Source organism: Helianthus annuus, chromosome 4, assembly GCF_002127325.2.
Source record: "Helianthus annuus cultivar XRQ/B chromosome 4, HanXRQr2.0-SUNRISE, whole genome shotgun sequence".
Taxonomy (NCBI): Eukaryota; Viridiplantae; Streptophyta; class Magnoliopsida; order Asterales; family Asteraceae; genus Helianthus; species Helianthus annuus.
Window position 1 is genome coordinate 17,818,783 of NC_035436.2, and position 144,179 is coordinate 17,962,961.

General features: G+C 39.1%; 3 protein-coding genes, 2 long non-coding RNA genes and 1 pseudogene across 22 annotated transcripts; all 6 read right to left on the bottom strand.

The window, feature by feature from the left end:
• Positions 1–3,561: 3,561 nt before the first annotated feature.
• On the bottom strand, positions 3,562–4,277 carry LOC110930821. The gene is made up of 2 exons (XM_022174207.2): positions 4,073–4,277; positions 3,562–3,940 (listed from the first exon to the last, which is right to left on the bottom strand). The coding sequence occupies exons 1-2, from the start codon at positions 4,149–4,151 to the stop codon at positions 3,699–3,701; spliced, it is 321 nt and encodes a 106-aa protein (XP_022029899.1). The 5' UTR covers positions 4,152–4,277; the 3' UTR covers positions 3,562–3,698.
• A 7,641-nt stretch (positions 4,278–11,918) lies between these two features.
• LOC110932588 lies at positions 11,919–55,509 on the bottom strand (annotated as a pseudogene).
• A 17,171-nt stretch (positions 55,510–72,680) lies between these two features.
• Positions 72,681–74,608, bottom strand: LOC110930820. Its single transcript, XR_002588096.2, has 2 exons — positions 74,049–74,608; positions 72,681–73,030 (listed from the first exon to the last, which is right to left on the bottom strand). It is a non-coding gene; the product is annotated as an uncharacterized LOC110930820 (long non-coding RNA).
• A 623-nt stretch (positions 74,609–75,231) lies between these two features.
• On the bottom strand, positions 75,232–77,778 carry LOC110932587. Its single transcript, XM_035989243.1, has 2 exons — positions 76,848–77,778; positions 75,232–76,691 (listed from the first exon to the last, which is right to left on the bottom strand). The coding sequence occupies exons 1-2, from the start codon at positions 77,776–77,778 to the stop codon at positions 75,232–75,234; spliced, it is 2,391 nt and encodes a 796-aa protein (XP_035845136.1).
• Positions 77,779–102,706: 24,928 nt separating this feature from the next.
• LOC110930819 lies at positions 102,707–103,390 on the bottom strand. Its single transcript, XM_022174206.2, has 2 exons — positions 103,224–103,390; positions 102,707–103,114 (listed from the first exon to the last, which is right to left on the bottom strand). Exons 1-2 carry the CDS (start codon positions 103,300–103,302, stop codon positions 102,876–102,878), a joined length of 318 nt encoding a protein of 105 aa, XP_022029898.1. The 5' UTR covers positions 103,303–103,390; the 3' UTR covers positions 102,707–102,875.
• Positions 103,391–109,575: 6,185 nt separating this feature from the next.
• Positions 109,576–116,124, bottom strand: LOC110930818. Of its 18 annotated transcripts, XR_004892145.1 has the most exons (13): positions 115,735–116,000; positions 115,468–115,661; positions 115,147–115,304; positions 114,341–114,407; positions 113,472–113,576; positions 112,954–113,310; positions 112,458–112,790; positions 112,103–112,201; positions 111,912–112,018; positions 111,361–111,453; positions 111,065–111,193; positions 110,727–110,934; positions 109,621–109,857 (listed from the first exon to the last, which is right to left on the bottom strand). It is a non-coding gene; the product is annotated as an uncharacterized LOC110930818 (long non-coding RNA). The 18 variants fall into 18 exon arrangements; XR_004892141.1 differs by adding an exon at positions 114,911–115,011 and having other exon boundaries at positions 113,472–114,407; positions 115,147–115,661; positions 115,735–116,007; XR_002588090.2 differs by having other exon boundaries at positions 114,911–115,661; positions 115,735–116,003.
• Between the last annotated feature and the right edge of the window lie 28,055 nt (positions 116,125–144,179).

Consider the following 144,179-nt stretch of genomic DNA (forward strand, 5'->3'; position numbering starts at 1 on the left):
CATCCCTTCCCGAAGGTCATCATCTGATCATCCCATCCACACTCCATGTCTCGATAGGTGTTTTCCATCAACATCTTGACCTAAATATGTCCATTTGCAAACTCTTATGCACATTCTGTATATCATCTCCTGTTGCTTTGTATGGCAACCAATCACTCAAGTTCATCCGCCTCCATGCCATTGACCAAGATTCTTGCATTTTCTTTCTCACCCACAATAGCTTAGGTGGTTAGGTGGCTGCAATTATAGAGATATTAAACCACCACAGTATTGTAGAAAAGTTGACTTGAAAAAAAAAATATTTTTTCATCTTGCTTTACAGTTCAATGGTCCATTCTTGTACCAGCACTCCAAGATATTGGTATGTCGTACATGTTGACCTGAATCCACAGCAAAGCAACAGGAGAACACGTAGCTGCAAAACCGACACCATTACTTCTTCACCAGCAACATCTGAAAGGGATAAAGCTCTTTTCAACAGTAGTGTAATAATAATAATAATAATAATAATAATAATAATAATAATAATAATAATAATATGACTTGGCATAGATGTATGTAATAATTTATATTAATTAATTAAATCAAAGGTATGTTTTAAAGTTTATTTATATATAACAGCAATAGATCAAATCGGACTATTTTCAAATGTATTGCACTACATCACTTAATTTTCGTTATATATACAAAATCTATTCTATCTACTATATCTTCTATACATATAATAAAAGAAACTAATTGATGGACGCGTGTCGACATGAGAGGCATCTATTTTTTAGTTTTCCCGCCATATATCTATGTTAAAAATTACAAGTTTTAAAATAATTTATCAAGATATCTCATATTTTAAGTCGACGTTTATCTATAACTATATCTCTATATTTATATTTATCTTCTAATATAATCTTTAGATTTATCTTTATTTTATTATTTTGCGAGTAAATTGCACAAAACGTCCTTTATGTTTCCTCAAACTTGCAGGTTCCAACCTTAATGTTTAAAACTTGCTAAAAACATCCTTTAAGTTTATTTTTGCTGCTGGTTTAATCCTTTATGACTAACCAAGTTAATCATCTCAGTTTATTTCCCTCACATGCCTAAGATGTGAGGGTTCCACTATTGTTTAATGACCGACATCAACTGACTCGCAAAATGGAACGGAGATGTGGTGCATGCGCAAAACTGCCTGAAACCTAAGTAAAATTGCCTCTGTTTTCACCGGAGATGAAGTCCAAACACAATTGGATCTCTTAAATTTATGGGGCCATTCATATGGAGCAAGCCCCTTTTCATTCCGAGCTATCAACATTCACTCGGAGGAGAGATCCAGCCCGCGTTTCGCTGACTAAATGCCAAACAAGGCATATTTGTAGGTTGATAGCCTCACGTTAGTCTTGTATGTGATTTCAAATTGAAAAGTGCATATTATTTTTTGTAATTGTTTTCCTCTTTAATTTTGATTACTTGATTGAGATTACATGTATTAAATAGGGAAGAATAAAAACTAATATTTAGGTACAAAACAATGGGTTATGAATGGGGAAAGAAGAAATAAGTGGATTTAATGGACTGAATGTATATTTGGGTGCAAAATTTGCGTTTTTTTGAATTGTGAATAGATTCATTTCATACTCAAAAGTCTCTAATGGCTGTGGCTGAGGGCCTGGGGCTTTTTATTTTTTACAATTAATAATAATAACTATTTAGTATTTTATTGATCCGACCACATATAACACAGACGTTTTTAACCTGTTAATAAATTAAAAAAAACAAAGTAAAATGTTATAATTTTTGTAATACACAAGTTTATAACCTAATAATAGAAAAATAAAAAAAAAAACAAAGTAAAATGTTCTAATATGTAAATAGTATATCAAAGTTCTTTTTACCAAAAAACGTATTTTGACGACTGTGTGTGTTAACTGATTACATTATAGTTATTCAAGTTGTGTAGTACACGTGCTTATTCAGCTCATGTTGTACACGAGTAATTAAATATGTAACTTTTTATTATACAAAAATATATTTAATCAACCCGTGTAATACACGGGGTTCTAACCTAGTAAATAATAAATAAAGTATCAATAATAAACTAAATCAATGTATGACACGTGTCATTCATCTGAGGCATCTAATTCTTTGTTTTCCCGCCTTTCTTTCCGAAATATTATCCTTAAATTTAAATTGTTAACGTAACAGTTAATAAGATAAAAAGATACGGCATACTTTATTGTATTAAAAAGTAGGTTATAACCCCGTGTAGTACACGGGCCGAATAAATAAATTTTATATACTAAATAATAAAACAATATATCTTTAAAAACCTCATTTATTGCACGGGTTGAATAAATATAATTTTATATATTAAATAATAAAAAGTTATATTTATAAGAACCATATTGTACGGGTTGAATAAATTTAATTTTATATACTAAATAAAAAAGTTATATCTTTAAAATCATGTGTATTACACGGGTTGAATAATGTAATATTTTTTACCAAATAATAAAATAATACATCTTTAAAAAACCTCATTTATTACACGGGTTGAATAAATATAATTTTCTATACTAAACAATAAAAAATATATAATTTTTTTTGGTAATGAAAAAAAAATATTTTATATACTAATACAAAGTTTGGTTTTCGTGGTAAATAAACTGTTTTATTTAAAAATATCTTAAATTAACAATTTAAATTTTAGAATAATATTTTAAATTTAACCTTTTATTTAAAAACTTGTAAATGTAGCTAAATCTCAATAAATTTAACCATTTATTTAAAACTTGTAAATATAGAAATGATACTAAACTAAACAAAACGTTCAAATATATAGTTAATATCAAAAGTAAATTACGATTTTGGCTCATGTGGTTATATCACTTTTACCCTTTTAGCCAAAAAATAATCTTTTACCCTTTTGGCCCCTAACACTAACCCCATCCATTTACTTTTAGGAGCCAAAAGGGTTAGAAAAAAGACGTTGGGGTCCAAAAGGGTTAGAAAAATAGACGTTGAGGGCTCAAATGTTAAAAAAATTCTTTTTTTAGGCTAAAAGGGTAAAAGTGATATAACCACAGGGGCCAAAATCATAATTTTCTCTAATATCAAATTAGATAACTAAGTTTGAATTTGAAGTAAATAGATAAATATAAAAGTAATAATTAAACTAAATAATATTTAGCAGGAGAATTATCTATAATTAATTAGAAAAGATTAAAGTAAAATAATAATTATCCATAAAACATAACCTAATATGATGACACGTGTTCCAAAATTGATTTCTTTTATTATAGTAGATAGATATGAATATAATTATCTTAAATTCTCATTCTTTTGTTTCTTTATTAAATTTCAACATCTCTTTCTAAAAGAATAAGTTATTTAATCATTAATTAAACCACTATGACAAATACAAAATTCTATTCTGAATGCTTTAATTGTAATAGTTTCTTTGTCGGCATAGTTCTTGTTTCAATCGATTACTCTCACAAAATGTAAATAATAACAACACAAATACAAATGCAAAATTAATCAATCAAAACCAAATATGATAATTAATAATCAATCAAAACCAAATATAAATACAAACAACAAGCACAATATACCAAACATACTTTTGTCTGGCGAAACCTATTGAAGAAACACACCCTAAACGAAAACCAAATAGATCTTCCTATCTTGTACACACCCGTAATCTAGAAGTTAAAAACAAGGATTATAATAGCGGTTATAACACTAATAACAATGTTTTGCATGTATCCAAGTTTGTTTAAGAGCATCGATGCTCCTTTGTTTTTCTTAGTAACTGGAGGACGATTATTCTGACCACCGTAGGCACCCTTCCCTTTACCTGCCTTCGACAAAACCAATTCATCGTGTTTCACACCATCTTCTCCGCCATAACTATTTCCATTCATAACAATCGGAAGTTTCTCCTCTACAAACACACACAATACTAAAATGAATCTTATCTTGAAAACTTTTACGAATTAAAACTCAATCAATCAGTCATACCCAGTAAATCTCACACATAGCAAAGTTAGATAGGTATTTCAAAATAAAAACTTGCCTTGGGATTCAAAAGCCAAGCTAGATAGGAAGTGTGCACATAAAAGAAAGACTAGGAATCCAAGCCTTTTGGACTGCATTTCTCTAATGTTGTTAATGTTATGGTTACTAGTGGAATGCTTGATGCATATAAGTTGATGTTTATATGAATGTATAGTTGTGGTTTGTGAACACCTAAGGATTGATTCCCTCCAATATGGGAATCAAATAAAGTCGATAGGAAGAAACAAGAAGAGAATAAGGCTTTTCAGTTGGACATCAAGCACATGGGGTATCCATGTTTTTCAAAGAGTAATTATGAAGTAAAGAAAGTGCTCTAGATGTAGCCTTGTAAAACCGTGTAGGGTGGTCTAGACATGTTGGTCTAACGGTCAAAAGGTCTATTCTTTTTAGTGGAGACGCAGGTTGATTCTCATTTCGGCCATTTTCGAGAAACATCTGGGTGAAGGACGAATCAGCGCTTTAATCCCTGGTTCGACCCTGACCGCAAGAGGGGGAGGGTTTACGGATTCCATCTGGTTTCCGCACATCAGAGGGCACAGTCTCATGGAGGTCGAGGAGTCGACCTTGGACATAGTCCCATGCAGAGTGAGTTTACATGTGAGATTCTTTACCGGTAAAAGAAACCATATAGGGTACGTTTAGTTTTTATTTTATATTAAGAACTAAAGTAACAAAAAATTGGTTAATCTACTTTTTATAGATAGTAAATCACAAATTTCACAAATTATTTGTAAAATATAAAAATAAACTGTTTGTATAGACGATGTAACGTGATTCGTTTTAACTCAAACATAAAAGTTACTATTTAATAGTAAAACTTATTTTGACTTGATCACTAACTTTTCTAATTTTGAAACTATCAATCTCTCGAGTAACCAATAGTAAAACTTATTTTGACTTAATCACTAACTTTTCTAATTTTGAAACTATCAATACTCTCGAGTAACCAAGTTAACTTTTTTAAAAAAAATTTATCAATACTCTCGAGTAACCAAGTTAACTTTTTTATTTTTTAAATAACCACCAACTTTACTTTAAACTATTTGATACGCTTGCGTAACCAAATTAACTTCTTTCTTTATACCTTACGAATAACATTGCCGCCAAATAAACTTCTTTCTTTATACCGAATAACATTGCCATGACCTACCATATATATATATGAAAGAGAAATTTCACATGATTTCATGAGAAGCAAAAATATTCTTGCAAATTGGTTGTGAAGCCTTTTTGACCTACGAGACCCTTCACACCTAGAAACAATTATGCATGTGAAGTTGTACATGAATAGAAAGTCAGATGCACAAATCTTGATGGGAAAAATGTGGATGCATGTGTGAGTAAAAATAGATACGTAAATTCAAATTATGTAACATTATTGAGGTACTACAAAACAAAAAATATGAGAAAGGTTAGTGTACAATACATTTAAATGTAACAGTATTATAAGAAAATCAAACGGCTATTTCATATGATAATATTTTTAAAAAACAATTACATCATTTTAAGGAGCTTTTTATTCTTTTTACAGATTGCGTGATTACACATTCAATACGATTTGTTATAATTGATGTTATTATAGTTGTTTAACAAAACCAACACTCAAATGTGCCAAATAAATCAAACATATAGCCTAATATGAACATAGTGGAGGGCTTAAATGAGAAAAATTCTTTGTAAGAAGAAAAAAGAAGAAATTTCAACCAATAGAAATGCTTCATTAGACTTCATTTAATATTTGTACTTAATGTAACTATAAGGGTATGTTAGTAAACTTACATACACCATTAATTGGTAGTTTCATCTTTAATAACTAACTACATTAAATTTGTAACTTATTTTTAAAATATATATTTTTCACAAAAAATAAAAATAAAAATTCATTTATAATGTAGGATAAATACGAGGCGTGTAGGATAAATTACGAGTTGTGTAGGATAAATTTCAATATGTGTAGGATAAATTTCGAAATGTGTAGGATAACATTTGATGTGTGTAGACAAAAATATTTAGTGTGGAGGATTATAGTCTTAATGACTAATTAATTAGTCAAACATAATAATAAATGAGATGAGAAAAAAAAACTATTTAATGTTTTACAATTATATCCTTTTATTCTTTTTCTTCTCAATAAAATTTTCTTCTCAAATGAACCTTTCCCTATGAACATAAATCGTTTAACGTAAAGAAGTTAAGTTAGAGGGTAATAAAACTTGATGAATTACAAGACTCCTCATACTAGTATAACAAATACAATAGTGCGAGATTAAGACGTACAAAAAAAATAAATTTAAAATCTTGTTAGAATGTAAATGCTTATCAAATAGTTGCAACAAGCTAAGAATCGTCTGAAATGTCCAAAACTCCTGACAGTTTCATTCGTTAGAAGACCTAAACCATTATATTTACGGGAGAGTAATGTGATTGGGTCATAAATAATGAATTAATAATACGGAGCACAAGCTACACTAAAAATAATGATGGATAATTGATTCCCCAAGACCTTGTGTTGTGGATGAGCGCTAAAAAGACTTTATTAGAAAAAAAAAAAAAGTTTTGACATTGTGACGTCATGTAGGGGTATATCTCTTTCTATCCTCTACACTGACTACTGTGGGGATGTTGTGATGCTACTCCAAAGAGGCATTAAACAATCCAATTAAACATTGTTAAATATTTTTTAATAATATTTATTTACTACTTAAATTTGTAACTAGATATATAAAAACCAGCTAATATTTCAAAAAAACCTAAGTAATACAATTAATATCAGAAAAATTAAAACAATACAAAAAAAAAAATACTTAAATTCACTTAATATAATATCAGAAAAAAACAATACAAACAAAAATATATTTAAATTCACTTAATATTTTTTTTAAATAGTACAGATACAAATGAATAAACAAAACTAATCTAAATCAAGTCATATCAGCAATGCCTCCCCGCATGAAGGTTGTGAGGCTCGTCTTGTTAATGGTTGTGAACTACTTTTGGCATGATTATTTATGAACTCGGTTGTTAATTTGCATGCTTTCATGAAGAGTTCGTCTTCTTCCTAGTCTTTAGATGATAATGATCAATTCATATTTTTTGTAGAGTATAATGTGTGTACAAAATTTATGGTTTTAAATGGAACTTGTGAAGTATTTTGAAGTGTATATATGTAGAAACTTGAAGATAAATGGTTAATAAAATAATTTGTGAAAATGGATTTTTTGAATGGTCATTTCCCAAACGGTATGGGGAAATCCCAAGACCCCCAAGGGTCGCCCATCCTCCTCTCCTCGCCGTCAACTCGAACCAAGGCCCTGCGCCCCCATCCATGCCATGGTGTGGCGGTGTGAACGCCCTTCGTGTGACAACCGGCAAATTTTCAGGTTAATCCGTACGACTTAATCTCTATTTATTTATTATATCACGTGCATTTAGACTTAATTTTATGACTAATTGAGTCCATAAAGTCTAGCAATGTCCGGGTAAATGCATGGGTTCGCATTTGATATCGTTTGGTATCTTCTTATCGCGTAACGATAAGAGTATATATATATATTAAAAACGAGCGTTAGTGATTATCCGGTATAAAAAATACTGAAATTGTTCCGATATGCCTATAATATTAAATCAATGGCATTATTTCGTGTTTGGCGTTAAAAATATATAAAACATATTATGGGTATTAAGTATCATAATTTATGGTTGTAGTGCGTATAAGTTAGTTTGTTCGAATAATAACTTGTACATTAATAATTTTTGCCCAAACTTTTTTTTTTTGAAAAAAAAAAAAAGTATTAAATACACTTAAAATACATGAAACATAACTTACTACACATTAAGCTTAAAAAAAACATTGGAAGTGACTAGTTGACTTTTGTGGCATGCCAAGCCGTAACCACCACTCTTCCCCCTTACTTCCACTTGCTTGGTTTGAAAAATTGGTGTATAGGGTATGGTTTATGCCATTATTTTTGTTGTACAATTATTAGCTGAAGTATTGTGAAAGACAAGAACATAGGGCATACTACCCTTTCATTTTGCACACAACATCCTATTTTTCTCTTCCTCCCTCACGGCTCCAAACATCCCACCCAAGCACCTTGTTCACTCACTAAAACACTCCATAACCACACTAGTAAACCTTTAAAAAAATTGAGGAATTGGAGTTTCATTGCTTGGGTATGGAGGAATTGGAGCTACACCTCAATTTACAAGCTTAATCCATATATATCAAGGAGTTTCATTGCTTGGGTATGGATCCTAACCTTGTTTATTTTATATCTCACTAGGTTATAACCCGGAAATTTTCCGGGTAGGAAAATTTAATTTACAACAAATAAAAGTATAAAAATAACACTTTTAACATCTAAAGTATCATCTTTCCATTTTCTCCACCATAAATTTTTAATTCGGTTTCTTAAATTTTTTCTTGTTGTAAAGAGCCATAAAAACATACAAAAACAAGAATGTATATTAATCATGTATAGTTTTTTAGTATAACGGATTATTTTTTTAAAAAATTTATATACACGTATAGACAATACCTCACTGTCACTCTACACTCTAAATCAAACTATTTTGACCTGACTCATACCTGTTCCCAACCTTGCCCCACCCACATCAGCTACAACAAAAAAAATCAACCAAAAAAATACATGTTTGGATTCTTATATTATGATACAATGACACCTACATCAGCTACAACAAAAAAGCAAACCAACTAACACTAATATATAAACATGGAAAAATGTAAACTATAAATCCAACCCAGATGGCTCAGTTTGTTAAAAAAAATAATCCGTGAAACATTAATATAAATTACTCAATGGAAAATACATGAGAATCTGTTGGTGAAACATTATAGACAGGAGAGATTATATAGAATTTAGATTGTTAATTTATATATAATTTATATAAATTATATATCTAAGATTGTGATTCGCTCGGTTCTCGATCATAATCTGCAGAAGAACAAACAATATCAACATTCAGAAACAAAAAAGATTCAATTAATCGAACAAATCATTTTGCATTAATCACCTATGACTTCAATTTCCAATCGATTAAGCTCGAGTTTCAACGAATCCAAACGTTGGAACAACTTTATAAGATTGTTCGTGTCTAAACTTGGCCTCACCGTAGACCCCCTACAACTTGTAGTACTCGAACCCCTACCTCCTCCACTTCCTCGGTCCTTGTAAGATCCCGAAAATGTAACGGCGTCGTATACTACAATAGAAACACAAATTAAGATAGAAAACACAAAACAATTTATGTCGAGGGCAAAAGCTATTTATATGAATAATTTTCTTATGAGTGACAATTTGGGACCTGTGGAAATTTCAAGCAGTTTGGAATCATTTACTTATACACTAACACCAAGATTAATGAAAGGGGCAAGTTGTAGTCCTATCACAAAACTGCACTATCAAATGAAGAAAAGTAACAAAATCATTTGACTTCTCTCACAAAAAAACGCAAACATAAATCAACTAAATAGCTTAAATTCCACAAATAATGCATGACTTCAAGAATCACACAATCTTATTCCAAAATCACACGATCTTCACAACCAAAGAGGTAATCTGGAAAAAAAAATTAGCTGTCTGCTTAATTTGGGTCAGACTTTTAATGCTCTTAATTGAGTAGCATTTGAAGTAAATCAATCAATTCTACCGATCAATTTCTTCAAAATGTGAAACATTCACAACTAAAAAATATCATAAAAAATTATAAAACGTACCTGTTTGAGGTTACCTTTCGGTTATGACAACACTCTGAGGACTGGCTCAACTAACTCCATTTACCACGTTTAAACCAATCGCGGTTACAATGATAATAGTAGCAAACTAAATCATTCATTTGGCCATCTCCACCTCCAGTCAACATTTTTAGGAGCTAATTAGTCAGTATGTTGCTTAAAAATAAAATCTTTAGCAAGTAAAAAAATTGATCATGAGTCCTAACAACTGAATCCAATTAACAAAACTATACAGTTGTCAACAACGTGGAAAAGAATAACAACCTGAGCTTGAAGTTTAGCAATATGAGCGATTAATGAACCATTATCCCTTCGTTTAATCGATTCTTCATCAAATCATGCTTCACAAAGACGAACTCTCAACATGTTATGATCCATTCCCATACCTGAAATAGATCAATGTATGCTGTCAGCAGCCATCAAAACACAAAATCCTCAAAACATGAATTAAACTTGGCAAATAAAGAGCAAAAAACAATACACATTAAATCGTTAAACATCACCAAAATCCTAAAATTTCAGATCAGATGGAGTTAATGAGCTAAGATGGAGACTGCTTACATGGACACTCGATCTGGTCGATAATTGCACGTCCGATCAGATCAGAAAACTGCATACTGAAATAGGGTCCTTGGAACCGAGGCAAGAGACGGAGAGCAGAGGTGAACACGTACGCATCACAAACGCGAGAAGGTATTTATATTTTTTTTATCTTTATGGTAGGTTCTATCATCTTGATTTAAACCATATTTCACCAAAAGCTCAAATGTAATCCCGTAGGTAACCCAACAGACCTAAAAACCCAAAATCTCAAGTCACCGAGTCCAAATAAAGCTCAGATAGCAAAGTTTAAAATATCCAATTGAATAAAGTGGGAGAAAGATCAAAACTCAAAATAAACCATACCTTTCGCTTTATAACTCGAATAAAACAATATATTAAACTACCTAGAAATCTTGACACGTACCCAGCAAAAATGGTAGAATCATCCACTTGAGCCCCACTTGATTAGTAAATCACCCTAGCCACACCATTAAGTAAAAAATTAATAATAATAATAATAATAATAATAATAATAATAATAATAATAATAATAATAATAATCAATCTTTATGCACCAAATGCTGAAAAACACATTGTTTATTAACGTTATAAATTGTTCAATAATGCTTTTATCATTGAATATTGTTTGAATATATACCTTTTGTCTTTTCTCGAGACGATATAAGAAGTGTCCTAAAGCGAATAGTGATACATATGACCAAGAATCAAATGGTGTTCATAAGCATACCTCTAAGAATGCTTCTCCCTTCGTTTCTTCTCTATGGAAAATTTATAAGCTTACTGAAACACTATTAGTTTGCCTCTGGTCGTGTTCACTTGCAAAAAAAAAAAAAAAAACAAATAATAAACAAATAAAAAGAATGCCTGACTCATACAAAAGAAACAAACAAAAGTCCAGTTACAACATCCCATTTGCTTTCAAGAAAGATAAAAAAATAGATGAAGGATTTATATCGAAGTAACACCTCAACTGAAGGATTTACTTTAAAGAAAGCAAAACACCTATTGCAAAAAAAAGGTAGAATGTTTTGATTAACGTAGATCTAAACTGAAAACCTAAACTCCAAACCTTTTATTTCCAAACCCTTTTAACTCTAACCGAATTAAACATCTTGAACAACAAAAAAAAAAAAAATACAAGATTTAATATAATGATTGATTTCAAAATTTAAATTTAAAATAATGATTGACTTCAAAATTTAAAATTTAAAATTTAAAATATAAAATTTGAATTCTGAAAATTAAATCACTAACATCCAATCCCGTAAATTAATCAAACTTATTAGGAAAGTCTAACCTTGCCAAGCAAAATTGCTCTACCATTTATTTATAGAAAGAGATACCTTAATTTAGGAAAACCATATAATATTAAAATTTAAGGAAATAATGAAATCTTTGATGGATTGTAATTAATACATATTAAAACAGTACAAAATTTATTAGAAACAACCCTAATATTCAAATTTTAAAAAATATCATAGTTAGATTTGCAAAAAAAAATCTATATATATTTTACAAAATTCTACACATCAGCATAAACAATGAAACCTAAAATTATACCGAAAAAATAAATAAAAAATTAAATAAAGCAAATTCCTTGTAAACAATGAATCATAGTTAGATTCCTTGTAACGTGGTTGTTCTCCCCACATTAATGAAGCAAATTCATTAGGTATTTCCTATCAGTGAAAACAAAAATAAAAAATAAAAAATTGAATACATAAGTCTAAATACAATATGTTTAGTAATAATAAAACCAATAAACATACCAAAAAAATAGGATCATCGTCCTCAATCAGCTTTAAGAATGAAGGACTGTTGTTACTCAAATCCATACCTGCAAATTAAATGTGAACGGTTTTAAACACGTAAAAACGATAAATTATTTATAGAAATAAACTCATAATAGCGGGAAAACATATAAAACTGAAACATACAAAAAAAGGTTTCAAAAAACGTAACACCATTTATTTATAGAAATAGAAACCTTAATTTCGGAAAATTATCATACTAAAAATAAATCACTAACGAAATTTAAAATTGCTCAAAATTTTAAATTTAAAATTTGAATTCCGGAAATAGAAATAAAAACATTAATTCCGGAAAATTATCATACTAAAGATAAATCACTAAAATTTAAATTTAAGGTTTGAAAAATAAATCACTAACGAAATTTAAAATTGAACAAAATTTTAAATTTAAAATTTGAATTCCGGAAATAGAAATAGAAACCTTAATTACGGAAAATTATCATACTAAAAATAAACCACTAACAAAATTTAAAATTGCTAAAAATTTTAAATTTAAATTTTGAATTCCGGAAATAGAAATAGAAATAGAAACCTTAAAATTTTAAATTTGAGGTTTCAAAAAACGTAACACCATTTATTTATAGAAATAGAAACCTTAATTCCGTAAAATTATCATACTAAAAATAAATCACTAACGAAATTTAAAATTTCTCAAAATTTAAAATAGAAACCTCAAAATTTAAAATTTAAAATTTGAATTCTGAAAATTAAATCACTAACATCCAATCCCGTAAATTATCATACTAAAAATAAATCACCATTTATTTATAGAAATAGAAACCTTAATTCTGGAAAATTATCATACTAAAAATAAATCACTAAAGTTTAAATTTGAGGTTTCAAAAATAAATCACTAACGAAATTTAAAATTGCTCAAATTTTAAATTTTAAATTTAAAATTTGAATTCCGGAAATAGAAATAGAAACCTTAATTACGGAAAATTATCATACTAAAAATAAATCACTAATGAAATTTAAAATTGCTCAAAATAAAATTTGAATTCTAGAAATAGAAATAGAAACCTTAAAATTTTAAATTTGAGGTTTCAAAAAACATAACACCATTTATTTATAGAAATAAAAACCTTAATTCCGGTAAGTTATCATATTACAAATAAATCACTAACGAAATTTAAAATTGCTCAAAGTTTAAAATTTAAAATAGAAGCCTCAAAATTTAAAATTTAAAATTTGAATTCTGAAAATTAAATCACTAGCATCCAATCCCGTAAATTATCACGCTAAAAATTATCATACTAAAAATAAATCACCATTTATTTATAGAAATAGAAACCTTAATTCCGGAAAATTATCATACTAAAAATAAATCACTAAAATTTAAATTTGAGGTTCAAAAATAAATCACTAACGAAATTTAAAATTTCTCAAAATTTTAAATTTAAAAATTTGAATTCCGGATAAGAAATATAAACCTTAATTCCGGAAAATTATCATACTAAAAATAAATCACTAACGAAATTTAAAATTGCTCAAAATTTTAAATTTAAAATTTGAATTCCGGAAATAGAAATAGAAACCTTAATTCCGAAAAATTATCATACTAAAAATAAATCACTAATGAAATTTAAAATTGCTCAAAATTTAAAATTTAAAATTTGAATTCCGGAAATAGAAATAGAAACCTTAAAATTTTAAATTTGAGGTTTCAAAAAACGTAACACAATTTATTTATAGAAATAGAAACCTTAATTCCGGAAAATTATCATACTAAAAATAAATCACTAACGAAATTTAAAATTGCTCAAAATTTTGAAATTTAACATTTAAAATAGAAACCTCAAAATTTAAAATCTAAAATTTGAATGCTGAAAATTAAATCACTAACATCCAATCCCGTAAATTATCATACTAAAAATTATCTTATTAAAAATAAATCACCATTTATTTATAGAAATAGAAACCTTTATTCCGGAAAATTATCATACTAAAAATAAAGGAAATAACAAAATCTTTAATGGATTGATAATTAATACAATACAAAATTTATTACTAAGAAAACAAAGATATTCAAATTTTAAAAAATATCATAGTTAGATTTTCAAAAAAAAAAATTAATAAAAAAAACTAAAAAATTATACAGATTAGCATAAACGATTTAACCTATAACAATTATCGGATCAAAAAACACCAAAACAACCATAAAATTAAACTTACCTCTTCTGTTCGACGAAGATTTAGAGTCCGGCAGTTGCATAAAATTTAGGGTTTCTTATGAAAAAACAAAAACCAAAATAAAAAAATCACTAACAACATCACTCTTTGAAGATATCAAGAATAGATCCATTCATAAGATTAGAATCGGAGAATTAAAATCATCATCAACAACAAAAAAAAAAAAAACTACAGAAAAATGATAAAAAAGTGCAATTAAGCATTTACAATACATAACAATCTAATATACGATCGAAGAACAAAAATAAAAACTACAGAATAAGTAGAATGATCTACAAAAAAAAAAAAAGAACAACAATAATCATTAGCATTTTCCGAATGGGTTTTGACCAAAAACAACCTACTATACGATCGAAGAACAAAAATAAAGAGTATTTCGCTGCGATCATGTAGTTTACCTTTGATTTGTGAAGGATTCTTGCTTTAAGTTTATGATAGGAGAATGTAGGTAGAAGAGAGAGAACAGAGAGAAAGAACTTGTTTGTAGGAAGATGTTTATGAAGAATAATTGAGTCAAAATAATAATAGGATCCATATTCAAAATGGGATTTTTTGGAAAACCAGAATAAACCGACCCAAACAATTCGGATCCCGTGTGGAAGTAAGTTTTGGTTTGTGTTTTGTGAATTTGGTTTGTTTATAGAGAATTCCCTCCCAAAATCACCCTCTACTCAACCAATGGTTGTCACATCATCAAAATGGCTTTACCATTCAAGGACACATAGCCCACATCATCTCATTTATTAATATATATAGATTTAGTGATTACTTGTACAAGTATAACCACCAACGGAGATGTTAACAAGTGTTAGATTTTACAAGTAAAACTCATAGTTAAAAATGGTGTCTTTAAAAGTATATGTGTGTGTTCTTTTTTTCATGGGTTTGTGTATATACTTGCATGTGTTTATTGTTGGTTTTATTATATAAGTAGATGTACGAAAATGTTTTGGTGGAAAAGGATTTTTTTTATAAGAATGGTTATCTTCATATGGTAGCATATAGTCTAAAAGGAAGTTTATGTTCATTAGGTTTTTGTTGCTAAAAATGGATTTTAGAAAGATAAAAGTGGTTAGGGTGTAAGGGGTGCTCACCTAATAGGTGAGTCCCCCATCTTACACGTAACCAATTAGATCAAGCCACGTCAACTCCCCTAATACACTCCCCTAATACCCCTTTTTGATGGCGGCACTCACCTATTAGGGGAGTTGTTTTTTTTTTATTTTTTTTGTTTTTTTTTCTAAAATAATGCATGTTTTATAAATTAAAAAAAGATTAATAAAAATAAAAATTAAATAAAAGACATTTCATTAAATTAAAAAAAAAACATTCGAACTAGAAAAAAAAATACATTCAACCTAGAAAAATATAAAAACAAACTACTCCTCGTCCGAATCAACTTCAAGGTGAGGCAAATCTAAACTTCCGAGATGCTCAACGAGATCGTGTTTTAGCCTCCAATGCGTGTCTTCGTCAATGAGCTCCGTATAGGCTGTATCATCGAAGACGGGTTCCACTGGAGGATCTTGAATATGAACCGGTGCTATCGCCCTTCCGTCGTCTTTTATAATCATGTTGTGTAAAATAAGGCACGTATACACGATGGACCTTATCTTTCTCACCGTTTTCGAACGCATTGGACGATTTAGTATTCCCCACTTCGACTTTAACACACCAAACGCCCGTTCCACATCTTTTCTTGCGGCCTCGTGTTGCCTCTTGAACTTTTTTTCGTTCGGGTCGTGTGGATATGGAAAAGACTTCACAAACACGGACCAGGTAGGGTAGATCCCATCAGTAAGATAATACCCGCGTTTGTATAAGTGGTTGTTCACTTGAAATAGACAATTTGGCGCCGTTCCGTTTCGTTGAGCAAGAAATAACGGAGATTGTTGCAGCACGTTGATGTCGTTTTGTGAACCCGCTGGCCCACAAAAAGCATGCCAAATCCACAAATCTTGAGACGCTACCGCTTCCAACATAACCGTCGGGTATTGATGATCGCCTCTCATGTATTGTCCACGCAATTCTGTGGGGCACATTCTCCAGACGAAGTGTGTACAATCCAAACTCCCTAACATACCAGGTAGGTGATGCCTATCCTCATGAGCCTGATACAATAGCGCGATGTCGTGGCTCGTTGGTCTACGTAGGAATTCACCGCCATACCTTTTACATACCGTCTCGCAGAAATATTCAAGGCACTCACGAGAGGTCCTTTCAGACATATTTAAATACTCGTCCCCCTCGTCTGGTGGGTTACCGGTTGCAAGTTGTTTAATTGCCGAAGTAACCTTTTGCAACGGTGTAAAGCTTTTCTTCATTCTCCCGTCTAAGCCTTCTTGAAACCACTCGTCATACGCTTCCACGTCACTAACAATTTTTAGGAACAAAGACTTGGACATACGAAACCTGTGACGAAAAGTATCTTCACTAAATTTTGGATTTTCATCAAAATAATCGGCCATGAGTGTCTCGTGGCCCCCACACGATCTCGACGGACATAATTTTTTTTACTAGACGATGCCGTGTCTAGTAGCTCCGCTTGTTGGATGAGATTTTGGAAGAAAACTAAGCTACTATCGCTTGACGATGCATCTCCATCGTCGGGAAAGTCGGGTAGGGTAGAAAGAAACGGGAACTTGGAATCCATTTTGTGTTTGAAAGATTGAGAGGAATGAGAGTTTTAGTGTGGGTTTGAGAGTTGTGAATGTGGTAAAAAAATGAATTAGATTGGTTAGTATATATTGTTTAAAAAAAATTGAATTTTTTTTTATTAAAATCGACCGTTTACCAACGGTCATATCATCGTTCAACGTGCAAAATCAAGCGGTAAGGCCACACCCAAAAGCTACCCCGATTCGGGACCCCGCGGGGATGGCGGCGGTGTTCCCGATCGGGGAAAGGCTTCACCGATCCACTCCCCGAATGCGCCCCGTACACCCTTATGGAACGTGATGATGATGTTTGATGGTGATTAGGGGTTAACATATTAAAATATAAGTTAACATCTGTTAATGGTAATTTGGAATGTGATAAATGTGTGTTAAGAAATTACGTATATATTTTTTTAAAACTATACTTTAACATAATATCAATGGTAAAAAAAAAGGATTTTAGAAGTGTATATTATGCTTCTTAATAAATTTGGCGTAATATGGTTTAAAATGATGTAGCGCATGCTAACACTTGGTTTTATATGTTAAGTGCATACTTGGTGATATGTGACTTGTATATGTAAGATGTGGTTTTAGTATGCTAAAATGGTATTTTAACGTATAGATCACTAACTAGGCGAAATTATGGTTTGATGATCATATTGAATCATCAAGGCTTTTGTGACAAAAATTGGTATTTAAAAACAAGACTTGGGAGTTTTTTAGTAAAAATTGTCGTTGAATATAAATTCGGGTTTTCCAACGCGAATAAGTATTTTAGTATAAAACATATTGTTCTTATAAAAATCTAGTTTTAAATATAAACGACCAAGTCTTGAAGTCGTCACAAAAACTATATATATTTTCGCCTACAAGTAATTTAAAATATATATATATATATATATATATATATATATTGTATATATTTAAAATACAATATATATATATATATATATATATATATATATATATATATATAGTGGAGAGTTCAAATGAGAAGAAATTACAAATTAAGAATAAAAAGAATAAAGGGTACAAAGGTAATTTGAACAAATCATTTAATGAGTCTATCCTATTAAAAAAATGTGCATCTTACACAATAAAAACAATCATGCACATGATCCTACATATTCAACTTTTCTTACACCATAAACACAACATTTCCTACACCATAAAAAAATGTTTGGGTGTAGGCAACAGAATGTGTAGGACCACAACATTTTTCATAAATTTGCGACACATAATAAAATATGTGTAGGACATTAACACTTTTAAATACTTTTGTCACTCCTAATAAAATTGGTGTATGACCTAACACATTAATGGTGGTGAAGAAGAAATTATTGTGTCATTAATGAGACTTGAGTAAGGGGCTGTTTGGTAGCCTCTTAATGACCATTCAGATGCTACCTCTTAATGGTTTAAAACCTCTAAATGAATAAGAGGTAACCTCAAGTCTGAATGGTTAAGAGGTAACCTCTGAATAGTAAATCATCACATGTCACATTCTTCTCCCTTCTTATTGGTAAAATTCTTAATGGTTCCATTAAGAGGTAGTCTCTTAATGACCATTCAGAGGCTACCAAACAGCCCCTAACTCTTGATAATCTTTATTAGTATTCTATATCAAATTGTCTATCATACCCTTATTAATTAAAGCATTAATTAAAAGAGGACAAAAATGATATCTTGATTCACAACCATTGATCACAAAAATGTAGGGCTTAGATTAATTTATTTTTCTTCTTACAAGAACATTCTTCTCAAATGAACCTCCCCCTATATATATATATATATATATATATATATATTGTATATATTTTTGTAAGGTTAACATACAAAAAGCCTTATCATACATCACGTAGGAGACAATGGTAACCGTTGGATCAAGGGTATAATCACGCATGGGACCACATAATCACGCATGAGACTATAATCACGCACGTTCTATGATAATAACGCACGTTATATTTTTTGTCATGTATGTTAATGTAGGTTAAGCCTTGAAGTACATTATACTTTCTCTCTCTCTCTCTCTATATATATATATATATATATTTGGTCAAGTTCGACTTACGTATTATGTGGACGTCACTCCACATGAGTAATATAGTATTTTGGTCGTAAAATATATTTTTATCAAAAGGATTTGTGGACGTCGTTCCACGTAAATAAATATAGTATTTTGTTCGTGAAATATATATTTATTTGATTATGGTCGTAGTTCGGGACTAGGTCCCGACATTGTGTGACAATGTGTGGTATATATATATAGGTAGAGGATCCTGTACAAAGTGGAACTTTTGTGAGAAGTGTGAGAAATAATTTGGGAATGACAAGTGTCCTTTATCCTAATTAATTCAAAAGGGTATATTAGTAATTTGACATTCTTATCATTTAATTGATTTCCAAGATATCTGCCAAAAAAAACTGGCGATGAGTTCTTATAGGGATTGAATCAAATTTTGAATTAGGAGAAATTTTAGGAAACATATTTGTTTTTACGATTTTATACATCTGATTGTTTTATCTTCTTCATCATCTTTTAATCGCAACATCTTTTAATCATAAATTGTTCATGGCGTGGTGTTTTAAACATCTGGATACATTGTTCATGGCGTGGTGTTTTAAACATCTGGAGACATTGACTATGATTCAAGTCATGGTGTTTTATTTGGAGACATTGTTCATGGCGTGGTGTTTTAAACATCTGGAGACATTGACTATGATTCAAGTCATGGTGTTTTATCTGACTTGAATTCCAGATAAAACACCATGACTTGAATCATAGTCAATGTGTCCAGATGTTTTAAGACACCACGCCATGAACAATGTCTCCAGATGTTTAAAACACCACGCCATGAACAATGTCTCCAGATAAAACACCATGACTTGAATCATAGTCACAGTGTTTTAAAATCTGGGAATGTTTTGTGTTGATTGTCCAGATAAAACACCATGACTTGAATCATAGTCATGGTGTTTTAAAATCTGGGAATGTTTTGTATTGAATCATAGTCATGTTTTGTATTGAACAATGTCTCCAGATAAAACACTATGATTCAAGTCATGGTGTTTTCTGGATTCCAGATAAAACACCATGACTTGAATCATAGTCAATTTATCAAGATGTTTTAAAACACCACGCCATGAATCTGATTACAGTTCTTCTAAACGTAAAACACCACGCCTTGAATCTTATATAAAACAAAGAGGCTTCCGATTTAGAACTTGGTTATTAATTCCGATATTTAAGGAAAAAGGAGTGAATGTAGGTGTTTTTGGTTGTGTAGGATACGGTTACCATATTTAAAACATTGAAAAAGACACTATTCCCTTTCAATTTTACATAAGGTCCCTCTAATTAAAACACAATTTACATTTTTATACCTTATTGATCTCAACCATTAGATCAAATATCCAATGGTTTAAAACACTTCTTACCCTTCTCACATTTTAAACACTTTTTACCATATCCCTACCCTATATATATATATATATATATATAAACATGTGAACTTTTGAAAAATCACCCACCAACGCGTCGTAACGTTTAACATTTTAAATAAAAAGGTTAACATCTCATTTTGTCTAAACTAGAAAAGTAACCCGTCGCGATGCGGCGGGGGCTAGATTTTTATTTATGTTAAGCTAGTTGTCATTGAGTTACATCTATTAGGTTAGATACATTAGGTTAGAACCAAGAGTTTGTACAGTTATGGTTGCTACTAAGTTACTAACACTAAGTGTGTTAGTTACATAAGTTGCGCATAATATATTTTCATTGACAATGTGGCTTGCTGAACTGCGGACTGCAGCTGCGTTTTTTTTCCTACTTGGCAGCTGTACAAAAGGTGTCTGACGTCCCTATCATTCTGCGCGTCCCTTCTTTGAAGTATTACTCGTATCTGGGATGATAATTTATGCGTATTAGTGTAAGGTATAGTTATAAATCTAAAGGACTATGGGTAGAGTTATTGATCAAACACATCACTATAGATGTTTTAAATTGCCTAGGATTGGTGTGTGTGTAATGTTTACCTGGCGATTTGATACGCGCAAAATGCAACATATAAATTATATCAATTGTGGCATAAAACTAACCCTTTTTTAGTACTAATGTTGGAAAAAGTGTGCTTTTGTCTTCCTTTTGTATTTTCAGGATTAAATGAGCTCAAATTAACAAAAGAAGCAAAAAGACAGCAAAATCTAACATAAATACAAGAAAAGGGACAAAAGTGGATTGCCCGACCCCTCGACAACATCCTCCCAAGCAAAACAAAGAAGACAGAAGACTGAACACGCCCCGTGCTCAGCGAGCACGGGGCCGTGCCCAAGAAGCAGCAGAAAAGACAAACCTATAGAAGCTTCTATTACCCACCACGGGGCCGTGCCCAGCGGACACGGGGGGCGTGGTCAGAGTACTGCAGGTGCATTTATTGTAATTGCGAATTACAATTAATGAAGAGAGAGAGTGTCAGACGGACACGGGGCCGTGCCCAGCAGGCACGGGGCCGTGCCCAGGCTTCTGTTCAGCCTATAAATAAGAGTGCTTGGAGCCATTTCAACTGATCCCTTGGCACACCACCTCTCTCACACTTGACCCACCACCATCACAACACCATCATCCACCACCATCATCCATTGTCCATCATAGAGTGTGTGAGTCGTCTCGGGATCCAAGATTGATCGTAAGGGTTCTTGACAATCGAAGGCCATGTTTGCCTAAGTCTCTTACATCACTTGGTGAAGACAAGTGTTTAGTGTAATACCTTTTATTTTTAATCTTTTGCACTTTTTATTTGGTTTTGTATTAATGACTTTAATAACTAGTTTCTTATGTTGAAGGTGATTCTTCCTTATCGTTTATCCGTGGTGTCTTGACATTATTTTACTGTCTATATAAAATAAAAGATTTTCACCATTCATATCTCCACGGTCTATATGGAGGTATGTTGGCTACCTGGTCGGGGGTTAAGGGAACGGTTTGGTAAGAGTCTTGCCCTTGTTCAGCGTTTAGAGGTCCTGCAAGGGACCTGGGTCAAATTTAGTAGGATCTCCTTCAATACCCAAAGGTGTTGGATCGCGGGGATCCAAACTCTTTGACCCCCTCATAAGTTAAACTACTATTAATACTATAACCCAGCTACTTAGGACTGTATCCTTGCTGACTCAGACTACTTAGTCGAGGGTAACATCACCTTCAAAAGAGGGGCCTACCATAATTTGCATTAATAACTTAATTAATTATCTTTCAATAATCCGACCCTTTAGGATTGTATCCTTGCTGACTCAAACTACTGGGTTGAGGGTAACGTCACCTTCAAAAGAGGGGCCTACTACAATAACTAAGATAATCTCTTAAACAAGTGCAAAAGTGTGAAAATAATCAAAGGTTACACTATACACGAGTCGGATCCAAGTGATTCATCTTGTCTATCTGTTTTTATTTTTATTTTTATTTTTCAGCATTTAGTTAGTTTTATTTTCTTAGTTTTAAAATCTTTTCTAACATTTTGATTTGATTAGACGTTGAGGATAAACCGGTACTAAAAGCTCTTGTGTCCTTGGACGACCTCGGTATCTTACCAACACTATACTACGTCCACGATGGGTGCACTTGCCCATATGTGTGTTTAGTGTTAGTAAATATCGTGTTTTATAAATTTAAAACTTGGCTAAAAAGTGTAAAAAGGGCTTAAAATATATACCTAAAACATATACACACTAGCACACATCAAGTTTTTTTAGCGCCGTTGCCGGGGACACAAGGATTTTAAGAAAGCTTAAATCGACGGCCTAATCAGTTTTTTTTCAAAACCTTTTTAAACCGCGCGCACATTTTTCTGCATTTTAGTTTAGTTTGCATTTACAGTAGCCTGAACACGGGGCCGTGCTCACTGAACACGCCCCCGTGCTGCATATTTTTAGTTAGATACCCAGATACAGAGTCTTAACACGGGGCCGTGTCCATTGAACACGCCCCCGTGTTCAGCAAGACCAGTAACTTTAATTAAAACGCCCAGATACAGACCCTAAACAAGGGGCCGTGTCCACTGAACACGGGGTCGTGTCCAGTCTCTGTTTCCGTCTTTATTTTCTGTTTTCTGGTCCCGAGACTCAGTTGTGGTCTGTTGAGTGATTCTTATGGATCAATACTCAGGAGGCTACAACTACACCTATGAGGAGGATGATTACATGAGAGAATATTGCACTAATTGTGGTAACCCGCACTCGGTACAATATTGTAACTTATTTCAACCGTCCACTTCATACAACTATTATGAGGAGCCCAGGTACGAGCCATCGACTTCATACACATCCTATGAAGACCAAAGGTATGAACCTACTCCCTCATACTCATACTTTGATGAACCAAGATATGAGCCTTCATACTCATACTTTGAGGAGTCAAGATATGAACCACCACCTTCATACACTTATTACGAGGAACCATGGAGTGAACAACCCACCTCATATGAGTACTATGAAGAACAAAATTTCGACCCTTATCCATCATATACTTACAATGAAGAACAATGGTATGAACCATCTACTTCATATGGGTACTATAAGGAACCAAGGATCGAACAACCGGGTTCAAGCCTTGAGGATCCCGATCCCTACTCTATCACTGAAATAGCCGATAGGATAATAGAAAAACTTAAAACTATCGAACGTTGCATAAAAGAATCTCGCGCAAGGGAAGAGGAGTCCCGCGCAAGAGAAGAATTAAATAAAGAAACGATAGTTGAAGAGTTAAAAATAGAAGAACAAATAAGTGAAAAACCGACTCATGAGTTAGACAACGAAAAAGGTGAGGTTGATAACGCTAAAATACAAGAAGAGTCTAATTTTGAAGAAATTAATCTCTTGTCACCTTCTTTCGAAAATCATTGTTTAGTACCAACTCATGCTAAGTTTTTAAAAGAGTTAAACACTAACACTAAAATTGAAGAAATGGTAAGTGTTAAGTTAACTAATGATCAAACTTCGCTAATAAAAGAAGATCCTTTTGAAATTAACATTACACCGGTTCCATGTTTTTTTCAAAATTCATTTATTAGTAATGTCACCATTGATAAAGATCTTTGTGTTAACATAGTGCCTAATTACATTTTCGAAAAATTAAGTATTAGTGATTTTACTCCACTTCAAATACCCATTTTTCTATCTAATCGGAAAGTAATAAAATCAATTGGTGTAGTGGAGGATGTTGTGACACCCCAGGAAAACCAGTAAACGATACAACTTACCTAGCTTCCTCAGTAACCGCATGCTAAATTTCGGGACGAAATTTCTTTCAAGTTGGGGATAATGTGACAACTCGAATTTCCAAGATTCCTATTTTCGCATTTATTGCACGTTCATTTATTGTTTAGTTGTTTACTTGCACAATTAGTTTGCTATGAAACTGTATACGTTTTGATACAATAAAGTGTTTTGTGATTGTGCATGGTTATGTGTTACTTGTGAAAGATTTGACAAATAATGGAATGTGGTGATGAAACTGTAATAAATAATACTTAAGGGTGTTTAGAGTTAATAGTGAAACTTTAACAACTCATAACCCTAATCTCCTTCCCTAATCATTCACTAATCATCACACAAGAATCAAAAACACGTACCCTCTCATTCTCTAATCCTCTCTACAACCATCTTCTCATCATTCTTGGCTTCACAAGTTCTTTTGCATCAAGTTTGATTACCAATCCATCTAGAAGCAATCCAAGGTAATTGTTAATGATTGTTTGTTGTTATCCATTCTTGATTATGTGATTCATAGAAACCCTAATTCTTGATAGTCCTGTGTTTGATTGATGTTTGATTATTGTGAAATGGTTAATGTTCTGTTGCGTAATCATTTGCTGATTAGGTGGCTATTTTGTTAGAATACGGATCGTTGATTGATTTAATTTACTGCATCGCATGTGAATGAAATTAGGGTTTGCTGATCATAGAAAATGTAACTGTTACGTGATAAACATAAACAGAGACTTGGTTTTGGTTACTGCATGATTTCTATTGTCTGAGTTTTAGAATGATATACAAGGTCTGAAGATTGTTAAAATGTTTGTCTGAGCTTTGTAATGAAAACATATAAGTCCGAGCTTTAAGCATGAAACATATATCCGACTTTTAAATAACAAACATATAAGTCCGACTTTTAAACATGTGATATGGTCCGAATTTCTTTTATAGATGAACACTTGGTCCGACCTTTGATGATTTGATAGCATGTCCAATCTTTAAAGGGGTATAGTAGTCCGACTTTTACTTGTATTTATGTGGTCCGACTTTTGTTTGGACCAAAGGGGGGTCCGAGTTTTTGAAAGGGGCAGCCCCTCCCTCTTGTCCGATCTTGTGAAGGTCCCCTATCCGAGTTTCTTGGCCCCCAAACCCCCACCTGTCCGAGTTTTGTAACAGTGCAAGAGTCCGAGTTCTTTTGTTGTGTGTTGTCCGACTTTTTAACCCCAAGACCTATGGTCCGAGTTTTTGGATAACATGTGTGGTCCGACTTCCTTTGAATGATGAAAGGGAAGTCCGAAGTTCATAGCTTTGTCGGAACTTTAATATGCACAAGCAAGGGTCCGACTCTTAGAATAAAGTATATGGGTCAGTAATATAGACACACACGTGATAGGGATCTAATATGTTGTAATGGGTCATGCTCACTATGCGATTTTGATGATTCTGCTTATACATGAATATCACGTTGGATGTGTATCGTCTGGGGCAAAACAGAAGTGGTTAGAGTTGTTGATAATCAATGGTAGGATTTTGTTATAACAGATTCATGTGATAACTGTGTCATTGTGTGATATGTACACCTGAGATGTGAATTGCTGTGTTAAATTGGTGTAACTCCGTTAAGCATGTAACCCTAATGGGTTGTGAACGTTGTTAGCTAACTAACTCTGTTAGTTTATTATTCCCGTTACGTATGTTAACCCTGTCAAGTATGTTACGAATAACCATGATAGGGCAAACTGTAAATGACACTTACATGGAACATGAATTGCGCGACTTTGTTTATCTGCATACGTGATACGTGATAATTGCTTAAGTACATGATATGACATAGATTGCATGTAAATCTTTACGAACATGAACTGATTTATTACACGTGCATACAATAGGACTTGACTGATCACTTGTGAGTGCATAACCTAGCATACCGAGCAAACCAAGGTGAGTTCACACAGCCAAGGCATGGTGTCCCCAGGGTGGGAATGGGATTGATTTATTTATTTGTACTTCTCTAGATGATGGAACGTAGTGATATGATCCTCGGGTGAGGAAGGTGATTGGTTAAGATACTGCTAAACTAGTGATGCTTATAGAACTGATCTTCGCACACACGCCGGGGTTGGCTGCGATAATATGACTGATCTTCGCACACATGCCAGGGTTGGCTGCGATAATATGACTAATCTTCGCACACATGCCTAGGAAGGCTGCGAACTATACACTAAAACTTCGCACAGGTGTCGGGTGGCCGCGATACAAACATACCTAGTCTAGAATACTTGAGAACTTTCCCTAATCTTCGCATACATGCCTAGAGGGCTGCGATACGAACTAATACGATATATGACTTTATGAACGAGCACAAGGCTCACAATACGGATACTATAACTAAACAATAAACATTTCACTTGGAAAACCCCCACCATCTATGAATATGTTTGGGAAACAGGGTAAACTGGTTAATCATGTTTTCAATTATGGGAAACCCCACGGCACGTAAGCCAACTTAAGACAAACTATGTTTTCGTAAAACACTTAAAACGAACATCCAACTGTGAGCTTGCTCAACATTGTTGTTGACTCTCTATTACATGCCTTGCAGGCTTATAGGTGCATATCCAAGGAACTTGCTGTCTGGGAAGCTGGAGTGGTCATGGGTCGAGACACATGGAAACGCAACACAAGAACTAAGAACTTACATGTGGTTTTATAAACACTCATTGATTTAAATATGCTTCCGCTGTAAACTGTGAAACATTGGAATATTGTAACACTTGTTGTTTATAAATGAAAGTATTATTCACCTATTCTTATGAGTTCAATGTGATTGATGGTAAGATCCTGGTCAGTCACGCCTCCAAGCGGTGGTACTCCGCATGTGGATTTTGGGGGTGTGACAGATTGGTATCAGAGCCATTGGTTATAGTGAACTTGGTTTTAAAAAAAAGGGAAACTGTTTTTGTAAAACCAGACTATAACCGGACAGATTCTGAAAACGGGAATACGACCATGACACTCAGCTCCAGATTGCAAGGTTCGTCTTTCTTATACTCATTGTACTACATAACTAGTGAACACCTACATACGATATTGCATGGATTGCACGTTTAGCATACCAATATGAATTCGTGAACACATTCACGTAATAAGTGACCGATAGGGTGGTCTTTCCCTAAACCTTCATAACCTACGCTATGTGATACTCTTGATTCTTACTTGAGTGTGGGGAACCATTTGACATGAGTTAAGAGGAGCTGAGATGAACATGCAAATCACAATATTATTGTGGGTGCACACATAATAATAATGTGGGGTGCATGTGAGTCCCAGTAAGGCTTAACAAGTGGAAAAGGGGTTCTGTCCTGTTATTTGATCAATATGAAACATAACCAACCTATAGGGGCCATAGCAGTAATTGTCTCCCTACTCAAACTTAAACGTGAACTTCTCCATTATCGTTGGATTCTTTCGAAACTCGATGCTGTCGAGTGTTACCTGAACACCCATTAGAACATCTAGCGAACCGTGTAGAATGTTAGGTGCTTATACGAACGTCCCTGAGTTGGATGTCCTTGTGTCGAATGATTGAACGAAATTTACCCTACTCCTCCTCGTTTTCTGAAACTCATGGATTGACGTCTCCGAATCCCGAAGTGTGATCACTTCCGCAACACTCTCGTATCAGATAGCGAACCACTTGAACCACTCGTAACGACGACGGACAGGAGGATGAGCGTAGCACCTTACCTACCTATGTACGGGTTAAGTTAAAACATCATCAACCCAAGGAACAATGGCAGATTTGGGAGCTCTAGTAGCAGTAGCAACAACACTGGATGTGGTACTCGCGATGGGTAATTAGGATTGGTATGGACAACACCAATACTGTAACAACATGGTGGTCTTCGCGCTCTTAGTAATAATTCACTTCGTCACTGTTCGGCTCAACTTTAGTACATCTCGAAACCGAACCTGCTATGGAAACGACAGATGGCGAGCCTATTGAAGCCTCATATGGGCGTAGGAATGCAAACTCGACCTTGTGGGACAAGTGATCAGCGTCGACCATCCTTCTGCTACTCTTGATAGATTTGACGCAGTAGCCATGTGGACTGGCTACCCAGATATCGTATGCATACGCTCTGTGGGGAGAAAACCTTGTACGAGAAATGTTACCTCTTGCAGCGTGTCAGAGTGGTACAACGATTAACTTCATTCCAGCAAGAAGGGCCAGGAGTGTCTATGGAAGAATTACCCAGCAATGTTAACCCTCAACGCGGATGTCAAGACCAAGGAAAGGAGGATCGAGGATTCCTCAACTGTACGTGACTTCTCCCTAAGTATTACCAGAAGAACTGTCAGGTTTATCTGCACATTGTCAAGTGGGATGTCAGACCCGTATCATGCTAGGAGTAGCCTTTGTTATTAGTACATCTTATTACCTTACACCAGGAAGGTCGCAGGAACTGCCTAAGCAGCTTCAGGAATTAATGGACTCGAGTTTCGTCGGATCTAGTTTTCGCTTTAAGAAGCCCCCGTTATACCGTGAAGAGAAGCTTTTCCGCACGTGTTATGATTATCGAGAACTCAACAAAGTGACGGTGAAGAACCGCTATCCTCCTCCACGAATTGATGATTTATTCGACCAGTTGCAAGGGTCGAGCTACTACTCCAAGATAGACCTGAGGTCAGGATTACCACCTGCTGAGAGTCCGGGAATGAGGACGTCTCCAAGACAGCATTCAGAACTCGCTACGGACACTACGAGTTTCTAGTCATGCCATTTGGGCTTACGAACGCGCCTGCAGTTTTCATGGATCTTATGAACAGGGTGTGCAAACCTTATCTAGACAAGTTCATCATTGTCTTCATCGACGACATTCTGATCTACTCCAAGAGTCAGGAGGAACACGAACAGCACTTACGTCTTATCTTGGAACTTCTTCGAAAGGAACAATTGTACGCCAAGTTTTCAAAATGCGACTTCTGGCTTCGTGAAGTCCACTTCTTAGGCCATGTGGTGAACAGGGATGGGATTCATGTCGATCCATCCAAGGTAGATTCGATCAGGAACTGGCCTGCACCGCGTACACCAACGGAAATACGCCAACTCTTGGGTTTGGCGGGGTACTACAGACGATTCATTAAAGACTTTTCGAAGATCGCACAGCCGCTTACGCTACTGACACAGAAAGGTGTCACCTACCGTTGGGGAGATTCCCAGGAAACCGCTTTCCAGTACCTAAAGGATAGGCTTTGCAGCGCACCTATTCTCTCATTGCCAGAGGGCACAGACGATTTTGTGGTCTATTGTGACGCATCGATACAGGGGCTTAGTTGTGTATTGATGCAACGGGATAAAGTTATTACCTACGCTTCTCGTCAACTCAAAGTTCATGAATGGAACTACACGACGCACGATTTAGAGCTGGGAGCTGTTGTTTTCGCGCTTAAGATATGGCGACACTACCTGTACGGTACCAAGTGCACAATTTACACCGATCACAAGAGTCTCGAGCATATCTTCAAGTAGAAGGAATTGAACATGCGTCAACGACGATGGGTCGAGTTACTTAACGATTATGAATGCGCCATCAAGTACCATCCAGGCAAGGCCAATGTTGTGGCAGACGCTCTCAGTCGAAAGGATACTTTACCTAGGCGTGTACAAGCCTTGCAGCTCACTATTCAGTCTGATCTTCCTGCACAGATACGAAATGCTCAGGTTGGAGCATTGAAACCAGAAAACGTGAAGGCTGAAGCTTTATGTGGCTCAAGGCAACGTTTAGAACAAAGGGAAGACGACGCCTACTATGTAACAAGACGTATTTGGGTTCCACTGTATGGCGGTTTACGAGAACTTGTGATGGATGAAGCTCATAAGTCTCGCTACTCGGTACATCCAGGTTCGGATAAAATGTACCACGACATCAGAACTACATACTGGTGGCCTAGCATGAAGGCCCACATTGCAACTTACGTCGGCAAATGTTTGACTTGTGCGAGAGTCAAGTCAAAGTACCAGAAACCCTCAGGCCTACTGCAACAACCCCGGATACCACAATGGAAATAGGAAGAAATTTCCATGGATTTTGTCACTGGCCTACCTAGATCCCAGCGCGGGAATGATACTATTTGGGTGATCGTTGATCGACTCACAAAGTCTGCTCATTTCTTGGCTATCAAGGAAACAGATAAGTTCTCTACCTTAGCGGACGTTTACTTGAAAGAAGTTGTTTCGAGGCACGGGGTGCCCACCTCTATTATTTCGGATCGGGATGCACGATTTCACTTCAGAACTATGGCAAGCAATGCACAAAGCTTTTGGCTCTCGTTTAGACATGAGCACAGCTTATCACCCTCAGACGGATGGGCAGTCTGAGCGCACGATTCAAACCCTAGAAGACATGCTCCGGGCATGTGTTATTGATTTCGGCAACAGCTGGGAAAAGCATCTCTCGTTAGTGGAGTTTTCATACAACAACAATTATCACACCAGCATACAAGCCGCTCCATTCGAGGCATTGTACGGGCGTAAATGCCGGTCACCACTCTGTTGGGCAGAGGTGAGGGATAGTCAGATCACGGGTCCGAAGTTCATAGCTTTGTCTGAACTTTAATATGCACAAGCAAGGGTCCGACTCTTAGAATAAAGTATATGGGTCAGTAATATAGACACACACGTGATAGGGATCTAATATGTTGTAATGGGTCATGCTCACTATGCGATTTTGATGATTCTGCTTATACATGAATATCACGTTGGATGTGTATCGTCTGGGGCAAAAAAGAAGTGGTTAGGGTTGTTGATAATCAATGGTAGGATTTTGTTATAACAGATTCATGTGATAACTGTGTCATTGTGTGATATGTACACCTGAGATGTGAATTGCTGTGTTAAATTGGTGTAACTCCGTTAAGCATGTAACCCTAATGGGTTGTGAACGTTGTTAGCTAACTAACTCTATTAGTTTATTATTCCCGTTACGTATGTTAACCCTGTCAAGTATGTTACGAATAACCATGATAGGGCAAACGGTAAATGACACTTACATGGAACATGAATTGCGCGACTTTGTTTATCTGCATACGTGATACGTGATAATTGCTTAAGTACATGATATGACATAGATTGCATGTAAATCTTTACGAACATGAACTGATTTATTACACGTGCATACAATAGGACTTGACTGATCACTTGTGAGTGCATAACCTAGCATACCGAGCAAACCAAGGTGAGTTCACACAGCCAAGGCATGGGGTTCCCAGGGTGGAATGGGATTGATTTATTTATTTGTACTTCTCTAGATAATGGAACGTAGTGATATGATCCTCGGGTGAGGAAGGTGATTGGTTAAGATACTGCTAGACTAGTGATGCTTATAGAACTGATCTTCGCACACACGCCGGGGTTGGCTGCGATAATATGACTGATCTTCGCACACATGCCAGGGTTGGCTGCGATAATATGACTAATCTTCGCACACATGCCTAGGAAGGCTGCGAACTATACACTAAAACTTCGCACAGGTGCCGGGTGGCCGCGATACAAACATACCTAGTCTAGAATACTTGAGAACTTTCCCTAATATTCGCGTACATGCCTAGAGGGCTGCGATACGAACTAATACGATATATGACTTAACGAACGAGCACAAGGCTCACAATACGGATACTATAACTAAACAATAAACATTTCACTTGGGAAACCCCCACCATCTATGAATATGTTTGGGAAACAGGGTAAACTGGTTAATCATGTTTTCAATTATGGGAAACCCCCACGGAACGTAAGCCAACTTAAGACAAACTATGTTTTCGTAAAACACTTAAAACGAACATCCAACTGTGAACTCGCTCAACATTGTTGTTGACTCTCTATTACATGCCTTGCAGGCTTATAGGTGCATATCCAAGGAACTTGCTGTCTGGGAAGCTGGAGTGGTCATGGGTCGAGACACATGGAAACGCAACACAAGAACTAAGAACTTACATGTGGTTTTATAAACACTCATTGATTTAAATATGCTTCCGCTGTAAACTGTGAAACATTGGAATATTGTAACACTTTTTGTTTAAAATGAAAGTATTATTCACCTATTCTTATGAGTTTAATGTGATTGATGGTTAAGATCCTGGTCAGTCACGCCTCCAAGCGGTGGTACTCCGCATGTGGATTTTGGGGGTGTGACAGATGTCTTGGTTCAAACAAATCAAATGGTAATCCCAACCGACTTTGTCATCCTCGATGACCCTCCTCTATTGTTGGGACGACCTTTTGTAAAAACTCATGAAGCTTTGAAAAACCGGAAGTTTAATAACCTACCTCTTCAGTTAGGGGCATTCAAAAGGAGCATAGATCTTGAGCGTTCAATGAAATATCCTTTTGGCAATAATGACCCCCTAATTGAAGATAAGGATGAGCCACCCGATACAACTGAAGAAGATGACCACTTTGTTGAAGAAGAGGTCGCCATAGAACAAACCTTTAAGGTTCTTGATCTAGATGAGCCACAAAATAAGGTGTCTCCTAAAGACCCACCCATTGAGCTCAAGGAACTTCCTAAAGGTTTGGAATATGCTTTTCTAGACAAAGATGGTAAATTAACTGTAATTATTTCGTCTAAATTAAGTAACGTAGAAAAAGAAAAACTAGCTAATCTTCTTAAAAAACACAAAAATGCGATCGCTTGGAAGCTTGTAGATATTAAAGGAATAAGTCCTTCCATGTGCACGCACAAAATTTTAATGAATGATGACTACAAAACAGTAATACAACCACAACGAAGAGTAAATCCCAACGTGCAAGAAGTGGTTAAAAATGAGGTCATCAAACTACTTGACGCCGGACTAATTTATCCTATCTCCGATAGTCCATGGGTAAGTCCCGTCCAAGTAGTCCCAAAGAAAGGAGGTATGACGGTAATAACTAATGAAAATAATGAATTAATACCAACAAGAACCAACACAGGATGGAGAGTTTGTATAGACTATAGACGATTAAATGAAGCAACAAGGAAAGACCACTTTCCTTTGCCCTTCATTGATCAAATGTTAGAACGACTATCCGGTCATAAATTTTACTGTTTCTTGGATGGTTTTTCAGGTTACTTTCAAATTCCAATAGCCCTTGAAGACCAAGAAAAGACGACTTTCACATGCCCCTACGGAACTTTCGCTTATCGACGCATGCCATTTGGTCTATGTAATGCACCGGCAACATTCCAACGTTGCATGGTGGCCATTTTCCATGATATGATAGAAAACACTATGGAAGTCTTCATGGACGACTTTTCTATCTTTGGAGATTCATATGACCAATACCTCGATAACCTCGAACGAATGCTATCCCGATGTGAGGAAACTAACCTCGCCCTTAACTGGGAAAAATGCCATTTCATGGTAATGGTGGGAATAGTACTCGGTCACAAAATCTCGAGCGAAGTAATGGAAGTTGATCGAGCAAAAGTAGACACTATTTCTCGATTACCTCCACCCTCCTCCGTTAGAGCAATCAGAAGTTTCCTAGGGCATGCCGGATTTTATAGAAGGTTTATCAAGGACTTTTCAAAAATTTCAAGACCTCTAACAAAATTACTTGAAAAAGATGCGCATTTCATCTTTGACAAGGATTGCAATCAAGCATTTCTAACCCTCAAGGAAATGCTAGTCAATGCACCTATCATGATAGCGCCTGATTGGAAACTACCTTTCGAGATCATGTGTGATGCAAGTGACTTTGCTGTTGGAGCAGTCTTGGGACAGAGAAAAGAAAAGCATTTCCACCCAATTTATTATGCTAGTAAAACACTTAATGATGCACAAGAGAATTACACAACTACTGAAAAAGAATTACTAGCCGTGGTATTTGCTTTTGATAAATTTTGTTCTTACCTTATTCTTTCTAAAATTGTAGTCTATACAGATCATGCAGCTATCCGATACCTTTTCAAGAAACAAGACGCCAAACCACGTTTGATCAGGTGGATTCTACTCCTCCAAGAATTTGGTATTGAAATCAAAGACAAAAGAGGAGCAGAAAACACTGCGGCAGATCATCTTTCACGCATAGAAGACCCAGCTTTGGAAGCAACCAGGGACGAGCAAATCAATGAAAAATTTCCAACAGAATCCCTGGAAATGGTGGAAAGTAGACAAGAACCATGGTATGCCGACTACGCTAACTACTTAGCTAGCGATATAGTCACCAAAGGATGGCCACATCACCAAAGAAAGAAGTTCTTTACCGATGTGAAGCATTACTTTTGGGAAGACCCCTATCTTTTCAAAATGTGTGCTGACCAACTCATCCGAAGGTGCGTACATGGCAGCGAAGCACGAAGAATTCTCCGCCATTGTCATGAAGGTCCATATGGGGGACATCATGGTGCCGCTAGTACCGCATGGAAGGTATTTGATTCAGGATTTTATTGGCCGACCATTTACAAGGATGCGCAAAATCTTGTAAAGACATGTGATGCTTGCCAAAGATCAGGTAATATTTCTTCCAAAAACGAAATGCCTCAAAATGGCATTCTCGTTTGTGAAATTTTTGATGTGTGGGGACTCGATTTCATGGGACTCTTCCCACCGTCAAAAGGAAACAAATATATACTTGTGGCAGTTGATTAATTGTCTAAATGGGCCGAGGTCGAAGCACTTCCAACAAACGATGGAAGAGTAGTGGTAAGATTTCTAAAAAAATTATTCTCTCGTTTCGGAACACCCAAAGCATTAATAAGTGATAGAGGTACCCATTTTTGCAATCACCAACTCGAAAAAATCTTAACAAGATATGGGGTCTATCATCGGGTCTCAACAGCATATCACCCTCAAACAAACGAACAAGCTGAAGTGACTAATAGAGGTTTAAAACGAATACTTGAAAAAACCGTAGGATTAAATAAAAAGGAATGGGCCGATAAATTAGATGATGCTTTATGGGCATTTCGTACTGCTTATAAAACCACTATAGGCACAACCCCATATAAGCTCGTCTATGGAAAAAGTTGTCATTTGCCGGTAGAAATAGCTCACAAAGCCTACTGGGCAATAAAAAATGTAAACTTAGATTTAGAAGTTGCAGGTAAAAATCGATTTTCTCAAATAAATGAATTAGACGAACTAAGGAATTATGCATACTCTAACTCAGAAATTTATGAGGAAAGAATGAAAAATTTACACGACAAATACATTAAGCCTAATGAATTTCGAGTAGGAGACCAAGTTCTATTGTTTAATTCACGACTTCGATTATTTCCGGGTAAACTAAAATCTAGGTGATCGGTACCTTTTTCCATCACCCATATTTTTCCTCACGGTGCAGTAGAAATTAAATCTCGAAATGGAATTCCATTCAAAGTCAAGGGCCAACGGCTAAAGCTCTATCGAGTATCCATTGAGGATGAGTGTGACAACTCGAACTTTAGACTTATCTTGTAACGTTACGTGCTTATGTGAAAGTTTACTATTTAATGATTATGTGATTATGTTATTATGTGCATTGTGTAATATGTGTTACGTGTATGTATTATCACACTAAACGAACCAAACCGCACAACATAAATGAAACGCACAACATGTATCACTCGCACAAGCCCGTTCGGGCCTTATGCTTTGCACACGGAACATTAGGGCAGCCCAAGTGGGTTCGGCCCACTTCCCTTAGTCGTGTAAACCCCATAGTTGGGGATTGGTATTGTTATTTGTCACAAGAACACTATCACACACTAAACCCTAGCTCTCTCTTCTCTCTTTTCTCAAACCCGACGGCCAACACCTCCATCTCTCGAAGACATCCTCTTGTTCGGATCAAGTTTTCCCTTAACCGGTTAGTGTTTTGGTTATCGATTGTGTGTTGATTTATGTTTTGGTCTACTCGTATTACATGGTGATTTAGGGAGGTTGTATGTTTGATTGCAATGAAAATTGATGAGACATGGTGTTCTTGATAAATCGGTTTACATGTTTAGTATGTATGGATCGATATAGGATGATAAATGTAACCGGCTGTGATATGGATTATATTGATGGATGATCATGTGCTAGTGAATCAGGTTATGCATGTAATCGGCTTGTTTGTGGTTGAATGTTAATGCTTGGACTTAATGTTCATACTATGTTTAAGTCTAGGGTTCATAAGGATTGGATGTTAACTATCTTGTTTGATCGAAATCCATTATGTGATTTAAACTGTTAGATGTTAATTGATAGGGTGTAACATTGGAAACTTGGTTATTGATTGGCTATTGTAACTAATGAGCACGATTTATGGAAACAATATAACTGTTGGGCATAAAATTCGGATGCACACAAGTCCAACCGTACAAGGTCTCTTGGTCGCACAAGAGGCCCATTCGCACAAGGTGGCCCGATCGCACAAGTGCATTTGCACAAACGTATAATACACATGGTACTGCTTAGCTTTTGTATGATCGCACAACGCCCGGTGGATCGCACAAGTAGTGCTGATCGCACAAGGGGGTTGGGCCACACACTTTTATGAAATTATGTTATTTGACCGAGCAAGCCCAAGGCCCACTCGCATAAGGCCGGTTTATGTTGTCTGGGCCGGATGGCTATTGGGCTGGACTGATCGCACAAGCTTAACCGGATCGTACAAGATCCCTTTGGATCGCACAAGTTATGATAGTGTTAATTGTTGGGCCGAGGGTATGCTGGGTTGGGTTGGACGGGTCGCACAACCCAAATGGAACGCACAAGACATGTCCAGTCGCACAAAGAGTAAAACTGTTTAACTGCTGGGCCTCAAGCCCAATCCTAATCGCACAATCCGTATGAATCGCACAATGTCATTTATATGTTATTTATTGGGCCGAGTAGGTGTAGTTGATCTGTTATGATTAATTGGGCTTCTTGATTTCATTACTTGATTGTTAAGTGTTGCCATGACCTATACGTGTTTGCTATGATGTATACGTGCTTTACATGAAGTCAAAACCTGACTTGTGTGGTAACCCTGTTAGGACGTGGTTGACCACTGTTAGTTCAAGAACCCTCTCTTTTTGTGTATCTGCCGAGCAAACCAAGGTGAGTTCACACAGCCAAGGCATGGGATTCCCGGGTTGGGAATTGGGTTGGAATGTTTGTTAAGGAATGATTACTCATACTTACGCAATCACTAGACTACAGACCATCGTCCTCAGGATAGTCAGGACACTTACGTAAAACCTACGTAAACTAGTATCTACCATTGTCTCCCGGATCGGGAGGACACTTACGTAAATCCTACGTAAACTAATACCTACTACTGTCTTCCGGGTCGGAAGGACACTTACGTAAATCCTACGTAAACCCCACGCGTACCACCGTCCTCGGGGAAGGGCACTCACGTAAATCCTGCGTGACCTAGTACGTATTCCTGTTCTCGGTTTAAGAAGAACACATGGTTGCAGTTAGTCTAGTAAGTACCATAATGTGAAGCCCCCATTGTAAAGGATAAATGTGAGAATCCCTCACCAGTAGTATATACTTGTATGGGAATCCCCCACTAGATGAACATACGCATTATTAATACGAACTTACTTTCTGTGAACTCGCTCAACTAGTTTGTTGATTATTTGCTGCATGCCTTGCAGGACCTTAGGTACTTTATGGAGCTTGCACAAGGAGGAGCGGGTCGTTGTGGACAAGGATTCGTGAATGCTTACTAAACACTTATGATATTTCATACGTTAACACTTATGTTTGGGTTTTACTTTAATGCTTCCGCTACATTTACTTATGTTGGTTTTGACAAACACCTTTCGTATTGATGGATAACTTTTGCTATTTAATTACATGTTCAATATGATTGGTGGCTTGATCCTGGTCATGTCACGCCTCCAAGCGGTGGTACTCCGCGTGTGGGATTTTGGGGGTGTGACAGATTGGTATCAGAGCCATTGGTTATAGAGAACTCGGTTTTAATATGGGAAAACGTTTTTATTAAAACCAGACTATAACCAGAACAGTGCTCTTAACGATCCACAACGACGCTTCGCTCCACGTGCAAGACTCGACATCTTAGGTAATAAGGTTTATGTTTATTGCCTGTTTGCTAGAACTGCTTAGAACTTTGCTCGCATTACTCTTAGATACACATGATACTATTACATGAGAATACCTACGTGCTTACACTTTTCTGTCATCGCCCTACTCGCGAACCACTCTCACTTACGTTACTTTTACTATGAAGATCATGTCTGGACGGATTAACATGACTCAAGCCCAGCTAGAGGCTCTCGTTCAAGCTCAAGTTGCTGCGGCACTTGCAGCTGCTCAAGCAGGTAGTATATCCTGTAGTCATAACTTACACTAGGATCTTTAGATCCTACACTCTTAAACTAGCCCTTGTATTTAAACCTTGCCCTATTCGTACACAATAGGTCAGCACGCGCAGCAACCTGTCTGCACTTTCAAGAACTTCATGGACTGTCGTCCAAGCACCTTCAGCGGCACAGAGGGGGCAGTGGGACTCCTCCACTGGTTTGAGAAGCTCGAGTCAGTTTTCGAAATGTGTGAGTGCCCTGAGGCTCGCAGGGTGAAGTACGCCACTGGCACTCTCGAAGGAATAGCACTAACTTGGTGGAACGCCCAAGTTCAGATTTTAGGGTTGGCAGCTGCTAACGCCACACCCTGGAACGATTTCAAGGAACTCATCAAGCGTGAGTACTGCACGCGTGACGACATTCACAAGCTGGAAAATGAGTTTTATCATTTGAAGATGACGGGGTCAGAGATAGAAGCATACACGAAGCGATCGAATGAACTGGCTATTCTGTGTCCTACCATGGTAGACCCTCCGATCAAGCGCATCGAGTTGTATCTCAAGGGTCTAGCCTCAGAAATTCAGAGCCACGTCACGTCGGCTAACCTCGATAACATCCAAGACATCCAGCGTCTTGCTCATCGCCTCACGGATCAGGCGGTAGATCAGAACAAGTTGCCCAAACGCATCAGTGCTACCACTTCAGCCGCTACTCCCACTACACCCAGTGACAACAAAAGAAAGTGGGATGGGGATTCAAGCAAAGGTTCAGCATCCGTTCAGTCTCAAGCTCAGCAGTAGAAGACTGACCACTACCAGAGTCCTAGTCAGCAATCCTCTGGTGGTCATAGACAAAGGAGGTATCAAGGGTTTCACCCTAAGTGTCACAACTGCAACAGGCATCACAGCGGCCAGTGCAACAAGGGTCGTTGTCAAAGATGTCTCAAGATGGGTCACGAGGCCAAAGACTGCAGGAGCCCACGGCCTGCAAATCAGAACCAGCAACCGCAACAACCAGCTCCACAGAACCCACAGCAGCAGCAGCCACAGCGTGGAAACCGGGGATGTTTCCAGTGTGAGGCTGAAGGTCATTTCAAACGCGACTGTCCTCAACTGAACCAGAACCAGAATCGCAACAACAATAACCAGGGCAACGGGAATAACAACAACGGGGGAAACCACAACAACAATGGCAACGAGGCAAGGGGTCGAGCTTTTGTGTTAGGGCGAGGAGACGCAATGAACGATCCCAATGTGGTTATGGGTAAGTTTCTCCTTGACGACATTTATGTTACTGTTTTATTTGATTCGGGTGCGGATACAAGTTATATTTCTGTGAAAGCTAGTAAATTGTTAAAACGTACATCAACACCCCTAAACACCAAACACGTCGTAGAACTAGCAAATGGTAAGAGTTTAGAAGCCACGCAAGTAGTCAGGGGTTGTAGTATTGTCTTAGCCGGTCAGGCTTTCTCCATAGACCTTATTCCCATAGTCTTGGGAAGTTTTGATATCGTTATTGGGATGGATTGGTTATCCCAACATCAGGCAGAGATCTTATGCAGTGAGAAGATCATTCGTATTCCACGTTCTGGTCAAGAACCTCTCGAAGTTCAAGGTGACAGGAGTGGTGCAGTGGTAGGCATCATCTCTTTCTTGAAGGCTCAGAAGTGTCTGCGGAAAGGTCACACCGCAATCTTGGCACTCGTTTCAGATGCATCAGTGAAAGAAAAGAAACTGGAGGATATTCCAGTTGTACGCGACTACCCTCAGGTGTTTCCTGAAGACTTACTTGGCTTACCGCCTCATCGTCAGGTTGAATTTCAAATCGAGCTCGCTCCAGGAGCAGCACCCATAGCTCGCGCACCATACCGTCTAGCTCCATCAGAATTGGAAGAACTGTCAAAGCAGCTACAAGAGCTCTTGGAAAAGGGCTTCATTCGTCCAAGCTCTTCGCCTTGGGGAGCTCCAGTACTTTTTGTGAAAAAGAAAGACGGTACGTTCAGAATGTGCATCGACTACCGTGAACTCAACAAGGTGACGGTGAAGAACCGTTATCCTCTTCCACGCATAGACGACTTATTCGACCAGTTGCAAGGGTCGTGTTACTATTCCAAGATAGACTTGAGGTCTGGTTATCATCAGCTGAGAGTCCGGGAGGAGGACGTCTCCAAAACCGCATTCAGAACTCGTTACGGTCACTACGAGTTTCTCGTCATGCCATTTGGGTTAACGAACGCACCTGCCGTATTTATGGACCTTATGAATAGGGTGTGCAAACCCTATCTTGACAAGTTCGTCATTGTATTCATCGACGACATCCTGATCTACTCCAAGAGTCAGGAGGAACACGAGCAGCACCTACGCCTTATTTTGGAACTCCTTCGGAAGGAACAGCTGTACGCTAAGTTTTCGAAATGCGACTTCTGGCTTCGTGAAGTCCACTTCTTAGGCCACGTAGTAAACAAGGATGGGATCCATGTCGATCCGTCCAAGGTAGACTCGATCAGAAACTGGCCTGCACCACGTACGCCAATGGAAATACGCCAATTCTTGGGTTTGGCGGGTTATTACAGACGGTCTATCAAGGATTTCTCAAAGATTGCTCAGCCGCTTACGCTACTGACACAGAAGGGTGTCACCTACCGTTGGGGAGATCCCCAGGAAACTGCTTTTCAGCACCTAAAGGATAGACTTTGCAGTGCACCTATCCTCTTTTTGCCAGAGGGCACAGATGACTTTGTGGTTTATTGTGATGCATCCATTCGGGGACTTGGATGTGTGTTAATGCAGCGCGACAAGGTTATTGCTTACGCTTCACGTCAACTTAAGATTCACGAACGGAACTACACGACGCACGATTTAGAGCTGGGAGCTGTTGTTTTCGCGCTTAAGATATGGCGACACTACCTGTACGGTACCAGGTGCACGATTTACACCGATCACAGGAGTCTCGAGCATATTCTTAAGCAGAAGGATCTGAACATGCATCAACGACGATGGGTTGAACTACTGAACGATTACGAATGCGCCATCAAGTACCATCCCGGCAAAGCCAATGTTGTGGCTGATGCCCTCAGTCGGAAAGACACTCTACCTCGGCGCGTGCGAGCGCTACAGCTTACGATTCAGTCTAGCCTTCCTGCACAGATACGAGATGCTCAGGCAGAAGCATTGAAGCCAGAAAACGTCAGGGCTGAAGCCCTACGCGGCTCACGACAACGATTAGAACAGAAGGCAGACGGCGCCTACTATCTAACGGGGCGTATTTGGGTCCCACTTTATGGCGGACTACGCGAGCTGGTAATGGATGAAGCTCACAAGTCTCGCTACTCGGTACATCCAGGGTCGGATAAAATGTACCACGACATCAGAACTACTTATTGGTGGCCTAGCATGAAGGCCCACATCGCTACCTATGTCAGCAAGTGCTTGACCTGTGCGAGAGTCAAGGTTGAATACCAGAAACCAGCGGGTCTACTTCAGCAGCCTAAGATACCGCAATGGAAATGGGAAGAAATTTCCATGGATTTTGTTACAGGCCTACCTAGATCTCAGCGTGGTAACGATACTATTTGGGTGATCGTGGATCGACTCACCAAGTCTGCTCATTTCCTGGCAATCAAAGAAACAGACAAGTTTTCCACACTAGCAGACATATACTTAAAGGAAGTAGTCTCCAGGCACGGGGTGCCCATCTCTATTATTTCGGATCGCGATGCACGATTCACGTAAGAGCTATGGCAAGCAATGCACAAATCTTTCGGCTCACGATTAGACATGAGCACAGCATATCATCCTCAGACGGATGGGCAGTCTGAGCGTACGATCCAAACTCTTGAAGACATGCTTCGGGCATGCGTTATTGATTTCGGCAACGGCTGGGAAAAGCACCTCCCTTTAGTGGAGTTCTCATACAATAACAGTTATCACACCAGCATACAAGCCGCTCCATTCGAGGCATTGTACGGGCGTAAATGCCAGTCACCTCTCTGTTGGGCAGAGGTGGGGGATAGTCAGATTACGGGTCCAGAGATTGTAGTGGACGCCACGGAAAAGATAGCACGTATACGACAACGCATGGCGGCAGCACGCGACCGTCAGAAAGCCTATGCGGATAAGCGTAGAAAGCCATTGGAATTTCAGGTCGGGGACCGGGTTTTATTAAAAGTCTCACCCTGGAAGGGTGTAGTTCGTTTTGGCAAACGGGGCAAACTAAATCCGTGGTACGTCGGACCATTCGAAATCATAGAAAAGATTGGCAAGGTAGCCTACAGATTGAACCTACCAGCTGAACTCGGGGCAGTTCACAATGTCTTTCATGTGTCGAACCTAAAGAAGTGCCTATCAGATGAAACCCTCATCATTCCTTTCAAAGAACTCACTATCGACGAGCGGTTGCAGTTCGTCGAGGAACCAGTTGAAATCACGGACCGGGATGTGAAGGTCCTCAAAAACAAGAGAATCCCTCTTGTTCGAGTACGTTGGAACTCCAAACGTGGCCCAGAGTACACCTGGGAACGCGAAGACAGGATGACAGAAAAGTACCCCCAGTTATTCGGAACAAATGCAACCACTACTGAGGCTGAAGCTACTACTTCGGAATTTCGGGACGAAATTCCAGATCAACGGGGGGAGGATGTGACACCCCATGTAAACCAGTGAACGATTGAACTTACCTAGCTTCCTCAGTGAGTGCGTACCAAATTTCGGAACGGAATTTCTTTTTAGTTGGGGATAATGTGACAACTCGAACTTTAGACTTATCTTGTAACGTTACGTGCTTATGTGAAAGTTTACTATTTAATGATTATGTGATTATGTTATTATGTGCATTGTGTAATATGTGTTACGTGTATGTATTATCACACTAAACGAACCAAACCGCACAACATAAATGAAACGCACAACATGTATCACTCGCACAAGCCCGTTCGGGCCTTATGCTTTGCACACGGAACATTAGGGCAGCCCAAGTGGGTTCGGCCCACTTCCCTTAGTCGTGTAAACCCCATAGTTGGGGATTGGTATTGTTATTTGTCACAAGAACACTATCACACACTAAACCCTAGCTCTCTCTTCTCTCTTTTCTCAAACCCGACGGCCAACACCTCCATCTCTCGAAGACATCCTCTTGTTCGGATCAAGTTTTCCCTTAACCGGTTAGTGTTTTGGTTATCGATTGTGTGTTGATTTATGTTTTGGTCTACTCGTATTACATGGTGATTTAGGGAGGTTGTATGTTTGATTGCAATGAAAATTGATGAGACATGGTGTTCTTGATAAATCGGTTTACATGTTTAGTATGTATGGATCGATATAGGATGATAAATGTAACCGGCTGTGATATGGATTATATTGATGGATGATCATGTGCTAGTGAATCAGGTTATGCATGTAATCGGCTTGTTTGTGGTTGAATGTTAATGCTTGGACTTGATGTTCATACTATGTTTAAGTCTAGGGTTCATAAGGATTGGATGTTAACTATCTTGTTTGATCGAAATCCATTATGTGATTTAAACTGTTAGATGTTAATTGATAGGGTGTAACATTGGAAACTTGGTTATTGATTGGCTATTGTAACTAATGAGCACGATTTATGGAAACAATATAACTGTTGGGCATAAAATTCGGATGCACACAAGTCCAACCGTACAAGGTCTCTTGGTCGCACAAGAGGCCCATTCGCACAAGGTGGCCCGATCGCACAAGTGCATTTGCACAAACGTATAATAGACATGGTACTGCTTAGCTTTTGTATGATCGCACAACGCCCGGTGGATCGCACAAGTAGTGCTGATCGCACAAGGGGGTTGGGCCACACACTTTTATGAAATTATGTTATTTGACCGAGCAAGCCCAAGGCCCACTCGCATAAGGCCGGTTTATGTTGTCTGGGCCGGATGGCTATTGGGCTGGACTGATCGCACAAGCTTAACCGGATCGTACAAGATCCCTTTGGATCGCACAAGTTATGATAGTGTTAATTGTTGGGCCGAGGGTATGCTGGGTTGGGCTGGACGGGTCGCACAACCCAAATGGAACGCACAAGACATGTCCAGTCGCACAAAGAGTAAAACTGTTTAACTGCTGGGCCTCAAGCCCAATCCTAATCGCACAATCCGTATGAATCGCACAATGTCATTTATATGTTATTTATTGGGCCGAGTAGGTGTAGTTGATCTGTTATGATTAATTGGGCTTCTTGATTTCATTACTTGATTGTTAAGTGTTGCCATGACCTATACGTGTTTGCTATGATGTATACGTGCTTTACATGAAGTCAAAACCTGACTTGTGTGGTAACCCTGTTAGGACGTGGTTGACCACTGTTAGTTCAAGAACCCTCTCTTTTTGTGTATCTGCCGAGCAAACCAAGGTGAGTTCACACAGCCAAGGCATGGGATTCCCGGGTTGGGAATTGGGTTGGAATGTTTGTTAAGGAATGATTACTCGTACTTACGCAATCACTAGACTACAGACCATCGTCCTCAGGATAGTCAGGACACTTACGTAAAACCTACGTAAACTAGTATCTACCATTGTCTCCCGGATCGGGAGGACACTTACGTAAATCCTACGTAAACTAATACCTACTACTGTCTTCCGGGTCGGAAGGACACTTACGTAAATCCTACGTAAACCCCACGCGTACCACCGTCCTCGGGGAAGGGCACTCACGTAAATCCTGCGTGACCTAGTACGTATTCCTGTTCTCGGTTTAAGAAGAACACATGGTTGCAATTAGTCTAGTAAGTACCATAATGTGAAGCCCCCATTGTAAAGGATAAATGTGAGAATCCCTCACCAGTAGTATATACTTGTATGGGAATCCCCCACTAGATGAACATACGCATTATTAATACGAACTTACTTTCTGTGAACTCGCTCAACTAGTTTGTTGATTATTTGCTGCATGCCTTGCAGGACCTTAGGTACTTTATGGAGCTTGCACAAGGAGGAGCGGGTCGTTGTGGACAAGGATTCGTGAATGCTTACTAAACACTTATGATATTTCATACGTTAACACTTATGTTTGGGTTTTACTTTAATGCTTCCGCTACATTTACTTATGTTGGTTTTGATAAACACCTTTCGTATTGATGGATAACTTTTGCTATTTAATTACATGTTCAATATGATTGGTGGCTTGATCCTGGTCAGTCACGCTCCCAAGCGGTGATACTCCGCAGGTGGATTTTGGGGGTGTGACAATGAGGAAGAAGAGATCTCATTTCAAACGGTCGACGAATAAAAAAAAGCACCCACATCATACCTGGTATGTTACGAACAAGTGAGTATACATCGAAACCGGTAAGTCTTCTAACCATGTTTTTGGAAAAAACGGGCACTCACACGAGCACAAAAAAAATTTTTCAAAACTTTGCTCGGCACGGGGCCGTGTCCGCTGGACACGGGGCCGTGTCTGCGCAACTGTCGGGATAAAACCCTCTTTTCACAACAGTTACATCATTCCACACGCCCCGTTTCCCCGAAAAAGCTCTGGTCCGAAGCGATTTTCTACAGATTTTCAACGTTACCTCTAGATCTAACAACATCAAGGTATGATTCTATCATCATTAGTAGTTAGATTAGTTACTTGCATGTAGTTAAAACATCAAAAATTTGGGGAAAAATCTAGGGTTCTTGAAGTTCATCCGGATCGAACCTCAAATTTTTGAAATAATTTGTTAGCGTTAGTTTAGATTAATATAATGGGAAGTAAATACACTTGTATTGTTGATAGATTTGCCCAATTTCTCAAAAAACCTCAAACCCTTGTTATTGAACCGAAAAAGATAAAATTGAAGGGGTAATCGGTTTGTTTTGAGAAAAACGGCACTTGGGGTTTCATTTTCGGGGGAAAACCGCTCCTACTTGACCAAAAATTTTCAGATTTTCAGGACCGAGTCGAAAAATGAAGTTTTTGAGTAACAGACGCCTGGACACGGGGCCGTGCCCGCTGAGCACGGGGCCGTGTCCAGCTCACTGTTTGCAGTTTCTTCCGAAAATCTCATTGTTTCGTGCTAACTTTTGGTGTATTCTTTCAGATGTCGAAGTTCACAAGATTCAACGCAAGTGAGCTCGATGCTAGGGCTAGGTGGCAAGCGTGCACGGACCTATTAACCTTGGTGAATCAGCTTGACCAGTTCAACAACCTTGTTACAGAACCACTAAGGGTTGCCTTGACCACTCGACTTCGATCGGTACATCAATGCACTATGGAGTTCTACAGTACTTTCACCTTCACTTCAAGGTGTGACCCGTTTGACAATGAGGGGGTTGCATTTCGATGTGGTGGGATGAGATACTCGATCTCTATGGCGCAATTCGGGGCAATAGTGGGACTGTATACGGAGGAAGATTCGGGAAATGAGGAAAACACCGGGGGATTGCGAGATCTGGATGAAAACGAACGCCAAGCCGCATGGGCCCAGATTGGTGAAGGATACTACAACTCAAGCAGCACAAAGAGTACTAAGCTGAGGGACCCGCTTTATCGCTATTTTCATAGGCTCCTCACTTACTCTCTTAGTCAAAGACACGACAGTGGCGGTGTTGTTGGGTTAAGAGATTTGGTAGTCCTTCACTGCATCCACAACCGAAGGCCCCTCGATGTTCCGTATCTCCTGCTTCGACACATGCATCTGAACTGGCTTGCTCGTGCACCAACCCCTATCTTCTATGGGGGATGGGTGTACCGCCTCTTCAAGCACTTCACGCGCATTCCTAGGTCCTTTGACAGGAGCCCATGGTCGGGACGAGTCGATATACACATTTGTCACGCCATGAACCTAATCTATGAGGCGGAAGACGGATCAGTGAGCTTTCAAAGGATGCAAGGCCATGCATGGAACCCACAGGAGGCCCTAGTCCTTCACGCTCCACCTCCCCACTACCAATATCAACCCCATGGTGATCCGGGCCAATCCTCCTCCCAAGGAGGTGGTTTTCCTAACCTTCAAAGTTTATATGATCTTTTGCAGGAAAACCTCATGTGCACCCGGAACACATACAACCTTGCCAACAACACATACCACCGGGTCAAAGCTATTGAACGAAACATCACTGATATCCAAGACGACATCGGGAGCATCCAGGAATATATGGCGGGTCATGGGGAAGGAGGTGATGACAGTGATGAGGACATGGATTAGGAGGGTGAAAAAGGAGCAGGAGCGGGTTGATGATGAGCCCACAGGTTAAAGTCCCCTTTTATCTATCAAAACAATTGACGGCCTGCGTGCCGAGTGTTAGACAATTTACTTTCCTTGACTTCTTTTTATTTTCTGCTTTATTTTTCTTTTTACTTTATGGTTTGGATGATTAACTTGATAATTTAGGATGTTCGGTATTGCTTGGTGTGGTATTTACTGATAAAACAGGTACAAATGAGGCTTATAGTGCTAAACATTAGCACTAATAAAGCCAGCACAGGAAAACCGGAGAAAGAAACCTGTTTTTTGGCCTTGCAGATAGTCCACACGGGGTCGTGTCAAGCCGACACGCCCCCGTGCCCACCTCCCAGACCTGCTGTTTGTTTATTTGTCTGCAGATTTTTGCCAGACATGGGGTTGTGCCCAGCCAACACGCCCCCGTGTCCACCTTCTGTAAGTTTTCGTTATTGGCACTTGAACACGGGGCCGTGTCCAGACTGCCAGTAACATAAAATTTTGCTTTTAACACCATTTTACACATTCAGTCAACCTAAAAACTTATTTTTGGGACACATTAAGGACAATGTGTAATTTAAGTGTGGGGGGGGGGGGGATGCTAAAACCTTGAATTTTGCAAGTCCTAATAACAAGCCTTACACAAAACTCTATTGGAACCGCTAATCACCCCAAAATTTTTTCAAAAATTTTCATTTTTTTACTTGTCTAAGTTTAAGTTGGGAATTCTAATTCTAACAAGGTTATATTTTTACAAATTTACAACCGATAGCGTCGTGATAAAAAGAACCAACATAAGAAAATTATGAAATGGCATGACAAGCTTAGTTAAAATTTGATTATATATACTTGATCACGTAAAAACCCATTCCCACAAAAGTGAGTTTTGAGCCTTTATAGAGCATACAAATACACATCTTTACACTAAATGCTCATTTTTCGTTTCTTGTGTGAATAGCCGCTTGGTTCTTACGACTCTAGAACTTGCCATGATAATTCATTCCCGGTCCTTACCAACTTAAACCCAAGTAAGTAAATGGTGGAGGTATTAGGACTAACCCTTTTTCTTTCAACACCATTATTTTCATTTTTCTTTTCACCTACCCAAAAATTCCCCCTAGTTAACCCCTTTGAGCCTAAACCCTTTTACCCACCAAAAACCCCTTTTTCATTCTTTTACCCCTTATTTTAGTAACAAAGCTTGGTTTTCGTGTGACTCTTAAAAAAATGAATGATGATGAAGTTGGAAATAAACAAACAAAGCCCCTCAAACAAAAGCTTGTTTGAATAAATACTTCATTAAAAATAAAAACTCACAAAAACAAAATGTTTTACGAAAACCAACGCTTTTTACGCCTTTCGCCCTTTTCAACTAACCACTAACCCAACCACCCACCTTTAGCCCAAGCCTAACCCTTCACCCAAAAAGTCCTCTTGATATTTACAAAGGTATAAAGTTAAAAAGGAGGAGGATTGATTGCTTGGCAAGCTTATGGTAGAAATAAGTTCCATGCCGTTCTCGAGTGATTCACTAAAAATACACCTTCGGCCGAGTGTGAGTGATTTCCCCCGTGAGGTATGTGAACTTGTATATAAATGGAATTTTAAAAAAGATATGTTATGCCTTAATAAATAATTTATCTTATGAACTGTTTTTAATAAATAATGACGAATAGGATTGTAAATAAATAAAAATAAAACCTAAACGATCTTGGAAAGTCCCGACACTCTATGACAAGCCCAAAAACCTTCTCTTCTACCCATTCCATTTGGGAGTGAATAAAGCCACATTATAAAGAGTCTTGCTTGAGGACAAGCAAAGATTCAAGTGTGGGGGTATTTGATATGCGCAAAATGCAACATATAAATTATATCAATTGTGGCATAAAACTAACCCCTTTTTAGTACTAATGTTGGAAAAAGTGTGCTTTTGTGTTCCTTTTGTATTTTCAGGGCTCAAATTAACAAAAGAAGCAAAAAGACAGCAAAATCTAACATAAATACAAGAAAAGGGACAAAAGTGGATTGCCCGACCCCTCGACAGCATCCTCCCAAGCAAAACAAAGAAGACAGAAGACAAAACACGCGCCGTGCTCAGCGAGCACGGGGCCGTGCCCAAGAAGCATCAGAAAAGACAAACCTATAGAAGCTTCTATTGCCCACCACGGAGCCGTGCTCAGCGGACACGGGGGCGTGGTCAGAGTACTGCAGGCGCATTTATTGTAATTGTGAATTACAATTAATGAAGAGAGAGTGTCAGACGACACGGGGCCGTGCCCAGGCTTCTGTTCAGCCTATAAATAGAAGTGTTTGGAGCCATTTCAACTGATCCCTTGGCACACCACCTGTCTCACACTTCACCCACCACCCACCACCATCACAACACCATCATCCACCACCATCATCCATTGTCCATCATAGAGCGTGTGAGTCGTCTCGGGATCCAAGATTGATCGTAAGAGTTCTTGACAATCAAAGGCTATGTTTGCCTAAGTCTCTTACATCACTTGGTGAAGACAAGTGTTTAGTGTAATACTTTTTATTTTTAATCTTTTGCACTTTTTATTTGGTTTTGTATTAATGACTTTAATAACTAGTTTCTTATGTTGAAGGTGATTCTTCCTTATCGTTTGTCCGTGGTGTCTTGACATTATTTTACTGTCTATCTAAAATAAAAGATTTTCACCATTCATATCTCCACGGTCTGTATGGAGGTATGTTGGCTACCTGGTCGGGGGTTAAGGGAATAGTTTGGTAAGAGTCTTGCCCTTGTTCAGCGTTTAGAGGTCCTGCAAGGGACCTGGGTCAAATTTAGTAGGATCTCCTTCAATACCCAAAGGTGTTGGATGGCGGGGATCCAAACTCTTTAACCCCCTCATAAGTTAAACTACTATTAATACTATAACCCGGCTACTTAGGACTGTATCCTTGCTGACTCGGACTACTTAGTCGAGGGTAACGTCACCTTCAAAAGAGGGGCCTACCATAATTTGCATTAATAACTTAATTAATTATCTTTCAATAATCCGACCCTTTAGGATTGTATCCTTGCTGACTCAAACTACTGGGTTGAGGGTAACGGCACCTTCAAAAGAGGGGCCTACTACAATAACTAAGATAATCTCTTAAACAAGTGCAAAAGTGCGAAAATAATCAAAGGTTACACTATACACGAGTCGGATCCAAGTGATTCATCTTGTCTATCTGTTTTTATTTTTATTTTTATTTTTCAGCATTTAGTTAGTTTTATTTTCTTAGTTTTAAAATCTTTTCTAACATTTTGATTTGATTAGACGTTGAGGATAAACCGGTACTAAAAGCTCTTGTGTCCTTGGACGACGTCGGTATCTTACCAACACTATACTACGTCCACGAAGGGTGCACGTGCCCATATGTGTGTTTAGTGTTAGTAAATATCGTGTTTTACAAAATTTAAAACTTGGCTAAAAAGTGTAAAAAGGGCTTAAAATATATACCTAAAACATATACACATTAGCACGCATCACGATTCATCTTGAGGGCGCTTTTGTTGGTTAAGCTTGGCGTTGGGTGTTTTGGGTGGAGGAGCATCCATGTGTTGTTGTTGAATGTTTTCGGCTGACGTTTGCGTAGGAGGTTGATCTGAAACACTGCTGACGACATATTGTTTCCCTCGAACGGATATGCGCATTATTTTTGGTTTTCAAATCATGTCAACAATTTCCTTTGGAATTATTTTAGGATCTGTGTAGCCGTTGTTCGTTATCATTTCAGGACAAATTGTTTTGCAACCATTCCTTCTTCAAAGAATGTGACATCAAGTGGTTTTGTTGAGTCGTTGATAATCGCGTTAAGGGAGAACCTGGTTTGTTAGACGTGCATAGGTATTTAGAGATGGTTCAGTGCATGTATAATACAATTAGACTCGAGGAAGGAGGCCACGTCGGCTCCCCGCTCCCACACCCCACTACCTTAGTATAATACAATTAGACTCGACAAATGAGCCAGACTAAATAGAACATCTACATGACACAAGCAAACATCAAGTGTTTGACCAAAATATGCTCAAAATAATGCATAACAAAGTTTGACTTTTGTATATTGCCTCAAGAGAGACAGCTTGAAACTATACAAAGCAACCAACTTTGTAGTAAATTGGCACTTCAGCAAATGATTGATGATTATAAAGACTAAAAATAAATCTGACAAGTTTTGAAAGTGTCATCACGTCAATAGTGGTGAGTACATCAAAGTAAAAGTAAAATGTTTTCAGCTGTGTAAACACAAAATAATGTCAAAAGTACAACAAGAGGAGAAACAGCGATCACCAAAATATTCCACTCTCCCGTCTTCCCGTGGAAAGCAAATACCAAAATATTATAAATTTTCACACAAATTGGTCGATTTAGATAATGTTTTATCTCCAATAGGTTGAGCTAAAGTGGTAACTGGAAAAGGGAAGTATGGGTCAAACGGGTCACGAGTCGTGCAATAAACCTCCTAAGTAGCTTTACTAAAAAAACATAGATGACTATTTCAATAATACAATCTTTGTAATCACAGTTAACACATTAATCATTGATAAAATGAATAAAAAAATGTGTATATGGAGTGACCCTACCCAACCTGATATGTTTCGGCCCCATACTTTAAAATTATACATTTTGACCCGAACACATTTTAACTTTTTATCTGATCAACATTCTACAGACATAATAGAAAGGGGGCAGTTAGTTTTGCCTGTGTACTATGGCGAGGGTGCTGGGAATAAACTTGTGGGAATCATTGAGCTTGTTGCATATGTACCAAAAGAAAGTTATGTTGAATATCTTGAATCATTAAAAGGCTAGACGTATGTACCTGGCTATAAGCAAAGCTCGGTGTGTAAGGTTCCTTGTGCACAAGGCCAATTAGTAACATGAGCACGTAAAATACCATGGATGGTGTCGGCGCCGCCTTAGAGAGGCGTAACGGTCGGAGACTCAAGTAGTAACCTCAGATCTGATTCTGATTCTGCTTTTTGCAGATGGAGAATGCAAAGAAGATTAGGTGGGAGTGGTGATGTGATTTGGTGCTGTGAGCGAGGAAGAGGGATGATGCCACAAAACCTCACTGAGCCACCATGCTTTGCATCATTGTACACTGCAATAACTTTTTTTCATACTCATTTCAGGAACTTACATACGATATTTTAAAGAGCCAAACTATGAAAAAAATGTTATAATATATCAAGTTCATCATATCATAGCATGATGTAGTTGTTTGAGTGACATGAAAAAGCAACACCTACCTCTGTTGTAACTTAAAGGCCGCTTCTTTCTGATCATTCTCTCTGGATTCTTCTTTCTGCTCTATTGATGACAAAATCCTCCACAAAGCTCTCGAAGCACGGATCACATTTTTATACCAACAGACAACAAATTCCTCTCTTCCATAGTCAAATCCTCACCTATCTTTGCAACCTTCTTCATTGATTCCACCATCTCTATCAATATGAAGCATAATCAATGTAAAAAAAATCAAAGTATTATTCTGTAGATGTCTCACAATCACAGTTTGCAGTCAAGAATAAAACTATATATTGTTGCTCGGAATAAAAATAAAAAATTTACCTTGAAAATAACTAAGTTTTATTAGCTTGAAAATAACTAAGTTTTATTAGCACCCGTTTTTTTTAAACCGGTTTCAACCCAAACAACACCGACGTTTTGTATACCGGTCAACATTCCCGATCTCTGAAACTGGTTTTAAACCAGTTTAAACCGGTAAAATTTTCTTTTTGGCCCAAATCAGTTTTTATCCAAGCCCCCGCCGCAACGCGAGGGAGCCTACATCTAGTTTTATATAAAGAGAAAAGATTAACCAGTCGGGCAAGCATTTTACAAGCAAATTATCTAAACTATACAACATGAAAATAACAAAGTTTTATTAACACCAGTTTTTTTTTAAAACCGGTTTCAACCCGAACAGAACGTTTTGTATAGCAGTGAGCATTCTCGATCTTTGAAATTGGTTTTAAACCAGTTTAAACCGAAAAAAAACGTTTTTTTCCCCAAATCAATTTTTAACCAAACCGAATCAATTAATACCAGTTCGGGTCCGCAAACATATCTACACAATAAATGCAAAATTAATAAACCAACGTGTTTTCATATGACGCAATGACCCCATTAACACCGGTTTTTTTAAAAAACCGAACCGGTGGTTAGTATACCAATCTTCGCACGGTTTTACGTAATTTTGTTCCAAAAACCGAAAAACCAAACCTTTGCTAAAACCGAAACTGATGGGTTTTCAAATACCGAACATTTCGGTTTCGATTTTACCAAAAAACTAAACCGAACCATGCACACCCCTAGCTTCAATGACGGAGATTCTCGACTAACCTTTCTGCATGATCAAACTATATCTGATTCCGGGATTTCTGGATTACCTCGGACTTCCTGAATTAATATAAGGATATATAACTATGTAAAATCCATAAAAAGGTATTTAATTTGAAACAAAACTTATGAAAGAAGTCAGAAGGTACCTTGCTGAAGTATCATTGAAGCAAACACTCTTTCAATAATCCACACATAAATAGAGTAAATTTGACATCAACTACACACAATAAGCAATGATACAGTTAATATAAACTGAAGTATCCCCCTTTATTTAACCTAACTTGATGAACTATTTTTTTTTGTATCATACCTTATTGTAAAACCATTCGGTCCATGACGGTGCTTTGCAAGGAGGAGAAACAAGTATTAAACCAGTAACCCTGTCTCTATACTTTGTCTGTAATATAAAGCCATAATTTGTTAAACAATGAAAAAAAAACTCAATTTAAAGCCTAGATTATTTTAAAAAGCGGGTCAACGAATAGTCTTACCGCAAAGAGCGTAAGAATGTAGGCACCCGCCATTGCCCCCATGCACATCACTGTACCAAGCCTAAATTAAATGAATTAAGATTAATACACTTTCATTAATTTTAAGATAATTAAAGGAGTGAAATGCCATTTTTGTCCCTGAGGTTTGGCCAGACTTGCGACTCTCGTCCAAAGGTTTGTATTTCCGCATCTGAGTCCAAAAGGTTTGAAATCTTGCCATTTTCATCCGGCTTGTTAACTCTATCCATTTTTCTCCGTTAAGCCAAGGGTATTTCTGTCTTTTTTACTAACTTAAAGGGCAATTCGGGCTTTTTTACTTTATGAAAATAGACCGAATACACCTGAAAAAGACCGATTGCCCTTTGGATCGAGATGCGGAAATACAAACCTTTGGACAAAAGTCGCAAAACTGGCCAAATCATGGATGAAAATGGAATTTTACTCTAAATTAAAAAAACATTAATACCAAGATCAACTGTAAACGTCTTACCTAAAATAGTTAAGGACCTTGAGAATCGGATCACAAAGATCCTCCACAGACATAACCGATCATCGGGACATATGGCTGTTGCTCCTAACTGCAACGACTCTTGTACAAATCCCAGAAGAGAAATTTTAGGTTAATAATATAATTTTTAAAATTTTAATTTTAATTTGTCAAACACTCAAAACATGTGATTATCTGCTCCATAATAAACATGATCTCTCAAACATTCAAAACATGTGAATATCAGAACTTGATTATTAAATATTATTTGGTCATAATTAAACCATAACTACAAAATAACATTGTTCACACACCTCGTGTCCAGGTGGACTGATGTGATAAATGCAGAAATTATGAAGGAGCAATGAAGCTGCTTCGGGACAGAAGAATAGTCCTTGAAAACACATCATATCTGTTCACAAAATTAAACGTTTATAAGACCCGAAAACCATAGAATAACATGAAGGGAATGAAAAAGTTTGAGTTGCATTTAGGGCCAATAATACTTCAATTGCAGATTTGATTCTTGAGCGACTTTGGCAACGGCGAAATGAGTCATGAACTGTTAATTCCGGCTGCGTGTTTCAAAACCCCCAAACTGGACAACCAGATTGCAGACGACCTCAACACCTTGACGATCTTGATTCAAAACCCCCAAACTAGAACCCTAGCCGCCATCGATGCCAATCTGGTTGTCGGAGTCGTCGCCATCATCACCTTCATCGGGTTGGGGTGATCGGCTCTCTCTCCGTCTCTCTTTGTCTCTCTAAATGTGGGTTTATGAGTTTAGGGTAAAATGAGTAAGAAGGAGGAAGTGGTAGAATACCAAAGAACTAATGTGGCAGACAATGTATCCACAAGTTACAAAGAAACACCAATTAAGCATAGGTGTAACACCTCGAAATTTTGTGTCCAATAATGTGTTGACACGTGTCGTGAGTTTACACGTGGTATTAAATACTAAATAAAGGACTAGAGTTGACAAACCTTGAAAGTATGTAAATTCGAGGATTAGAAATGTCAAAGAGGGGTAAATATACTGTATAGTAACCCTAAATGATGCTCGTACCTTCAAACGAATAAATCATGGATCGTACAGAGCGAAACGCGGAAGAAAGTGAGAGATTACAAACTACAGGGGTTAAATGTGTCAACATGTTTAATTTATACCTCTGAGTGACCATTTGACGAACCCGAGATGTTGTAACAGTAAATTACGCTCACTAGAATATATGATATGAATTTCGCGGAGTTCCGTTTTAAAACGAGAAAGTTATGATCAAATTCGTATGTGAGGGGTTAAAAGCGTCAACAATAAAAGTTAAGGCTTTTCGGATAGTAATTAAACTAACCGGGGACTTAACAATGCGGGTAAAAGTCACGAGGCCCTTAATTGTAAATAATCGAGGGCCAAATCGCAAAGTTACCCCTTCGAAACCGAAAGGTCAGGTTAATGATTACAAAAGATTTGAAAATCTTGGAAATCAGACCTCAGGCGGGCCGCGTGAGTGAAACCATCAAGCTGATGCAGGCCGCGCGCCTTATGTTGATTTGTTTACTGACATGAAGATTCAGGCGGCCCGCGTCCATGTTGCCTGAATTCTAATGCGGGCTGCGTACGACATACAAATGCAGAAAGTTTGGACAGATTCAATGTTTGAGCTTGTAAACGATCATTGATGCATTAATTGAAGCATGGGCGCCCTCTACATGTCCCCTAGCACCCAGGGACACCTGCTAATCATCCATGAGCAATCCTAGAGTGAGTTGTAATGATCTTGTGCACCATAATTCACTATAAAAGGCAAGGCATTGCACCAATGTGAAACACACCTCAAACATGCCTTCTAGTTCATCTCTGGAGCTCTAAAGCATTCCTCTAACATCTCTAGTCGTGCACCAAGCTTCTGTAAGTATGCCTACCCTTTTATGGCTTAGTTTTTGCATAGTTTAGCTTAAAAGTCAATCTGTCGTAATTAATGATTGACTTTGCGATAAATCACAAATGGTCCAGTGGTTTGTCGAATCAAAGATAGTTATATGTTGGTAATCATGTGGGCTTTAAACCCCTAAAAGGGCACCCTCTGATTCCCACTCTAACTAGTCCGAATGCCGAGTCAAACGTGCTTAGAAAAAGTCAACAGAAATGCTATTTTGCGATTTCATGCATAATCAGTAATGTAGATGATGTGTAACCTGTTTTAACACTCATAAAACATGATAATAAGTATATTAACTAGTCTAAGCTTGTTTGATCCGACCATTTACTGTTTTGACCCGGTTCGGAGCCGAAAGTCGCAAAACGTTGACTTTTGCATTGACTTCAGTTCTGACCCGTTAAAGTATGATTTAGATATGCCTTAGGACTCTCTTAGGACCAGGTTACATGATGGTATAACCCTCTGTGACCGGTTCGTTGTTTGTCCGAGTCTTTTACACCTTTCCGTTAAATGCTTAAAAGTTGACCGTAACGCCCTTTTTGATTTAAAACGAGAATTTCGGACACGTGAAAGGACCATAACCTTGGTTACTGATTTCTAAGCATGTCCCTAAAATTTCACGTCAATCCGAGGTCCAGAATAGGAGTTATGCTAAATAGCGCAAATTACGGAAACTTTAGTAATTAAATAGCGCAATTAGCATAACGCCTATCTAAACCCAGATTTCGACACCAAACCTTTTACACACTAATATTTTGGAATTTTAAAGATTTTTAATTATTTTTAACCTGATCATAACATGCGGTTATGGCAACGGTTCGGTAAATACCGAATATACCCTTTTAGGCCATAACTTGAGTTCTACAAGGTCTTTTGACCCGATTCCAGTTGCTACTGGTTTTAAATAATAAATAAAGTATTTTGGACTTTATAAACTGTTCGGGAAACACAGATTTCCTGTAGAACTCAGAAACCTCTTTATAAATCTTTAAAACGACCGAAATATCCCTACGGGGCATAAAATGAACTTAAACTCGTTACGGGCATTATGGAAGGTATCCTACTGATACCACAACCTCTTTAAAGCATATTGACTTAGAAAACCAGTGTAGGACTCTTACGGTTACCCGTTGCGCCTTTTTGCGCGCACGGTTCGGCTTATGTAACTAGTTTACATAAACTAACCGAAACGGGTCAAACCATATTGTTTTGACCCCAAAATCCAGAGTGTGGTTATTATACCCATATAAAACAAATCTTCAAACTTGTTGGGTCCAAATCACATTCCATTCCCGGTTTTCGCCTTTCACGCGATTAAACCGTAATTATCCTTTGAAACTGACCGGTCTAAGCTACGGCTAAATTAAAGACCCGTTAGGATTCTAATAGGTTATGTTAAACCTTCGTTCCAGAATAGGAGACCAGTAAAAGCAATTTGCAATTTATTCGATTAAGGATTTATACTTGCAAAGGTAAATACTTTTAACTTATTTTCCGTTATACGGGCTTGGGTTACGGTATATAGCATACCGCTTGATCGGGCATCAAATTCTCCACCGTTGAGTGGGTAATTGAATAAATTTGATTGGCTCGTTTAAACAGTCTTGTTACTTAAAGCCTTTGGGGGGTTAATGACCATGTCCCGGATATCCCTGGCAGCATTTTACGAAATGGCCACGACCTAAGCGCGGAGTGTAGGCCTACACTCGTCAGTGCATAAATAGTTGATGTGGTGTGTCTATTAATCTTTAACCCGGACAAGATCCGGGCTACTGAACGCATAAGGAACATGTAATCCGTTAACAAGATTATAAATTTAAATAATTCTCCCAAGTTATAAAAAGAGTTTGTGCCCTGTGCATTCAAATCAATTTTTAATAAACATTTTTCAAAAGTGTCGGTTGAATGTATTTACCAGTGTAAACTGACGTATTTTCCCAAAAAGACTAAATGCAGGTACTAAGCGTAATTGGCTGGATATTTCTCCTTAGCATCAATAAAGAGTCTCGCAAGCTTAAGATGCCTTCGTCTGTTGAACAATACTTATATTTTATTTGATCCCCTGTGGATACATTTTCGACTATTAGTAATACATTGATATTGCAAGCAATGGTTGAAATATAAATATCTTTATGCTTCCGCTGTGCATTCATATATTGTGTGGTTTGACTATATTGTTGCCAACTACGTCACGATAATCCCCCCACCGGGCCCACCGGTGAGACACGTGGAAATCGGGGTGTGACAATAGGGTACAAGCTCTAATGCAACAAAATGTTGCAAATTAGAGTATTATATAATAAATTTGGTGAACGACTTGTCGAGTAGACACATATTTAGTCCTAGTGTCTTATTGAATTAGGACACGTTTGGACAATTGATTTTGCTAGCATACGCATGGAACGCAATTAGTGAGTCTTCACGGCCCCTTTTACTTATTTAAATGTTTATTTAAATCAAGGGAAATTCATGCTTGGTTACGGGGTATGGTAGTGGGAATGAAATCCATTTTTGTCTCTTTTGTGCGCATAAGTTGGTTGGTTTTAGAGCTCAGAAGTCCTCGTGTTATTGTTTCTTTAGTAACCATTAGTCGTGGTAATGACCGTGGAACAGTCGAATAGATTTATTGGGTTTAACGAGCCCCGCTCCTGGTCGGTCACGACCCTGTGAGAGTGCAATTGTGTCCAATTATTCTTAGACATTGTCATGGTGCACGATGTGGCGAGGCATCATCGTTATGGTTTGGTTACGGGCTTATGTCAGCACATGTATCACGGTTTTTGCAAGACCATGATTTGACTTTCGTGATTTCATTAACTACGCATACTAAATTTTTATCAAATGAGTTTGTGCCCTGTGCATTCAAATCAATTTTTAATAAACATTTTTCAAAAGTGTCGGTTGAATGTATTTACCAGTGTAAACTGACGTATTTTCCCAAAAAGACTAAATGCAGGTACTAAGCGTAATTGGCTGGATATTTCTCCTTAGCATCAATAAAGAGTCTCGCAAGTTTAAGATGCCTTCGTCTGTTGAACAATACTTATATTTTATTTGATCCCCTGTGGATACATTTTCGACTATTAGTAATACATTGATATTGCAAGCAATGGTTGAAATATAAATATCTTTATGATTCCGCTGTGCATTCATATATTGTGTGGTTTGACTATATTGTTGCCAACTACGTCACGATAATCCCCCCACCGGGCCCACCGGTGAGACACGTGGAAATCGGGGTGTGAAAGGTTGGTATCAGAGCCAACGTTGAGTGAATTAAACACTATCCTTATGTGTTTAATCTCAATGACACAATTGCACATACTTGAGTCTAGACAAGAACATAGGACAAATTCGAATTGTTATTCCAGTTTGTCTTTTTATTGTTTATTGTGATTTAAAGTTTTGAAAGCAGGAAATATGCCACCAGCAATCAAAAGAGGAAGAGGAGGAAGAGGCAAAGGGCCGATCACTCACAATGATCATGAGGCCGGACCTTCGAACATGCGAGCACCTTCCAGTACAAGGAGTGAGAAACCACAGAGGCGAAGAAGGAACCTCTTTGAGCCTGCAAGACATTCTACCTCGCACAGTTCAACACCCTCTTACCGTCACTCTTTTGGACCAAATTCGGAAAACGATCCCAGTAACCCTCAACCTTCGTTTATACCTCTCCAGCAATCTGCTTCGCACCGTTCTTATGGCGATCCTTCTCCTTTCTTCGTAGGACAGTTTAACCCAGCTGACTATGTCCAAGAGCCAATAGGGTATAACCCTTTAGGACCAGAGGATCACTTTTCTGAAGATAATGCAGTGGATATGGACGAAGATACGGATCCCGTCGAGCCTGCACGGGGTACTCCCAACCATCCAATCGAGATCTCTGATGGGTCATCCTTTCATGGAACGCCCTATCAAGGTCCCGACAGTTATCAGGCGAGGTTTGACCAATGTAATTGGTACTTCACACCTTCACATCATTTCTCGCCTCATGACCAACAGCAACAACAGGATCCTTCTGAGGATTCGCGGTTCGTGGCAGTTACGCCACCGCCACCGCCACCAGCTCAACCAGTAATTCCAGATCCGCCAAGGCGTAGAAGATCAGGCCCGCGGATGTCCACCCGAGGAGGGGAATTCCATTTCAGCACCCCTCGCCACTCGAGTGCGAGTCACTTTCCGTCAGTGCCTGAAGAACCACAGTTAGGGGAACCTTCGGGTCACCCTGCAGAGGTGAATTCTGCACCAGTTGCACCACCTCCGCCACCTTTCGGCTTTGATAACCCTATACCAGCATACGGCGGTTCCACCACGTACAATCCGTTTGAGCAGCCGACTCACACGCACTACAACTATAACTATGATGCCGATCCATACATGGTAGCGGCTAATTACAATGCCCTCCATGGAACCTCTTGGAGACCAGATTACTCAGCTCATGGGTATCCAATACCTCCTAGACCTCCGGTTCAGCAACCGTCGCAGCAGCCACGTTTTTCTCCACCGGAACAAGAAGAAATCCTACACCGTTTAAACCGTGTGGAACGAGACTTCGAACAAGAACGTAAGAGTAATCGTGGATTCCTTAAGGGCCTAGCAAACCTACTAAAAGGGAGGAAGAAACGAGATCATTAGTCTCCTTATGTATTGTTGTATTTACTATTACAATTTAGTCCCTGCGTGGACAATTGTATTTCAGTCCCTGCGTGGACTTATCATTTAGTCCCTGCGTGGACAATTGCATTTCAGTCCCTGCGTGGACTTATCTTTTAGTCCCTGCGCGGACATCTATCTTGTATTGGTCCCTGCGTGGACTTGTTTTTCTATAAACCTCTGCGTAGGTATTTATTTATTTAAAAAGTCCCGTTCAGGGCAGCGTGTAATCATATTTGAAATTTATGGAATGTTATGTTATAAATTTCATTTTTGTTATTATTATATATGAAAAAAATCAAAAATCATTCCTTTTAAATTAAATCTGCCTAAATAAAGAATCTTAAGAGTGAAAACCTAGCCAGGTGTCATTATAGGACCCGGCCAAGATGGTAAGACCTGATTAAAAGATTCAGATTTCATGTTAACCTCTGTAAACATGTTAACATTCTTGGCAGATGTGATTTGTTAAAATCGCACGCGTCATTCTTATATAAGAATCCTTTTAAGGATTCCAAAGCCCAAATTAATGATTTGTAAATCATGGGTTAAATCGTCAATGAAGACGATCGATTATTAAACATCCATTAGTGATGTAGTGCCTACGGGCCAAACTTATTAAACATCCATTAGCGATGTAGTGCCTACGGGCCAAACCTATTAAACATCCATTAGTGATGTAGTGCCTACGGGCCACATTTATTGTCATATAAGACAAAAGGCAGTTGTAGTCTATGACTCCCTGTCAGAAGAGGTAAAAGGACTACGGTTCAGACCTTAATGCCTTGATTCTCTGTAATCCCGGCTTATATTATAAAAACGTCCTTGTGACTAGGCTTTTGCGCCACTTGTAGGAACGTTTGACGACCTGAGGAGTCGATCAGAAGAGCGCTTAGACAGAATCAGAGGCGGAATTCATTGATTCGGTCTTCGTAAAGCTTGATTTCACTATTTAACTTCTTGTTTATTGATAATCTGACAGTTTACACGTTCAAGAAACAAATCGGCAGGGCTTCGCCGTACCTTACAAGACCATCACTACTAGATCCGCTCATGTGTCCCCTATATATAGTCATGGTGGGTTCGCTTATATGGACATGTCCGTATAAGCGGACCTGACATAAAAGCGGACCTACCATGTCCGTATAAGCGGACCTGACATAAAAGCGGACCTACCATGTTCGTATAAGCGGACCTGACATAAAAGCTGACCTCCTATGTCCGCATAAGCGGACCTCCTATCATATGGTCATATAAGCGGACCTAGCTCACTAAACACATATAATTTCCTGATTTCTCGTACAATGAACCCTAAAATAACATTCTAAGACAAAGACTTGATCCAAGACGAAATCAACAGATGAAATGCACCAACAGACTCCCCCTCAGATGTTGATGGAGTCGTTCATCAAGTCTTTGGCAACTTCATGTCTGTACTTCTTTAGTCTTGAACAATCTCTAGGGCTCTTCAATCTTGATTGGTCTTCTTCAGGAACTCTTCCTGGAATTCTGTACCCGGATCTTTCTCTGGCTCTAACTTTCATCAGACTCCCCCTATCATCATGCTGAGATCGCCGTCTGGAAATCGTTATCACCATTGAAATCAACTCCTGGCTTTATCAGTTTAAACTTCTTCTCAGGTTCTGATGTATCTCCTGGCTTTCCGTAGCAACAGGATCAGAAACCTGCACAACTCAAACAATCTATCACAAACAAAACACAATTGTGATTCAACTTAATGAATCAACTAAACATTAAAGAATATTCAAGAATTTTTCACATTTAACAATTTATTAAACTTTCCAAAATCTGATTAACCATTTCAAGTCACTTTAACCAAACCAACTATTCATCTTGTTTAGCCTTTGAGATTTTGAATTTCAGCTCTCCAACATCAGTTGTCGAAAATCTCTTTGGATTTTTCAAATATGAAACATAAATGCAATAACAACAATTAAAATGCAGAAATGAAATATATACAAACATATTTTTGTGAGTTCGTGCAAGAGGATCATATCAGCTGCTGACTAGACACTAGCACCGTTAAGCTGTTATTTCATTTTAAGCTTTTAAACAGTTCGCGTTGATTGTCGATATATTGATCCACTTAAATTCTCACAAAATGTTCAACCTGTTCGGGATACAGATTTAGTGTTTTAGAACTTAAACATCTACATGTGTCCCACCTCAGTATATACTCCCGTATCCAGACCCCAGTATTCAGTCTTACAGGTGAGTATACCACAGCTGATATCTGTTAAGGGGTTATGTGCGAGGGCCGTGAGAGCTCAGGTCGATACTTCCGTATACGCAGAGAGATGACGGCTTCGACTTTTCGGTGTGTCCCCTTTAGAGGATCTTTTATTACAACAGCAAAGATTATCAATTTTATTGTTTAATCAGATTGCTGAGGGCGAGCTTGTATTTCAAAGCTTTTTGCAGAAAGTATTATCCGGGGACTAGGTCAGTACTTCCATACAGCAGAAGTCCCGGGATAATACCCCAGATATCACTGAGCATAAAGACCTAGTATCTCAGAATACGGGACCCTTCAAACAGGATTTCAGGGGTTACCTATATATCCTGGAGGTGTTCCCCACGTAGACGTAAGTGAACTTTATGTTTATATCCCAAACTGATCTACTAATTCTGTGAAAACCTATCGACACATCTTTAGTGAGACTACTTAATTGCATTTATACATTACAAATCTTTAGCGTACTGTGACAGTCTAGCTGGTGTACTATCATTTCCTCTTATTCGCACCAAAAACTCATTTTTAATTTTTCGATGTTTTTGACATTTTCTAATTTTTTTTAAAATTTTTCTCCCCCTAAAATCAAAATATGTTTCAATTTTGATTTTCTGGGAAAATTTGAAACAAACTGTACAAATTTGACAACTTGATGAGAATCGCATCAATTCTCCATCCACATGGCGTAAACAATCAGAACTCCCCCTTACAACAAACTATTTTCCCATTGTGATTTCAAAACACTTAAGTTTGTTTTAATCAAAATGGTTTTTCCGGAAAATTAGTTTTGTGTGACATTTCATAAACTCGGGGTTTCATCACCTTGTTTTCTTCATACACTTGACAGATTTGACAACTTCAGTTTTAAATCTCAAACACCATTTGTAGAAAATCAAGTACAACTTAATGTCCCTGATTTACCACATGTAAAACGAAATATCACCAGAGTGAAATTTCTCAAGAAATGTGCCGATTCATGTTCCACGCTTACCAACCTGGGAACTTCGGCAAGTCAGGTTTTTCATTTAAACAGATTCACCCAAGCCTGACGGTCCTTGGGTGATTTCGAATTCTTGTTCAACAATGGTGGAAAGTTTGCATCATCCATTGTTAAACCTGAATTCTCCTTTTTTACCTCAACCAATGGCTCCTCTGGCTTTGACAAACCAGAATCATTGCCTGCAGGTGGCTTGTCTGACTTTGACCTGTCAGATTCATCGCCGACCATTTTCTTCTTCCTCTTTTCCTCTTTCGTCCTCAGATTTGTATCTGATGAACTCATCATGCTTGACTTTGCAGCCGAGGAAGTTGATTCATCAGAACTCTTATTCTTTTCAACGGATGAACCCGAGGACAAAATCTTCTCCAAATACTCTCTAGCCTTCTTTCTCTTTTTCCTCAGTCTGTCTTTCTGCCCCTGTGAAAGCTTAACTTTCTTTTCTTGAATTGTCTGTTCTTGAACTTTAGGTTTTAGAACCTTCTGTTCATGGGGCTTGACTTTGACTGGAATCTTTGCCGATTTCTGAGAATTAGCCCTCAATCTTTCATTCGATCTCCTTGGGCAATCTCTGGCAATGTGACCTTTAATTTAACAATTAAAACATCTCCTCGTCTCGTAACTCCATCCCTGGCAGTTAACAGCAACGTGTCCTTGATAGCCGCATCGGTAACACACTCTGTTATCATACCATGGACCACCTTTTTCACACCAAATACTCAGATCATAACATTGTTTGGCTTGGTGGTATTCCTTTCTCAAGTTTGCTGGTTTTGACTTTTCAGCACTGTGGTCCAACCTGCACCACTTATTTGAACAATTTGTGGTTCGCTTTTCTGTCATAGTGGTGCTTCGTTTTTGTGAACAACAAATTTGACGAGATTATTCGAACGATGACAGAAATGTTTGATGAAAAAGAGAATGAGTTTGTTGAAAGGTTAAATAGATTTGGGAGGTATCATACGAGTATGTTTGATCAAGATGATAAGCATATTTGGACTCTTCGACTTGAAAACTTTGCTTGTCAACAGAATGAGAGCTTGAAAGAGATGGAAAAAAGATTTGATTACATGATGGACAAGTTAAGATCGTTTGGAATAAAATTAACAGATACTGAAAAGACATCAAAGTTGGAAGCCGCTTTACCTGCCGAATGGGATGATGTTTTAAAGGAGTTAAAACAAAAGCCTAAATTCTCGAAATTACATCCATCTGATTTCATCAGTAAACTTCAAAAACGTCATTATGAAAATCTTGATAAGAAGAAGATATTGATGAATAAAATCAAAGAGCATCTAGATGAACTGAATCTGGGAAATCTGGATAAAATCAATTTGGATGTAATTACTGAGATTAATAAAAGAATTTGTATATGTTTTGCTGCAAAACAAAACATGAAGTATGATTATAAGAGAGGATGTTATATTGATGAGAATTTAAAACCTCTTGATTTTGTTAAAATTGTTTGTGCAGGAACATACAAGGCAGAGATAAAGGAAATGTCAAAGAATGTGGAATCTGTGAAGAATGAATCTTCAAGTTCTGAATAAGTGTGCTCTAAGTGTGACAGCTTCAAGACTGACTATGACAAACTGTTGAAGAATGCGGAAAGTTTGACATCAGAAGTCAAGAAGTTGAAAGATGAAAAGAAAACTGATGAAAAACAGATTCTTATGGTTCAGGGTATTTGTGAGAAACTGAAAGCTGAAAACAACAAACTGTTAAGTAATTTTAACAGTTTGACATTGAAAAATCAGAAGTTTGAAGAAAAGATTAAAAATTGTGAAATTGAAAAATCAAAAATTGAGAAAGATTTTCAAAATCAAATGAAAATTCTTGAAGATGGGAGAGATGTGTTTAGCAAAAACAACATTGAAAAACAGAAAATGATAAATTCCCATCTTCAGAAAATTATAAAATTGGAAAAAGAAGGTGAATGTGCTAAAAAGAAGATCAAAGAGTTGGAAAAAGAGCTTGAAAGCAAAAAAGAAATCGTCAGAAGATGAGGATTTCTGGATTAAGCTGGAAAACAAGAATCTGAAAGCTAATGAGACAAAATTTCAAGAACAGATAAAAGTTCTGGAAAATGAAAAGTCTGTTCTTGAAAACATGAAGAATGAGAATGAAAATTCAATCAAGTCTCATCTTGAAAGAATATCTCAGTTTGAAAAAGAAGCTGAGAATTCCAGAAGCAAGATTGATGAACTTGAGAAGAAATTGATAGGTTTTGTGATTTCATCAGACAGTTTGAAGTTTCTCTGTCCAAAACCAATCAATTCAGTTCCAATAAGTGACGATGTCACAAACTTTGACAATGTCAAAGTTGAAGATTGCGATGAAAAATCTGATGATGTAAATGAAAAATTAGAAAAACAAAAATTGTTTTTAAATTTGAAAGAAAAATTTCAGAAAACTGTTCTACAATCGACTGAAAAGGGAGAATGCTCTAAGCAAAAACCTTTGAAGAAGAAAGTGGAACAGAACTTGTAGGAACGTTTGACGACCTGACGAGTCGATCAGAAGAGCGCTTAGACAGAATCAGAGGCGGAATTCATTGATTCGGTCTTCGTAAAGCTTGATTTCACTATTTAACTTCTTGTTTATTGATAATCTGACAGTTTACACGTTCAAGAAACAAATCGGCAGGGCTTTGCCATACCTTACAAGACCATCACTACTAGATCCGCTCATGTGTCCCCTATATATAGTCATGGTGGGTTCGCTTATATGGACATGTCCGTATAAGCGGACCTGACATAAAAGCGGACCTACCATGTCCGTATAAGCGGACCTGACATAAAAGCGGACCTACCATGTCCGTATAAGCGGACCTGACATAAAAGCTGACCTCCTATGTCCGCATAAGCGGACCTCCTATCATATGGTCATATAAGCGGACCTAGCTCACTAAACACATATAATTTCCTGATTTCTCGTACAATGAACCCTAAAATAACATTCTAAGACAAAGACTTGATCCAAGACGAAATCAACAGATGAAATGCACCAACACCACTAACAATATTGTTTGTAATTAGGATAAGTTATATTCAAATCCTAAATTAAAGTGAGCAACAAATTAACCAGATATGGTCTCTGTTACCATGGTTAATGAATTGCCATAAAAGATAATTCCATAATAAACTCCTAAATAAAACTTTGTCGTTATCTTCTGTAGCAGATTCAAGTTACAATGGCTGATCCAAATGAAGTGAATAGTCATTCAAAAGAAGATGAAAATGATAACACCCAGATTCATTTAACGGGCGCGAAATTAAAAGCTCTTGTCGACGGTGCTGTTAAGGCAGCCTTAGATCGACAATACCAGGGGGTCCATCCTTGACCTGCCCATTTGAACCCCCACCAAAGAGTGAACCTAGACCCCTATTTGGATTTTGAGCTATTTGAAAACCAGGGGGTCCATTTGATCGAAAATTATTATTATTATCAAAATTATTATTATTATTATTATTATTATTATTACGCCAACCCGAACCAAAATTATTATTACCAAACCCGCTAGGTTGACCTCTACCGAAACCTCCTCCTACGAAGTCAACTTGCTCCTCACCAACTAGCAATGGACACGCACTCGTATCGTGACCCCCTCGGCAATACTCACATTTGTCTACCTTAGCCTTAATTTCCTTAAGTTCCCTAGACATGTTTTTCAAAACAGCGGCTAAACTAAGATCCATGGTGACATGGTTCACCCCTCGGGCGGGTGCACTAGTAGTGGTATTAGAATTACCACTTTGATACCGCTGATCGGCTCGCGATTGAGATTGAGACTGAGCAAATGCCTCAAAACGCTCTAAACACTCAGCAACTGTAAGAATACCCATCATATGCCCCCCCCCCCCCGCATTAGTATCAAACCTATCACGAGTCTCTTGGGTGAGACCGTTATAGAATTTCTCACATAAAGCCCAATCGGAAAGACCATGTTGGGAGCAACGAGCACAAAGGTTTTGGAAACGCTCCCAAGCAAGGTAGTAAGGCTCGTCGGGCTCCATGCGAAAGGAGTGGATTTGGTCTCTAAGACGTGAGGCTTTAGCGGGCGGGAAATATTTGTTCAAAAAGGCTTGACGAAGCCCTGCCCAAGTAGCCGCACGCCCTGCTAGTGAAAATGGGAAAAGCTAAAGGTAAGTAGCATCATTAGGTACTCCATGAAGGCTAAAAGTAGCAAGGATACGGGAGAACCGGTTTATGTGGGCCGGTGCGTCCTCGTCCTCGCGGCCATGGAATTGGATGCTATTGGTAATGGCCTGCATGGCGTAAGATGGAATCTGCCATGAGTTTTCGTTGACTATGGGTGGAACGGTGATGGGTGAAGCAAGACCAGTGAAGCCCTGGGTGGCTTGCTGGTGAACGATTTGCCTAGCGTTGGCCATGTGTTCTATGTTTTCTGGGATGCTAAAAGTGCTAAAGGTGGGGCTATCGGGTGGGGAGACCTTAGATGATGTTTTAGGTGAATGAGGTGGGGTGGGTAATGGAGTGGAATCGAAATTTGGAAACTGAGATGAAATACTAACCTGTGGCCCTTGACCCAATCGAGATGATGATGATGACTCGGTGACTGGTGGCTTTGGTGGCGGTCCGTGCGAGCGCAGATGTGGCATCCACTACAAGCAAAAACCTGAATGTAAGAAAAGCAACACCAGTCACTATGACTCAAACAAAAATAAAAACACAAATAAAAGACTCAAACAAACTAAACACGTAGCACGTATATGTCAATAAAGTCTATCAAAGCTAATGAACACGATTGCCAAGAGTCCCCGGCAACGGCGCCAAAAACTTGATGTGTGCTAAACAGACTATAAAAAGTAACTAAATAAGACTCTCTAAGCTAGACACTAAAAAGCTTTAATTCTAGACTCGACCTAAAACCACACAATCGGCAAGTGTACCGATCAATGTAGTATAACCTAGGAAGTCCGGATATCGAACCACGAGACTCTATGTATCACGTAAACCAGACTCTAAAAGACTCTGACAGACACGACTTAACTTGTTTATTTGTTTGGGGGGGGGGGTTACGGAAAATCTAGGAAATCTATATTAAACTACTAAATTAACTAGAACTAGACTAAACACGAATTAAGACTGAGACGATTCTTATATGAGAACGAGACCACCTAGACAAGAATTCTGGAGTGTTTTTAAGAGACTACCGATTAAGTTAAGTGCACGAGTTATGGAACCGGGATCTTAAAGTACTAAACCTATTAAGAACCATCGAGGCCCCTCGACCCTTCTCAAGGAGAAACCTGTGGAACTACCTAGGCCGTTAATCCTACCGGTTATTAGACGCCTTTCCAGTTGTCTAATTATTGTGTAAGTACCCTAATATTGACCTACTCTTTTCCAATCATAGATCTAGGGTAGTTTGAAGTAATTAATTTGACTTGATAGACTAATAAGACCGACAGGTTAACCAAGACATGACCTTTTCCAAGGACTATCTAAAGCAATTCGCCGGGTAAGACCTACCAATAGCCCCTCACTTTCCAGGTATTAGGACTAGTAGAACACTAAGACTTAGCAAATTATTACCAGTTACTTCTAGGGGTTATTGCGCAATTCTCCCTAAAGAGTGAAGGTTTTCTACCGTGATATAGACACTCACCGAAACCCTAAACCCTAATATGACTCTATATTTTGATAAAGACCGTCACTAAGAATCATATGAAGCAAATAATAACAATAAACCAACTCAAAGCATGCATATACATCAAATCATTAAATCAAACCGCTTACAAAACACAATTAATCCATAATAATCATGCAAATAACATAAACGGTAAAAACTTTATTTTAATCCATTCATCAAGTCTAGGTGGTTAATAAATTTAGCCGAGCATGTTAAAATGTGAAAACAATTCAAAGATGTCTAAATACGAATTCATCATAACAAGTTTCGTAAGAAAAGTTAAGAATAAAGAACTAGAAAACCCGATTAGATCTTCAAGTCTTCTTCCCCGAACTTGTACCGATGATTCTTATGCTTCGAGAACTCCAAAATTGCTCCAAGAATGCTCAATAATTCGCCCAAGAAGTCCCAAAATCGTCACTAGGGTTTTTTCCAAGTTTAAGATGAATATATATGACTTTCCATAACAAACCCTTATAAAATTCGCACAAATTGGCAGCTACAGGCTTCTGGCTGGGCACCACAAGATCAGGGACTGGGTGGTGGGGTGCCACCTTGTTTTTCAGCTCATGTACTACCTTCAGACTCTCGCCGGGTGCCAGAAACTCCTCACGGGAGCCAGAGGCTCTTTTTTCAGCTTTTTAACTTCTTTTCGGCTCCCGATCTTTCCAACATGCTTCAAGACTTGACACTTCAATATTTTGGCTCATTCCACTCGGTTTCCCGCATATTTGAACATCAAGACCTGCGAAACACAATTTGATCAATAGTATGCATATTCTAACGAAAAACAAAACTAAATATAACGAAAACTATACAAACTGTACACGAATAAAAGATGTATTTTGCAATACATCAAACATCCCCACACTTACTCTTTTTTCGTCCTCGAAAAAGAATTATGCAACGAAATCAGAGACAATTAATCACTCGGGTCAAAAGCATAGGTATATTTAATTAAAACCAGGGCTTGCGTTAGCCGCGATTGCGAATATACTTGTCCCCTTAAACCCGCATCCAATCCTAAGCCCTTATCATGTGAATTTAATTTAAGTGCGGTCAGTCTACCTAGGGTCTCACACTAGAATCTACAGTCCACCTACTCTCGCCTCAAGCTTATAGAACTAAAGGAACGATCACTGGACCAATTCCTAACCGTCTTATATCAAAACCAAGAGAGTTTACAATCATATTTTTTTTCTCTTTTTTTTTCTTTCCTTCCGTGAGTCTAGACGATGCTTTCCCTAACCAAGAGGCAATCCGGCTGTAGAGTCGCTATCCCCAACCTCAGATTACTTAGGTTTCGGTACTTTTTACTTTTTTCTTTGCACGATCGATTTCACACACCCTAGCGGTAATCCGACTGTAGAGTCGCTATCCCCAGCCCAGACTACATAGGAATGCACTACTTTCATTTAGTTTCTAGCTGACTTTTTATTATTTTTTTTTCACTATTTTTTTCATGATCACAAACTCTAACGGTTTTAACTTATAACGGTGCCCCTTATACTCTTATTGACAGTTTTAGTTTCCCATATTTCCCAGGCGAAAACCCACTGGCAGACCGACAATTAAGGTATATTAACTCAAAGGGACTTAAAACCAAACCCGGGCCTATCCATATATCCCAAACTAGACGCAAGCTCGATTTATTTTAACTCATATTATTATTATTCGAACCCGAGCAAAAAATTATCTTTTCTATCATTTTCCGTTTAAAAATGCAAACTTCTTTTATTTCAAAGGACATTTTCTGATTTTTTAATTTTTTTGGATTTTTTCAATTTTAATTTTTTTTTTTCATATTTAAGACTCGATTATTTACAAATATCCCATCCCCACACTTAGAGATTGCATTGTCCCTAATGCAAGAACAAAAATACGACTCAACACTACCTAAGAAACTAGAAACGATAACGAAATAAATAAAAAAAAATAAAACAAAAAGGGAAACGACTTAGCTGAGTATGTGAGACTGTCAAAGTGCCAGTCGTTTCCACATAAGCCCTCCAATTCGAAACGCGCCCAGCAAACAACTCTAACCTCGGACACATGAACGAAAGCGGCTACAAATACCAACCTAATCACTCAAACACCAAACACTAGCAAAAGATAATATGTAATATCACGTTCAACAACCATCCACAAGTGTATCAACCAACCCCAAAACCCATCCAACCTGTTTAAAATATTAGTACAGACCAAGATATGATGAAAACAGCATAAAAGAAAAATATAACAAAAAGATATGCTCAATCACTGCTGCATCATCCTCAATCCACACCATCTACTCCTCATCTCAAACCCTGCTCCACGATAACTGACTACTCTCAGTGGTAAATCAGTCGGCTGCTCCTGAGCAGCCCCCTGAGATCTCGTGGAAGCACCTTGCCTGCGTTTGGTGCCTGACGAGGAACCTTCACCTGGCATCCTGTAAAAATTAATTCAAAAACGCGCAAAAACAGGTGAACAGTCAGTAAACACAAACTATTTTTGTTATTTTTGAGTTTTTTTTTTGTTTTTTTTAACATAATACTGTACATTCGAACAACGGCCGTATAGCATTTCGTTCGCGGTCGTTGTTCGAAAACAAGTGACTTTATGCAACACAATTACAAACCGACTCCGCCCGAATGGAGATTGAGTACGAGCGCAACGGTTTGAATATCAAGTGAGCATATTGACACTATACGACACTAGCAAGACTCGAAACACACTTAAAACGACACAAAGGACCCTAAAAGACGCAAAACTCAACTACACCTAAACTAGACGCAAAATACAAGACTTACAAACGATACCTTCTCCCGGCACTTTACTTGCCCTCAAGTAAACCCAAGTGCCTCCCAAACCGACATCGACATCCAAACTTACTTAAAATCAGCCATGTAGTAGTTTAAAACAAATTTTAGCATTGAAAAATTCCGCCTAGTTAAAGGAGGTTTCATTCTTTACAAAAGTTTCGATTCAAAGTTGCAAGTTGGAATCATACGCATCAATATACTACAAACCAATCAAAATTCAGCAAATCAAATCCCAAATTCTATCCGGCAATCATCAACATCCCAGAAACAAACCACAATCCAAACCAACATTGAGTGTAAACCGATGTAAAGTTGAAACTTTAGTGTCGCCTTAGTGAACCGGGTCAAAATGGATGTTATAAAGCTGAATTTATGTCCAAAAATTTTCCAAACTGAATCCCCACACTTAATGTCGGCAAACCCGAGTCTAAAATATGACCGACATGTCGAGCATACCCAAAACCAAGCCACCCGCAAGCAATATTCTGCTTAAACAACCAAACCGAACCCAACCGCAACCTCAAACGAACACCAACACGAACTAAACAGTCGACTCCACAAGAAACACCCCTAAAATTATCATGACTCTAAGTGAAAAACTAAACTACAAGACTCAAAGTACATAAATTACAGGGAAACGCATACCTGAGATTCGCTTGAAATAAGAAAAACGAGAAGAAAATTCGGTTGAACCTTGATCCCCACAGCTGAATTCGATGTTTATGAGGAAAAAAATGGTAGAATGATGGATGGAATCGGGTGTTTGAGGGTTGTGTGTGGAAAAAAACTTGATTTGTGATGAAAGTTTAGGTGATGTTAGTGGATAAAGGTGGGAATAGGTGATAAGGAGGGTGATCGGTGGGTGAAAAGGGTGGGTATCAGTGGGGATGTTTGAGGAACTAATTTAGTTAATTTATTGCAAAAAAAATAGTCACGAACTAATTTATTTATTTTTTTGTTTGAGGAACTATCCACTCGGTTGGACGGTGGAGGGGAAGTAGGTGAGAGGAAGGGTTGTCGGCGAGATAGGGTGGAACAATGGGAGAAGGTTTGTGAAGGATTGGTGATGTGATTTTAAGTGGTCATGGAGGTTGGAGGGGTATCGGCGGTTGGGAGGTAGAAGAAATAGGTAAGAGAAAAGAACTTTTGGGGTTTTAATGAATTGAGACTGCAGATGAGGCTTCCTGGCGGCCGGCTAAGAACGGGTGAGGTGGGTGGCGGCTGGTCACCATGTTATAATTTTTTCCGAAAAAAAAAATGAGTATCGTGCTGGCGGCCCGCTAGAGATATTTGAAGTGGATGGCGGCCCACCACCACGTTATAAAATTCCGAAAAACAGGTTATACATGCTGGGCCGGGCGAAAAGAATTATGAGTAGGTTGGTGGCAGCCTGCCAGTGGCCATTCTCAACAAAAGGTTGTCTAAAATTTTCTTGCAATGCCTTAGAAAAATTTTGAGTTTTTCCCAAACCATCCAAAAACCAACCAAAATTTTTTCTAACACTTAAAACTTACTTAGAACCTTATTTTTCTCGTAAATTCCTGCAAATCCTCGGTAGTGTACTCCTGCAAATGACTCAAGACAAGAACAAGGACCCGAAAAAAAAACTAACAAAAACAACCGTTAGCTACCGAAAAATACGAAAAATAAACGAAGATACAAATGGTACAAACTATACACTTGGGTTTTCAACTTTTCACATACTTATGGAGGATCATAGAGATGCAGCTCACCTCAAAACACACACTCACGGGCTGTAGCACCATTATACCTATCATTGCTCAACTCAACCCAAACACTCTTATCTCTCTCACAACCTCTCAACTCCTCACCTGGCGGGTTTGAATCTATAATCTTCATATCGAACTCCATCCCCACACTGAGCCTTGTTCAGTGTCTCTATCTTAGATTCTAAACGCACGATCCTCTCCTCTAATTCCTCTACTCTCCTATCCGGTGGATCCCCACATTTGAGTCCTATCACCTTCTCTAGACTCGGATCACTTATCACCTTCTCCTCCTCTTTCTCGTCCTTCTCACACTCCCCTACTGACGATACCGCCTCCACTCTATCACTAGGCCCTCTCGAATTCATAACCTTAAAAATTACCGATTCCTCGCCCGCTCTAAGTGTGATGGTGCCTAAAAAGACATCTATGAGAGCTTTAGCGGTGTTCAAGAACGGGCGTCCTAAGATTAACGGTACGTTTTCATCGGCTTCCATGTCGAGAATGACGAAGTCAGCCGGAAAAACGAACTTGTCCACCTTAACAAGCAAATTCTCGACTATGCCCCTAGGGTGTTTCACGGATCTATCAGCTAAGGATAATGTCATTCGGGTGGGTGAAAGCTCGCCTAAGTCTAGCTTTTCGTAGAGAGAAAAGGGCATCAAATTGATGCTAGCACCTAGGTCGGCTAAAGCTCTAGTATTAGTGTTACTACCGAATAGACAAGGAATTGTGAAAACACCGGGATCGGTAAGCTTTTCGGGAAGCTGATTTGAGACAACGGCCGAACATCCTCCATGCAATGGGACATTCGACAACTCCCCTAACTTCTCCTTATTCCTAAGAAGGTCCTTTAAAAATTTCGCGTATTTAGGCATGGACTGGAGTGCCTCGATAAAAGGAAGATTAATCTTCAATTGCTTGAAGATGTCTAAGAATTGCCCGTATTCCCTCGAGTATTTTTTATTCTTAAGACGGGAAGGGAACGGGACATACGCATGGTTCACTAAAGGCGAAGGCCTAACATCCACGGGAGGTTTCTCTACTCTCTTCTCACCTTGAGACTCACCGGGCTGTGTGGTACTTGCTGGGCGCAGCCTCGATTGCACTTTGCCAGGAGCCTCCATCTCTATCTCTTCGTCTACAATATCCCCATCCTCATCGACTACTCTCTCTTCAACACTAGGGTCCCCTACTATTTTGCCACTACGAGTGGTAATGGCCTTTACATGAGCATTCGGGTTAGGTTGGGTGTTACCCGCAAACTGACCGGGTAATCTCTCCTCTAACTTCCTAGACATATCACCTACAACCCTTTGAAGGTCTTGGAAAGCAGCTTGGTGATTCTTAAGCATAAGGTCATGTTCGCTAAGTTTCTTTTGGGTGGTTTGGTCCTTAACAATTAATTGACTCATCATTGCCTCCATTCTTTCTAGACTACCCCCTAAATCATAACTTGAATCCTGACCTGTTTGAACCTGACTACTTGACCCCCCATCCTTGACCTGCCCATTTGAACCCCCACTAAAGAGTGAACCTAGACCCCTATTTGGATTTTGAGCTATTTGAAAACCAGGGGGTCCATTTGATCGAAATTTATTATTATTATCAAAATTATTATTATTATTATTATTATTATTATTATTATTATTATTATTATTATTATTATTATTATTATTATTATTATTACGCCAACCCGAACCAAAATTATTATTACCAAACCCGCTAGGTTGACCTCTACCGAAACCTCCTCCTACGAAGTCAACTTGCTCCTCACCAACTAGCAATGGACACGCACTCGTATCGTGACCCCCTCGGCAATACTCACATTTGTCTACCTTAGCCTTAATTTCCTTAAGTTCCCTAGACATGTTTTTCAAAACAGCGGCTAAACTAGGATCCATGGTGACATGGTTCACCCCTCGGGCGGGTGCACTAGTAGTGGTATTAGAATTACCACTTTGATACCGCTGATCGGCTCGCGATTGAGATTGAGACTGAGCAAATGCCTCAAAACGCTCTAAACACTCAGCAACTGTAAGAATACCCATCATATGCCCCCCTCCCCCCCCCCCCCCCCCCGCATTAGTATCAAACCTATCACGAGTCTCTTGGGTGAGACCGTTATAGAATTTCTCACATAAAGCCCAATCGGAAAGACCATGTTGGGAGCAACGAGCACAAAGGTTTTGGAAACGCTCCCAAGCAAGGTAGTAAGGCTCGTCGGGCTCCATGCGAAAGGAGTGGATTTGGTCTCTAAGACCTGAGGCTTTAGCGGGCGGGAAATATTTGTTCAAAAAGGCTTGACGAAGCCCCGCCCAAGTAGTAAAGGTATCGGTTGGTTGAGAGTCCAACCAAGTAGCCGCACGCCCTGCTAGTGAAAATGGGAAAAGCTGAAGGTAAGTAGCATCATTAGGTGCTCCATGAAGGCTAAAAGTAGCAAGGATACGGGAGAACCGGTTTATGTGGGCCGGTGCGTCCTCGTCCTCGCGGCCATGGAATTGGATGCTATTGGTAATGGCCTGCATGGCGTAAGATGGAATCTGCCATGAGTTTTCGTTGACTATGGGTGGAACGGTGATGGGTGAAGCAAGACCAGTGAAGCCCTGGGTGGCTTGCTGGTGAACGATTTGCCTAGCGTTGGCCATGTGTTCTATGTTTTCTGGGATGCTAAAAGTGCTAAAGGTGGGGCTATCGGGTGGGGAGACCTTAGGTGATGTTTTAGGTCAATGAGGTGGGGTGGGTAATGGAGTGGAATCGAAATTTGGAAACTGAGATGAAATACTAACCTGTGGCCCTTGACCCAATCGAGATGATGATGATGACTCGGTGACTGGTGGCTTTGGTGGCGGTCCGTGCGAGCGCAGATGTGGCATCCACTACAAGCAAAAACCTGAATGTAAGAAAAGCAACACCAGTCACTATGACTCAAACAAAAATAAAAACACAAATAAAAGACTCAAACAAACTAAACACGTAGCACGTATATGTCAATAAAGTCTATCAAAGCTAATGAACACGATTGCCAAGAGTCCCCGGCAACGGCGCCAAAAACTTGATGTGTGCTAAACAGACTATAAAAAGTAACTAAATAAGACTCTCTAAGCTAGACACTAAAAAGCTTTAATTCTAGACTCGACCTAAAACCACACAATCGACAAATGTACCGATCAATGTAGTATAACCTAGGAAGTCCGGATATCGAACCACGAGACTCTATGTATCACGTAAACCAGACTCTAATAGACTCTGACAGACACGACTTAACTTGTTTATTTGTTTAGGGGGGGGGGTTACGGAAAATCTAGGAAATCTATATTAAACTACTAAATTAACTAGAACTAGACTAAACACGAATTAAGACTGAGACGATTCTTATATGAGAACGAGACCACCTAGACAAGAATTCTGGAGTGTTTTTAAGAGACTACCGATTAAGTTAAGTGCACGAGTTATGGAACCGGGATCTTAAAGTACTAAACCTATTAAGAACCATCGAGGCCCCTCGACCCTTCTCAAGGAGAAACCTGTGGAACTACCTAGGCCGTTAATCCTACCGGTTATTAGACGCCTTTCCAGTTGTCTAATTATTGTGTAAGTACCCTAATATTGACCTACTCTTTTCCAATCATAGATCTAGGGTAGTTTGAAGTAATTAGTTTGACTTGATAGACTAATAAGACCGACAGGTAAACCAAGACATGACCTTTTCCAAGGACTATCTAAAGCAATTCGCCGGGTAAGACCTACCAATAGCCCCTCACTTTCCAGGTATTAGGACTAGTAGAACACTAAGACTTAGCAAATTATTACCAGTTACTTCTAGGGGTTATTGCGCAATTCTCCCTAAAGGTGAAGGTTTTCTACCGTGATATAGACACTCACCGAAACCCTAAACCCTAATATGACTCTATATTGTGATAAAGATCGTCACTAAGAATCATATGAAGCAAATAATAACAATAAACCAACTCAAAGCATGCATATACATCAAATCATTAAATCAAACCGCTTACAAAACACAATTAATCCATAATAATCATGCAAATAACATAAACGGTAAAAACTTTATTTTAATCCATTCATCAAGTCTAGGTGGTTAATAAATTTAGCCGAGCATGTTAAAATGTGAAAACAATTCAAAGATGTCTAAATACGAATTCATCATAACAAGTTTCGTAAGAAAAGTTAAGAATAAAGAACTAGAAAACCCGATTAGATCTTCAAGTCTTCTTCCCCGAACTTGTACCGATGATTCTTATGCTTCGAGAACTCCAAAATTGCTCCAAGAATGCTCAATAATTCGCCCAAGAAGTCCCAAATCGTCACTAGGGTTTTTTCCAAGTTTAAGATGAATATATATGACTTTCCATAACAAACCCTTACAAAATTCGCACAAATTGGCAGCTACAGGCTTCTGGCTGGGCGCCACAAGATCAGGCACTGGGTGGTGGGGTGCCACCTTGTTTTTCAGCTCATGTACTACCTTCAGACTCTCGTCGGGTGTCAGAAACTCCTCACGGGGTGCCAGAGGCTCTTTTTTCAGCTTTTTAACTTCTTTTCGGCTCCCGATCTTTCCAACATGCTTCAAGACTTGACACTTCAATATTTTGGCTCATTCCACTCGGTTTCCCGCATATTTGAACATCAAGACCTGCGAAACACAATTTGATCAATAGTATGCATATTCTAACGAAAAACAAAACTAAATATAACGAAACCTATACAAACTGTACACGAATAAAAGATGTATTTTGCAATACATCAATACCACAACCTCTTTAAAGCATATTGACTTAGGAAACCAGTGTAGGACTAATACGGTTACCCGTTGCGCCTTTTTGCGCGCACGGTTCGGCTTATGTAACTAGTTTACATAAACTAGCCGAAACGGGTCAAACCATATTGTTTTGACCCCAAAATCCAGAGTGTGGTTATTATACCTATATAAAACAAATCTTCAAACTTGTTGGGTCTAAATTACATTCCATTCCCGGTTTTCGCCTTTCACGCGATTAAACCGTAATTATCCTTTGAAACTGACCGGTCTAAGCTACGGCTAAATTAAAGACCCGTTAGGATTCTAATAGGTTATGTTAAACCTTCGTTCCAGAATAGGAGACCAGTAAAAGCTATTTGCAATTTATTCGATTAAGGATTTATACTTGCAAAGGTAAATACTTTTAACTTATTTTCCGTTATACGGGCTTGGATTACGGTATATAGCATACCGCTTGATCGGGCATCAAATTCTCCACCGTTGAGTGGGTAATTGAATAAATTTGATTGGCTCGTTTAAACAGTCTTGTTACTTAAAGCCTTTGGGGGGTTAATGACCCTGTCCCGGATATCCCTGGCAGCATTTTACGAAATGGCCACGACCTAAGCGCGGAGTGTAGGCGTACACTCGTCAATGCATAAATAGTTGATGTGGTGTGTGTCACACCCCCAAAATCCACTAGCGGAGTATCACCGCATGGAGGCGTGACTGACCATGATCCAGCCACCAATCATATTGAACAATATAAATTAAGTAAATAAAAGTCCAATCCAATCAATATAATTGGTGTCAAAACAATTCAACCAAGTCAAAGTAATCAGCGGAAGCATAAAGTTTAAAACCCAAAACATAAGTTAAAAGTTCATAAGTTTAACATGGAACTCAACAGTCCATGTCCCACAACGTCCACGCCTCCTCGTGCAAGCTCCTGAAATACCTAACGACCTGCAAGGCATGTAACAACGAGTCAACAACAAAGTTGAGCGAGTTCACAGTTGGTGTTCATTATTAAGTTGTTTCAAAACCAGGAGTTCTTTTGTAAGTTGTAAGTTAATCCGTTTACCCTGTTTCCCAAACATATCCATAGTTGGTGGGGGCTTCCCCATGTTAACCACTAGACCCGTTTACCATATCGACCACTGACTAAAGTAAGTTGGTGCCCTGACGTCAATGTCTATCATCATTGACTAGTGCCCAGATCCATTAGTTCACGCCCGTCCTCTGCGGCACGGTGTGAGGCTTGTCAGACCTAAATAGCGCTATCTAACTAATGACCCGCTCGCCATTGGCCCGGCGATTAAGTCGATATAAAAGGAGGGACTTCATGATAGAGAGTTTTGGTCTAGTATCCGTGTTGTCACCCTTCAGTAAAGAGGGTGTGTACGTAATCCCCAGACCATTAACACGACGGATCGCACACGAGTTCCCTTTTTTTTAAACGAAATCGAACCGGAACTCGTTCTCGAACATACTCCTTACATTTCTTTCGGTTACAAATATATATATATATATATATATATACATAGTTACGTAAACATGTACTATTAGAATTCAATTACGGTGTTCATGACCTTGAAACGACATCGAGCATGAATAACATCGAGCATGAATAACATATACAGATGCAAACTAAACACACAGGCCACCTACACACTTATCATTCCTAACTCATGTATAACATCAAGCATGACCAACGCATGTACAGATCATCGAGCAAGTATATAAGTCTTTCCAGTTAACCGTTTAATCACGACACATGATCATGCCCAGTTTTATACACTTAAACAAGTTCACATATCACAAACATCCATGCACGGTTCTACGTATTATCAAGCACGGAGATCACATGAGTAAACTTTACTAAACGAAACCGTAACAAGTCTACTGCTAGAATTACGAACGAGGGGAAGGTAAATGATCGTACCGGTGTTTGGCGGAGACTGAACTCGCCAGAGAAGACGATGGTGGTGGCCGGTTCGTCGTAGGATCTCGAGTGAGAAGGGAAGAGTTGCGACGGGGGGGGGGGTCTTCTTGCTGCCGTAGGGTTTTGGGTTCTTGTGAATCGTTATGCGATATATATATATCAATTCACGAAATTTGATGGCTGAACGAAAATATAAGTCGGTGATTGCATGAAGGGAATGTGGGCTGACTTGGGCCGTAGCATGAGGGGGGTCGGTTTGGGTTTCCTAGGTTGGGCCGAGATCAAGGAACTTGGACTGCTAAACAATTAATGAGGGTGTTGGGCTGCACTAGCAATTCGCTGCAATTGTGGTTGCATTCAATTAATATCTATTTATATATTTTTTTTACACATACATACATGTATATCATTATTATTATTATTATTTATTTATTTAACACATAAACCAACTAATAGTAAGTGTATAATTAGTCATCCCTAATATGATATATATATTAAACAAGTTATAGCTCGGGCTTCATAGGTTTTGAGCTACGTGAGTGGATTTCAACAGTTCGGGTCGGTTCATTACCAAATGGGCTTGGTTTCGACTACACGTCTGCACCCTATAAACTAAATGAGTATAAGTTTAATTCGTCGAAAATAAATAAGTATTTATTTATTTGCAAGAGCGAAACGTACGATTTATACTTCGAAGTTACGGGTTGTCACATCATCCCCAACATGAAAGAAATTTCGTCCCGAAATTTAGCACGTAGTAACTGAGGAAGCTAGTTAAGTTGCGTGGTTTCCTGGTTTTTCTTGGGGTGTCACATCATCCCCCCGTTGGTTTGGAATTTCGTCCCGAAATTCCGCAGAACGATAGGAATGAGGTCGATAGAAAAGGTCTGATCGGCAAGAACAAGATTGCAACCCTAAACTATGTGTGTGGCTTCTAGACTTTTACCGTTTGCTAGTTCTACTATGCGCTTGGTGTTCAGAAGTGTTGGGGTACGATTAAAAATTTGACTTACTTTTAAAGACACGAAACTAGTATCGGCACCCGAATAAAATAAAACAGTAACACAAAAGTCGTCAAGTAGGAACTCACCTTGACCGATCACGAAGGCACGTCCCCTAGCACCATTGTCGTCGTTGTTACCCCCATTGTTGTTCCCGTTTCCTGGGTTGTTGTTGTTCTGATTCTGATTCAGCTGGGGGTAGTCTCTTTTGAAATGGTCTTCAGCACCACACTGAAAGCATCCTTTGTTGTTACCCTGCTGCTGCTGCTGGTTCTGCCGTCGCTGATTCGCAGGGTAGAGACTCCTGCAATCCTTGGCCGCATGGCCAGCTTTGTTACACCTCTGACAAGTGCCCTTAGTACACGGTCCGCTATGATGGAAACCACATTGATTGCATTTGGGGTGGTTCCCCTTGTACCCACTCTGCCCTTGACTACCAGAAGATTGTTGACCAGGGCTTTTGTAGTCGTCAGTCTTTCGCTGCTGAGACTGAGACTGAGCTGATGTTGAACCCTTGCTTGAGACTCCATCTCATTTGCGCTTGTTGTCATTGGGAGTAGCGGAAGTAGTAGCACCGGTAGCACTAATAAGTTTAGGCAGCCTGTCTTGTTCCACTGCCTGATCTGTGAGACGATGAGCAAGTCGCTGAATATCCTGGATGTTATTAAGATTGGCCGACGTCACGTGGCTTTGAATTTCTGGTGCCAGCCCCTTGAGATACAACTCTATACGCCTGATAGGAGGGTCCACCATAGTTGGACACAGCACGGCCAGCTCGTTTGACCTTTTAGTATAGGCTTCAATTTCCGACCCAGTCATCTTCAAATGAAAGAACTCCACCTCTAACTTGTGGATGTCGTCTCGCGTGCAGTATTCTCGTTTGATCAGCTCTTTGAAATCATTCCAAGGAGTGGCGTTAGCAGCTGCCAATCCTAAGAGTTGAACTTGCGCATTCCACCAAGTCAGCGCGATTCCTTCCAGTGTTCCAGTGGCGTACTTCACCCTGCGAGCCTCAGGGCATTCACACATTTCAAACACCGACTCGAGCTTTTCGAACCAGTGGAGGAGTCCTACTGCTCCCTCCGTGCCACTGAAGGTACTTGGACGACAATCCATGAAATTCTTGAAGGTGCAGACAGGTGGCTGAGCATGTTGACCTATTGTGCATACGAATAGGACAATATTAAGCACGAGAGTTGGTTTATGAATGTAGGATCTAAAGATCCTAGCGGAAATCACGACTGCAGGGTATGCTACCTGCTTGTGCGGCTGCAAGCGCCGCAGCAACCTGTTCGTTGATGAGAGCCGTCAACTGGGCTTGTGTCAAGTTAATACGTCCAGCCATTGATCTTCATATCAAAGGCAACATAAGTGAGAAAAGTTCGCGAAAGTGTGATGACAGAAGAGAGCAAGCACATAAGTGTTTTCGAGCAATAGCATATAATAGGCAATGTAATCTAAGCATACCACGAGCAAAGTTCTATGTAATTCTAGCATGTAGGCAATAAACATAAACCATATTACCTAGGATGTTGAGTCTTGCACGTGGAGCGAAGCGTCGTTGTGGATCGTTGAGCACTGTACAGGTTATAGTCTGATTTTAATAATAACTTTTTCCCTTATTAAAACCAAGTTCTCTATAATCAATGGCTCTGATACCAATCTGTCACACCCCCAAAATCCACTAGCGGAGTATCACCGCATGGAGGCGTGACTGACCAGGATCCAGCCACCAATCATATTGAACAATATAAATTAAGTAAATAAAAGTCCAATCCAATCAATATAATTGGTGTCAAAACAATTCAACCAAGTCAAAGTAATCAGCGGAAGCATAAAGTTTAAAACCCAAAACATAAGTTAAAAGTTCATAAGTTTAACATGGAACTCAACAGTCCATGTCCCACAACGTCCACGCCCCCTCGTGCAAGCTCCTGAAATACCTAACGACCTGCAAGGCATGTAACAACGAGTCAACAACAAAGTTGAGCGAGTTCACAGTTGGTGTTCATTATTAAGTTGTTTCAAAACCAGGAGTTCTTTTGTAAGTTGTAAGTTAATCCGTTTACCCTGTTTCCCAAACATATCCATAGTTGGGGGGGGCTTCCCCATGTTAACCACTAGACCCATTTACCATATCGACCACTGACTAAAGTAAGTTGGTGCCCTGACATCAATGTCTATCATCATTGACTAGTGCCCAGATCCATTAGTTCACGCCCGTCCTCTGCGGCACGGTGTGAGGCTTGTCAGACCTAAATAGCGCTATCTAACTAATGACCCGCTCGCCATTGGCCTGGCGATTAAGTCGATATAAAAGGAGGGACTTCATGATAGAGAGTTTTGGTCTAGTATCCGTGTTGTCACCCTTCAGTAAAGAGGGTGTGTACGTAATCCCCAGACCAGGAGATTACGCAGGTTCCGATTATATTCTTATCACGTGTTGTCACCCTTCAATAAAGAGGGTGTGTACGTGTCCCAAACCAGGAGATCACGCAGTTTCAGTTTAAATCCTTTACCCATTCCCAACCCCTGGGAATCCCATGCCTTGTAGAAAAGTGTGAACTCACCTTGGTTGCTCGGCAGATAATTCACTTGCTAAAACACTTTAGTCTGTTGCGTCCTATTATAATTTACTACATCTTGTTAGATTCGTACTTCAAACGCTTCCCGTAATAATACATAATAATAGTTCCAAGTAGCACGTAAGCACGTAGTTATATCATCATAGCATACGTATCCGCACATTAACCACGATTAGTCGTTTAATCTAGTCCGTAGGGTGCAACCCGAATAGTTAAGGGCCCACACCAGTGTGGCCCAATTTTTATCACGAGCCCAGGTAGCATGTGAGGCCCAATACAGTTTTTAATCCCAACCCAGAAAATACAAAGGTCTCAACAAATTATCCTAAATCAAGCAGGTAAAGAAAAAAATACCATTGATCATCCAAATCATTCTCCTATTTGCCAGCTGTAGTATGCAACGAGACAAGCATATAATGCACCAATTTTTTTAGAATTAATCACATTGCATGTCATCCATTCTAAACCAAATCATATAAGATAGAAGCGTTTTCAAGCACATTCAAATTTTAAGTAAAGGGAGTTGTACCTTATGCAATCTTTCATGTACGTTTCATTAGAAGAAAACCCATATTCAACTAACAGTCATCATCTTCTTATAAACCCACATTAATTCCAAATATATGACTAACATCTAAACAGAGAAACTCACATTAATTCATATCTCATGTCCATAATGCATCTATAGAAACTTACAGACCACCGACATGTCTCGCAACTCACATCCTTGCAAATCTATTCCATTAACACGACGGATCGCACACGAGTTCCCTTTTTTTTTAAACGAAATCGAACCGGAACTCGTTCTCGAACATACTCCTTAAATTTCTTTCGGTTACAAATATATATATATATACATAGTTACGTAAACATGTACTATTAGAATTCAATTACGGTGTTCATGACCTTGAAACGACATCGAGCATGAATAACATCGAGCATGAATAACATATACAGATGCAAACTAAACACACAGGCCACCTACACACTTATCATTCCTAACTCATGTATAACATCAAGCATGACCAACGCATGTACAGATCATCGAGCAAGTATATAAGTCTTTCCAGTTAACCGTTTAATCACGACACATGATCATGCCCAGTTTTATACACTTAAACAAGTTCACATATCACAAACATCCATGCACGGTTCTACGTATTATCAAGCACGGAGATCACATGAGTAAACTTTACTAAACGAAACCGTAACAAGTCTACTGCTAGAATTACGAACGAGGGGAAGGTAAATGATCGTACCGGTGTTTGGCGGAGACTGAACTCGCCAGAGAAGACGATGGTGGTGGCCGGTTCGTCGTAGGATCTCGAGTGAGAAGGGAAGAGTTGCGACGGGGGGGGGGGGGTCTTCTTGCTGCCGTAGGGTTTTGGGTTCTTGTGAATCGTTATGCGATATATATATATCAATTCACGAAATTTGATGGCTGAACGAAAATATAAGTCGGTGATTGCATGAAGGGAATGTGGGCTGACTTGGGCCGTAGCATGAGGGGGGTCGGTTTGGGTTTCCTAGGTTGGGCCGAGATCAAGGAACTTGGACTGCTAAACAATTAATGAGGGTGTTGGGCTGCACTAGCAATTCGCTGCAATTGTGGTTGCATTCAATTAATATCTATTTATATATTTTTTTTACACATACATACATGTATATCATTATTATTATTATTATTTATTTATTTAACACATAAACCAACTAATAGTAAGTGTATAATTAGTCATCCCTAATATGATATATATATTAAACAAGTTATAGCTCAGGCTTCATAGGTTTTGAGCTACGTGAGTGGATTTCAACAGTTCGGGTCGGTTCATTACCAAATGGGCTTGGTTTCGACTACACGTCTGCACCCTATAAACTAAATGAGTATAAGTTTAATTCGTCGAAAATAAATAAGTATTTATTTATTTGCAAGAGCGAAACGTACGATTTATACTTCGAAGTTACGGGTTGTCACATCATCCCCAACATGAAAGAAATTTCATCCCGAAATTTAGCACGTAGTAACTGAGGAAGCTAGTTAAGTTGCGTGGTTTCCTGGTTTTTCTTGGGGTGTCACATCATCCCCCCGTTGGTTTGGAATTTCGTCCCGAAATTCCGCAGAACGATAGGAATGAGGTCGATAGAAAAGGTCTAATCGGCAAGAACAAGATTGCAACCCTAAACTATGTGTGTGGCTTCTAGACTTTTACCGTTTGCTAGTTCTACTATGCGCTTGGTGTTCAGAAGTGTTGGGGTACGATTAAAAATTTGACTTACTTTTAAAGACACGAAACTAGTATCGGCACCCGAATAAAATAAAACAGTAACACAAAAGTCGTCAAGTAGGAACTCACCTTGACCGATCACGAAGGCACGTCCCCTAGCACCATTGCCGTCGTTGTTACCCCCATTGTTGTTCCCGTTTCCTGGGTTGTTGTTGTTCTGATTCTGATTCAGCTGGGGGCAGTCTCTTTTGAAATGGTCTTCAGCACCACACTGAAAGCATCCTTTGTTGTTACCCTGCTGCTGTTGCTGGTTCTGCCGTCGCTGATTCGCAGGGTAGAGACTCCTGCAATCCTTGGCCGCATGGCCAGCTTTGTTACACCTCTGACAAGTGCCCTTAGTACACGGTCCACTATGATGGAAACCACATTGATTGCATTTGGGGTGGTTCCCCTTGTACCCACTCTGCCCTTGACTACCAGAAGATTGTTGACCAGGGCTTTTGTAGTCGTCAGTCTTTCGCTGCTGAGACTGAGACTGAGCTGATGTTGAACCCTTGCTTGAGACTCCATCCCATTTGCGCTTGTTGTCATTGGGAGTAGCGGAAGTAGTAGCACCGGTAGCACTGATAAGTTTAGGCAGCCTGTCTTGTTCCACTGCCTGATCTATGAGACGATGAGCAAGTCGCTGAATATCCTGGATGTTATTAAGATTGGCCGACGTCACGTGGCTTTGAATTTCTGGTGCCAGCCCCTTGAGATACAACTCTATACGCCTGATAGGAGGGTCCACCATAGTTGGACACAGCACGGCCAGCTCGTTTGACCTTTTAGTATAGGCTTCAATTTCCGACCCAGTCATCTTCAAATGAAAGAACTCCACCTCTAACTTGTGGATGTCGTCTCGCGTGCAGTATTCTCGTTTGATCAGCTCTTTGAAATCATTCCAAGGAGTGGCGTTAGCAGCTGCCAATCCTAAGAGTTGAACTTGCGCATTCCACCAAGTCAGCGCGATTCCTTCCAGTGTTCCAGTGGCGTACTTCACCCTGCGAGCCTCAGGGCATTCACACATTTCAAACACCGACTCGAGCTTTTCGAACCAGTGGAGGAGTCCTACTGCTCCCTCCGTGCCACTGAAGGTACTTGGACGACAATCCATGAAATTCTTGAAGGTGCAGACAGGTGGCTGAGCATGTTGACCTATTGTGCATACGAATAGGACAATATTAAGCATGAGAGTTGGTTTATGAATGTAGGATCTAAAGATCCTAGCGGAAATCACGACTGCAGGGTATGCTACCTGCTTGTGCGGCTGCAAGCGCCGCAGCAACCTGTTCGTTGATGAGAGCCGTCAACTGGGCTTGTGTCAAGTTAATACGTCCAGCCATTGATCTTCATATCAAAGGCAACATAAGTGAGAAAAGTTCGCGAAAGTGTGATGACAGAAGAGAGCAAGCACATAAGTGTTTTCGAGCAATAGCATATAATAGGCAATGTAATCTAAGCATACCACGAGCAAAGTTCTATGTAATTCTAGCATGTAGGCAATAAACATAAACCATATTACCTAGGATGTTGAGTCTTGCACGTGGAGCGAAGCGTTGTTGTGGATCGTTGAGCACTGTACAGGTTATAGTCTGATTTTAATAATAACTTTTTCCCTTATTAAAACCAAGTTCTCTATAATCAATGGCTCTGATACCAATCTGTCACACCCCCAAAATCCACTAGCGGAGTATCACCGCATGGAGGCGTGACTGACCAGGATCCAGCCACCAATCATATTGAACAATATAAATTAAGTAAATAAAAGTCCAATCCAATCAATATAATTGGTGTCAAAACAATTCAACCAAGTCAAAGTAATCAGCGGAAGCATAAAGTTTAAAACCCAAAACATAAGTTAAAAGTTCATAAGTTTAACATGGAACTCAACAGTCCATGTCCCACAACGTCCACGCCTCCTCGTGCAAGCTCCTGAAATACCTAACGACCTGCAAGGCATGTAACAACGAGTCAACAACAAAGTTGAGCGAGTTCACAGTTGGTGTTCATTATTAAGTTGTTTCAAAACCAGGAGTTCTTTTGTAAGTTGTAAGTTAATCCGTTTACCCTGTTTCCCAAACATATCCATAGTTGGTGGGGGCTTCCCCATGTTAACCACTAGACCCATTTACCATATCGACCACTGACTAAAGTAAGTTGGTGCCCTGACATCAATGTCTATCATCATTGACTAGTGCCCAGATCCATTAGTTCACGCCCGTCCTCTGCGGCACGGTGTGAGGCTTGTCAGACCTAAATAGCGCTATCTAACTAATGACCCGCTCGCCATTGGCCTGGCGATTAAGTCGATATAAAAGGAGGGACTTCATGATAGAGAGTTTTGGTCTAGTATCCGTGTTGTCACCCTTCAGTAAAGAGGGTGTGTACGTAATCCCCAGACCAGGAGATTACGCAGGTTCCGATTATATTCTTATCACGTGTTGTCACCCTTCAATAAAGAGGGTGTGTACGTGTCCCAAACCAGGAGATCACGCAGTTTCAGTTTAAATCCTTTACCCATTCCCAACCCCTGGGAATCCCATGCCTTGTAGAAAAGTGTGAACTCACCTTGGTTGCTCGGCAGATAATTCACTTGTTAAAACACTTTAGTCTGTTGCGTCCTATTATAATTTACTACATCTTGTTAGATTCGTACTTCAAACGCTTCCCGTAATAATACATAATAATAGTTCCAAGTAGCACGTAAGCACGTAGTTATATCATCATAGCATACGTATCCGCACATTAACCACGATTAGTCGTTTAATCTAGTCCGTAGGGTGCAACCCGAATAGTTAAGGGCCCACACCAGTGTGGCCCAATTTTTATCACGAGCCCAGGTAGCATGTGAGGCCCAATACAGTTTTTAATCCCAACCCAGAAAATACAAAGGTCTAAACAAATTATCCTAAATCAAGCAGGTAAAGAAAAAAATACCATTGATCATCCAAATCATTCTCCTATTTGCCAGCTGTAGTATGCAACGAGACAAGCATATAATGCACCAATTTTTTTAGAATTAATCACATTGCATGTCATCCATTCTAAACCAAATCATATAAGATAGAAGCGTTTTCAAGCACATTCAAATTTTAAGTAAAGGGAGTTGTACCTTATGCAATCTTTCATGTACGTTTCATTAGAAGAAAACCCATATTCAACTAACAGTCAGCATCTTCTTATAAACCCACATTAATTCCAAATATATGACTAACATCTAAACAGAGAAACTCACATTAATTCATATCTCATGTCCATAATGCATCTATAGAAACTTACAGACCACCGACATGTCTCGCAACTCACATCCTTGCAAATCTATTCCATTAACACGACGGATCGCACACGAGTTCCCTTTTTTTTAAACGAAATCGAACCGGAACTCGTTCTCGAACATACTCCTTAGATTTCTTTCGGTTACAAATATATATATATATATATATATATACACATAGTTACGTAAACATGTACTATTAGAATTCAATTACGGTGTTCATGACCTTGAAACGACATCGAGCATGAATAACATCGAGCATGAATAACATATACAGATGCAAACTAAACACACAGGCCACCTACACACTTATCATTCCTAACTCATGTATAACATCAAGCATGACCAACGCATGTACAGATCATCGAGCAAGTATATAAGTCTTTCCAGTTAACCGTTTAATCACGACACATGATCATGCCCAGTTTTATACACTTAAACAAGTTCACATATCACAAACATCCATGCACGGTTCTACGTATTATCAAGCACGGAGATCACATGAGTAAACTTTACTAAACGAAACCGTAACAAGTCTACTGCTAGAATTACGAACGAGGGGAAGTTAAATGATCGTACCGGTGTTTGGCGGAGACTGAACTCGCCAGAGAAGACGATGGTGGTGGCCGGTTCGTCGTAGGATCTCGAGTGAGAAGGGAAGAGTTGCGACCGGGGGGGGTCTTCTTGCTGCCGTAGGGTTTTGGGTTCTTGGGAATCGTTATGCGATATATATATATATATATATCAATTCACGAAATTTGATGGCTGAACGAAAATATAAGTCGGTGATTGCATGAAGGGAATGTGGGCTGACTTGGGCCGTAGCATGAGGGGGGTCGGTTTGGGTTTCCTAGGTTGGGCCGAGATCAAGGAACTTGGACTGCTAAACAATTAATGAGGGTGTTGGGCTGCACTAGCAATTCGCTGCAATTGTGGTTGCATTCAATTAATATCTATTTATATATTTTTTTTACACATACATACATGTATATCATTATTATTATTATTATTTATTTATTTAACACATAAACCAACTAATAGTAAGTGTATAATTAGTCATCCCTAATATGATATATATATTAAACAAGTTATAGCTCGGGCTTCATAGGTTTTGAGCTACGTGAGTGGATTTCAACAGTTCGGGTCGGTTCATTACCAAATGGGCTTGGTTTCGACTACACGTCTGCACCCTATAAACTAAATGAGTATAAGTTTAATTCGTCGAAAATAAATAAGTATTTATTTATTTGCAAGAGCGAAACGTACGATTTATACTTCGAAGTTACGGGTTGTCACAGTGTGTCTATTAATCTTTAACCCGGACAAGATCCGGGCTACTGAACGCATAAGGAACATGTAATCCGTTAACAAGATTATAAATTTAAATAATTCTCCCAAGTTATAAAAAGAGTTTGTGCCCTGTGCATTCAAATCAATTTTTAATAAACATTTTTCAAAAGTGTCGGTTGAATGTATTTACCAGTGTAAACTGACGTATTTTCCCAAAAAGACTAAATGCAGGTACTAAGCGTAATTGGCTGGATATTTCTCCTTAGCATCAATAAAGAGTCTCGCAAGCTTAAGATGCCTTCGTCTGTTGAACAATACTTATATTTTATTTGATCCCCTGTGGATACATTTTCGACTATTAGTAATACATTGATATTGCAAGCAATGGTTGAAATATAAATATCTTTATGCTTCCGCTGTGCATTCATATATTGTGTGGTTTGACTATATTGTTGCCAACTACGTCACGATAATCCCCCCACCGGGCCCACCGGTGAGACACGTGGAAATCGGGGTGTGACAATAGGGTACAAGCTCTAATGCAACAAAATGTTGCAAATTCGAGTATTATATAATAAGTTTGGCGAACGACTTGTCGAGTAGACACATATTTAGTCCTAGTGTCTTATTGAATTAGGACACGTGTAGGTCGGGAATTATTTTGGACAATTGATTTTGCTAGCATACGCACGGAACGCAATTAGTGAGTCTTCACGGCCCCTTTTACTTATTTAAATGTTTATTTAAATCGGGGGAAATTCATGCTTGGTTACGGGGTATGGTAGTGGGAATGAAATTGATGCGTGTTAGTGTATATATGTTTTTAGATGTTTATTTAAGCCCTTTTTACACTTTTAGCCAAGTTTTAAATTTATAAAACACGATATTTACTAACACTAAGCACACATATGGGCAAGTGCACCCATCGTGGACGTAGTATAGTGTTGGTAAGATACCGAGGTCGTCCAAGGACACAAGAGCTTTTAATACCGGTTTATCCTCAACGTCTAATCAAATCAAAAAGTTAGAAAAATGTTTTAAACTAAGAAAAATAAAAACTAACTAAATGCTGAAAAATAAAATAAATAAAAACAGATAGACAAGATGAATCACTTGGATCCGACACGTGTATTAGTACAACCTTTGATTATTTTCGCACTTTTGCACTTGTTTAAGAGATTATCTTAGTTATTGTAGTAGGCCCCTCTTTTGAAGGCGACGTTACCCTCAACCCAGTAGTTTGAGTCAGCAAGGATACAATCCTAAAGGGTCGGATTATTGAAAGATAATGAATTAAGTTATTAATGCAAATTATGGTAGGCCCCGCTTTTGGCGGTGACGTTACCCTCGGCTAAGTAGTCTGAGTCAGCAGGGATACAGTCCTAAATAGCCGGGTTATAGTATTAATAGTAGTTAGCTTATGAGGGGGTCAAAGAGTTTGGATCCCCGCCATCCAATACCTATGGGCATTGAAGGAGATCCTACTAAATTTGACCCAGGTCCCAAGCAGGACCTCTAAACGCTGAACAAGGGCAAGACCTTTACCAAACCGTTCCCTTAACCCCCGACCAGGTAGCCAACATACCTCCATATAGACCGTGGAGATATGAATGGTGAAAATCTTTTATTTTATATAGACAGTAAAATAATGCCAAGACACCACGGACAAACGATAAGGAAAGATCACCTTCAACATAAGTAACTAGTTATTAAAGTCATTAATACAAAACCAAATAAAAAGTGCAAAAGATTAAAAATAAAAAGTATTATACTAAACACTTGTCTTCACCAAGTGATGTAAGAGACTTAGGCAAACATGGCCTTGATTGTCAAGAACTCTTACGATCAATCTTGGATCCCGAGACGACTCACACACTCTATGATGGACAATGGATGATGGTGGTGGATGATGGTGTTATGGTGATGATGGGTGGTGGATGAAGTGTGAGAGAGGTGGTGTGCCAAGGGATGAGAGAGAATGAAACCAAGCTCCTCTATTTATAGGCTGAACAGAACGCTGGACACGGCCCCGTGTCCGCTGGACACGGCCCCGTGCCCGTCTGACATTCTCTCTCTTCATTAATTGTAATTGCGAATTACAATTAATGCGCCTGCTGTACTTTCAACACGCCCCCGTGTCCGCTGGGCACGGCCCCGTGGTGAGCAATGGAAGCTTCTACTGGTTTGTCTTTTCTGCTGCTTCCTGGGCACGCCCCCGTGTTCACTGGACACGGGGCGTGTTCAGACTCTGTTTTCTTCTCTTTGTCTTGGGAGGTGCCGTTGAGGGTCCGGGCAGTTTACTTTTGTTCCTTTTCTTGTATTTATGGTAGAATTAGTGGTCTTTTTGCTTCTTTTGTGATTTTGAGCTCATTTCATCCTGAAAATACAAAAGGAAGACAAAAACACTCTTTTTCCAACATTAGTACTTAAAAAGGGTTAGTTTTATGCCTTAATTGATGTGTTTTATATGTTGCATTTTACACACATCAAATACCCCCACACTTGAACTTTTGCTTGTCCTCAAGCAAAACTTTTTTAATGTGGCTTACACTCCCAAATGGAATAGGTAGAAGAGAAGTTTTTTAACTTGTCCTAGAGTGTCGGGAATCCAAGGTTTGTATAGGTTCTATTTTTATTTTATTTACAATCTTATTCGTCATGGCTTATTTTGAACTTTTCATAAGATAAACTACTTATTTGGGCATAGCATGCCTTATTAAAATTCCATTTATATACAAGTTCACATACCTCACGGGAGATCACTCAATCACTCGGCCGAAGGTGTATATTTAAGTGAATCGCTCGAGAGCGGCACGGATTTACATTCTCCATATGCTTGCCAAGCGATCAATCCTCCTCCTTTTTAACTTTTTACCTTTGTAAATATCAAGAGGTCTTTTGGGGTGAAGGCTTGGGTTTAAAGGTGGGTGGTTGGTTAGTGGTTAGTAAAAAGGGCGAAAATCGTAACAAGTGTCGGTTTTCGTGAAATACCTTATTTTTGGTGACATTTATTTTTGAAGTATTTCTCCAAACAAGCTTTTTGTAGCTTATGTTTGTTTTTGACTTCATTCATTTTTTTTTTTTTTGTCACGTAAAGGGTATGTTTATGAAAAACCGAGTTTGTTACTAAAATAATGGTAAAAAAAATGAAAAAGGTTTTTGGTGGGTAAAAAAAATTGTTTTGGGGGTAATGAAATGAAAAGTTTAGGCTCAAAGGGGTTTTCTAGGGGGGTTTTGGGTAGGTAAAAAAAAATTGAAAAATAATGGTTTTGAAAGAAAATAGTTAGTCCTAATGCCTCCATCATTTACTTACTTGGGTTTAAGTTGGTAAGGACCGGGAATGTATCGTCGTGGCAAGTTCTAGATTTGTAAAGACCGAGCGGCTATTCACACAAGAAACGAAAAATGAGCATTTAATCTAAATATGTGTATTTTTATGCTCAATAAAGGCTCAAAACTCACTTTTTGTGGGAATGGGTTTTTAATGTGACCAAGCATATATAATCGAATTTTAGCTAGACTTGTTATACCGGTTCATAATTTTCTTATGTTAGTTCTTTTTATCACGACGCTATCGGTTGTAAGTTTGTAAAAATATAACCCTTTTATAACTTGTTATTCCCAACTTAAACTAAGACAAGTAAATAAAAAAATGAAAAAAAAAAATTTTGAAAAAATTTGGGGTGTTTAGCGGTTCCAATAGAGTTTTGTGTAAGGCTTGTTTTAGGATTTTGCAAAATTCCAAGGTTTTAGCATCCCCCCCACACTTAAATTACACATTGTCCTCAATGTGTCCAAAAATAAAGTTTTTGGTTGATTAGAATATGTAAAAGTGTGTTTAAAAACAAAGATTTGTGTTACTGGCGCTCTGGACACGGCCCCGTGTTGACCGGGCACGGCCCCGTGGTCAAGTGCCAGTAACAAAAATTATAGAAGTGAAACAGAAGCCTGGACACGGGGGCGTGTTCGCTGAACACGGCCCGTGTCCAGTTACCTGAACTGGGTGATTTCCTGCAGGGGGCTCAGCACGGGGCCGTGTTGGTTGGGCACGGCCCGTGTGGAGCCTTCTGTTATGGAGATTTTTGTCGGTTTGTTCTGTTCTTCTGCATGGTTCCATTTTTTCTCGTTCCCTTTTTCATCCATTACCACCATGAGTGTGATTTATTCTGCAAAAACTAAAAGATTAAACTAAACTAAGGATAGGTCCGCGGAATGCCTCCGTGGTGCGCCACGTTTATAAGGGTCCTTGGCTAGACCCAATTCCCGGTCACACGTCTTTTGATTGGGGTGCCTTGCCTCCCAAGTTACACCGTCGGAGAGCGGCATCCAAGCTTGAGTCGATAACCTTCATGTAGTGGATCGGGTCGTCATCCTCTATTCTTTTCCCAACTCCGAACTTTACCTCATCGTCCCCATATCTCAAAGTTAGTGTCCCGTCATTCATGTCCACTACTGCTTGTGCGGTGGCAAGGAAAGGTCTCCCTAGAATAAGAGGGACCTCGGTGTCTTCCTCCATGTCGAGTATGACAAAGTCAACAGGATAAACGAATCTGCTTACCCTTACCAAGACATTCTCGATGACACCTTGTGGGAACTTGACCGATCGATCCGCGAGTTGTATGCTTATTTTTGTGGGGCTTGTGGTTCCCAAGCCAAGCCTTTTGAACATTGAAGAGGGCATGAGGTTAATGCTAGCCCCTAAGTCGGCCAAGGCATTACGAACGGGAGATTCCCCTATTGAGCACGGAATCGTGAAACTTCCGGGATCGATTTTTTTTTCGGGTAGTTTATTGAGCACGAGGGCAGAGCATTCTTCGCCTAAATTAACTAATTGCAAATTTTCAATTTTCTTTTTATGTGTAAGGAAGTCCCTCATAAATTTAGAGTATTTGGGCATTTGGGTTAGGACTTCGATAAAAGGAATATTGACATGCAATTGTTTTAGCAAACTTTCGAATTTTGCGAATTGCTCGTTGGTTTTTTGACGAATTAACCTACCGGGGTACGGAACCCGAGGAGCCTTGGTAGGCTCTGTTGATGGGTGAGGGTCCTTCTCCTGCAGATTTGTTGGCGTTGATTCTTCCGCGGCTGGAGGTACTTCTGCAGGCCCTACGGTCCGGTTTCGTAGTGTGATGAGGTGAACTTGCGCCTTCGGGTTGGTTTCGGTATTGCTGGGTAATGCGCCTTGTGGTCTTTCGGAAAAATTTTGAGCTAGTTGATTTATTTGTTTTTCTATGTTTTGAATGCTAGCCTGTTGATTCCTAAAGTTTGATTCTAATTGTAGGAATCTTTCCGAATTTTTCTTGTCAGTGTCAGAGACGAGGCGAGATATAGTATCTTCGAGCCTTTCTCTTCCACTTTGTTGTTGAGTGAAATTTTGTGACTCATTTCTTGATTGCTGAAAGTTTGTTCGTTGTGGTTGTTGGTTACTACTATTGCCTGGCTCCCTCCAACCAAGGTTTGGGTGGTTTCGCCATCCTTGGTTGAAGGTCCCTGTTGGAGGACCCGACGGCCTAGGTCTATTATCAATGTAGTTTACCATTTCTTGTTGATCGTCCGTTTCTTTCATGCAACTCCAATTTTCATGTGACCCACCACACCCCTCACAAGCCATAACCGAGACTGTTTTTGTCATTTCTAATTTTTTTATTTTTGAAGAAAGGGCCTCGATTTGGGCTTGTAACGAGGTGCTTTCGTCTACCTTATGGGCGCCCGGGGCGATAGTTTTATTTCCCCGGGGAGTGTGCCATTGAAAATTGGTTTGAGCAATTTCCTCAATTTGATTATATATTTCGTGTGGGCGTCGATTACCTAAAAGTCCCCCGGAGCTAGAATCAAGTGTCTGCCTAGTATGTGGCAACAACCCATTGTAGAAAGTGGATACTTGTTGCCATATTGCGAGGCCGTGATGGGGACACTTGCGTAATAGCTCCTTGAACCTTTCCCAAGTTTCATACAAGGATTCCCCGTCCTCTTGTGAGTACGTGTTAATTTCAGCCATTAATTTAGCAGTTTTGGAAGGAGGGAAATACTTATATAGAAATTTTTGGGCTAGTTCATCCCAGGTGTTTACCGATCCAGCTGGGAGGGTGTTGAGCCAAGCTTTTGCTCGGTCTTTTAGTGAGAATGGAAACATACGAAGGCGGATGGCGTCGTTTGATGCTCCATTGATCCGAAATGTATCACATATTTCTAAGAAATTAGTTATATGTAGATGGGGATCCTCGTCCGCGAGCCCGTGAAAGGTTGCGGAGTTTTGGAGCATTTGTATCAAGTGCGGTCGAAGTTCGAAGTTATTGGCTTTGACATTCGGGGCATTGATAGCGGCGCCGAGATTACCTACGGTGGGCCGTAAGTAATCCATGAGGGTACGTTGGTCCGCCATTGGGGGTGGGTCACCCGAAACTTTCTCTTGGTTTTTGGCTTTTAACCTTTTTCTGAGAAAGCGTTCGGGTTCTTCTAATGGTTCCTTTATGTCTTTATTGGAACTGGAGCTCATACACTACGCGAGGTTGGTGTCGGGTTCCAAGTCCTGCAATAAAAACAGAAAAGAATGTTGGTCAGAAGGTTCACCACGGCCCCGTGTCGAGCGAACACGGCCCCGTGGTCGGAGGTACAGTGGTTGTTTTTCAGATCCCAGTTACTGGAAGTTGGACACGACCCCGTGTTGCACCGACACGGCCCCGTGGTCAGCCTTCTGTTAACTTGAAAAACAAAAACTGCCAGTAATGTTGCTGAGCACGGCCCGTGTCCGACCAGGCACGGCCCCGTGCTGAGCTCTGCCGAAGCTGAAAAATCTAAAAAAAATCCTAAAAATTAAAGAAAAATAAAAAGATGATTAGGCCGTTGATTCCTAACTTTCTTAAAATCCTTGTGTCCCCGGCAGCGGCGCCAAAAACTTGATGCGTGTTAGTGTATATATGTTTTTAGATGTTTATTTAAGCCCTTTTTACACTTTTAGCCAAGTTTTAAATTTATAAAACACGATATTTACTAACACTAAGCACACATATGGGCAAGTGCACCCATCGTGGACGTAGTATAGTGTTGGTAAGATACCGAGGTCGTCCAAGGACACAAGAGCTTTTAATACCGGTTTATCCTCAACGTCTAATCAAATCAAAAAGTTAGAAAAATGTTTTAAACTAAGAAAAATAAAAACTAACTAAATGCTGAAAAATAAAATAAATAAAAACAGATAGACAAGATGAATCACTTGGATCCGACACGTGTATTAGTACAACCTTTGATTATTTTCGCACTTTTGCACTTGTTTAAGACATTATCTTAGTTATTGTAGTAGGCCCCTCTTTTGAAGGCGACGTTACCCTCAACCCAGTAGTTTGAGTCAGCAAGGATACAATCCTAAAGGGTCGGATTATTGAAAGATAATGAATTAAGTTATTAATGCAAATTATGGTAGGCCCCGCTTTTGGCGGTGACGTTACCTTCGGCTAAGTAGTCTGAGTCAGCAGGGATACAGTCCTAAATAGCCGGGTTATAGTATTAATAGTAGTTAGCTTATGAGGGGGTCAAAGAGTTTGGATCCCCGCCATCCAATACCTATGGGCATTGAAGGAGATCCTACTAAATTTGACCCAGGTCCCAAGCAGGACCTCTAAACGCTGAACAAGGGCAAGACCTTTACCAAACCGTTCCCTTAACCCCCGACCAGGTAGCCAACATACCTCCATATAGACTGTGGAGATATGAATGGTGAAAATCTTTTATTTTATATAGACAGTAAAATAATGCCAAGACACCACGGACAAACGATAAGGAAAGATCACCTTCAACATAAGTAACTAGTTATTAAAGTCATTAATACAAAACCAAATAAAAAGTGCAAAAGATTAAAAATAAAAAGTATTATACTAAACACTTGTCTTCACCAAGTGATGTAAGAGACTTAGGCAAACATGGCCTTGATTGTCAAGAACTCTTACGATCAATCTTGGATCCCGAGACGACTCACACACTCTATGATGGACAATGGATGATGGTGGTGGATGATGGTGTTATGGTGATGATGGGTGGTGGATGAAGTGTGAGAGAGGTGGTGTGCCAAGGGATGAGAGAGAATGAAACCAAGCTCCTCTATTTATAGGCTGAACAGAACGCTGGACACGGCCCCGTGTCCGCTGGACACGGCCCCGTGCCCGTCTGACATTCTCTCTCTTCATTAATTGTAATTGCGAATTACAATTAATGCGCCTGCTGTACTTTCAACACGCCCCCGTGTCCGCTGGGCACGGCCCCGTGGTGAGCAATGGAAGCTTCTACTGGTTTGTCTTTTCTGCTGCTTCCTGGGCACGCCCCCGTGTTCACTGGACACGGGGCGTGTTCAGACTCTGTTTTCTTCTCTTTGTCTTGGGAGGTGCCGTTGAGGGTCCGGGCAGTTTACTTTTGTTCCTTTTCTTGTATTTATGGTAGAATTAGTGATCTTTTTGCTTCTTTTGTGATTTTGAGCTCATTTCATCCTGAAAATACAAAAGGAAGACAAAAACACTCTTTTTCCAACATTAGTACTTAAAAAGGGTTAGTTTTATGCCTTAATTGATGTGTTTTATATGTTGCATTTTACACACATCAGAAATCCATTTTTGTCTCTTTTGTGCGCATAAGTTGGTTGGTTTTAGAGCTCGGAAGTCCTCGTGTTATTGTTTCTTTAGTAACCATTAGTCGTGGTAATGACCGTGGAACAGTCGAATAGATCTATTGGGTTTAACGAGCCCCGCTCCTGGTCGGTCGCGACCCTGTGGGAGTGCAATTGTGTCCAATTATTCTTAGACATTGTTATGGTGCACGATGTGGCGAGGCATCATCGTTATGGTTTGGTTACGGGCTTATGTCGGCACATGTATCACGGTTTTTGCAAGACCATGATTTTACTTTCGTGATTTCATTAACTACGCATACTAAATTTTTATCAAATGAGTTTAAGTTTCATTTGTATCGTTTAATCCTGTGAACTCACCAGCATTATGTTGACATTTTAAGCATGATTTTACAGGTAAGTGAACTTTGGTTCGTGGCTTTACGAAGTTGCATGCATCATGGACGATACCTTTTTGGGGGTTTTGCCTTGTATATTTCATCGTATCGGGAATATACTTGACAAATCCTAGGAACTTTATAAACAATATAACTTTTGGTCGTATGTGTTTTGAAACTTGAAGTATTATATTTGGGTTGTGTAAACTAAATATATTGTTATGGTTTATAAACTTTCAACTTCAGTATCGTTGATGCTTAATCATATTAGTTGTTTGCTTATCGTATGCTTGAAAGCCTTTCATGGTCGCACCTTGCGTTTCCACCTTCGACGGGGTGTGACACTTCACGCGGCCTACATGGCCAGTGGCACGACTTGAACAATGCCCGCACATGGTCTGATAGATAGTGGGCTTACCAAGTGATTTAAATGTATACTTTCTAAGGTGTAATTATCATTTTGAATTATTAATGATGTTTTCCATGAAAAAATAGTATTATGTATTTATTCCGTACAGTCTATTGTTTGAAGAGCAATGGAATCTATTGTTTGAAGAACAACAGATAGGAAACGTAGTTTTCAGTTAGAAGAATAATGGAATCTATTGTTTGAAGAACAACGGATAGGAAACGTAGCTTTCATGTATATGAATATTTGTCAAAAGTTGCATCTTGTTCCGTTTATCTTTTGTACTGCGGTTTATCATGAATTATCTTTAGCTTTTTTTTAATATTCAATTTCCTCAATTATTATTTAAATCAATATTAAAAACTTAGAATCCAATTTCTAAATGTCTTAATTGTTAGATCATCTGTATTAGTGGGTATTTTTATTTTTATCTTTTATTTCAAGAATCTAGACTTTTTTAGCAGCAAAACTCACACATAATCCTAAACCTACTTTCAAGTTTACACCATTTATTCGTAATAGGGTTTGAACCCTCACTAGCATCGGCACATATGCCCTTTCTAGTCATTGAAAAAAAACACCCTTTCTCGGCTCTCTCTCTCTCTCTTGCACCTCTCCTTCTCTCTTGCACATCATCTTTCTATCTCCATAAGAGCATGTGGCATACCCTAGTGAGTGTCAGGGATCTCCCCCCACATTGGCTCACGGTGGCGTCATCACTGCATTGGATTAGCATGAAAGGGGCGTAGGAGGCTTTTTATACTGGGTGAGCTCACGACGTGAACGTGAAGGGAATTCAGCCAATAAGATATGGTGACAACTAAGAATTAATATTTTATTTGGTGGTGGTGGTTGGGGGGGGGGGGGGGGGAGTACCTCTCCTCCATATGTGACACCTACATGGCACCTATGTGGCACTGCTCACACTTACTCACCAAGATACGCCGGTGAGCTAAAAACACCTTAAACCTTAAAGTAATTATTGATCATGCTCGAATAGTTTCTTGTTCGGTTTAGTTCTTGTTTGAATAGATTTCTATCACTTTACAATGTAATTATGTAAACAATAACAATATAAATATGACAATCAATCAACCAAAACCAAATATAAATACAAACTACAAGCACAATATACCAAACATTCTGTTGAAAACTACCGAAGAAACATACCCTAAACGAAAGTCGAATAGATTTGGTATCTTGTACAAGCCCATAATCTAGAAGTTAATAAATAAGGATTATATTGGTGATAACAATCACACTAATAACGACTTTTAGCATGTATCCAGGTTCGTTTAAGAGCATCGAGGCTGCTTGGCTTTTCTTAGTATTTGGAGGCCGATTATTCTGACCACCATAGGTACCCTTCCCACTACTTCCCTTCGACAAAACTATTTCATCGTGGTTCACACCATCTACTCTGCCATAACTATTTCCATCCATATCGATTGGAACTTTCTCCTCTACATGATAATACACTCGTACACAATACAAACTGAATCAGATCTTGAAAACTTTTACGAATCAGACGGTGTCAAATATCAAAAAAAGTATTTGTAAAGAAAAACATACCTTGGGATTCAAAAGCCAAGCTAGATATGAATTGTACACATAGAAGAAGGAAGAGGAATCCAAGCTTTTTGGACTTCATCTCTCTAATGAGTAATGTGCTACTGGCTAATGGTGTGGTTGCTACTTGTATGAATGATACTTACAAGTTGGTGTTTATATGGATGCATAGTTGTGCCTTGTGAACACACATGATGATTTATTACCGTCAAAATGGGAATAAAATAAAGTTGATTAGGAAAAAAACAAGATGAGAATAATAAAACTTTTACGTTGGACATCATGGGCATGGGGTCTCCATGTTTTTCAAAGAGTAATTATGAAGTACAAAACATGTCTTCTAGATGTAGCATTTTAGATCCATATAGGGTAGGTTTAGTTTTATTTTATTTTAAGAGGTAGAATGAAAAAAATATGGTTATTAGTTTAATAAAATACTTTTTATAAATATATCCAATACATAACTTATTTATAATAAAATATTTATAATAAAGAAAAAATGTGTGTAAACGTACAAACTTATTTATACAATACCAATAAAGAAAAAATGTGTGTGTACGTACACATTTCAAGGTGATTCGTTTAAACTAAATTTATGATTATAGAATACGTATTTTAATCTAGTACCCAACATTGTAAAGTGTCAAACACTGACAGATCCAGGAATTATTTTCTGGGGGTGCGAACGAAGGGTTCAACCAAATTTTCAAGGGGTGCAGTCGGGATTTTTAACTCGAAAATACACTAAATTTTTTTTTCAACGGGGGCGCCCGCCCACCCAAGCCAAAGCTTGCGTCCGCCCATGGTGTCAAATATATACTTATGTTTGGTGTAAGAAAATTTAACACACTGCTTGGAAAATGAGTATTACAGATGATTCACCAAGGTACTTATTTTAATCTAATGAATCAACGACAAATCCTAAAAAAATATAAATGCAAAATAAAAATACCCATCGATGATACCGACGGATCAACAACGACTATCTAACCTGTTAAATTGAGATTATCACCAACAGCCACCGATGCGCTAAACACAAACATTGGTTATCGACAGTGAGACCAGTTTAGCAACGGTTATCCCTCTGTATAATCCGTTGACGATACTAATGATAAGAATTTGGGTAATTCGTTGTTAAACCGCCCAAGCTTATCAGTCGCTTATCCAATACGAGCATTGTTGTTATTGGGTTGAATTCCAATACGTGCATTTTACTTTGAAAGTATGATGGGATTAAATTCGATTTCTTGAACACTAAGTTACAATATTTTGGTTTGAAAGGTGATTTTATGCTTAAGATAACCTTCACAATGGGTAGATAATGAGTGTAGTGTATAATTCCAGGTGTTTTGGATAACACCATTACCATAAGTGAGGTAAGTATCACCCCTAGTGTTGTGGATAACACCATTACCATGGATGAGGTGAGTATTATCCTAATGTCTTGGATGACACCATGAGTTGTGGTTAAATAAATTAGGAACCTAATTTGGATTAGTCTACTCCTAACCTAGAGAGAAGGCATGATATAAAAATATGATTGTGTTCTGTTAGTGATTCAATACAACGCAACACATTTTTGTGTTTTTGTGTTTTTGTCTATTGTGTTTTAGAAAAAAAAAACACATTTTAAAGTGTTTTTAGTCTATTGCGTTTTAGCTAAAACACATTTTTATGTGTTTTTACTCTATTGCGTTTTAGAAAAAAAAAAAAAAACACTTTCTTTTGTATTTTTTGTCTATTGCGTTTTAGGAACAAACACATTTTTATGTGTTTTTTGGTCCATTGTGTTTTAGAAAAACACATTTTGAAGTGTTTTTAGTCCATTGCATTTTAGGTAAAACACATTTTATGTATTTTTAGTCCATTGCCTTTTAGAAAAAAACACTTTCTTTTGTGTTTTTAGTCAATTGCGTTTTAGAATGAACACTTTCTTTTGTGGTTTTAGTCCATTGCGTTTTAGAAAAAAAATCATTCTTTTGTGTTTTTTGTCCATTGCGTTTTAGAAAGAATACTTTCTTTTATATTTTTAGTTAATTGCGTTTTAGAAAGAACACTTTGTTTTTTTGTTTTTGATCCATTGCTTTTGAAAAAAAAAAACACTTTCTTTTGTGTTTTTTGTCCATTACGTTTTAGAAAGAACACTTTCTTTTGTGTTTTTAGTCTATTGCGTTTTAGAAAAAAAAAATTGTATTTTTTTTCCATTGCGTTTTAGGCATCTGGGTTATCGAAAACTTTTTTTTTTCAAAAGTATAACAATAGTGTGCTCGTTTTAAAGATTAAAAAAACGTCCGTTTTTATGGTGCAATTTTTATAAAAAAAATAATATCGTATGAAAAAGTTATTAACGTTTTAAAAATTTGGGAATTGAAGGAGAGATAAACTATTGACTTGAATGGACTAGAATACCCTCAAATTAACCCACGCACCTTCATCTTTTTATTCAATCTCACTTATTTGATCTTAGCCCTTGATTAGTTAATACATGATCAGGATTACTTTTTAGTCTTTGTACCAAAATAAATTTTCTAATAATCCTTAAACATCAAGTGTTTTTACTTTGTATGCATTTAATAATATTTTGTTATGGCCCATGAAAATTCTGGCATCGAGTTAATGGACATTTAACCACCTAAAAAATGTATCACGATGGGAAAAAAAAATTGGGTTCAACTTTGGGTGAGGCTCAGGTGTAATAATAATTACTCCTACATATCGAAAACGTAGGTCAGTGATCAGTAAAACAATATTTCAAATTTTTAATTATTTATTGTTACAATAATTTATTATAATATTTATTTTTGAGCATATTTTGTTTTTCGCATATAACTTTTAAGATACGGTATTTTATAATATTTTGAGTATGCTGTCGATGTGTCTATTTTTATCTACGTCTCGATATAACTTATTCTAGTCAAACCACTATACACTTTTGAATGTTTAGTTAGGTAAAACTCAACTGCCTATTTGACAATAACGTGGTAGGAATTTTTTCCATTATTAAGTTAAATTATTATATATACGCTTATTATATATACAGAATTCGCATTTCACGTACCATTAAAATTTCATAATTCAATATTAGCATGACTATCAAACAAATTTTTGCATGCACTCATTTAGAGCATATGAAAACTCGTTTTAGCAATACATAACAAGAAACTACCATAACTTGATCCTCATTCCAATAAGCTTGCCCCAAACTGAGTCCCATAACTTGATCCTCATTCCAATAAGCTTGCCCAAAACTGAGTCACATGATTTAATACAACATTTTTGAACCCCCTACTTAGTAACTCATTAGTCCTCAAGAATCAAGAGACATGGTGTGATGGTAAGGTGTCTCTCATATGTTTTAGAAGTGACGTATTCAAATCATACAAGGTGCATTTATATATGGATAACATGAGTATTCAGGAGTAGATCAATTAGTTTGTCGTTGAAATAAAAAACTTAGTAACTCATATCGTTGCGCGTTTCATAAGTTTTATCTTTAAACTTACAAGGGACCTTTTAATAATTGATTTAAACCTAAGAACCCCTTTAAATATGAATCTTCAACCATTAGTTAATAATCATTGAAGTTAAGGGATTCAAACTGTAAATCTAAAAACCCAAGAAAGAAAATTTAAACAACTAATTAATTGAGCAGAAACTGAGTTTAGAAAAATCCACACTTGAATATAAGTCTTGAAATTTAACAAAAATCATGTTTTTAACATGATTAGCATCTCAATTTTCCACATATTATTTTGAATAACTTTTAATTTATAAATTCACAGTTATAATATGTTAACGTAAGTTAAAATTTATTACTATGAAAATTAGACTAAAACGTAGATAAATATTAAGTTCAAAACTATAGATTTCCATCTCTCACGTATAAAATCCAAGTAAAGAATTTGGGAGACTTCATTTGTCATTATATAGATCAACTAGGTTAGAACCTCGTGTATTACACAGGTTGAATAAATATAACTTTATATACTAAGTAATAAAATAGTTACATCTTTTAAAAACTCGTGTATTGCACGATTTGAATAAACACATGTCTTACACGAATAATGTAATCCGTTAAAACATTTAGTCATCAAGATGTGTTTTCTAACAAAATGAACTTTGAGGTACTATTTACTTATGGTAACATCTCACTTTATGTTTATTAGGTTAGAGAGTTGTGTATTACATGGTTTATAACATTTTACTTTGTTTTTTTATTTATTATTAGGTTAGAAACTTACGTATTACTTGATGTTGGATAATCAGCAGAAAAAAAAAAGAAATATTTTAGTAAAAAATATTAAATACACAAGAGATAAGTTGGATATTATGATGTAATATTAATATTTCATTGGAGTGTAAAACGGGATAATTGGATCCTTTATTAAAAATAGGATTCTAATTATACCACATGTATAAAAAATATATATGTTCTACATGTATTGAATAAATCATTTCAATGAAACAGTTGATTAGAATAAATATTTTTATTTTAATATGTGATTATCAGTTATCCTTGTCCTTATCATCAAATATAAAAACAATTAAAACTACTAACTAAATAAAATCTTTAACTTTATAAATATTTTAGTTAATTACATAGTTAGTCCCTATGGTTTGCACAAAGTAACATACTTAGGTACTAATAGTTTAAAATCACATTCTAGGGTATTAACTTTTCATTTTGTAACGTTTGGAGGTATTAACGTTATTTGTAGGTTTAGAATCACATTCTATTAGTACCTAAGTATGTTATTTTATGCAAACCATATGGACTAACTATGTTAATACCCTAGAATTAAATACATTCAAACGTTACAAAATGAAAAGTTAATACCCTAGAAGGTGATTTTAAACTATAAGTATCTAAGTATGTTATTTTATGTAAACCACAGGGACTAACTATGTAATTAACTCTAAATATTTAAAACGCTAATATATTTTTTAGATTTTAATAATTAATATATGATTATAATAATTAATATATTATTATCAGTTATCTTTGTCTTTATCATTAAATCTCTTCCATAAATTTTAAATTTTAAATTTAATATTATCAATAATTAAATTTCCATAATAAATATTAAAAAAAATAATTAAGAATGCCTCATAGAGCGCCATGTATCCCTAACATGGTTTCTTTTATTATATAGTATAGATAGATTTGTTGGAATTTATTTTCCCCTTTAAATTTGGTTTATCAAAAAGATAAGAGAAACAAAGTTTTTGTTGTGCGAATGTGTGTTCAACCCAATATGGAAATGCTTAATTTTCCCAACAGAAACTTGAATGTCATAATAGTAAAACATCAATTCATATGTCTTACTAGGTTATCACCCGTGAATATTCACGGGTTGGATATTTAAGTTTTATTAAGCACAATTGTATAAATATTTAAAAGAATGAATATCCGTGACGAATAAGGTATATTAATTAAACGTTAACAGCGTCTGAAAATTTTAAAATACTTATCAAATATAAAAACATCAAAATACATACAGTTGACCATCTTTCAAAGTTTGTGCTATTTAGTATCTGAACAGGCCTGGAGAAGCAACACATACAAATAACTAAATAAGGAATCATCTAAAACATATTACAACAAAATTTTAACTATTTCTTATGTTCAATTGCAACTTCACTTACGTATCAATGGGGCACAGTAACATATATCCATCTCCTTGTGAACTTCTAAAAACTCTTCTGATAACGCATTCCAATGGAAAACTATTTATGGGATCAACCTATCCATGAGCTTTTACATTTTGAAGAAATTGAAAATAAGAAACCTGTGAATAAATCGTCCTAGAATTTCACATTTTGTCACCTAAAATCATATCTCAAAACATTCTTTGATGCGGCTTCTCATATAAATCACACAAAACACCGAGGCAAAAGAATAAAATAAGCACTTAGTATATAATCTTAGTTGACACTATCTAAAATATTACTTTCCCTACCCTATTAGTTTGACCTCTTATCTAATATAAAAGAATGGGTTATCTACTCGTCTTCATTTCTAACATTTTTTCACCAATCATCCTATGCCCCAGCTAAGGATGAGGATGGTTCAGTTGTTTTACTCATAGTTTAATTTCATTTGTTTCATTCATAGCTTCATTTCATTTACTTAGGAACCGGTCAATTCGTGTTGTGTTTAATCTCTTAGATAGGAACATATCAGGTTTGCCGCACTCCCATCCTTCATCCTCACATAAACCCCCAAAATTAGGTATTAGTTTCACCTTCTTCTACCTCAACTATACACTTCTCACTTCATAACCACAATTATGATCTTGGAAATCACTCAACAACATCAATTCTACAATTAAAGCATGCCAGAATCAAACAAAAATTTAAAAACCCCAATTATTCATAAACCTAATAAAGTACCTTCAAAGGCCCAAAAATAAGAGCTTATACATTCGATGCTGCAACTGGATCTCACATTCGATATAAAAAAAACTAACAAACAAAAGAACTATGCGTATCATAAGTGAAACAGAAAATGGGAATTAATACAAATATCGGTTGTGATGCCATATAACAATTATCATTATTGCATATAAAAAATAGTTTCATCTATAGCTCTTTGGCTTCATGAAATCTTCTGACCCGTGTGGACCTGACTTGGAACCTGCATTTTTTGCACGAACATTACATACCAAAAATACCCCTGAAGCATCCAATATTAAATTTGGTTATCTAAAATGAGTCATTTTGATCTGAACTTATTTTGTTCTACATGTTTTGACGCGCACCGTATCAAATATCTTTTTTAAACAGCATATCCTAACCCGAACCCCTTACCAAACCCACTCGTTCTTTTGCCAGGCTTAGCGAAGATCAATATCTCAAAAGTTCTATGGTAATATTTACCTAATGTGTAGAGTTGGTAACTGGAACGCCAATTCCATTGTCATATTAACTTAAGATGCTAAAGTTCTAAGTATGGTTAATTTTACATGCTTTGTGTACCCTTATACTCTTTAATCGTTAACATCAGTAGTCAACTCCTAAACATGGTTGAGCACCTTCTTGTTAACACTATAAAATGAACCACACTTGTGTTAGTAGACCAAACTCAAAACAATTGGCGTCTCAAATGTGCCACGTTTGTCTAATCATCAAACTTAACAAAGTGAAGCATTCCTAACAACACTTGTTATTCTGCAACATATGAAGCCTTTTATAGGAAGGGGTCTCGTATATTTAGTGTGTGCTCAACAGATGTGTTTAGTCACCAACAATCACTAAATCATAATTCTTTAATCGTAAAAAATGTGACTGCCTCTAAATATCATTAAGTTGAGGTCAATGTTCTATCCAACTAAAGATAAAATAGCACAATCATCTCCTACATTAAAGAATTTACTTCCTAAACAACAATAATAACAGCAAAGCCCCTACTTGGCGGAGCCCTAATCGGCGCCTTCTGACAAAACCCCAAATTTCTTGCAAAATAATGCCTACCAACTGATTCATGTCAAAATCAATAACCCATACCTGTCGGTGCTGTTAATCGTCTCACCACCCCCTTGTCCGCCATAACTAATTACTGCCATAATCGGCTCGTTGGAAGACCAGCGAAACTCTAGCTGATTGCGCAGTAGCTTGTCGATCACTGTAGTATCTGAACATCCTTGGAAATCCCCTAAATTGTTAATGAAGCACATGATCGAACCATCGTCAGACACATCACTACCATGACCTCCTGCACAATATCAAGAATAATGTGATACCTTAAATCAACATATCACAGAAACTAACGATTCAAAAAAAGCCCAAGTTCAATTTTCGTTTAATAAATGTCAAAGTATCATATATAAATATATCGTATTCACCTGCATATTTTCATATCCATGATCCTCTAGCCACTTCTACCCTTTATAAAATTTAGTAACAGAGCTTGATAAGAAGACATAAAACCTCTAAGGCACCCTCCTTCATCCCTTCGTTCTATGATCGATAAACTACAAAAATACATACATAACTCACGAATTAACATTCACGAAACCAAAATTGAAAACAGAATCCAAAGGCCATACATCCAAATCTTCTAAATCGATGATGCAAGACTGCAATAAAAACGAAAAAGCGATGGTCTTCTAAATCAATAAAGCATGCCTAAAACACATACCAACCAACAATGCAGAACCAATCTCCCACATTCCGACCGTTCCTCAGACCTCCGTTCGTCAACAATCCAAATGAGACAGCAAAAACCAGCAACCTATTACAAATAAGAAGCCAAAATTAATAACAACCGAAGATTCGAAATAAAATCGCTTACTAACCATATCTAGGTTTGCTTTATGATGAGCAGGCTAAAATTTATACACATCTTACGAACGTATTTCATTTGAGTAATATTCTTGACTTGCTTCCTATTTTGAAATATTTTTACTGATTATCGCTATGGGTAATTGACATACATTTAATTTTATTTATTTTGTTCTGATTTGAAGGTCTCAGAGACAACTTTCAATGTTCACTTCCCATAATCTCCTCCAAAATACTCGGTCATCCTCTAAACCAATTCAATATCTTGACCTCTTTGTTATTTAGTGACTCATTTAAACAAAACCGGTAACCGACTTGACCCGTACTCGACCTGTAAATAACCCGCAACATCAAGATTACCCAACAGAACCCCGTATTGACACGCTTATATGAAGAATTTTGACTTACATTTAAGACAATCTGAGGAATCCGACCACCTGGGTATATAGCAACGATCAACCCACCCTAACCATTGGCTAAAAGATGTATGACTTCCACCATTATCCTGCAAAACACTAATACGACCAGCCATGAAAATTAAAATGACACACATAATATAGAAGTACGAAATCGGATCTGACAAATTATAGAGATCGTACCTATGCACGACTACAATAATACGTCTTCTTCACCTTCACACGACAACCATTTATCCATGTCACTGTCTTTTGATCCCACATGAATAGCAAAACTAAAACCTAATCGCATAATCGCAGTGAAAATAAAAGAAGATGAAGAAAAGGGTTAGGGTTTAAAAGTGGTTGCCTGTGTCATCAAAAGGTGTTTACCCCATTCCCAAATCATCTCATTTATTAATATATATAGATAGATAAGTCAATTCTTTTAATAATTACATTAATCATTTTAGACACCTACTAAATTATACCAAAAGCAAGAAATCAGGAGAAAAATTTAAACTAAAATCTAACAAAACAATAGTGCAATGATATGTACCTTGTTGATGTTACACTTTTTTGATGAGTCCTTATTTTCTTGAGGCTTCAGTAGATCCCCATGGAGTGCATCAAGCAGAACATCACTCTTGTGACAGTTAGGGCACTTAGGGTTACCCTCACGAACCATGACATAAAAGATGCAATTGATACATCTCATTAAAATAAACTCTAGCTCGTGCTCAAGTTCAGCTTTAGAGGTCAGAAAATGGTTCAATTCATGTTGGGAATCACCTTGTTTGTCTGTTGCTTTCTTTTTGTTGTTACCAGCCACATACACCCTCTTGAGACTTTGTTCATTGATGACATGGCGGTTCAATGAGACCATTTCAAACTACAAAGCATCAGAGGTTTATTAATTTCTCTAATGAGTCCATTCTTTTAATAATTACATTAAAATAATCATTTTAGACACCTAATAAATTATACCAAAAGCAAGAAATCAGGAGAAAAATATAAACTAAAATCTAAGAAAACAATAGTACAATGATATGTACCTTGTTGAGTTTACGCTTCTTTGATGAGTCTTTATTTTCTTGAGGTATCGGTATATCCCTAGGGAGCGCAGCAAGCAAAACAACACTCCTATGACAGTTAGGGCACTTTGGGATACCCTCACGAACCATGACATAAAAGATGCAACTGATACATCTCATTAAGACGAACTCTGGCCCGTGCTCAAGTTCAGATTTAGGAGTCAAAACATGGTTCAATTCATGTTGGGATGATGATGAATCACCTTGTTTACCTGTTTCTTTCTTTTTGTTGCTACCAGGCATATACACACTCTTGAGACTTGGTTTAGTGATGACATGATGGTTGTTTTTTATTCCTTTCATAGAGAACATTTCAAACTACAAAGCATAAGAGGTTTATTAAATTCTCTAATGAATCCAATCTTTTAAAAGCCACATTGAAATACTCGTTTTAGATACCTACTAAATTATACTAAAAGCAAGAATAAGGAGAATAATTTAAACTGAAATCTAATAAGCAAAAGTGTAGTGATCGGTACCTTGTTGAGTTTATGCTTCTCTGACAATTCTGTATTTTATTGAGGCTTCAGTTGACCCTTAGGGAGCACATCAAGCAGACAATCACTCTTATGGCAGTTAGGGCACTTCGGGTTATCATGACGCACCATGACATAAAGGTAGCAATTAATACATCTCATTAAGATCAACATTAACCCATGTTTAAGTTCAGATTCAGAAATCAGGCCATTGTTTGATTGACTCTTGTTGATCATGATCATACCAATAGCAAAGCTAAGGTAGGGTCTGAGGAGGGTAAGATGTAGACAACCTTACCTCTACCCCGTAGAAATAGAGAGGTTGCTTCCAGTGAGACGCCTGGCTCGATAGTAGTTTTGTATCAAGCCTTGGAAATAAGGTACATAACACTCAGCAATTGAGACAAACGTTGGTTAGTGCATGTACCTCTTGTCTTTCGGCTATCAATGCCACCACATGATGCATGATTAACCATCCTCTCTTTTAACGTTATTTTCACGAAATTAGTAAAATGACGTTAAAATTAGAACACTTTCACTTTTACCCCCGAGCGCCGACACATATACATTATATGAGCATACCGCAAGCGGGGCGTAACCCTCTAAATATACATGATATTATAATTGTAGCACCTATAAATTTCTATATGTACAGCTGCTACATATTCTAAGAATGCTTATGTGAATTTTATTTTATAATATATTATTTTAAAGTTAGAAATAATGATTATTTTATAATCTATATTCAAAATTAACTCTTAAATGTCTCGTGAGATGCCACTTGGAATATACAACTCTAAAAAATTTCCAAAAACAATTTACTCTAAAATTGAACCTAATCTAAAATGGAAAAAAGAACAAATGAGGTATACCTCGTGATTGCTAAGTGCAACAACGAAGGTATTTCCAAGGATGACAAAAGGTGTGACAACTAATACTCTGCATAATAAAAGGTAGAATGTTAGTTAAGTTACTTTGAAGTAATATACAAAGAGAAAAACATGTTGCAGATTGTAAAACATACATACTTTATACCCACTGCTTTGTTCAGCCCAATGTAGGCATGTTCCATGTTTGACACATTTTAGGGTTCTACTTAAATCAATGTTGGAATGATTAATCAAATATAGCACAATTACTTAATTATAAGTTGAATTACGTATGACCAAAAGGAAAAAAGAAAATCACTGGTTTATAAAGTGTTTTTTAGCTTTGTTTTGCATTTGACCTGTATGCTTCATAGGACAGGTGGATGATATCTTGAAGGTGATCTAAAGATGCTACCTTTAGAAGTAGATATAATGTTAAATAAATAAAATATTATGAAATGCTACATGTCTTGGGTAGGTCTGGTTCATAGTAACAATTTTCTTACAACTTCAAACATATCAACTCACATAAAACTTTAGTAAATATACGTGGTGCTAAACCAAACACTATACCTGTTGGAGAGCTGATTTTCTCCAATACTTGTTGCAAGTTTGAGGCAATGAATGCCAACACAGACCGTGCCTTATCAACTCATATTAATAACCAACACTATCTAAACACATAAAAGTTTAGTAAATATTTAATTGAGCCGTTGTCGGAAAACTATAACGACCGGAAACAGTTACAATCATCACGACACAGACTGATCTAACAACAAATGGAACATGCAAGTGAAGAGGGGACTAACCAAAAGTCGGCTGGAGTGTCACCGTAAATCTAACGCCATCGCCGGAGGCGGCGCCTTGGTCTTCAAAACACCATCAATGACGCTTTATATTCGTGTGCATAATTCTTTGATAAGTCTTTGTTTTCTTGAGCCCGATACAGCAAAATCATATCCATTCACTGAACCAAATAATGTCAATCGGGTTCGGGTAATTTGGATATCATATTTTTTCGGGTCGGGTGGCATCGGGTCGGGTTCGGGTTTCGGATAAAAAGAACACCCTATACATATATACATAAACATGATATCAACACCCATGTACAGAAATAAAACCCACAATACCTGAGCTTCCATCTTGGACAATTAACATCCACAATATCCATACTTACAACTCCTGGTCCCTCATCTTTTAATGTGTAAACTATTTTTAAAACTTCTACAGGAAGAGCATGTTGATCATAATTGATAGGTAGCTCCCTTGTCGGTCCTGAACTCTTGCAAGATTACGTAATATGGCTCCTAACACTGCCAAAACCCTGCAAGTCCCATACGATATTAATTAGAAAACAATATGGAAAAAATGAAAAAAAAGAGCGTCTTGAACATTACCACATCCTTGAAGACTTGTAACTGGGAGTAAGGATGATTAGCCCGGGTTCAACAAACAAAAAAAACCTAAAAGACAAATTAATTGAACCAGTCTGTAGGGTTTATGAGAAGAAAAAGAAAAAAAATGATTAACGTGATTAGAATCAAAAACAATAAAATTATAAACAAAGAAACATCCTTTGATTGGATTAATAGGATTGATTTGTCTGAAGAAGATGATGATGCAGAGGTTTGGTTAGGGTTTGCAAAGAAAGGTAAATTGAAAGATGAAATGCGTAGGGGATTAACATACCTCAAAGAATCGAATAAGCAGCTTCAATGGATAAGAGAAAACACAGAGATGGAGAAGAACGAAAGCGGCGATGAAGTATGTTAGGGTTTGTGAAAATATGGAATTGTGTGGAAGAAGAAATCGCTCAAAAAAATATAAGGGATCCGTTTTCAAATTTGAAAAACCCATACATCCGACCCGATAATAACCGGATCCCGCATACCACATCTTTTTTTGTTTGTGTTTTAAGAATTTTGGTTTGTGTATAAGAATTGAGATAGATTCCCTCCGAAAATCACCCTCTACATAACCATAGAATGCCACATAAGCAAAATAGCTCCACCATCACATGACAAATAGCCCAAATCATCTCATTTATTAATATATAAATATATATATATATATATATATATATATATATATATATATATATAGATATCTCATTCTTTTCCAAAATTTGAGATTTTAAATAGGTCTTTAAACCAAACATAAACTTCTAGAAACCACAATGTTCAAAGCATTTAGAAAATCATACTCTATGATAATACCATTTTGGTAAGTTTTATCAGAAAAATGAGTCAACCTTTTCGATTATTCAGTGGCGGATCTAGCTTAAAAATTCAGGAGTATTCCATTTTTTTATTAGGGGTATTCGGTGTATAAAACAAAAAAAAATACACTACGTAGACAGAATTGAAGGGTAATTTTTACACTATGAAGACGGAGTTGAGGGGTAGCCCATGCTATCCCTGCTTCTACACTATCTCTGGGATTAATCAGAAGCTGGAATTGGCGATTTGCAGTCATAGAGTTTTTTTTTTTTTTTTTTTTTCTAAATGGCAATTGTTACTCCTACACATAGTCCTAGAATTACATGTGCATTCTCACATACATGTGTCTTGTGTAAAGAGAATTTGACATAGATTGTGTCACATTACTATTATGAGAGAAAAAAAATGCACAATCATATCTAGCACTGCCTAGAAATAACTTTGATAGTTGACGAGGTGTGACCCGCGTCGATCACCCGACCCGGTTACAACCTTTTATATTTACATAAATACCAAGAATTATTCTAGAACCTTCCATATCTATAAGGAAGGTGCATAACTAAATCTCCCACTTTTCGGGAAGATCGTGTAAATCTCCACCTTATCGGAGCACATCCTAAAATAAGGGAAACCCTAATGGAGAACCTATAAATATAGACAAATACGTAAGGTATGATCATCTAATTTCCCATACACTTTTCCTTTCACATACTTCTCCCAAAAACGAATACTTATTCTCACGCCGGAGGGTGGTTACAGGAATAACCCCATTCCTGTAACGAGTCCTAACGGTGTTTCTGTTTTGCAGCCACACGTTCGAGTCATTAATCGTTGAAGCTTTCGGAGTTGTTAAGGTCAGTGTTTCTTCATTGGCGCCATCCGTGGGACCAAGCAAGAACAACAAAGAGCTTCATGGCAAGTGATCAGAACATGGCTGGTCAAAGGGTGACGAATGATAACCTGACGCTAGGGGCGGGAAACGTAACCGCCCAGTACCATCACCGGCCGTTACCAGATCGTTAGATCTAGAGTTCGAGGCGGAAGGGCCACCACCAGGGTTTGATAACGTTACCACCGTCTCTTCCCAGGCCGTGGTTACAAACCCTTTCCTTTACATGCCCACACACACACCACCCGGAAGGGTGGAGGGAACAGGCAGCGGCACCTCTGTCCCAGGGGCTGCTATTTTCTCACAGACTTCGCGTCTTTACTCCACCCCAGTCATCACCTCGGCGGGCCCTAGCATCTTAGCATCTGGAACCAACACTCCTCAATACTACCAACCGTTGGTCTCCAGCCCAATGCCACCGTTGTATTCAGCCGCACTCATGGCAGCATTGTCCACCCCGCCTCATCAGCCGGTCATCATGCCAACTGGAGTAATGAATGCCCCTGTCACACCAGGCAATCAAATGTACTTCCCGGGATATTGCTATGCGCCCCCTTTCGGGTACTTACCCTCATACGGAGGAACAGCCTATCCCCCTCCGGGAACGACACAGGGGATTTCACAGTCGCCATACGCGGCTTACATGCCGCCGTGGTGGAACTTTCCGAGTCCACAACCAATGTATACCCAAGCATCAACTGAACCCGTACACGATAGAGAAAACGCGGTTCGACCCCGATTTACTCCTTTAGAACACTCCGGTCCAGGAACGGGTCCCGCCCTGGGTGCAAACAACCCACCGGCACAAACAGTGAACGTAGAAGATGACGAGTTAACCAAGCCGTACAAGCCAGTAGATGCGACATTCCGATCCAAATTTACACGCCGGATCGCCGAAGCCCCTATTAAAGAAAAGCCAAAGATGCCCCAAACAGTCGGTAAGTACGACGGCCTCACCGACCCGGATGATCACCTTAATTTATTTAAGAGCGCGGGTGAGGTGGCTTGTTGGCCCATGCCCCTTTGGTGCAAAATGTTCGTGCAAACCTTAGTTGGAGCAGCGCGAGTATGGTGGGACAGCTTACCTACGGGCGAGATAGACAATTTTGAAGATCTGGAATCAAAGTTCATCCTACAGTTCAGTCAACAGCGCCGACATACAAAAGATAGGAATGAACTACTCCATATCCGTCGCCGAGACAACGAAACGGTAGAAAATTTTATCATCCGGTTCAATAAAGAAAGCCTGGCGATACCAGGCGTCACTAACGATCTGGCATGCGGAGCTTTCCTCCAAGGGGTTAATGATGACGAATTACTAAGAACGTTGCACGGAAGGGACGGGGTACCCCCGACCATAGACGAGATACTGCGGATCGCCAAAGTATACGTTATACAGGAAAAAGCGGTAGCGGCCAGCCACGCGGCCAACAGAAAGAAAGAAGCCCTGAAGAACCAGGAAGAAAAAGATAACCGGGGGTCTAAAAGCAAGCACAGGGGAGACCGATATCAGCGGAACGACAGAGACTCGCGTTACGATAAACATCGGAGCTCATACTCAAGAAATGAAGCGTCAAAACCTCGTTCTGAATATCCCAATCTAAGCAAGACCCCGGCAGAAATTCTTGCCTCGGAAAACCTCAGGCTCAATCCACCAAAGCCGCTGAAAGACAACCCAAACAAGGATACGAGCAAATACTGCGAATACCACAAGGGAAGCGGACACGACACCAACGATTGTTTCCAGCTTAAGAAACAGATCGAGTACTTCGTAAAATCAGGAAAGTTGGCACATCTGGTGCGAGATATCAAGCAGGGTCCGCCGGTGGTCAAGGAAGAAAATGACAAGGCAGCAGGAAAAAGGCCGCGTGAGTTAAACATGGTTCATGCTGGTATAGGAAGAGGGGCTAAACGGAGTTTCTCCACCCTCGAGCCTTGGATGTTGGCAACAATGACCATCGAACCACGAATGGAAGATTTGCATCTTACCACTGACGCCCTGATTATTTCCGCAGCAGTAGGAGATTACCGTATGAGGCGAATTTTGGTTGACACCGGAAGCTCAGAGGATATCATATACGAGCACTGTTTCGATAGAATGCAACCGGAGGATAAAAAGCTGCTCGAATCAGTACATGCTCCTATTAAGGGTTTCACAGGGGAAAAGGTGGATCCCATTGGTCAAATCACCTTCCCGGTGACCTTTGGACAAGCACCCAAGGAAAGAACAATACTACTAACTTTCCTCGTGGTCCGCGCCGAGTCATATCACAATGTGATCATCGGAAGGTTCACTTTGGGAAAGTTAGATGCCATAGTCTCCACGGCAAGAGGTTTTATGAAGTTTCCGACACCGCAAGGTATTGCCACGGTGTTTCGAGACAGAGTTGGAGAGGTATTGGATACCAAACGGTGCCGCCAAGGCCCCGCGGGGGTTACAGGGCCAGAAAGGTGGGTTTTAAGCACACGCCACCCAGACCAAATGGTCACCATCGGCGACACCCTGTCCCCAGAAATAAAAAACGACCTGAAACAGTTGTTAAAAAGAAACGCGGACATTTTCGCGTTCGAGCACGCCGACATGACTGGAGTCCCTCGTGATAAAGCGGAACACAAACTCGCCACACTCCCAGGCATCAGGCCAGTCGCCCAGGGTAAACGCAGCATGGCCCCGGATCGCCGGGCAGCGGTCGTTAAGGAGGTACGCAAGTTAGTGGAAGCTGGAATCCTCAGAGAAACACAGTATCATACCTGGGTGTCTAACCCGGTCATGGTTAAAAAGCCAGACGGCACATGGCGGATGTGCATTGACTTCAAGGATCTGAACAAGGCGTGCCCGAAAGACGCATACCCGTTGCCAGAAATTGATTTAAAAGTTGACTCCCTGGTACCGTATCGATACAAGTGTTTTCTAGACGCATATAAGGGATATCACCAGATCAAGATGGCCAAAGAAGACGAAGAAAAAACAGCCTTTCACACCGACGTTGGCATCTTTTGTTACACCAAAATGCCTTTTGGGCTACGGAATGCGGGAGCCACCTACCAGCGCCTCATGGATAAGGTTTTCGAAACACAGATCGGGCGAAACTTGGAAGTCTACGTAGACGACCTGGTCATAAAAAGCAGCGAAGAGAAACAAATGTTGGCAGACATAGAAGAAACTTTCCAGCGGCTCAGAAAGTATAACATAAAGTTAAACCCAAAAAAGTGCTCTTTTGGGGTTGAAGAGGGAAAATTTCTGGGGGTAGTAGTTACCCGCGACGGCTTTAAAGCCAACCCAGAAAAAATAACCGCCATATCGCGGATGCCATCCCCCCGAACGCTGAAGGAAGCTCAAGCCCTAAATGGACGACTGGTAGCAATCAACAGGTTCCTTGCAAGGCATGCTGAAAAATCACTGCCGTTTATAAAAACGCTGAAAGATTGCCTCGACAAAAAGAATTTTAAATGGACGGCAGAAGCGGAACGAGCTTTGCAGGAAATGAAGCGGTTCATAGAAAAGCTACCCACGTTAACCGCGCCCAGACACGGCGAAGTGCTAAAAATGTATCTGGCGGCGGCCCACACAGCGGTAAGCGCGGTGCTTATGGTTGAACGAGAAGGGAAACAAACGCCCATATACTACATAAGTCGGGTGTTGGCGGGGCCTGAAACGCGCTACCCTACGCTGGAAAAGCTGGTATTAGCATTAGTACACGCCACCAGGCGATTAAGAAGATACTTCCAGGCACACCGCGTACAGATCTTAACTAATTACCCGCTACAGCAGATCCTGCACAAACCGGAGGTCTCGGGTCGGTTGGCTAAATGGGCTATCGAGCTGGGAGCCCTGGATATCGAATATCAGAAACGCACAGCAGTCAAGGGACAAGTTATCGCCGATTTCTTAGCCGAAATACCAGAAGGAGAGGTAGTCACGGACCCGGTTGTCCAAGACATACCAGAAACGAGCACAGCGAGGCAGACTTGGAAGTTGTACACAGATGGATCGTCTAGTGGTAAAGGGTCTGGGGCAGGCCTAATGCTGATAAGTCCAGACCAAATCAGGCTTATGTACGCCTTGCGTTTTAACTTCGAGTGCTCTAACAACGAGGCGGAATACGAGGCGCTACTGGCAGGGTTGCGAATGGCAAAATCCATGGGGGCAGTCAGGGTAGACGCATACGTCGACTCGCTGCTGGTCAACAATCAAGTCAACGAAACATATGAAGCAAAAGACGAGGCAATGGCGAAATATCTGGCAAAAACCAAAGAGCTCATGAACTCTTTCGATAAAGTCACGCTTAACCACGTGCACAGAGGGAAGAATCAGATAGCAGACGCCTTAAGCAAACTCGCCACCTCCGGCATGGAAAGGGAAGTCAAAGTTGAGACATTACAGACACCTTCAATTGAACCGCGTAGCGTCTCCGCTGTCACAATGGAAGAACCCTGTTGGTATACCCCGATCCTACTTTTTCTCAAAACCGGCGAACTGCCTCCCGCCAAGGGCGAGGCACGAAAGATTCAAACGAAAGCACTGCAATACGAAGTCAGCGATGGTGTCCTATATCGAAAATCTTACCTGGGTCCGCTGCTACGATGCGTCTCCCCGGTAGAAGCGAAATACCTCATCAGTGAAATACATGAGGGTATATGCGGTATACACGCGGGTCCTCGAGCAGTGGTCGCTAAAATTCACAGCGCGGGGTATTACTGGCCCGGGATGCATGAAGACGCCGTCAGAGAATTGCGAAGATGCCTCAGCTGTCAGAAATTCGCCCCTCAAACAATTCGGCCCAAAAATAGTCTAGTACCGGTGACATCGGCTTGGCCTTTTCAGAAATGGGCTGTAGATATAGTAGGACCTTTCCCGCCTGCTCCCGGGAAATTAAAATACTTAATTGTGGCGGTGGACTACTTTACCAAATGGGTGGAAGCAAAGCCTTTGGCTAAGATAACGGCAGAAAACGCCAAAAAGTTTCTATGGGAACACATCGTATGCAGGTTTGGCCTACCGCTCTACCTGGTAAGTGATAATGGGACGCAGTTCACGGATAGAATTTTCCAAGAATGGTGCGCCGATCTTCACATTCAGCAGATCTTCACGTCGGTAGCACACCCGCAGGGTAATGGGCAGGTGGAGCGGACGAACAGAAGCTTGCTTGAAGGTATCAAAAAACGGCTGGGACACGAGGGAAGCTCGTGGGTGGAGGAGTTGCCACATGTCCTATGGGCGCATCGAACAATGCCCAAGACCAGCAACAATGAAACACCATTTAGCCTCACCTATGGAATGGAGGCTATGATACCTGCTGAGGTAGGGTTACCGTCGTTACGCCGTCTCGAGGTAAAAGACAACAATGACCAATCGCTGAGAGAGGGCCTAGATTTGTTGGAAGAGAGGCGTGAGGCGGCCGCCATTAGCGAGGCACGCTACAAAAAAGCTCTGGAAAAGTATTACAACAAGCGGGTGTCTAAACTAAGTTTCAAGGTGGGCGATTACGTCATGCGCGACAACGAAGCAAGTCGAGCGGAACCAGCGGGAAAACTAGGCCCCAACTGGGAAGGTCCCTATGTCATCCAGGAAGACTTGGGCAAAGGAGCCTATCGCCTGTCCCGACTAGATGGCACGCCAGTCCCGCGCAGTTGGAACATCGCACAGCTGAAGAAATGCTATTTGTAATGCCTTGCTCCTAACAGCAAGAGTTAATCACCTTCTCCAGTTTGCATTTGTAACCCTTTAAGGGATTTTCTACTTTTTTTCCTTTTTGCTTAATGCAAGTTCAATAAGATTACAAGTTCATCTACTACAAAAGTTACCATCGCACAATGAATGCATTAACCGGTAAAAACACAAACGAAACCCTTAAACACGAAACATTTTCCATTATAAGTCATAGGGTAACCACTACAAGCGCTTATGGCGGGTATCTTGGTAATAGATGCATAAACCGCCCCAAAAATAGATAGGCATTGTTACATATACATAACCTATCTCAAAAAATCACAAACCAAGTACTTGTCCCTGTTTTTACAAAAACCAAACATAAGGGAACCAAAATAAAGAACATGTTCACAAATTAAGAAAGATGGGGTGCCATTACCACTGCAGGGGTAGGCACCCCCACATCATCACCATCACTGTCGTCCACCACCACCACCGGGTTGGCAGATGAACAACCAGCCATTTGGGGTTCCAAACCAGTGCCATCCACCTGCTGCCTCCTCCGACTGCCGGACTGACGTTGGTAAGTCAGACGGTATCGTCGCTCAGGATCCACCGGAATCAAGCCTGTAAGTATGTCAGCTGATAGTTGTACCCCGGGATCCTCCGGTGGAGGATCCGGAACAACGAGACTTTGACAGGCTCGGTTTGCACGAACCGGAGCAGCATTTGGGATAGGTCTCCGGGCCCTAAGCATTGATCTCGTCACCGGTTGCTGTAGCATCAACAGGCCATCGGCAGCATCAAGCACCCGAAAAATTTCGGACAATCTTTGCCTGTACCGTTTTCTTTCCATTGCAAAAACATAACCAAAAGTGGAAATGAAGGGTAAATTTATAGTAGCAGTTAAAAAAGTTTTGACAGTGATGACATCAGATATATTAATTAGAAGTAATCATCACAAGCTACAAAGTCATACTTTACAAGCCGGCGGTGTCAGTAATCATAACATTTGCATTAATGTAGCTGTCAAATCAAAACAGAAAATGGGCACTAAACCCAATTCAAACAGTGTTAACAAGAGTACGGAATAAGCAACAACATGAATAAAGGAACAGTCAGTCTTCTTCAGATTCATCCGCAGGGTCCAGCATCAGACGAAGAGACTCTATGCCATCCTCATTCACCTTATCCATCAGATCGCCATAACACGGTAAAGGTTCGGTATACGCCGCCTCAAGAGCACTCGCCATATCGGCCTGCAATTTACTTTTGGTAACCTGGAAATCCGGCGACACTCTCTCCACCTGTTGACAATCCATGTAGCCTTTAAGTACTCCATCATGATGCCCGGATTGGTAGGCCGCGGCGGACAGGCGATCAATCAGGCCGGTAAAATGAGATGACTCACGCAGGTATTCGAACGCCCCCACTAGCCCGTTAGTTATCAACCAATTCCTGTCTCCCCGCAATGCCGCCAGTTGACTGGTCAGATCGTCAACCTCTGCATGAGACTGCACCAGCGCATTCTCCACTTCTTTTAATTTGGAAGACGACGAAGCGGCAAGCTTGTTGTTTTGAGTAACAAGGGAGTCACAATGATCCTGCATCTCTTTGAATTTTGCTTCACGCTCCTCTAGCTCTCCTTGCATCAGTTGGATCTTGGTGTGGCAAGCTTCAACTTCAGCTGTCAAATCTTGATACCGCTCCTGCACCTGGGACACAAAATCAGCGTCAACACGAAATTTTTCCAATTGGGCTGATAACTCGTGTCTCACCTTCTGAGCTTCCGCCACAGCCTTGCGTTCCAACTCCTCTTGTACATCTTTCGCCTTAGCCAGAACCCGATCTTTTTCCGCCATATCGCGGGCCCATAAGATCCTCTCCTCGGCAAGATGCTCAGTTACCCTTCGCAAATCTTCCGCGGCCTTATTCTTCTCTGACAAAAATCGGGCCTCTTTCAATCCAGCGGTCTGCAGTTGACTTTCGAGGCGATGCTTGTCATCCCTCAGTTCTTGGATAATGGCTCGGGCCTCGTGAAGTTGGGTGTTATCCCGCACCCACCGGCGCCGTATCTCCACCAACCGGCGAGGTAGGGTCACAGAGTCTGATATAGACGAATTCATCAAATCTTCATTGTTTAATCCCTCAACATACGCCGCCTCGGCGGGGGGATACGCCTTCTCAACCCAATGTTGGACAACTGGTGGAAAGATAAGTCGGGAAGATTCAGCAATCTTCCATTGAGGCTGGTAACGTTTATCCTGGGCATGAGGATCCCAGCAAACGGTAGGTATAAACAAATCATCAATCAAGCGAGCACCATCGTCAGCAATGCCGCTGCTCGACGCACGATTATCACCTCCACCCACGCTAGTTGCCTCATGTGCGGTCGACGCGGCAGCAGCATTGGTGTCAAAACCAGCAAACATGTCCTTAGGCGATTCAGGAAGGGCTGTGTCAAAACCACCCGACCGAAGCGAGGGCAGCGGCTCGGAAGTTACGACTATGGATACCGTAGAACTAGGAATGGGCATGACGCAACTCACAGCGGGAGCGAATGACGCTGAAACTTGTGGACCCGTAGGCATGCTGGCACTACCAATACATGACGCCGCCACAGTTGAAACAACAGTGGATGTCACAACCCCGGATGATATTCCCGCAAAGGTACCTGCACCACAAGACCAGATGGACGCTATCAGCAGGGACACTAGTATGTCATATGGTTACTTAAAATGAAATACCTGGTGAAATTGCACATGCGGCTTGCACCGCCTGAAACGCGCTCAGCGTAGGTGCCACAAAGATTTTCCTCTTTTTCGAAGCACGGCCAGGACTGGTCAGGTCGGAAGCTAAGGAAACTTCACGACTCGCGTGGGGCGTCTCTTCCATCACGGGCACGCTGACAGTAGTTGCTGCAGGTTTTTTCCCAGACAGCTTTAGCCGGATAGGTTTCTTCTCTGATGATGCTGAAACAGCGGCCGCCATACCCGACAAGGGAGCGATATACTCCAAGGGATCCGTTGGCATCGCCGGTAGAAGAAATTGCTCCAGATGAACTTTCAACACATCTGGTTCCCCTTCATCAAGTCTCCGGTCGTTGGGTTTCAACGCAAGGTGACGTGGTGGATCAATAAAGTCAAACATCCCCCACTCCCCTGCGCAAAATACGTGATTTAATAAATGCCGGATTTAAAAATATGTTAACCAGGTGTGGTGATGTAAACATACCTCCATCTTCCCGTTGGAATGAAGGATAACGCTTTATATCCGGCCATAACAGGCTCATACCGGCCATCACTAGCGCCCCTTCTGGAATAATAGTGCACTCAAAGGGGCGGCCACACAATTTCACATACAGCGCATTTGACGCGTACGAATCTGCAGGGGGAGCATCATCCTTCACTTTATCCTTCGGTCCTTTATCTTGCCAATGCATTTCCCCGGGAATAGCACTGGCATCCAGATAGAAGAATTTTTTCTTCCAATCCTTGTCTCTAGAACTCGTAGGGATCTCCCTCAGACACGATACCTCTGTATCCCGCCGATCAAAGGTAAAGAAAGGGGATTTCCACACAAGTACGAAGAAAGCCCTAAAGACAACCAGTTCCGGGATGTGACCAAGAGCTACGCAGGCATACTCGAATTGTCGAAGTTTCACAAGGCCAAGAGGATGTATTTGAGAAATGTGGATGCGGTAGAAATCAAGCACCAATTTCAAAAATTTGGTGATGGGTAATCGGAAGTTGCAAAACTTGAAAAAATCACTAAACAAAGTGATTTTACCTGCTTTCAGGGGAAAGGCGGTGTCGGTTTTTGACGGCAACACAGGATTCCATTCAGCCCTAATGCCATAATCATGGACCAAATTGTTGAAAGACATCACGCCCCATTTGCACAGTAGTACGTCCGTGGAGGCGGCGGAAGAGGATTCGGTCGTTTTTGAAGCCATTGAATAGAGAAGATGATGACAGAGTAATTTGGGGGTGATTTCTTGAACCTCCGTTTAAGGCATCGTCCTTTATAAGATACGAAAACTTTTCAAATTCAAAAATGTGTACGAATCGACGCACGTGTCAACCACGGGAAAAGACAGCTGTCATTGACAAGATGACCCAGCTGTCACATCCACTATTTTCGCCGTCATTTCCAAAGGTCGTCACACAAATCATTACGAGTTTACCCTTTTTCTTTTTCTCTTTAGTCCGACCTAATGGACTTCCTCCATGAGCTCGGACTGGGGGGACATGACGAGGTGTGACCCGCGTCGATCACCCGACCCGGTTACAACCTTTTATATTTACATAAATACCAAGAATTATTCTAGAACCTTCCATATCTATAAGGAAGGTGCATAACTAAATCTCCCACTTTTCGGGAAGATCGTGTAAATCTCCACCTTATCGGAGCACATCCTAAAATAAGGGAAACCCTAATGGAGAACCTATAAATATAGACAAATACGTAAGGTATGATCATCTAATTTCCCATACACTTTTCCTTTCACATACTTCTCCCAAAAACGAATACTTATTCTCACGCCGGAGGGTGGTTACAGGAATAACCCCATTCCTGTAACGAGTCCTAACGGTGTTTCTGTTTTGCAGCCACACGTTCGAGTCATTAATCGTTGAAGCTTTCGGAGTTGTTAAGGTCAGTGTTTCTTCAATAGTTTAAGCCGCACAGTTATGTAAGAAAATACTACGTAACAGTGTGGCCTAGTGTAGTTCGACAAATTGTTGTGTTATCACACATTTGTAAGCTTGGGTTTTAACCATATTGATGGAAACCGAAAATAGTTACCATTCAAACTTTGTTGGATGAATATTTATAATTATATATTTTGGAAAAAATGGTAAATTTTGAAAATCCACTTGAGTTGAGAAAACCTGTGAAGATTTTATGTAATATATATGTTGCTATAGTTATTAAAAAAAACTATAAATAAATAATGTAGCTTTTTAACTTGACATATTAATTTGTAAAACGTATATTATGTTTTAACACATTTATTTTAACGAATTGGGCCTGTTATTCAATCACTTTCATACAATTCATTTTATGCATTCCAACGAATAGTAGTATTCAATGGGTTTAGACTAAGAACACCCGTAGTGGAAGTGAAATTGGGCGTTTTTTCCCCCAATCACCCCCAAAAACGCCCGCGCACCACCCCGTGGGCGTTTTTTTTGAATTTTTTTGGTTGGACATGAAGATTAAAACACCGGATGAAAATTTGATGGACCAATACGAAATTTCAAACTCATGATAATATTATATGTTTTATTTTTCTAAAAAGCTAATAATTATCTAATCATTGTTGGGGCATTATACCACTACACTCATTTTAGAAAAAAAACGCCCCATAATGTCCTATTGCTGACTCGACCGTCACATGACGAATAATGCCCAATCAATGGCGTAGCTTTGTAGGGGCGGGAGGAGGCGACCGACCCCCCGAACTTTTCGCGTAATTTTCGTGTAGAAATTTTTGGGTATTTATGTTTTTGACCCCCGATTTTATATAAATTTTTTGTATATACATTTTCAACCACCGGTCAGAAATCTCAAAATTCGTCACTATGTCCAGTGGTCTTCCTTTACCACTAGACACGGTGTAACAAGGATATAATCCCACTTGATTTTGTAATGCAAGTGACAGTGAAGATTAGCTTGGGTGATGAATGCGATGATTAACTAAAGAATTTCTAAAGCATGAAGAGTGAGAGCCAATCATAAGGGTGATGGAAAACAAATAGAGAAGAGACGTTGATTACGAGTCTGATGATAAGTGGACAAAATAGACCCCACACTTTTAAAATATAATATACATACACACACCTTAAAAGTTATAATTTAATATACGAATGGTCCATTTCATATGCTCATAACTTAATTTCTTTTTCTAGAGTAATTATAGATTTATCTCAACCTTTTGGTACTTTATAAGATGTTCAAGTCTTTATTAGTAACGATCTTTACAATTGAATGTTGAAATTATATAAATGACCGAATGAGCCCGGTACCAAACCGTACCAATATTGATACCAAAAATCGGCATAACTGGGTATCAACACCGAAAGTGCTCGTACGGTATGGCACGATATTTGAAAGTAAAAAATGGGTAAAATATCATACCGAACCCAAAGCATCAATCAGGGAAAACGCCAAAAATGGATACCGAGTTGGTACTGAAATTTGATTGGTACGATATGATTTGTTACCGGTATTTTTCAGTATCTTGTACCGATTGCTCCTCTCTAATGGCCATATTTACTATTTAAAAAAACAAAGCAAACTAAAATAATTAAATAAATAAAAACACTCACCACAGACTCATTTTCCTCTCTTTTGCTCCAACACTGTCACTATCTTTCACCATCCATACATTTATTTTAAATATACGCGATTAGGTTTTTCGTTGATTCATCAGAATCACTGCTCTTCATCAGCCACTACTAGTAAGGCTATGTGTTACGGGTTCACAATTTTTTACTCCATATTAAAGCCACGCAGACAACCTCTCACTCGCTTATTTTCACATTTGTATATTATGTACTCACCAGATTTCACTACCCACTACCCATTAAAAGAATATTTATATCAAATAAATTAAAAATAGAAAAAGAAAAAGGTTGATTTGATTGGTTGAGAGAGCCTTGGGGCCCACAAACCATGGCCTTCGGGCCATGGTGCAGCTCAAGCCCTTTGGTTTTAACAAGCTAACGCACCGTTTTCCGATATTTAGTGCTCGTTAAAAGCCACCGACCATTCACCTCACCAAGGGCGTGAGGTGGTAACAAATGGTCTAATGGCCTTAATGGATAGTTTGTGAATCTTGATTCTATCTCCAGAGCCTTACCCTTGTCATCATCATATACCACCTACCTTATAATTATCAAAAACTTCCATCTTTTTACATTGAGCTAATCAAAGTTTATGAACGTATTTGCTCACCCAATTGCCCCTAAACTCCGGTCCCCATGCATTATTTTAGGAACTAAGAAGGTATATGTTTACACCTTTGACTTTGAATTGGTTCAAAATTACAATCAAAATTGTTCAACCCTAGTTCTTGCTTTCTCAAATTATTTGATGTGTTAGGATTGATCCAAGGCCTACCACATGAGAGAAGACGATGCAACACTGAATATGGAGGACATAGAGGCGTGTCACAACTTTAATCAAAAAAGGGATTGTCACACCCCTATTTTCCACGTGTCACCGGTGGGCCCGGTGGGAAGTACGTGACGTAGTTGATGTCATCATAGTCAAACCACACAATTTAAATGCACAGCGGAAGCAAAATATATTACAATCCGATATGAAGTAATATCCAAGTATTACAAATGGAAAGTAAAAGATCTACAGGCGGATCGCAAAATAAAATAAAACATTGTTCAACAGACTTCAGGCATCTAAGCTTGCGAGACTTCTATTTGATGCTAGGAGAAACCAGCCTATTACGCGTAGTACCTGCACTTAGTCTTTTTGGGAAAATACGTCAGTTTTCACTGGTAAATACAATTTAACTGACTCATTTTGAAAATGGTTTAAAAAATGATTTGAGTGCAAACGGCACAAAACTTTTTATTACTTGGGATAATTATTTGCTTATAATCTTGTAAAAGAATTACATGTCTGTTATGCGTTCAGTTGCCCGGGTCGTACCGGGTTAAAGATTAATAGACACACCACTTAATATAATTCCGCCGCGAGACTTCTCTCGACCGACGATTATACTTTATTGAAATGCACTATGGGTGTACGCCTACACCCGTGTGCTAAGGTCGTGGCCATTCTTTGAATGATGCCAAGGATATCCGGGACATGGTCATTAAACCCCCAAAGGCGCTAAACAAACAAAACAACATTTTTAAATGGGTTAATTTGACAACACTTAACCACCGACCGGTTAAGGTCAATTTCCCGACCAAGCGGTATTTTATATACCGTACCCCAAGCCCGTATAGGGAAAATAAGTTAAACGTATTTACCTGAGCAAATTTATACAATTTATCCCAGCCGTATACCACCAAGCAAGTACAGATAGCTTTTACTGGGCTCCTAAATCTGGAACGAAGGTTTTTAATAACCTATCAGATTCCTAACGGGTCTTTAGTTAAGCCTAAGCTTAGACCGGTTAGTTTTAAAGAATGAATACGGTTTAATCGCATAAATAAGCGAAGACCGTTCTAGAATGTGGTTTTGACCCGACAAGCTTGTATACTTGTTTAATATGATTAACTTCATCACATTCTGAATTTTGAGATAAAAATGATAAGGTTTGACCCGTTTCGGCTAACTTATGCAAACTAGTTACATAAGCCGATCTGAACGCGAAAAGTGCGTAACGGGTACCCAACAGAGTCATGAACAGGTTCCCTAAGTCAATATGCCTTAAATATGTTGTGATATCAGTAGGATACCTTCCGTTATGCCCAAACCGAGTTTAAGACCATTTTATGCCCCGAAGGGGTATTTTGGTCATTTTAAAAGCTGTAAGAGAGTTTAAATATCATTTTGAGTTCCAGGTCTGATATAATCAGCAAATATACTTAATTTAATAAGTTATAACAGTAGGGTATCATATATATGTGAAATTTATTAATTATAACCATACTATGCATCGTAGGGGCATTTTGGTAATTTCACATAGGCTAAAAGAGTCAAAACTGAAGACCTGAGTTTAAAACTTTTCCTTACTGTTAAAATATAAAACTTTACTGAATATCTCAGTAGGCATCAACCTTATATGTTTAAAATAGTTTTGATACATACTATGCGTTAAAAACGCTTAAAAAGGCGATTTGGAGCCATTTCCGGGTTTTCAAAGGAAAGCTGATATTTTTATATTCCAGAAGGCTCAAAATATTGTATTTATCATACTAGATCAGTAGAAAAAGGTTTGGGGTCAAAAGGATTTATAAAACTCATTTTATAGCCCAAAAGGGCAAAACCGGCAATTACCGAATTAGAGCCAGAACCCTATGTTATGCTCAATCTAAAAATAAATAAAAATCTTTAAAAATCTCAAAATATTATTTTATATCAGTAGGTAAAAAGTTTGGTATCAAAAATTGGGTTTAGATAGGCTATATGCTAATTACGCCGTTTAATTAATAAAAGGCTTTCTAATTACGCTATTGAGCATAACTCCTAATCTAGACCTCAAACTGATGTCAAATTTTAGGGACAAGTTTATAATTCAGTAGTGAAGGTTTCTATCCTTTCACATTTTCAAAAATATCGTTTTAAGGTAAAAAGGGCATAACGGTCAACATTTAGGCATTTAACGGAAACGAGCATGAACTAGGATTTCTATGGAACCAAGTTGTATAACCTCGGGGGATTATACTAACCTATAATATGGTCCTAATGGAATCCTAAGACATATCTGAACTAAGCTAAATCGGGTCAGAACTGAAAGTCAAAGCAAAAGTCAACTTTTGCGACTTTCGGTTCCGAACCGGGTCTATACTCAGAATTGTCGGGTTGAATCATGTTTAAACATGTTCGACTAATATTTACCAAGTTATTAATGTGGCAAAACTGTTTTTATGACTTTTAAGTTAATAGTTATACATTTTAATTAAAACTACCCGTTTGACTTTCATTTGACCCGACAATTAAACTAAGTAAACGTGGTAATTAGGAGGCGCCCTTTTGAGGAATCTTTCCGAATTTTTCTTGACTTACATTTTAATAGTTGATTTATTTGTTTTTCTATATTTTGAATGCTAGCTTGTTGATTCCTAAAGTTTGATTCTAATTGTAGGAATCTTTCCGAATTTTTCTTGTCAGTGTCAGAGACGAGGCGAGATATAGTATCTTCGAGCCTTTCTCTCCCACTTTGTTGTTGAGTGAAATTTTGTGACTCATTTCTTGATTGCTGAAAGTTTGTTCGTTGTGGTTGTTGGTTACTACTATTGCCGGGCTCCCTCCAACCAAGGTTTGGGTGGTTTCGCCATCCTTGGTTGTAGGTCCCCGTTGGAGGACCCGACGGCCTAGGTCTATTATCAATGTAGTTTACCATTTCTTGTTGATCGTCCGTTTCTTTCATGCAACTCCAATTTTCATGTGACCCACCACACCCCTCACAAGCCATGACCGAGACTGTTTTTGTCATTTCTAATTTTTTTATTTTTGAAGAAAGGGCCTCGATTTGGGCTTGTAAAGAGGTGTTTTCGTCTACCTTATGGGCGCCCGGGGCAATAGTTTTATTTCCCCGGGGGGTGTGCCACTGAAAATTGGTTTGAGCAATTTCCTCAATCTGATTATATATTTCGTGTGGGCGTCGATTACCTAAAAGTCCCCCGGAGCTAGAATCAAGTGTCTGTCTAGTATGTGGCAACAATCCATTGTAGAAAGTGGATACTTGTTGCCATATCGCGAGGCCGTGATGGGGACACTTGCGTAGTAGCTCCTTGAACCTTTCCCAGGTTTCATATAAGGATTCCCCGTCCTCTTGTGAGTATGTGTTAATTTCAGCCATTAATTTAGCAGTTTTAGAAGGAGGGAAATACTTATATAGAAATTTTTGGGCTAGTTCATCCCAGGTGTTTACCGATCCAGCTGGGAGGGTGTTGAGCCAAGCTTTCGCTCGGTCTTTTAGTGAGAATGGAAACATACGAAGGCGGATGGCGTCGTTTGATGCTCCATTGATCCGAAACGTATCACCTATTTCTAAGAAATTAGTTATATGTAGATGGGGATCCTCGTCCGCGAGCCCGTGAAAGGTTGCGGAGTTTTGGAGCATTTGTATCAAGTGCGGTCGAAGTTCGAAGTTATTAGCTTCGACATTCGGGGCATTGATAGCGGCGCCGAGATTACCTACGGTGGGCCGTAAGTAATCCATGAGGGTACGTTGGTCCGCCATTGGGGTTGGGTCACCCTAAACTTTCTCTTGGTTTTTGGCTTTTAACCTTTTTCTGAGAAAGCGTTCGGGTTCTTCTAATGGTTCCTTTATGTCTTTATTGGAACTGGAGCTCATACACTACGCGAGGTTGGCGTCGGGTTCCAAGTCCTGCAATAAAAACAGAAAAGAATGTTGGTCAGAAGGTTCACCACGGCCCCGTGTCGAGCGAACACGGCCCCGTGGTCGGAGATACAGTGGTTGTTTTTCAGATCCCAGTTACTGGAAGTTGGACACGACCCCGTGTTGCACCGACACGGCCCCGTGGTCAGCCTCCTGTTAACTTGAAAAACAAAAACTGCCAGTGACGTTGCTGAGCACGGCCCGTGTCCGACCAGGCACGGCCCCGTGCTGAGCTCTGCAGAAGCTGAAAAATCTAAAAAAATCCTAAAAAATTAAAGAAAAATAAAAAGATGATTAGGCCGTTGATTCCTAACTTTCTTAAAATCCTTGTGTCCCCGGCAACGGCGCCAAAAACTTGATGTGCGTGAAGTGTGTTATATTTTTAGATATATATTTAAGCCCTTTTTACACTTTTAGCCAAGTTTTAAATTTATAAAACACGATATTTACTAACACTAAACACACATATGGGCAAGTGCACCCATCGTGGACGTAGTATAGTGTTGGTAAGATACCGAGGTCGTCCAAGGACACAAGAGCTTTTAATACCGGTTTATCCTCAACGTCTAATCAAATCAAAAAGTTAGAAAAATGTTTTAAACTAAGAAAAATAAAAATTAACTAAATGCTGAAAAATAAAATAAAATAAAAACAGATAGACAAGATGAATCACTTGGATCCGACACGTGTATTAGTATAACCTTTGATTATTTTCGCACTTTTGCACTTGTTTAAGAGATTATCTTAGTTATTGTAGTAGGCCCCTCTTTTGAAGGTGACGTTACCCTCAACCCAGTAGTTTGAGTCAGCAAGGATACAATCCTAAAGGGTCGGATTATTGGAAGATAATGAATTAAGTTATTAATGCAAATTATGGTAGGCCCCGCTTTTGGCGGTGACGTTACCCTCGGCTAAGTAGTCTGAGTCAGCAGGGATACAGTCCTAAATAGCCGGGTTATAGTATTAATAGTAGTTAGCTTATGAGGGGGTCAAAGAGTTTGGATCCCCGCCATCCAATACCTATGGGCATTGAAGGAGATCCTACTAAATTTGACCCAGGTCCCAAGCAGGACCTCTAAACGCTGAACAAGGGCAAGACCTTTACCAAACCGTTCCCTTAACCCCCGACCAGGTAGCCAACATACCTCCATATAGACCGTGGAGATATGAATGGTGAAAATCTTTTATTTTATATAGACAGTAAAATAATGCCAAGACACCACGGACAAACGATAAGGAAAGATCACCTTCAACATAAGTAACTAGTTATTAAAGTCATTAATACAAAACCAAATAAAAAGTGCAAAAGATTAAAAATAAAAAGTATTATACTAAACACTTGTCTTCACCAAGTGATGTAAGAGACTTAGGCAAACATGGCCTTGATTGTCAAGAACTCTTACGATCAATCTTGGATCCCGAGACGACTCACACACTCTATGACGGACAATGGATGATGGTGGTGGATGATGGTGTTATGGTGGTGATGGGTGGTGGATGAAGTGTGAGAGAGGTGGTGTGCCAAGGGATGAGAGAGAATGAAGCCAAGCTCCTCTATTTATAGGCTGAACAGAACGCTGGACACGGCCCCGTGTTCGCTGAACACGGCCCCGTGCCCGTCTGACATTCTCTCTCTTCATTAATTGTAATTGCGAATTACAATTAATGCGCCTGCTGTACTTTCAACACGCCCCCGTGTCCGCTGGGCACGGCCCCGTGGTGAGCAATGGAAGCTTCTACTGGTTTGTCTTTTCTGCTGCTTCCTGGGCACGCCCCCGTGTTCACTGGACACGGGGCGTGTTCAGGCTCTGTCTTCTTCTCTTTGTCTTGGGAGGTGCCGTTGAGAGTCCGGGCAGTTTACTTTTGTCCCTTTTCTTGTATTTATGGTAGAATTAGTGGTCTTTTTGCTTCTTTTGTGATTTTGAGCTCATTTCATCCTGAAAATACAAAAGGAAGACAAAAACACTCTTTTTCCAACATTAGTACTTAAAAAGGGTTAGTTTTATGCCTTAAATGATGTGTTTTATATGTTGCATTTTACACACATCAAATACCCCCACACTTGAACTTTTGCTTGTCCTCAAGCAAAACTCTTTTAATGTGGCTTACACTCCCAAATGGAATAGGTAGAAGAGAAGTTTTTCAACTTGTCCTAGAGTGTCGGGAATCCAAGGTTTAGATAGGTTCTATTTTTATTTTATTTACAATCTTATTCGTCATGGTTTATTTTGAACTTTTCATAAGATAAACTACTTAATTTGGCATAGCATGCCTTATTAAAATTCCATTTATATACAAGTTCACATACCTCACGGGAGATCACTCAATCACTCGGCCGAAGGTGTATATTTAAGTGAATCGCTCGAGAGCGGCACGGATTTACATTGTCCATATGCTTGCCAAGCGATCAATCCTCCTCCTTTTTAACTTTTTACCTTTGTAAATATCAAGAGGTCTTTTGGGGTGAAGGCTTGGGTTTAAAGGTGGGTAGTTGGTTAGTGGTTAGTAAAAAGGGCGAAAATTGTAACAAGTGTCGGTTTTTCGTGAAATACCTTATTTTTGGTGACATTTATTTTTGAAGTATTTCTCCAAACAAGCTTTTTGTAGCTTATGTTTGTTTTTGACTTCATATATATATATATATATATTTTTTTTTTTTCGTCACGTAAAGGGTATGTTTATGAAAAACCGAGTATGTTACTAAAATAAAGGTGAAAAAAAATGAAAAAGGTTTTTGGTGGGTAAAAAAAAATTGTTTTTGGGGTAATGAAATGAAAGGTTTAGGCTCAAAGGGGTTTTCTAGGGGGATTTTGGGTAGGTAAAAAAAATGAAAAATAATGGTTTTGAAAGAAAAATAGTTAGTCCTAATGCCTCCATCATTTACTTACTTGGGTTTAAGTTGGTAAGGACCGGGAATGTATCGTCGTGGCAAGTTCTAGATTTGTAAAGACCGAGCGGCTATTCACACAAGAAACGAAAAATGAGCATTTAATCTAAATATGTGTATTTTTATGCTCAATAAAGGCTCAAAACTCACTTTTTGTGGGAATGGGTTTTTAATGTGACCAAGCATATATAATCGAATTTTAGCTAGACTTGTTATACCGTTTCATAATTTTCTTATGTTAGTTCTTTTTTATCACGACGCTATCGGTTGTAAGTTTGTAAAAATATAACCCTTTTATAACTTGTTATTCCCAACTTAAACTAAGACAAGTAAATAAAAAAAAATGAAAAAGTTTTTGAAAAAATTTGGGGTGTTTAGCGGTTCCAATAGAGTTTTGTGTAAGGCTTGTTTTAGGATTTTGCAAAATTCCAAGGTTTTAGCATCCCCCCCACACTTAAATTACACATTGTCCTCAATGTGTCCAAAAATAGAGTTTTTGGTTGATTAGAATATGTAAAAGTGTGTTTAAAAACAAAGATTTGTGTTACTGGCACTCTGGACACGGCCCCGTGTTGACCGGGCACGGCCCCGTGGTCAAGTGCCAGTAACAAAAATTATAGAATTGAAACAGAAGCCTGGACACGGGGGCGTGTTCGCTGAACACGGCCCGTGTCCAGTTACCTGAACTGGGTGATTTCCTGCAGGGGGCTCAGCACGGGGCCGTGTTGGTTGGGCACGGCCCGTGTGGAGCCTTCTGTTATGGAGATTTTTGTCGGTTTGTTCTGTTCTTCTGCATGGTTCCATTTTTTCTCGTTCCCTTTTTCATCCATTACCACCATGAGTGTGTTTTATTCTGCAAAAACTAAAAGATTAAACTAAACTAAGGATAGGTCCGCGGAATGCCTCCGTGGTGCGCCACGTTTATAAGGGTCCTTGGCTAGACCCAATTCCCGGTCACACGTCATTTGATTGGGGTGCCTTGCCTCCCAAGTTACACCGTCGGAGAGCGGCATCCAAGCTTGAGTCGATAACCTTCATGTAGTGGACCGGGTCGTCATCCTCTATTCTTTTCCCAACTCCGAACTTTACCTCATCGTCCCCATACCTCAACGTTAGTGTCCCTTCATTCATGTCCACTACTGCTTGTGCGGTGGCAAGGAAAGGCCTCCCTAGAATAAGGGGGACCTCGTTGTCTTCCTCCATGTCGAGTATGACAAAGTCAACAGGATAAACAAACCTGCTTACCCTTACCAAGACATTCTCGATGACACCTTGCGGGAACTTGACCGATCGATCCGCGAGTTGTATGCTTATTTTTGTGGGGCTTGTGGTTCCCAAGCCAAGCCTTTTAAACATTGAAGAGGGCATGAGGTTAATGCTTGCCCCTAAGTCGGCCAAGGCATTGCGAACGGGAGATTCCCCTATTGAGCACGGAATCGTGAAGCTTCCGGGATCGATCTTCTTTTGGGGTAGTTTATTGAGTACGAGGGCAGAGCATTCTTCGCCTAAATTAACTAATTGCAAATTCTCAATTTTCTTTTTATGTGTAAGGAAGTCCCTCATAAATTTAGAGTATTTGGGCATTTGGGTTAGGACTTCGATAAAAGGAATATTGACATGCAATTGTTTTAGCAAACTTTCGAACTTTGCGAATTGCTCGTTGGTTTTTTGACGAATTAACCTACCGGGGTACGGAACTCGAGGAGCCTTGGTAGGCTCTGTTGATGGGGGAGGGTCCTTCTCCTGCAGATGTGTTGGCGTTGATTCTTCCGCGGTTGGAGGTACTTCTGCAGGCCCTACGGTTCGGTTTCGTAGCGTGATGAGGTGAACTTGTGCCTTCGGGTTGGTTTCGGTATTGCTAGGTAACGCGCCTTGTGGTCTTTCGGAAAAATTTTGAGCTAGTTGATTTATTTGTTTTTCTATATTTTGAATGCTAGCTTGTTGATTCCTAAAGTTTGATTCTAATTGTAGGAATCTTTCCGAATTTTTCTTGTCAGTGTCAGAGACGAGGCGAGATATAGTATCTTCGAGCCTTTCTCTCCCACTTTGTTGTTGAGTGAAATTTTGTGACTCATTTCTTGATTGCTGAAAGTTTGTTCGTTGTGGTTGTTGGTTACTACTATTGCCGGGCTCCCTCCAACCAAGGTTTGGGTGGTTTCGCCATCCTTGGTTGTAGGTCCCCGTTGGAGGACCCGACGGCCTAGGTCTATTATCAATGTAGTTTACCATTTCTTGTTGATCGTCCGTTTCTTTCATGCAACTCCAATTTTCATGTGACCCACCACACCCCTCACAAGCCATGACCGAGACTGTTTTTGTCATTTCTAATTTTTTTATTTTTGAAGAAAGGGCCTCGATTTGGGCTTGTAAAGAGGTGTTTTCGTCTACCTTATGGGCGCCCGGGGCAATAGTTTTATTTCCCCGGGGGGTGTGCCACTGAAAATTGGTTTGAGCAATTTCCTCAATCTGATTATATATTTCGTGTGGGCGTCGATTACCTAAAAGTCCCCCGGAGCTAGAATCAAGTGTCTGTCTAGTATGTGGCAACAATCCATTGTAGAAAGTGGATACTTGTTGCCATATCGCGAGGCCGTGATGGGGACACTTGCGTAGTAGCTCCTTGAACCTTTCCCAGGTTTCATATAAGGATTCCCCGTCCTCTTGTGAGTATGTGTTAATTTCAGCCATTAATTTAGCAGTTTTAGAAGGAGGGAAATACTTATATAGAAATTTTTGGGCTAGTTCATCCCAGGTGTTTACCGATCCAGCTGGGAGGGTGTTGAGCCAAGCTTTCGCTCGGTCTTTTAGTGAGAATGGAAACATACGAAGGCGGATGGCGTCGTTTGATGCTCCATTGATCCGAAACGTATCACCTATTTCTAAGAAATTAGTTATATGTAGATGGGGATCCTCGTCCGCGAGCCCGTGAAAGGTTGCGGAGTTTTGGAGCATTTGTATCAAGTGCGGTCGAAGTTCGAAGTTATTAGCTTCGACATTCGGGGCATTGATAGCGGCGCCGAGATTACCTACGGTGGGCCGTAAGTAATCCATGAGGGTACGTTGGTCCGCCATTGGGGTTGGGTCACCCTAAACTTTCTCTTGGTTTTTGGCTTTTAACCTTTTTCTGAGAAAGCGTTCGGGTTCTTCTAATGGTTCCTTTATGTCTTTATTGGAACTGGAGCTCATACACTACGCGAGGTTGGCGTCGGGTTCCAAGTCCTGCAATAAAAACAGAAAAGAATGTTGGTCAGAAGGTTCACCACGGCCCCGTGTCGAGCGAACACGGCCCCGTGGTCGGAGATACAGTGGTTGTTTTTCAGATCCCAGTTACTGGAAGTTGGACACGACCCCGTGTTGCACCGACACGGCCCCGTGGTCAGCCTCCTGTTAACTTGAAAAACAAAAACTGCCAGTGACGTTGCTGAGCACGGCCCGTGTCCGACCAGGCACGGCCCCGTGCTGAGCTCTGCAGAAGCTGAAAAATCTAAAAAAATCCTAAAAAATTAAAGAAAAATAAAAAGATGATTAGGCCGTTGATTCCTAACTTTCTTAAAATCCTTGTGTCCCCGGCAACGGCGCCAAAAACTTGATGTGCGTGAAGTGTGTTATATTTTTAGATATATATTTAAGCCCTTTTTACACTTTTAGCCAAGTTTTAAATTTATAAAACACGATATTTACTAACACTAAACACACATATGGGCAAGTGCACCCATCGTGGACGTAGTATAGTGTTGGTAAGATACCGAGGTCGTCCAAGGACACAAGAGCTTTTAATACCGGTTTATCCTCAACGTCTAATCAAATCAAAAAGTTAGAAAAATGTTTTAAACTAAGAAAAATAAAAATTAACTAAATGCTGAAAAATAAAATAAAATAAAAACAGATAGACAAGATGAATCACTTGGATCCGACACGTGTATTAGTATAACCTTTGATTATTTTCGCACTTTTGCACTTGTTTAAGAGATTATCTTAGTTATTGTAGTAGGCCCCTCTTTTGAAGGTGACGTTACCCTCAACCCAGTAGTTTGAGTCAGCAAGGATACAATCCTAAAGGGTCGGATTATTGGAAGATAATGAATTAAGTTATTAATGCAAATTATGGTAGGCCCCGCTTTTGGCGGTGACGTTACCCTCGGCTAAGTAGTCTGAGTCAGCAGGGATACAGTCCTAAATAGCCGGGTTATAGTATTAATAGTAGTTAGCTTATGAGGGGGTCAAAGAGTTTGGATCCCCGCCATCCAATACCTATGGGCATTGAAGGAGATCCTACTAAATTTGACCCAGGTCCCAAGCAGGACCTCTAAACGCTGAACAAGGGCAAGACCTTTACCAAACCGTTCCCTTAACCCCCGACCAGGTAGCCAACATACCTCCATATAGACCGTGGAGATATGAATGGTGAAAATCTTTTATTTTATATAGACAGTAAAATAATGCCAAGACACCACGGACAAACGATAAGGAAAGATCACCTTCAACATAAGTAACTAGTTATTAAAGTCATTAATACAAAACCAAATAAAAAGTGCAAAAGATTAAAAATAAAAAGTATTATACTAAACACTTGTCTTCACCAAGTGATGTAAGAGACTTAGGCAAACATGGCCTTGATTGTCAAGAACTCTTACGATCAATCTTGGATCCCGAGACGACTCACACACTCTATGACGGACAATGGATGATGGTGGTGGATGATGGTGTTATGGTGGTGATGGGTGGTGGATGAAGTGTGAGAGAGGTGGTGTGCCAAGGGATGAGAGAGAATGAAGCCAAGCTCCTCTATTTATAGGCTGAACAGAACGCTGGACACGGCCCCGTGTTCGCTGAACACGGCCCCGTGCCCGTCTGACATTCTCTCTCTTCATTAATTGTAATTGCGAATTACAATTAATGCGCCTGCTGTACTTTCAACACGCCCCCGTGTCCGCTGGGCACGGCCCCGTGGTGAGCAATGGAAGCTTCTACTGGTTTGTCTTTTCTGCTGCTTCCTGGGCACGCCCCCGTGTTCACTGGACACGGGGCGTGTTCAGGCTCTGTCTTCTTCTCTTTGTCTTGGGAGGTGCCGTTGAGGGTCCGAGCAGTTTACTTTTGTCCCTTTTCTTGTATTTATGGTAGAATTAGTGGTCTTTTTGCTTCTTTTGTGATTTTGAGCTCATTTCATCCTGAAAATACAAAAGGAAGACAAAAACACTCTTTTTCCAACATTAGTACTTAAAAAGGGTTAGTTTTATGCCTTAAATGATGTGTCTTATATGTTGCATTTTACACACATCAAGGACCGTTAGGATCGTTCCTCGTAAACCGTGATTGAATCTGAACCCTACACATATTACCCATGGTTTTATAAACAATGGGCAGCCCCTAGTTTCAATGTTTGAGAGTATGGAAACCATTTTTGAACAAAAACCAGCAATGAACAGGCTGTATGCAGCTGTTCTGCATCTGATCAGCCCACGCGGCCCGCGTAGGGAAGCCCAGGCAGCTCACGCGGCCCGCCTGCAAATCCAAACCAGTAAAACAGCTTTTATAAATGGTAGAAATGGTCCCTGACAGCCTTTAAGGTCACTTTAGGCACGTTCAAGGCCCGCTAACCTTATTTTAAGGCCCCATTATGATGTTTAAATATAGGGGACTTGAAACATGCTCAAAAACATGTCGGATGTCAGTTCGTTTGGCCGTACGGTCACGTTGTGCGTCGAATTACGACGAAACACGGACGGATGCTAAAAATGATCCAAAATACGCGACGAGAGGAATTTTATCATGCCACACACTAAAATAAAATATTTTAGTGCTTACATAAATTTTTGGGTGTCCGTGGATATTCAGAATGCGAGATATACGCAAAAGTGCAAACTTGTGCACTTTTTGACACTTTTAGTCCCTGCATGACATAAAAGTTTATTTTTGCGCACTAAACACCTCTAAGCCTATATCTAAGCTATATAAAGGATAAATAGGGTATGTTTAACTTATGGACGTATTCCGGAAGGTCCGTTACCATACGATTCGACCTCCTTTTGCAGTTTGACGCAATTAGTCCCTTAATTGCGCAAAGTGGCGCGAAATGCCGTTTAATGACATCCAAGCCTTCCATAGCCTATAATGGGCATTACCTAGCACGTACTTAAATATTACTACGCTCCCGTTCACTTAAATGGTCACCGAAGGGCGTAGATTTAAAAGTTGACGCTTTAGGCCCCTCTAATGCGCAAACTTGCGCATTTCATTAATTAATAACATTGAAGCCTTATTTAATTCACATTAAGCATTCTTGGGAGTATTATTAAACACCACAATGCTTCGGGTTCCCTAAAAGGTCATTCAGAGGTATAATTAAACATATTGACACTTTTAGTCCCTTATATTTACAAAGTTGCGCGTAACGTCACTTAAAGGCACAAAAGCCTTGGATGGCCAACGATTGGCATCCCCGAGAGTATAATCATATATCATGAAGTTCTCAGTTTGTTAAAAGGTCACTCAGAGGTAAGAATTAACATGTTGACGCTTTTAACCCTTTATTGCGCAAACTTTCAATTAATTACACAATTGGCTACACTTGATCAACAAGTGGCTCATTCGTGAATATAATACCATAAACGGTTATTTAAAAACTTATTTAATTTATGTTAATACTTCCAGTTTGTTTATAATTAAAGTTTTTCGATTTTTCGAAAAATTTGTCCCTTAAATTCATGGTATGACTTTATTAGGGTTTATTACACGTGTCAATACATCATTGGACGTGATTTTACGAGGTGTTACATCCTCACCCCCTTAAAAGAAATCTCGACCTCGAGATTTGCTAAAATGATGGAAGTACTTCTTGTCGCATAATGGACTTAACTTCTATAGCATATCTGGGCTTTTCGAAGCACTCCAGTTGACCTTTATAATAGGTATACGTATTCTTTGGAGCTTTTTAACCTGTCGATCCTTGATTGATACAGGTTTCTTATCATATCATAAATCTGCATATCTTTATATGATAATGCATTTTAACTTATCGATGAAACATATCCTTAAATCATCAGTGTGGGTCGCATTGCGAGCTCCACTAAACTCCTTATATAGGTTTTAGCTTATAAGCTATTTGATCTTAATACACTCGATTCCTTCGAATGGTTCTATATATTCAGAGCTCAAC

What these genes read in the sequence shown, in the direction of transcription:
- LOC110930821 (XM_022174207.2), bottom strand. Translation starts at nt 4,151, where the DNA reads ATGCAGTCCAAAAGGCTTGGATTCCTAGTCTTTCTTTTATGTGCACAC. An exon ending in CTTGGCTTTTGAATCCCAAG is followed by an intron (nt 3,941 to 4,072) that starts GCAAGTTTTTAT and finishes GTGTGTTTGTAG; the next exon opens with AGGAGAAACTTCCGATTGTT.
- LOC110932587 (XM_035989243.1), bottom strand. Translation starts at nt 77,778, where the DNA reads ATGGCCAACGCTAGGCAAATCGTTCACCAGCAAGCCACCCAGGGCTTC. An exon ending in AGGTCAACCTAGCGGGTTTG is followed by an intron (nt 76,692 to 76,847) that starts GTAATAATAATT and finishes GTTTTCAAATAG; the next exon opens with CTCAAAATCCAAATAGGGGT.
- LOC110930819 (XM_022174206.2), bottom strand. Translation starts at nt 103,302, where the DNA reads ATGAAGTCCAAAAAGCTTGGATTCCTCTTCCTTCTTCTATGTGTACAA. An exon ending in CTTGGCTTTTGAATCCCAAG is followed by an intron (nt 103,115 to 103,223) that starts GTATGTTTTTCT and finishes ATTATCATGTAG; the next exon opens with AGGAGAAAGTTCCAATCGAT.